This window comes from Sitophilus oryzae, unplaced genomic scaffold, assembly GCF_002938485.1.
Source record: "Sitophilus oryzae breed Bouriz unplaced genomic scaffold, Soryzae_2.0 scaffold_1532_pilon_pilon, whole genome shotgun sequence".
Classification (NCBI taxonomy): Eukaryota; Metazoa; Arthropoda; class Insecta; order Coleoptera; family Curculionidae; genus Sitophilus; species Sitophilus oryzae.
Window position 1 is genome coordinate 967,897 of NW_022146206.1, and position 144,179 is coordinate 1,112,075.

The 144,179-nt window shown below is 33.1% G+C and overlaps 3 protein-coding genes across 3 annotated transcripts; 2 read left to right on the top strand and 1 right to left on the bottom strand.

The window, feature by feature from the left end:
- Positions 1–2,786: 2,786 nt before the first annotated feature.
- LOC115878827 (protein phosphatase PTC7 homolog) lies at positions 2,787–52,794 on the bottom strand. Its single transcript, XM_030895432.1, has 6 exons — positions 52,371–52,794; positions 51,937–52,116; positions 13,982–14,133; positions 11,171–11,335; positions 9,114–9,252; positions 2,787–3,664 (listed from the first exon to the last, which is right to left on the bottom strand). Exons 1-6 carry the CDS (start codon positions 52,594–52,596, stop codon positions 3,615–3,617), a joined length of 912 nt encoding a protein of 303 aa, XP_030751292.1. The 5' UTR covers positions 52,597–52,794; the 3' UTR covers positions 2,787–3,614.
- Positions 52,795–59,210: 6,416 nt separating this feature from the next.
- Positions 59,211–95,430, top strand: LOC115878828. Its single transcript, XM_030895433.1, has 14 exons — positions 59,211–59,382; positions 73,087–73,259; positions 77,727–77,854; positions 82,816–83,015; positions 83,071–83,252; positions 88,843–89,078; positions 89,142–89,315; positions 89,607–89,761; positions 89,816–89,970; positions 90,031–90,269; positions 93,614–94,364; positions 94,423–94,574; positions 94,697–94,892; positions 95,129–95,430. Exons 2-14 carry the CDS (start codon positions 73,094–73,096, stop codon positions 95,299–95,301), a joined length of 2,907 nt encoding a protein of 968 aa, XP_030751293.1. The 5' UTR covers positions 59,211–59,382; positions 73,087–73,093; the 3' UTR covers positions 95,302–95,430.
- A 10,623-nt stretch (positions 95,431–106,053) lies between these two features.
- LOC115878846 lies at positions 106,054–134,757 on the top strand. The gene is made up of 5 exons (XM_030895464.1): positions 106,054–106,091; positions 106,238–106,502; positions 107,846–107,933; positions 108,911–109,028; positions 134,668–134,757. The coding sequence occupies exons 2-5, from the start codon at positions 106,289–106,291 to the stop codon at positions 134,755–134,757; spliced, it is 510 nt and encodes a 169-aa protein (XP_030751324.1). The 5' UTR covers positions 106,054–106,091; positions 106,238–106,288.
- Positions 134,758–144,179: the final 9,422 nt, after the last annotated feature.

Consider the following 144,179-nt stretch of genomic DNA (forward strand, 5'->3'; position numbering starts at 1 on the left):
TATCCAGATGGGACAAAAAAAAGTCATCTTCAAGACATCCCTAGGCAAGCTGTCGTGATCCTGGATTGGACCACCGTCGTCACCAATCTTGTAGTCGCTGCCACCAAATGTTGTAGTTCTCTATTTGACTCGTATCACCACTTGTTGGGAATGTTATTCTTTATTTTTTTTTATAATTAAATTCTTACTAAGTTGTTATTACTTTTTATTTTTAAACTTTTAATACAAAATTCATTGGATATTTTTATTAACAGCTTTTTTTCAGAACAGCGCTTTTCAACAAATATTCACCTATAATTTTGTCACAAATTTTTCATTGTGAGACCGTGGTGAGACCCTGAGTCGTTCGTCGTTTTTCGACATTAGTTGAGGTTAGGATAGAATTTCTGCTAGAACTATGAGTATAAGAAAAAAACTAAGTCAAACTCAACCAGTTTTGGTAGTTTCAGTCATTTTTAAGCCCATTCAATATCGACAAACGACCGAATTCACCTCGAATTTCACTAAATCAAAGAACTGAATAATACACGATGCAAAAACAAACAACTGTCGAGATGGATTGTGGGAAATTTTTTGCGCGGGCGTTTTAAATTCTCTGTATTACTGGGAGTGGCCAAGCTCATAAATATCCAGATTATCCAGAAGATACCAACAGGATATTTTGTTGCCTTGACGTAATATATATCTATCTGTATGGTTTATTGCATTTTATGTAATATAAAAAGTAGTACATTATTTATTTGTAATAAATATCTAGACGATATTGTAATAGTAGACGCCACGAATGTTTGGGAGCGATTCATCGGTCGCTACCATGTGAACTAATTTGTTCAAGGTCACATAAAACTTAATTCCAGTGTGCTGGTGTTTCAAGTCATATAATAATCAATATATAATCTGTCGTTTATGTTTTTTTTGTGCATGAAATTTTAAATGTATTATTATTGATGAATATTACAACAATATTTATTAGTAACAAATTACTTAAAAAAGGATTCCAGCAAACTATCAAAGTCTTGTCAAAACATATATTTGGTTATAAATATATACTGGAATGCCCCATTGGTCGCACTGCAAGAACACCAATGGACTGACACACAAAAATGAATCAATCAATGAAACGCGATATAGTATCGTCTTTGTCATTCACGCTAACATTTTAGAATAAGTAGGAGGAGTGCCGGCAGATGATTAGACCGGGCCTTTAAAAACCTACGTCGGCGGTAAAAATTTACGTTTTTAATGTAAAAATGATAGCGCGCGTGTCGATTCTAACTTCATCAAGCGACGAATCACTCCCAAACATTCGTGGCGTTCACTATAGGATATTTTATTATCATGAGCATGTTTGGATATCTCAGCTGGATGTACATTAGATATACGACAGATATATCCATAGGATGTTCTATTCTGAGACATCTACAGGATTTAAGGATGTCTGGAGGATATCCTATAGATGTCTTTATAAGATGATCTTATAATGGGACATTCCGACATTTTATGAATATCCTGCGGATATTGTGTGTTATATGGGATATTGCCAAGGGAAGTTCATCCTCGGAATCATAGTGATTATCCTCAAACACTCCTGTAGGATTGCTAAGAGAGTCAGCATCTTCAGTCATTTTTAAACGTTTGACAGATGTTGATGGAATATCATCTCTGTTTTTATCACCTTCACATTCCCCGCCATCAGGGGACTGACGATCAAAAATTACTTCAGCATCAGCCATTAGCTGGCTCCCAGGATGGTTATCTAAGCTAACGGTATTTTCGTCGTCAGAATCCTCATCGGTGTTCCACCCATCTGGCGGAAAAAAGAGCAATTCCGTCAGGTATTTCTGTCTCATCACTCAAATTTTGATCTCTTCTATCTCATGCAGTTTTAGCAGCTTCTTCCACTTCCTGCAAACAAAAGAGCGGGTTTTGAGAAAATCTATTTTTTATTTTTTTCTTCGTATAAATTGCATTAACCCTTAAATTTAAGTTTAGAGAAAAATATTAAAAAATATATATAAGAGATATTTACAGAAAGTCCTACATACCGATTTTGTTCAAAATCGGCCGAACGGTATAGGAGAAAAGTTGTGTGAGGAACACACACACATACATATAGACACATACATTATGTACATACACGCACATACATACACGCACCCACACCATCCACCACTTTGAAGTTATGTTACCAATGAGAAAATAAAATTATTGGGTTAAGTTATCCTAAATAAAAAACTATACTTCCAAAGTAATGTAAAATATATGTATGTACAATAATTCATTATTATATATTTCTAAAATTCTTACCTCCAATTATCCATGTTTTTTACTCTTGGAAATCACTAAATTTCACAAATTATTTCAGGCGCTCTAAACACTCTCTAATTCCCACTTATTGGAAATCTACTGAAGAAACATCAACAGGTTATTGTCTTGGTGGCGCCATCTACCAAAGTTTATTTGAATCTTTATTTTACAAAAGTTTGTAAAGTGTATGTTTAAACGGACGGTAGGCTTATCTGGGTTGTTCAACAGTCCAAAGGATTGGAATTAAAGTAATTGTAACTGATGAAGGGTTTAAAAAAATGAATGCGGAAAAAAAACGGAACTCGTTCAATCAGTAATATAGGAAAGTACTTAAACTTTTCTAAACAATATGAACTGATCTCAGACACACTAAAACTCATATTTGACAAATAGTGATGACGTAACGGTGAACGATTGCTGAACAATCTTTACTCTTTTTTATAGTCACAAAAAACGGTTTGAAAAATAAAACAAAAAGATTCATTCAATAACAACTATTTATTTGAAACTAGTCGGCACTCACAGTTGCAAAGAAACAAGTGGGACAAAGTTATTGTTCATAACTAAAGACAAAAAGAATTAAAACTAAATGATTATTACAAACCTAAATATTAGGCATTAACAATTCGGTACCTGACAAATTTTAAGTTTTCAAATACTTTGGGGTAACTTTAGTGCTATGGCTGGCATAATACAAAATTAACTTATACAGAGTGATAATTCAAAGCTGTATAAAATAAAACGATATTGGATATCGCAGATAAATTTACTTATTTTTACAAAATGTTTCAAAATTCAAGTAAAAAAAAGTTTTCCGCAAACATTTTTAAATTTTCACTTTGTATATTATTAAAATAGCTACACAATATAACTAAAATGACTACAATTAACATTTGAACAGCCTTCTAAAATCATAAGTAGCCCAAAGAATCACATATTTGCTTATTTGTTAGAGGAAATATGTATTTCAGGTACAATTAAACTTTTTCTAAAAATGAAGAACCAATCTATTTAGTTTTTTAGTTAACTATTGAATCTCTTTATTAGTTCCAAAAATTAGATTTTTGAAACTTAAAAACTTAAATTGGGTTTTCACCTTGTTTGATCGACTTTGGAAGTAAAAAAAATATAAAGGGAAAATTTGACCCTAATTACCTTTAGATCCAATAAAACATAAATGTTTAAAAAAATGATGAAACAAAAAAAAATGATTTTAAATGACAACGAATACTATAAATAGCAAAATAATGTTCAATGAAGAATGAGTATGCGATGAAAAGAGGTTCAGGTTTCGCCTATCAGTTGGATTACATTGCAACTGTTGCCAAAATCACTGTGATATCATCCGGTTTACCACCTGAAAAAAAATACAATAAATAGTAAAACTTTTACACAAAAAAACATTGATTTAAGTTCTGCATATCTAACAGCGCTTTCAGAGGGAGCGGAGCGTCCGCACGGACCGTCCGCGAGTTCTATGAGTTTAAATGAACAATTTCACAGGAGTCGTGTATGCTCCGTTCGGATGATTTCGTCTGACGGCTATCTTGAAAAAAACAAGCAGCACAAAAACAGCGCGGACGCTCCGCTCCATCTGAAAGCGCTGTTATAATAAATCATATTTTTTTTCAAAACCTGTGGGCAATGGTAGCTCATTTAAAAAAATCATAGATAATACAGGATGATTCAAATATATTTATAAAAATAGAAAATGCCATTATATGAATTGAATGACATATCATATGTCGACTTCTGACATTTTCGCTAGACAAATAGTATTTTAAATATCAATCTAGAATGCCATATGGCTGTTTTAAACCGCTAATGTTTGATCAAGGAGCCTTCAGTTCCGTGGACTCCTCTTCCAGTTCCAGCTGTTCCAAAACACTGCAACACAAATTGGAAGACAATGGTCACGAGTGCAATAATAATTATTGTGTGTGTGTGTGTGTGTGTATGCGTGTGTGTGTGTATTTAAGGAAAACAGATTGGGAACAGCTAAATAAAAATAACTGGCCGATATGCTAGGCGACACATTGTACTATGATGGTTTTCGTCCCTCTAAATTTAATCTACTACCTATGTTGCCATATTATTAAGATATATATTATACCGGGTGCGTCTCAAAAGCACCCCTATAACTATTTATTTTTTATTTTTTTAGATAAAAAAATGAGATCTGGTATGCATATAATATAAATTAGGATTTATTGACGTATTCAATTCTTTTCGGCCACTTCCTGTTTCACCCGAAATGAGTACAACTTTTGATTTTTAAATGGCACCTTGGGTATTTTTTTACTTTATTCGATAGAAAACACAATCTGAATATGGCATATCATATGTCAACTTTTGACATTTTCGCTTAAAACAAAATTGTATTTTAAATTTCAACCTAGAGTGCCATGGCTAGTTAAAAACACTCATTTTCTTGGCAGAAATCGAGTGAAATAATGGAACAACTTCTCGCTAGTAAGTGACTATATAATATACATATGTGTAGTAAACCGATCATTTATGAAATTCACTTAAATTAACTAATTATATATTTTTTCTTGCATTTTTGCTTTTATTTATTACTTTGAATTTAGACACGTCAATTTGACTTATCTGCTTCAATAGCGTATCGGATGTTTGTGTTAATAAATAATTATTAAAACGTATCTATTTTTATTATAATAATATGTTTTTATAACAATTTTAATAACTACCAACATTTATTCACAACGTAAAATAAAAAAAAATATTGAGTCTACCCCACGTCTACCCTACATCATAGTTTTACATTTTTTAAATAAAATTAGAACGGCACTGATAAACCGGAAATTAAGTCGGCCATATTTGAGTTCCATCGCGGTGGACCTAAGATTTTTGATATGCTCCTTCCTTAGTCTTCTTATTCAAAGGAATAATGTAACAAAATACCGAGAATACCATTTAAAAATCAAAAGTTGTAGCCATTTTCGGTGAAACAGGAAGTGAACGAAAACAATTCTACCCCGAGACGGTTTCGAACTCGGACTTCTCACTTCATTGGCGGAACCTTTTCACGCTGTGCTATGGAGACTTGCTCAATTTATATTCCTGAGAGCATAGCAAAAGATATATTAAAGAGTCAGCTTTCTTAAAATTATCTCTCGAAAACGTAGGTTACTATTAAGACACATCCTGGATTTATGACCTAAAGAGAAAAAAAAAACAAAAAATAACTTTTGGATTGATTTGATATTAAAGTTCTTCTTACAGAGTCTTTCTTAATGTAAAAAATTTAGGTAAAGAGAATTTTTAAGACCTGTAATCTAAGTATATAATTTTTTCAGAAAAATACACTTTGAACAACCGGCAATTGTAACAATGTAAACAATCCCAAGCATTACTTTTTAACTAAATAACAGTCATATTCTTTTAAAATCTGTACAAAAAACATGATTTAAGTTTCAATATCATAATTGCTATGTTGGCAATTTTTAATTACTGATACCGGATATTATATGCAAAATTTTTGTTGTATGTTTGGCTTGGTTTGGTTTAAAGTATCAAAATTATGACAAAAATCTCATTACTTCGGTGAATCGACATTAAAATATCCGGAGTAAAATTATAATACATTGTAATTTAGCCATTAATAAAGGCCCACCTTCAAACAATTTTATTTGATCAAAATACATCCTTTAATAAACCGTAAAGTTAGTGCCAATTAACGGTTTATTTTAATTGATTATTAGTAACTCACGTCCAGTATAACCATTAAATATCTATAATAATCTTAGACGCATATATACCGCTTCCTTTAAATAGACTATGTGTTATATTTTCGATAAATCGACACAAGAAGGTTTAAATAAATAATCTTGACACGGTTAACACAAAATTGGCCATTCCATTTATCAGAATCTACTACGAAAATATTTACACACTTGACCGTGTAAATAACCCAGGAACAGTTGATGATGGATTTTTACCGACCAAAAGATAGATTAACATCATCCGCTTTAAAATAATTGTTTCATCTGATTTAATGTTCAAAGATTGAAATTAATAAATTGCTTTAGGCTAATTCCGCATGGTACAGACACAACAATAAAAATTTTACTTAATTAAACATAATATCGCATAATAAATATTGATATCGCTTTTTTGTTATGAAAATTTAGGTATACAGGTCAAAGTTAGTTAAACTGTTGAATATTCAAAACAATAAGATTACAAGAGCAGATATAATATATACAAAGTTTACATTTAGGTATTACGCGTATCCCTCCATGTCTTTAGTGACACTACATTTATCTCGAAGAATTTTGATACTACAATAAAAAAGTGGTAAGCCAGAGATGGGGAAATGACCATAACTTTTGATTTTTAAATGACACTTTCGGTGTTTTTTTTTACTTTATTCGATAGAAAATAACACTTTGATTAGAATGACATATCATATGTCAACTTTTGACATTTTCGCATATGGTTTAAGCTTGATTTTCATGCATCCGTTGTCCGACGATACGTTGCTACGATATTAATTTTATTAGTAGAATTTAAAGACTTTGATTGGTTAGAAAATAACGCAGTTTTTAAATTTATTGCATTTTCATGCCTCCGTTTATCGGATATACGTTGATGTCATTTTATATTTTCGTTTCCATAACTATTTTGCTATTTTACTTATATTTTTATTAAGTTTAGATTAAATTTGTCCAAAAAGTGTCAAAACGTCCGTTGTCGTATGAACGGGTCCGTTGACGGGCTGAAGTAAAATATTTACGGATGAAAAGTGGCGCGAAAACGCTATGACCAATCAGATCACCGTCGGACCAACGTATCAACGTATAACGGATGCATGAAAATCAAGCTTTATTTGAAATTATAACTTGCGGTTCGTAACGAAAATTTGATTCGAAATACCAAGTGTGTGGTATCAAATTATTCGTAAAAAAATGCTTCTTCCAAATATCCTCATGAGCCACCCTCGCTCCATTTCAAAAAAATTGAGATATGATTAAAAATACAATTTGAGCATTTTCTAACTGGCCAGGACAAGATACTAAAAACATTAGACGATTAAATTTATTTTTCCAAGACTCCTTGATTAAGAATTAGTGTTTTTAACATAGCCATGGCACTCTAGATTGGATTTTAAAATACGATTTTTTACCGAAAATTGGCATATGATATGTCGTTCTATTCAGAATGTCATTTTCTATCCAATAAAGTAAAAAAATACCGATGGTCCCATTTAAAAATCAAAAGTTGTAGTCATTTCCGGTGAAACAGGAAGTGACCAAAAACAATTGAATACGTCAATCAATCCTAATTTATGTCATATACTAACATATCAAATCTCGTTTTTTTTTCTGAAAAAATAAAAAAGTCATAGGGGTGAGCCACTTTTGAGACGCACCCGGTATATAGGACTATTAATTCAGTCATTGGGGCTTTTTGCTTGGAAAAAAGTCCGGAAGTTTTGCAACTTTGCAGGTTTATAGGTTTTGAGGTCCCTAAGTTAAAATCCATAAAATGCACATTTTCAGACTTGCCGCCGGCGCCGCCGTCTTGCCAAGATGGCGCCCGAAATCGGTATTTTGTGAATATCTCGAAAACTATGCGTTTTTCGCGAAAATTTGAGGAGAACAAAATGAGAGAGAATAAAATTTCTTATAAAAAAGCTCTTATAAAAATGTTCGCTAAAGTCAACCGTTTAGGCACAAAATCCCTGGAAATTTTACAATTTTGCGTAAAATATGATATATTATGTATAGTCGATTTTCCGAAATCAAATGTCGATTAGGGTTCACTAAAACTAGTTTTAGTTTAGTTTCTTCAATTTTGTAATATTTAATAACAGTGGCGTATCATTAATTCGCTCATTAATTTATGAATAATTAATTTTAATTATTGAAAATGTGTACCTACTTCTTTCCAAACCACCCAAGGGGTAAAGTACATGGCGCGTTTATTTTAACGTGGTCTCCCCGGAGGCCTACTCTACTAGGTAAATTAAAAACTTTAACTTATCTGCACAAGCCCGACGGATCTGGCTCATTGATGTCAAAGTCGATCGTGTCTGCTGTGCTGGGCCCATCAGTGTGGTCTCTCAATACGTCCAACTCTTCATCTTCAGCCGCCAGAGGGATATCTACAGGCAAGTCCAACTCCTCTTCAGATTTGTCGAGTGACAATTCAGTGACGTTGTCACAGGATTTCCCATTGCAGTATGCACAAATCATTGAACATTTTAATCCTGATTTTCTACATCCGCAGGCTTTACCATAGTTGTTGGTTTTGCATTTACAGGATAAAAATGCCAATAGGGATTTTGGAGCTGGATCTTTCAACGTTGTGACTGGAGTAATGCCTGTTTTTGTTTTCTTCCAACCCCATTCTTCAGCATCTTTGGTACAACCAGACCAATGCTGAACCTGGTGGTAATCGTAATGCAAATTCGCAATGAATGCTGTCCAGCACGACAATTAATTATTCATAAATTAATGAGCCAATTAATGATACGCCACTGTTTCATGACAAAATTGAAGAAACTGAACTAAAACTATTTTTTGTAAATCCTTATCGACATTTGATTTCGGAAAATCGACTATACATAATATATCATACTTAAAGCAAAATTCTAAAATTTTCAGGGATTTTGTGCCTAAACGGTTGACTCTGGCAAAAATTTTCGTATAACCTTTTTTATAGGAAATTTTATTCTCTTTAATTTTGCTTAATCTTGGCAAGATGGCGGCGCCAGCGGCGGCTTTCATATGTTTTATGATCACAAGGAATCTATTTATTTAAATATAAGAGAGTCTTACCTATTGTATTGATACCGTTAGCAAATGCTCGTTCGGCGAAAGGAGAAATGAAAGTCTCGTCGAAGGATAAACTCCTGGCCATCCAGGCTATCGAGTTGGCAACCATTTGGAGTCTACCAGCACATCTTTCTCCTTGACACTATGATAACAAAAAGATATAGGATATTAAGTACAGTTAATGGGACATAACACTAACCAAAGTTCTTTCTAACAGAATTCCAAAATAAAACACTTTTTCAGTGGGTTCATAGACTCAGAAAATGTTCACTAGATTGAGAAAATATCTCATAGCAGCTATTAAAACAACTGAAATTTGTTTTTCAACATATGACATACTTTATTATTATGATTATTGTTATATAGTTCCCAGTAATAATTAGTAAGCAGAAAGAAAAAAATCGTGGGTGTTTGGGAAGGCTCGAAAGGAAACAATGTTTTTGTGACGTTTCGCGACTTTATTATCGCTTCTTCAGGCCCCAAAACATATATTAATGCATATTATACATACAAACATTCATGGCCATTCCAACCGCCAACACTAAACCACATACGGAAGAACAGAAACTTAAAGGTTATTTTTTCCGACATACACCGATGCTCGGTTTGTGTCGTACTCATATGGATTAATATATGTTTTGGTGCCTGAAGAAGCGACAATAAAGTCGCGAAACGTCACAAAAACATTGTTTCCTTTCGAGCCTTCCCAAACACCCACGATTTTTTTCTTTCTGCATACTTTATTATATTATATGAATTAAAATAACAGAAAACTGCTATATTATAATGTTACACATCCCTCTCTGGTCAAAATATAGTAACACAATAATAAAACTTAGACCAAAATTGTTGGTTACAAGCTTTGAACCATTCATTTCTTTCTGGGTTTTCTTTTATAAATATTAAGAAATATAGATCGTCTTATCAAAAATAACACCAATTATAAAATAATTTATCAAAATTTCATCAAATTATAAAATAAAGTTCTCAGTTAATGCAACACTGTGACGACTGCGCTACTGACCACTGACGCCATGGCTTATTGAAATTCTACTACAAAGACGTCTGGTCTTCAATACCTAGGTGTGTTCTGTATTGAATATGGTAATGTGATGACCCGATGAACAATCAAGCAATTTTTCTAGCATATATTCATCAAATGTGTTATAAATTAAACTAAAATATTTTTGTTTGATTTTTGAAAAATTTGGACTAAGGAACTTCATTTTCCATTAAATGCCTCACATACATAAGTTGCCTTTAAGTTTTTACAATCGCTTGTACTGGACCAACCAACCCAACCCAACTCAAGAAGCTGTTGAAGACTCAAAACCATGTTTCTAGGAGTTGTATGTAGCTTCAGAGTGGAAAAAATGTTTTCAGATGTTCCAAATGGTCTAAATGTGACCTTCTGGGCAAATATTTCAAAAAGGAAAAAACCACGTCGCTTCGAACTTGTTCGTTTCTGTTTCACTTTTTGTAAAAACTTAAAAGACAACCTACGTATACGCAGGTGCGTATGTAGCTATAGTATAAATTTAAATGGAAATAAAGTCTTTGGCGTCTACTAATAGTTACCAACGTTTACAGCGAGCTACAGGAGAGATATTGGGGGAAAATTTTTCTAAAATTAAATTTATCCGTTCATTAGGTGTTTAACTGCAGTTAAATTTATTTTTATTATAAATTTCAATTTAAGTATTTAAAGGATAAAATTAAAGGTATATTTAAAATGAAAAAAACGCGTGCATCAAAAATATATATGTATATATATATACATATATCTAAAGAATAAACAGCAATTCAAATTACATATGTATATTATTCTACAGGAGTTTAAACAAACGCCTAAACATAATGACGTCACTGTAAGGCAAGTTTACAGGATAAGCAACAGAGGGGACACTAAAGAAGCACATTCAATTCAAATCTCATATATATGTTTACTATTCGATTTATATTATCTGTATAGCCGATTAGCCGCTGTCAATCGAAATATTGGATGAAGAAATTGTACTAAACTACAGTATAACGTGTATGTAATAGAAATATATTCTTACCTTTAAAAGCTCGTTTAAAATAATATTCTGAGGTAAATTATCGAAAACCCCATCGGTAGCTACTAGTATAACATCCCCGTCTTCTACCGGGATGTTATCTGTGGAAGCAGAGTCGGGACGATCGCTTAGCACGTCGGCTCTGTACCCTGGAGGCGGCAGTGATAGCTGTAAACAAAAAAACACATCGGTAATTCACATTTTTATACTTAATCAATATCATACATGCGAGGACAATACAAATAGAGAGCTTATAAAAAGATGGACTTCTTTGTTCCTTGTATGTGTATCCAGTGTTTCAAAAAACATGTACTATCTCCTGTGGTGAGATTCCTCAGGTAAAAATAAGATTTATCTTTTATATCAACATAGGTCCTATTCTGCTTTGTTTCGTAGCTACAGGAGATTAAAGTCTTAATTTTTGTTCGATTTATTATAATTTTATTTCAAGTACTTTGAGCCAACTGAATGAATTATTGAGGGTAAAATGTACTACATAAAAGTGCGACATATTTAAATCACTAATCACTTTTTATTCGCTAAAAAAGTGTCGATAGCAATGACTAAAGAATTCAAGGACAAATAACACCCGAGAGCAAATTGTGGCGATGTCACCAAACAGTGCCGTGGCATATATTTTTCTTAACCTAGCTGTTTGAAGAGATATTTCTATTTTTTGATAAATGTTTTGACTACGCCTATGATGTATACGTTGGTATCATACGAATTAATTACGAAAAAACGTATTAAAATGTTAACAACAGGTACAAAACTAGTATCGACGTATAGCACACATCAAGTACATATATAATATCAGAAAAATAATTATCGAATTAAAACTAAGAATAAGCTAAAAAGGTGGAGCGGACTGTTTATTTACCTATGAAAACGTAACTCCTGGCTCTTTCTTATCGCTGCTGCTTTTACACTTGAAAGCCGAACAACTAATCACCATTGAAATAAAGTTTATACAAAGTTCACTACACACAAATTATTAAAAATCGGTAAAATTGTCGCTGGTGACCAGACGGTGACTCATTGTTTGCCATCAAAAGAATGGTGTCTAAGGTCACAAATTCTGCTGCAGCCCGTAAATGGGCGTTACATCTCCTTATATTCTTTAGTCATTGGTCGATAGATTCAACAAGGACGTGCATGTGCATATAGGTTATTACTGGAATATTTTTCTAAAAAAATATACACTACAGCCTTTTTCTTATTAGCACAGTAGTAGACAGTTTAATGCCGATTAAAAGTTGTTTCTTGAAATTTTGTATAAGTACTCAGTGATTCCTCATCAAAAAATGTTATTTTTACGTGAGGAATCTTCCTACTAGAGATGGTACATGTTTTTTGAAACACACTTGACACTCGAAATTGTATGCAAGAGCAGAGTTACATTGTGTTTGTTTTATATTGATCTGAAGAATTCCCTATAATCTTCTAATTAATTTTAACTAATTTATAAAAGCATCAAAAAGTATAATCTGGAATCTAGAAAATATGCAATAGCCCATGATTATCTACATTTTTTTCAACTTGAGATGGACAACCATATGATCAAAAAACCGACGTCAAGAGATGATTTGGGAATAAAAATCGCTGTCATTTAGTATAGGGAAATTAAAATAACTTTGGGTGCACATCATAATACGACCACAAGCAAACTCCATAAGACGATGCATGGTGTCATTGATGACATGCAACGAAAGTTATACAGGCCCGGCAATGGATCTCTAGGCATAGGAATTACATGCATTGGAATGAAACGCCTATAAAAAGTCTATGCTTAAACAGAGATGGACAACAACTTCCCCGTTTCCACTTCCACTACGACTGTCTACTTAGACAAACTCCAATAAGATAACAAATTTTGGAAATTCCGCCACTCCATTGTTTCAGCAAAATTTCTCTAATGACATTTATCGACCATCTAGATGTCATCATAGATTTTTGAGAAACTCTGTCAAAAATATATTATGCCTATTTTAGAATATTATTATCTATACCCTTACGAATTAATTCATGAATTAATTGCTTAAGACCCAGCTATTGTTGCAGAAATTGCCATTCTCTTGGTAATAGCAACCCTCTCATTTTTAAGAGAATCTATTAAGTGCAGCCGACAATTCATAATTGTTCAGAAATATTTCCTTCTAATATACGGGTATATGTAATAAGTGACATGGCAAAACACCGAGTTCAATTCAATTCCGTTCACGTCATAAAATAATAATATACAACTATATAGGTTTTATTGACATAACTCTTTTATACATTAGTTTTAATAGGTAGTAATTCTTATACAATTTTTGCGTCCAGGGAAACTGACTTTTATGGTTTTATAACTAGAGTAACAGTTCTTTAAGCCTTAAGCTTAATTTGTGCCTACTGTCCTTACAGTAATTTAGATCCATATCCAATAAATATTAATTATGGAAACAAATAAATGCTTTTATTTGTAATTTGAATCCAACAAAATCATGTTTGTATTGTCATTAAATGATTTTTAATCATCAATCATCGTTTCAGTTTTAATCATCTGCTGATGATGTTAACATGGTTAGTGAAACGCGTGTCCAGCGTCTAAAAGTCTTTTTCGCATGCGCAAGAGCGATATAATGTATTTTAAACTATGTTTTTCTTAAAAAAAATCGGGGTATTTCGTCACTGAAAGAAAAATCAAAAAAACACTACAGCGTAGAATCGAAACAAACCTATCGGTAACTTTTTTCTTGTAAAACAATTTTTAACAATAATTAAGAAAAAGGCATACTGAAAAGAAATAATGGAACTCTATATGTAAATGCTTACTTGAAAAGGTGTATTAAAATAGTGTTGTTGTTCTTCGGATCTTCTAACCACGCGGCCTCTTCTAACGACCATGAAGCCACTATCGCCTATATTCGCCGTGTAAAGAGTGCTATTTTCTCGATTTAAAAGCACCACACAAGCCGTACTACTACCTGCAAATGAAAGAAAGCAATAAAAATAACCATTTATTGAATTACAAATTAATTTAATTAATATTTTTTTGTACCGCATTGTCAAATCTAAACTCTTTGAAAGAAGATACTCAATCTAAAACATGAGCGTTCTTCACCCACACATCTTCACATGAATTGACATAAATAAAACATAAACAATATCTATATTATATCATAGTTACAAATCGTTATTTCATTTCAAACCAACGAAAAATAGACAAAAATATTCTTTTAGAAATATTTTTCTTATGTGAATTTCACCTACTTTCAGAAAAAGTATCGAAAAATTAGGTATCGATATCGATATCTGAAAATTGGTATTGACCTATGCCTTATTAATAAATAAAATTAATATCAATCTCCAAAAAATAATAAAAACAATAATTTTCATCAATATGAAATCTAGTATAAAAACAAAATTTGGTATTCCGTCATAAACATGCGCAATTGTATAGTTTCTAAATAAATTGTATCAGCATCAACTACACTAAAAGTCACGTTATAGACAAATGATAATCACTCTTTAGCATCAATGAATATGTTCTTGTAAAACAAGAATTTCTTTAAATATGATAGATTAAAGGAGGCACGAAAATCTCAATTTTGAAAATAGTTTTTGAAATGCTTTCGCTTTTTAAGTTCCAAACATGACCGGTTTTCGTTTCAACATCATCTTTCGATTTCTAATGAAAGTACTGATTCACGAAACTGATGATCAACAGGCGTAGATATTAAAGATCAAACATGAACTAATTTATAAATTCATGTTGAAACGTGTTACTCAAAGAGGGAGGAATGCGAAAAACAGGGCAAGAAGATACCGTGCTACGCAATCAATTCTTAATTTATTTGCTACAATTCTTTTAATATGTTATGTTATCTTGAAACAGACATAAAATACCAGAGATAGTTTTACCCAACTAAATAACAAGTATTAATTTAAAATCCATTTAAACTAATTCCAAATCATCGCAGCAAATGCATTTCGAATATATTTTTAATCGACACGTAAAGCGTTTCTTAATTCAACCGTTAATGTAAAAATATAATAATTGTTAACATAACTCAATGAAACTTTATTTGTTAGATTATATAGATTGTCGTCATTTTGCAATCCTTATTATACTAAGTCTATATGTAACATTAATTGCACAATTTGCACGTACATTTATATATAGATATGACAACATTTTTCATCGAATTTTAACTTATTGCTACCGTTATGATCCATTGCGTAAAGCTTAAAAATCCAGTAAATAAGATCCAAAAAAAACTATGAAAATTATTTTGTTACAGTGAAAGTCGCTAATCCAATAAATGTTAACAATCACTAATGCTCACTATCACGCATTGGACCAGTGAACGTCGTATTTTAAGGAAATTTGTCGACTTTTACTAATAACTGTTAGCAGTCGCTAGTGACAGTAACATTTTCTAAAAGTTGTCAGTAAAAGTGACTCTGTTGTACCATAGGGAACGCATTGGTGGAAGTAGAACACATAATATTTATTAATGATACAAGTTCGATACGAACATCATAATGAAACGCTAAGCCACGAGGCGTTAGCCGAGTGTAGTTACACAAGTTTCATTAAAAAGTTCGTATCGAACATGTATCATTCAAAATTTAATCTACGACGCGACACGAGGGACGACGAAAGAGATTTAATTTAATTTAAAATATCAGAGATATCCTCATAAAAATTAAAATTCAAAATTATCAGGTGCCCATATTAGTCGACGCCGTGGTAACCGTGCTTGTTGATTGTTTCCATTTTGACTTTGACAACTCAATTATTGATGTTCAATTTCGTGTTAAACGTTCAATTTTAGCAAAAAGCAAAAAATAATATTAATATGGGTGATTCTGATTCTGAAAGTGTCCCTTCGGATATTGAAGGGATTGCGCAAAACGTTGTCGATTCCCTACTTCCCGAAAAATCAAGACAAACGTACGAGCAAGCCTATGTAAAACTTGAAGATTGGTGTAAAGGGAAAGGAATCAAGAATAGTAGTAACGAAAAGGTTCTCCTGGCATATTTTGAACATCTTTCAAAACATAGGAAGGCTTCATCACTTTGGGTATATTATTCCATGCTACGTTCAGTTATATCAGTGAAGAAAAACACAGATATTCTGCAAAATATTAAAGATGAAGGACAATGCATTCATGTCATTCCATTTACGAAAACAAAGATATCACGAGATTTTTCTTATAACGAAAGGGAACGTTGAAGGAATAAATATGGTGGAAATGGTTCGAAGATATATAGCTATGCGGCCAAGCAACATAGAGCATACTAGATTTTTTGTGGGTACAGAAATGGAAAATGTATTAAGCAACCCGTTGGCATTAATACTTTAGGGAAAATGCCGTATAAAATAGCATTGTCTTCCAAATCCACAACAATACACTGGACATTGTTTCCGTAGATCGTCTGCGTCGTTGCTTGCATATTCAGGAGTGGATTTATTAACTGTTAAAAGACATGGTGGTTGGCGCTCTAACACAGTGGCAGATAGCTATATAGAAAATTCCAAAGAAAATAAGAAAAAAGTGTCATGTGTAATATTTTGGGTAACATTTCTGGTCATGATGGGTCTTCAACAAGTTCAAGCACTCAGGAAATAAATATAATAAAATTACTGTAAATCATTATAAATAATGAATAATGAACAAATCATTTAAACAAAAGCAGACCACAGATTACACAAATTGTTGGTTAGCAGTAGTAGTATTTTGGTTTAATAGCCACAGCTGCCAGGGCAATTCGTCCAGATGATAAAATTAACTATCTATCGTTGAGAGGGCTTATGTGATGACAGACGAGGATCGCCACAGAAGTGAGTCTGGGAAATCCCATACCCCGACTGTTGAACAAAATATTACCAGATCCTCTGAAAAATGTCAAATGCAATATTTATAAAAAGCAGTCTACTAAAGCAGAAAATGTATGGCATTCAAAATGAATATGGTTTAACGTTCCAATTTCTCCACAATCGCTAAAAGAATCTGCATTTACACCTAACGATGTAAATGGGACGGAATTAGACAATGTCTACATCTTAACCTAAAGAAGGATGTAATCTTTTTCTGGGAAAATTTTTAATTGTCTAAACCATATGCTTTTGTAAAGGGAAGTAACAATTCCTTTTGAGACATATCTCATTCCATCTGCCTTTCCATAGTAACCAAAACATTTTCTTAATGATTGAAAAAAAATCAGTAAACCAAGATTTAAATTCTGTGTCTCGACAACAGATAACATACAAATGTCTCGAACATGTTCAAAATTTCTTCTCTTAAATAAATTTAAAGGGGCGTTAACATTATTACTTTGAGAAACACCTCACTGTAGTATTGAGTAATAAAAAGGATTGGAAGAAAGAAACGCTTACTCAGCATATAAAAGACCATACCATCACGTGGTATACTGATGCTTCCAAAACCAAAGCAGGGACAGGGATAGGAGTATTTGGGCCGAAAACTAAATACTCCGAACCAATGGGCACCTATCCCTGTATCCTTCAGGCAGAAATTTGCGCTATCGAAAGATGCGTACAATTTATCTTAGATAGGAACTATTGAAAACGGGAAATTGCCATCCTATCCGATAGTCAAGCAGCACTTAACGCGATCAACTCAGTAACCATCAATTCGAAGTTGGTCAAAGAATGCCTAGAGAAGCTCAACAAATTAGGTAAAGAAAATGAAGTCCTCCTACTCTGGGTGCCTGCTCACCAAGGAAATGAAAAAGCAAATGATCTAGCTAGAAAAGGAGCGAACACTCCACTAACTGGACCAGAACCCTTCTGTTTTCCAAACGGGAACCAACTGAAACCGGAACTGAAGAATCTGGAAGACTCCATCCGTAACTTGGAATGGGTGTCCTCCAACGGTCTAAGACACTCGAAAAAGTTCCTCAGAACTTATGACCGAGAAAAATCAAAGGTTTTCCTTGATTTAAGTAAAAACAATCGTCGGATTGTCACGGGGTTTCTAACAGGCCACTGTCTCCTCAACGAACACCTCAGTAGGCTGAAACTGAGAAACAACGGCGAATGCAGATTTTGTGGGGAAAATGGGGAAACACCAGAACACCTTATCACTGAGTGCGCCGAGACGACGACCATTCGTGCCATGAACCCTGATACGTCTGATGTCGAGGATGGAGAGCTGGCCTCTGTGGAGCCGTCTCAGATACTGGCTTTTGTTAAAGCCCTGAGACTGTATGATGAGTTATAACTCGTTATAACTCAAGAAAGGGGAACACACAATAGATCTATAAGGTCGCGGTGATTAACTCCCCTCCTAAACATTCTACATTCTACATTCTAACATTATTAGGCATTTGCATAAAAGTGTGTATTTTCGGTGGTATTCCACTACATATAAAAATTAAAAAAAACTCTTGTTCTAAATGGATATATTAATATTTGGATATGAACAACATTATAAAATTATAAAGCTAGAATAGTATACGGTTTTATATTAACTTTAATTTTTTCTAAGTTTATAAAAACATTCATAAAAATTATATATCCTTCAATCCTTCAATTTAATAGCTGTTAGCACAGAATATATAGCTATGCAATACAATTGCGTAGCTAGATATTCTGTGCTGTTAGTAAGAAGTTTCACTTCAAATACGCGCACATAGTGCATACACAATTGTTTTTATTCTACACAAATTTTCCTACACACGTAAAACACTGTATGCCGCTTTTTATTTTGTCTCTCTGTCTGTCAACCGGACATTTATATTTATATTAAAATACAGACCACGTAGATAAAGTGTCCGGGAGGGTATAGTTCTTAAGTACCTTTAATTATTATGTTGTGTTAAGCAAATGGCATAAACCATCATTTAAATAATCGACAATAAAAATGATAGATAAAAATGACCATTAAATATTGTTGGAGCATAACAATCACCAGCTCAAACTGCTCAAACCGCATTTTACAAGAATATGTAACCGGTGTTTGGCAACTTGCCATGTTGACAAACTATACGTGCTACAGCAAAAAAAACAAAAAGGTACATATGCTATGTTGAAAACTTGCCAAATACTCAAGAACCAAATTTAATAAAAATATTTACTACTATTATAGAGAGCTATATGAAGGGTTCAGTCTCCAAGTTGCTAGACTTTTTAGGATAGGACTGGAGAATGATGGAAGAATGCAACCTAAGGATCAGAAGAGGACCATAATATCCTCTAATAGCCACCTCGTACAAAGAATCTAATCTAAGATTAACAAAACGCTTTAATTTTTTCTTCCCGTTTTACACCGCTCTGTGGGATAGTCAGTTTAATAATCTAGCCACCTGTTCTCTCCCTATTTCCCATTAAATTGACCGCATTAGTATCTATTTCACATTTCACGGCCATCACACGTGACGGAATCCATAAAAACATATTCCAATTATTTCCCGGCAATTGCAATTACCCATTCTGCGCGAACACGGAAAAGCTGTGGGCGCAAAATACATATTATTTTGGCCGTTTTCGTAAACAAGTCGGGTTATCTTGAGCGGTCAAAGCGGGCCGCCATATTGCTAAAAATAAAAAACAACAAAACAAAAGATTGCACTTTCGATATTAAGCGGTATATCTTTCAGCCGAGGATAGGTCGTTTACATCCTGGCCGAAAGATATTTTATTCTGTAAACTTTGCCGAAAGTCTGCATACCAACGATAATTTTTCGAAGATTCATTAATGAGTCGATTTCGAACACGAAAAGAACGCTTATTAAAATAATTGATTAGCTAATAACAAACAAAATAATAAAGTTATTTGGAAGAAATTTAACTGAAATTTATGATAATAACACCGCTTACACCGGACATAAACAACTTTACAGACCTGAACAATTTTTGAAAGGATCTAGAATTTAGTTAAAATGTTAGTTCAAATTTGAGAATTTATAACTAATTTATTGAGCTCAAATATATTAGTCTAATTATATCAAATATTGGCCATCACGGTCTTTCTGCCGAGGAGCAAGGGGAAAGACACCACCGACCTGCTGAGCCCTCTAAAACAAAAATTATGATTATCGACAGGCAAAACACCAACAAACCTGATGTAGTGAGCATTGGTCGTTTTGAGGTTGTAAGTCAATATATATATTTTGGGTCACTTATAAACAACACGGGATCGTTAAAAGGGGAAATAAGAAGATGTGAAATGACAAGAGTGGCAGTACGAAAACTCTCATATGGCGAGACAAAAACATATCTAAACACTTAAAAAAAAGGCTTGTTCACTGCCTAATATTTCCTATATTAATGTATGGCTCCGAGTCCTGGACGATGAGACAGTCAAAAATGAAAAAAATTGACGCAACTGAGATGTACTGTTGGCGACGAATGCTCAGAATTCCCTGGACTGCCCGGCGAACCAATGAATCCATAATCCAAGAACTGAACATCACAGAACACCTCTCAACTTCTATACAGTCACGTATACTGAAATATTTCGGTCACGTTATGAGGAGAGATACTGACTGTATGGAAAAACTCATTATACAGGGCAAGGTTCCGGAAAGAAGACCAAGAGGCCGCTCGCCCTCCCGATGAATAGACTAGCTATCAAAGATCACCCACAAGCCACTGCACACGCTTGTACATGAAGCACAAGACAGGGAATTATGGAGACAAACCGCACACATCACCTGACCACTACATTCCTCTTGTAGGAATAAAGATAGATAGAGAGAGAGAGAGAGAGAGAGAGAGAGAGAGACCTGCTGAGCCTTATCCAGGGTCAGAACTTCAATGTAAGGAAATCGAGTTGGCGAGTCATCAACTCGAGGGAGGAGGGTCATGGTCAGGTCCTCACAATAGGAATTGACCTCAAATCCAAGGAGGCAATAGAGAAAGAGGGATTCTATTATAGATACGGGACAACACCGGTATCAGGTCTAAGGAGAGACAATGAAAGAAGAGATGGAGAAAATGGAGACAGACCCTCCAGTCTCCACCTCACGGGTTTCTCAGCCGGAGGTAAGCTCCTCGACTGTGAAGGGCGGCACGGAGGGCCAAACTCCAATCGTTAAAGGGTGTGTACCCTCAGAGGAAGAACTGTTGTCAGAGGAGGATGGGAAATACCCTGTCCCCTCTACAACAGGGGTATGATGTGTTATAGACTGTGTGACGACTCAAGGAAGGGGGGCACAATAGACCTTTAAGGTCGCAGTGATTAACCCCCCCCCCTCTTACTCATTCTACATTCTATATATCAAATATCTATTTGATGCTCAACAAGGCTCTATTATAGGTTCCCTTTTAATACTGCTTATTCAACACCCAGTTAGGTACGAGGGTTGTCTTTTATATTTTGCTATAAGATAACTTATAGACACTATAGATTTTCAAAATATTCTCCACGAGAAATGCATTTTTGCATCCAATTCTGAAAGCAGTTATTCCACTCGCTTTTTGATATCTTCAAAATTGAGTTTTGAAGGCGCTGACTGAATCTGTGGACTAAAAACCCTTGACCACGCAGTTGACGCAGATCATTGTAATTTTTGAGAAAGTAAAAAGTCATTAGACTTAAGGTGCCCATTCACATGCGGTTCGCCGGCAGTTCTAGGACTGTACGATCTGAACTGAAGATCTAAACTTTGTCAAGCCACCACACAATGCAGTTACGTCAAACGATGCGATCTTCAGCTTTGGGACTGTCAGTTTTTGAACTGAAGAAAAACTGTGCTTTTACCACACACAAACTTATCGTCAGTTTTAATCGAAAGGTCTTGAAGTGAAAAATGTTTTTAAATATAAAAAATACACTTAATTCTCGTGTTTTTGTTATTGCAAGAACCAATTACAAAGACCAAAAAGCGTTTCTGGGTGAAAGTTTAGTGAACAACATGATATATTTTATCTCATATGAAGTGCGAAAATTAAGAACTAGTGACCTTAAAAACTACTTCAGAATGAATGACACATGTTTTAATAAACTTTCAAAGATGGTTCAGCCCTAATATCAAAGGAAAATACAAAAACGGTTCACCTGCATGCTTTGATTTTCGCGCCTTTTAAGTTCCTTTCGAAAAGCACTTCGCAAATTGTTTATTCTTTCCTTTACAGTATCAATAGTTGTATCAACAGTTTTATAAAATTCCAACAATTTTTCATAAGCTTTAGTTTTTTCCTATTTGTGATTAAACATAACTTTTAATTTTCCACAAACAAGACAATTACCTATACAAATTAAGAAAATCGGTTAAAAAAGTCGTATTATTACTTAAATCGCTCATCTTGATAGTACAAAACGTCCAACTTGTCAAAAGATTGGAACGTACGATTAGAACTGTCGATTTTTCGCCATACACTTCAGTCGGCCGTGAGATTCAAGCGATCTGCAGATTCAGACCTGTCGACGGCCTGTATATAGAGAAATTTATAATAATAATAATAGCTCCCGTATATAGCGTTTAACGCCTTGGGAGTAGCAAGGTACAGCTTGGTATACTAGAGCCGTTCGGTATACAAGGAAGATAATGTGGCTAGCACTACGCTTCAACCGCCTATTATTACCTCAGGATTGTGAATCCCAAGTACTCATTTAAGGCTGAGCCGACCTAGGCACCCAAACTATTTTTATTTTAATAGAAATACTCGGTTGATGAAATGCCTGGTGTGGGAATCGAACCCACACCTTGAGATTGGTAGACGAGAGCCTGTACCTCGACGCCACCGGGCGTACGTTCATTAGAGAAATTTTACGATATAAAAACCGACAGTTCTGGACTGCCGGCGAACTGTATGTGAATGGGCACCTTTTGGTCGGAATTGTATGGAGGATGGTCCAACAACTCGATGTTTTCTCGCTTTAAAAACTCAATTGTTTTTTGAGCTGAGTGCCGAACCTGCATTGTCTTGGTGGAGGATCATTCGTTGTTGAGGGTTGGTTTTTCTAAACTCAGCAAATTCATTCCGGCAAACAAATAGATATTTACCAATCAACAGCAACAGTACTTTGATCTTATAGAGGAATTATTGCTACATGACCTGTTTTTGAGACAAATGTTGCCACCATGTTGAAAATACTTCCATTGGTTTTTTTTCATCTCGGAACAACCAAACAGCCTATTAACGATTGTATTTTCGGGTTCATAAGAATAAATCCAGGATTCATCACATCACCACTAATTTTTGTTTTTCTGGGTGAGTGTCTTTGTTGGTAGACCTGGTCTTGGTTTGGGACGTTGTCCACGATTAAATTCTCCATGCCAACGAGAGATTGTCGATAGATGTGGTAGTGATTGCCAAAAACAGAAACCAACTCGGCAAGACATTGTTGTAGAGACAAGTCTTCGAAAATTGTAATAAAATATTAATAGGGATGGGAAAGTTGGATTGTTAACTGTTTTTAACCATTCGGTGGCATTAATGTAACGGGTGACATCCGATATGCTCTTTCAGGCCACGTCTTCAAGGTTTACAAAGCTGGAACCTCCGAGGAAACGATTGCGGGTCCTATACAAAGCCGGATAATGGCACAGGAAATGCAGGACCATTTGCCCTTCCTGCAGGTCCTTGCAGCATTGATAAACTTCGTTAAAAGGGATGCCCCACAAGCGCCTCCGTGGGTCTCTACCACCTATATGCAAAATATAAAAGGCAGTCCTCGTATAAAAAAATCAATAAGAAAAAAAACTATTTAAAATGTCTAAATATAAGCATTCAGAGAACACTTTAGTTTTTTTTAGCAGAGACTATTAAAAAACCGTTGACGTTCTGTTAAAATTGTTACGTTGTTTTTTTTGTCTCTGACAATGGAGATCTACCTCCTGAAAAGTTAAGCATTTTTTTCGGTTAGACAAATTTGTTTTACGAGTAAAATAACATTGACAAGCTTGTTTTCGATCGGATTCTACGCAATTATGTTTTATTTTTTCTCTTTTTCAGTGGCGAAATACCCAGGCTTTTTCGAAGGTATTTATAAGAAAAACATTTTGTTTATTTGTTCTGAGGTGACAGTATCTATCGAGTATCCATAGTTTCCGATATACATTGTTACTAACTTTAATTAATCTAGTAATATTAAGATATTTGGTGCATATCAATTTTGATACGATAAAGTAACTTTATATTCTTTTAATCTTCGGCTATCAAAGTAAAACCATAATTTTGCACAAATTTTGTTTATATAGATGAGTTTTAATATTGTTTATATAACTAATCTCCAATATATAAAAAAATAATCGCATATGAATTGCATTTCTATCGCAATTTTCCAAAAAATGCAATCGGTCTTGAACTTGAATTTTCTTATATTTTGCCGAATTATAATTCATCAAGAATATGCATAATATTTATTATTATTGGATTTATAACAACAAACACTAGAATTTAATTTTATTTTGCAAAAGTTCACGCATATAATATAGGTCAGGCAACATTTTTGCAAAATAATTAGTTACTCAAAAACTTATTAAAATACTTATAATATATCTACACTAAATGTTTAAATGTGATAAATACCGATTCTTATGTAATATTAGAGAATGTAAAGCCCCGTATAGTCATGAGGTTTTACCTTAAACTTAAAACCATCTCCTACACTACTCGCGAAATAACCTGAAGTAGATCAAGGTCGAATAGTAAAGAGATTTATTTTACTGTATTTTGATGAAAATATATAAAAGTATCGGCAACGCTGTGTCGGTCAAGCTTAATCTCATGACTAAAAGTTTATTTGGTATGAACTGTAGTTGTGTAGGTGATTCATTTACTGACCAAAGGAACACCTCAGTACAACTACAGACATAAGAAAATATAAGATGGAAAGCCGTCCAACACCGGGAGGCAAGCAGGGACGTATCACCAGCTTTGCCGCTATTGCTGGACAAGTGAAAATGGCGGTGCTGCCAAAGGATTTCCCAGACGTTGCTCTGACAACCGACCAGCAAACGCCTCTAGAAGAGGCTATACTGGACGAAGTAGTGGCGATCGGATCACAACACAACGATCTACAAAATGTGGGTCAGCTGCGTTTTGTGCGGATCATATACATATCAAATATATACTGATTATCGCCTATCCCTGCAATGTGTTGGAGTTGAAGCCGAGTTAGAGACAACTAGATAACCGGTTCATGTATATTTCACATAAGTTCATCTGTTAGGGAGACACTGGCGCAACAGCGCAACTCCAAAATTCCGAATATCGGTTAGCCCTTGCTCTAAGTATTAGCCAATTGTCGAACGGGAACGCAAACGAAAGCCGTACGAAGTTGGACGGAGCCGTACGAATGAACAGCTAGTGCTAGCGTCTAGTCTCTTATTGGTCTGGTGATCCGATCGATAATTCAAAATCCAGTCTTGCGCACCGCTAATTGAGCGACTTGTGCAAATTCTTTCAGAAGATTTATATACCCATTTCACCGGTTTGGCTTCACAGAATGCAGTTTGGAGTCAATATACTTTAGTTAATATATATATGGTGCGGATATACTTGCGGGTGGGCATGATCCTCATAGTGGAAATCGCACCTAAGCTTAAAAATTGGCAGGGGCCGGAACTGGTTGCAGTGAAGCAATGAAAACATTCCTAAAGGGGCGGTTGGCGAGTCATCAACTCAAGGGAAGAGGGTCATGATCAGGTTCTCACAATAGGAATTGACCTCAAATCCAAGGAGGCAATAGAGAAAGAGGGACATAGCCTCTATTATAGATACGGGACAACACCGGTATCAGGTCTAAGGAGAGACCAAGTTAAAGAGGTGGAGAAAATGGAGACAGATCCTCCAGCCTCCACCTCACGGGTTCCTCAGCCGGAGTCAAGCTCCTCGACTGTGGAGGGCGGCACGGAGGGCCAAACTCCAACCGTGGAAGGGTGTGTACCCTCGGAAGAAGAACTGATGGAAATATCCTGTCCCCTCTACAACAGTGGTGTGATGGGTTATAGACTGTGTGATGACTCAAGGAAGGGGGGCACACAATAGATCTTTAAAGTCGCAGTGATTAACCCCCCCCCCCCTTTTACTCATTCTATATTCTACATAGGAAAATATCGTTTTATTTTCCAGATATGTTTTTATAAGTTATCAGGGTGTCCCGGAAATAAGTGGCAGTATTTTAAGGGTGGTAGATCTCGATAAACAAACATATTTTCTCTTTATCGTTTTTCAAATAAGTCCAAATTAACGGAGTTATTTTAATTTGACAATTTCCAGCAAGAACCACTGGATCTTTTCTGGATTTTCTTTCTTGTAATTTTATAATACCTACCTATGTTGCCAAAATTATGTTTTTAACTAAAAACTAAAAAAATTTCCAAAAAAAAATTACAAAAAAAATTCGAACTTTCAAAAAAAAATTTCGCGAAAAAAACCTCATAGGCGTGTTTCTGGGATTGAACTATACTACCAGTTAAAATACTTGCACTTATTTATTATACAGGGCACCCTGTATATTGGAAATAATTCCATAATTATTACGTGATTTATTTAGTAAATTACAGATTTTTAATCTTTGCAAGTTGACTAACCTACACTGACTTTGTTCATATCTTTATTTATTTATATATTTATCTCCAGGGGGATTATACGTTCCAGAAATCGTATATGTAATTATTTTTAACTACGCATCGATATAGGAAAAAAACTTTATTATGCAAAATCCCAAAATAATGCATGTACATAATGCATTATAGTACCAAAATATTTTTTGGCAGTTGATACTTTTAATTGTTTTTTTTTTGAACAAAAATACTGCATAAATGAAAAATGATGTGTTATGTGTCAGGAAACAAGTCAACGGTTAGATTTATGTATATTACCAAAATAAGTTCTATTTTCATCTCAATTATTTCTTGTGGGCTTAAACGGTATGTTTAGACTGGATACCTAAAAATACATTTCACATAAAAGATAATAGAACAACTTTGCCAAAACTCAACTAAATGTCAGAGTGCAAGTAAACTGCATATCGAGATTCTGGATTTAGGTTTAACTCATATCAAATTTAAGATTTATTTTTATTAGTTTAAATCGATTCAACAGTTGCGGATTCAAAAAGGAGTGAGTAAAGAACACAATTATCCTTAATAGTTATTTTTTATACAAGACGATAAAATGGCATTATTTTATCGTCGACCGAAAAGATTAATTCACGAGCGATAAAATCGCGAGTGAATTAATTTCGGGAGACGATAATGCAATTTTATGGTCGTGTATAAAACAATATTTTTTTCCATTGCGAGTTACGTTTTAAAAAATATTCAGAAATTATTATTTCAAGGAATTTATTACGAGTAGAAAAACTATTATGCTGGGTTGGCGTTGGTTTCTATGTAATTTGACAAATAAATAAAGCTGTCTCTTTAGTTGTCAGTTTTGAGTTAATATTTTTTAATTCTCTTGCGCGTCGATTGCTGATTGAATTGGAGCCAGAAATGGCTCAAAACGAAATAAGTAAATTACCAACAGATATTCAGGCTGAGGCGACAAACACCATATCCAAACTACTTCCATTTAAATCCCGAATAACTTATGAAAAGGAATAAAAAAACTTTCAAAAATGGAAGCAATTAAAAAACGTGCGAGAAGAAATAAAGTTTTTAACCTATTCTAGCTGTTAAAGTATCATTTAATCTACCCTTGCCTTGTGGTTAAAGTACTATTTTATCTACTATTTTTGATAGATATAAGGCAATTTTAATAGTTGCTATGGAAAAAAAGGAATATGTTTATTGTGTTAAGGTGCTTACCTGGCCAGTTAATAACTAGCTAGCTAGGGAGAATTCAAACTATATACAAATAGCTACGAGTTAGCTGGCTTGTATACTATAGACAATCGACACCGACTATTAAAATAAACTGTGCTATTGAGCTACTTTACAAACTATGTATACAAGATCTCTCGATAATGTTCAAACTATAAGAAAATGACAAAATTAAGGCGGGTCTCACCTGTCAGTTCCACTGAAGCAGTCTGTCTGATTCAATGTTACTGAAAGACCATATATAAGAGCTGAAAGACTGAAAACTGGTATGCACACCTTTCATTTTGCTAGTTGAATACATTCATTCATTCGTTACCGTAGATGGAGCTCAAAGCTTGGTAGGGTTTCGTATAATATAAACAACGATCTAGCTAGAAAAAGAGCGAACACTCCACTAACTGGACCAGAACCGTTCTACTTTCCAAGTAGACACCAACATAAAGCAGAACTCAAGAACCTGGACTCCATCCGTAAACTGAAATGAGAATCCTCCAACGGTCTAAGACATTCGGAGAATTTTCTCATGACTTACGACCGAGAAAAATCAAAGATTTTCCTTGATATAGGTAAGAACAATCTGTCACGGGATTTTTAACAAGACATTGTCGCCTCAATGAACACCTCTGTAGATTAAAGCTAAAAAATAACGGCTAATGCAGATTCTGTGGGGGAAACACCAGAACACCTCATCACTGAGTGCGCCGAGACGACAACCATTCGTGCCATAAACATTGGTACGACTGATATCGGAGACGAAGAACTGACCTCTGCAAAACTGTCTCAGATACTGGCTTTTGTCAAAGCTCTGAAACCGTATGATGAGTTATAACTCAAAAATGCGGGCCACAAGAAACAATACATCTATAAGGTCGCAGTGACTAATTTCTTCCCTCTCATACAATCTACAATCAATTTTATTTGGTAAAGTTTTATGTGTTGCAATGTGTATGTACTATGTATATTCCGAATATATAATCTAAAAATTAAAAATCTACTATTGGAAGGGTACGAGCAAGAGGAATAATTATTGTTCGTTATAGTATAAAGCTTTCAGAAAAAAAATATTTTAAAAATAAATGAACTGCAACAATCATATCTAATTTTTCTAAACACAGCCAAAGTTTACACAGCTTATGATAATGAGGATAGGAACGTCACACTTTAAGCTCAATATGACTCAATTGCTTAATAGCTTTAATGACTCAATTGTTTAATTGGAAAAAATAAAAGAATTAAACAAAAAATACCAAAACATAAAATACCGCTCTTCAGACTAAATTAAAATAATTGCATTTACTGATATTTCTATTGAGATCGGTTTAAAACTGAAAAATACAAATAGGTAACGAAAATATGCACTACAATAAAATGCAGCTAAACTGCAAAATATAACTATATCTTAAAACGCAAAAGTATTGGCCTTATCACACTAGGAAATCGATTCGTAACCCGCGATACAAGCGTAATCTGAATAATTTCATACATAACTGAATGTTTTTGCAAACAAGTAGGCACACAGTTAGTCATAATAAGTCACATCCATTGGAAATAAATAATGTCGCTTAAATAAAATCAGACTTTCAATAAATAATAAATTTTCTTTGATGTCGCATAACTACAAATGCCAAAATTTTGTATTACCCTTAGATTTACAACCGTCTGGCCATAATACACTCACCGGCACGAAAAGTTTAATATAATTTATTCTAGTGGGCTGATTTTGATGATTTTTAAGCAATTTTTAGCTAAATTAAGTAATTCCAAAATAAGTAATTCTAATTGCCATCAATTTTGAACTTAATATATCTCTTGTATTGTTGGAGATATGGAAGTGTTTACTGATTTACATATTTTGATATTTTGCAAAAACATTTCCGTTATTGTTACTAAACACAAATTAGATGTTTGTTGCTGTTTTTCGTCAATATTTGTATTAATTAATTAAAAAAAAACTTTTCTCGAATAAATGTGGTATATTTAGATATGCGTTCTAGCTTAGTCTTTTATTTGTGCAGTACAAAGATCTAACAATATAAATAAGCTACGATAAATATTAGTAAGTACAATGTTCCTTCGAGCTTTATATAAAGTGCGTTGTGAAATCAGTGACGTCATCAACATTTAATTGTCACGACTTTATTGTTAATTCACTGTTTATGTCATATTGAATTAATTGTAATAATGGTCTCGTGATTGATATAATAATGATGGGTTTGTAGAAAACGTTGAAATGTTTGAAAAGGGGGTTAATCACCGGGACCTTATAAATCTATTATGTCCCCTTTCTTGAGTTATCTTCTTAAGATGCCGGGCAGGTTCCTGCGTAGGCGTTCATCTTTTTCTTCTTCATCAGATAAATTTCAATAGAGGTAAAAATTTAATAGAAGTTCTATTAATTGCAGAGATTTGGAGTGCTTGGAAGTCCTGCATGCCTCTCCAATGACGAATATTTCTCAGCCAGGAGTTTCCTTCGGCCGATTCCCCTTTTGCCCCCCTCTATTTTACCCTGGAGAATCAGACGCTGAAAGTGATAGCGTTCTCCACGTAGTATGTGTCCCAAATAGGCTATTTTCCTCTTCTTGATGATTTCAAAGAGTTCACGTTGTCCTAGACCAGTTCTTCTGAAAACGTCTTTATTCCTCACACGGTTGACCTAGAGCACTCTTAATATTCGTCGTAGGGTCCACATTTCGTAGGCTTCAATTCAGTTTATTGTTGCTACCTTCAGTGTCCGTGTTTCCACACCATATAACAAAACAGACCAGACATGGCACTTCACCATTCTGAATCTTAGACCGAAGTTCAAGTTCCTATCTGTGAGAAATCTTCGAAGTTTCAGAAAAGTAGATCTTGCTTGTTCGATCCTGCATTTGATCTCCTGATCTGAATCCCACGTTTCGTTAACCATGCATCCCATATATTTAAATTGTGTGACCTGCTTGATGACCTCTCCATTTAAGTAAAGTCTGGTGTTCGAAATGTTGTTTCTGCTAACAGTCATAAATTTAGTTTTTCTAGTATTTATGCTTAAACCCTAATGTCTTTTTGGCTTTCATCGTTAACCTTATTTAGAGGATTTGGAGATCATTTGCATTGTCTGCCAATATCACTGTGTCATCTGCATATGTGGTATCTTGAGTTATAATGAGTTATAACTCATCACACCGTCTCAGGGCTTTGACAAAAACCAGCATCTGGGAAGGCTTCACAGAGGCTAGTTCACCATCTCCGATATTAGCCGTACCAAGGTTTATGGCACGAATGGTTGTCCTTTCGGCGCACTCAGTGACGAGGTGCTCTGGTGTTTCCCCATTTTCCCCACAGAATCTCCATTCGCCGTTGTTTCTTAGCCTCAATCTACTAAGGTGTTCGTTGAGGAGACAGTGTCCTGTTAAAAACCCCGCGACAATCAAGGAAAATCTTTGATTTTTCTCGATAGTAAGTTCTAAGATATTTCTTCGAGTGTCTTGACCGTTGCAGGATTCCCATTCCAGGTTGTCCATGGTCCAGGTTCTTGAGTTTCGCTTTGAGTTGGTTTCTACTTGGAAAGCAGAATGGTTCTGGTCCAGTTAGTGGAGTGTTCGATCCTTTTCCAGCAAGATCGTTTGCTTTTTCATTGCCTCCTACTCCTTATAATTTGTTCAGCTTCTCTAAGCAGTCTTTGACCAACTTCGAATTGATTGATACTGAGTTGATCGCTTTTAACGCTGCTTGACTATCGGATAAAATGGCAATTTCCTGTTTCCGATAGTTCCTATCTAAGATAAATTGTACGCATCTTCAAATCAAACGCAACCATCTAGGTACAAACTATATAACAAATAAGATACAAGTAGTGTGTTATCCAAAAGTTAATTTTCAATTGGTCTTTCACCTTGTTAAAATATCTAATATAGGTTCCTGTAAGTACTGCCATGCAAATGACAGTACAAAAATAAATAATATAAAGCGCGCGCTTAATCATATTATATTATTTATTTTTGAAATATCCAATAAATGAATATTTTATTTACCCTGATCTTTAGTTAAGTTATATTCATAGCTAATTTTTACATGTGTTGATTGTATGTCTACGTTGTATTGTTGATAGTTATCGTTAGAGTGTCATCTTGAACATAATTTCCCATTTTTATTCTACTATTTGGCTGCTTTGTTTATTTCTTAAAGTACATTACTGGAGTACACCAAAATTGTATATAGTTTTATTAGGAGTAAAAATTATACTTTTTGTGGAGGCTGTATATACGTTTGACACTACAGTTCGTCATTACAGGCGAGCCACAAAAAGTCAGTTTTACTCCGAATAGAACATGCTCCTTTTTTTTTCAAATGTCATAAATATTTTTAAACAATTTTAAGCGTTGCAAATTGTATAAAAAAATTAAAAGTAATACCTTGTATGTAATTATACATCGAGAAACTATATGGTTACGCTCGTTGAATTTGACACTTTATGTCAGTTTAATAATATATTTTCACACTTTTATGTTTAGGCGTAAAAATGTTTTACTTTTATGCCTAGGCGTTAAAATGTTTTACTTTTATGCCTAGGCGTTAAAATTACTTTTTCATATTGTCAAATCACGTCACAAAAACTAATACTTTTGTGACGTTTGAAAAAAAAATATTTTTTTTATTACTCTGTGTTTATTACGCTAACTATATGACCGATTATATCAGTGTCGATTATTTTCAGGAATTATTGTGTAGATATTTAAGTGTAATATTATAAAGACTACATCAAATTAATATGCATATTTTTCTGTTCTGAAATTGTAAATTAAAGAATTTAAACTTTCCTTCTCTTTATTTTGTATGTTTTCATCTACTACTAAAAAATAACAAATGGAACTTGAATCAAGATTAATCCAAATCCATTGACTCGATAAGATGTACAATTTATTTAAGTCTTTTTATCAACTTCAATATTCAATCATTATATCAACTTCAAGCATCACTGGCCGAACATCGCTGGCAAAGCTATTAAGTGGAATCAACAAGGCAGTAGAAGAACTGGTCGCCCAAGACATACTTACGTATATCAAAGGACAATAATTAAAAAGGATATCGAAGCAGTTAACCGATCATGGCGAGATGTAAAATCAATTGCCAACAAAGAAACTATGCTCCACGTAAGAGTAAAGGACAAAATGAGTGAATGATATCAACTTAATTATTAACTTAAAGGTTGATTCTCACTATATATACCTTGCATATCAGCTCCCTTCCGTTTACATAAAATATTATATCATGTAAATGAATAGGACAATGTCACAACAATGTATCCGTTCCGTTTCCCTTCCGTTCCATATCCTTTCCTTCCATACATTTTTTTGGCAGACGGACTGAAGCGTATCGAAAACAGCGTTGTCAAATTATTATACTTGTACCAGGTCTGTTAAAATTTTGGTAATATTTATTCATTCTTTCACCTCTTAATTAAATCTATTATCTTTTTCAAAAGATACAATTTTTTAAAATAAAACTTTCGTAATGATATAAATTGTACAATAAAAAGTATGGAACTGATACGGAACGCAATAAAAAATACGGAACGGATTAGTGTTGCACAAGAGTCTTGAAAGTCTTGCAAGACCAAGACTTTTGCAAGAAATTCAAGACAAGACTCTTTCAAAATTTCTTGTCTTGAATTTCAAGACAAGACAAGACTTTAATATGCAAGAAATTTCAAGAGTCTTGCAAGATTTCTTGAAAGTTAGAAATGATACATTTTTTTAAGTGATAATTAGGTCTTTGCGCAAGTTATGCAAAGTTTATACAACATTTACATAGTCGTAATCACAATCATAGTCATAATCATAAAAGTTAAACTATCCACTTCTTATAAAACTGTTGACATCTATCATGAACTTAGCCTTTAATTATGTTACTCAACTTCACTGATATAAAAAATATGATTACCTATGAAAATGTTCTATAAACGCACATTAAAATTGCGTTGTGATTATGACGATGATTAAGACTGTGATTATGATTATGACTTATGTAAATGTTGTATAAACTCGGCATTAATATTGACCTGTTATTTTTTTTTCTATCATAACCAGTGTTATAGAGTTGAGAATGAAATAAAATAAAGTCGAGGCAACAAACCGTATATTGGTAATTGGTATTATACACAAAATTATATTGGTATAATGGTATTATAAAAAAAACTAACGGTAGTTGAAACCAATGGTGGGTTCGTGGAGCACGCTATTTGCGCTGTTTGGTACTACTTTTCATGCACGAAATTGCTCCGCGAACAAAAAGTAATATCAAATAGCGCAAATAGTACACTCTAGCATGACCTTTCCGTACACCCTGTGTCCAAACTTTTCCATAATAAAAAAATAAAATAAATACCATAAAAAATAAAAGTAACAAACGGGTAACCAAAATAGAACATATATAAACTAACAAGAATTAACAACTAGAACTAAAAAATGAACTTATGGAAATTCATCCATCCAGGAATTCAAACAAATTAAACTTCTTACCAATTCTGAATTTAGCCGGTTTTTGTGTTTCCTTATTACCAGTGCTGTCTTCGAAAAGAGCCTTTCTGCCGGAACAGAAGTAGCCGGTGTACAAAAAATATTACGAGCCATTTTTGACAGCACTGGGAATATGGCACTATGGCTCTGCCACCATGCTAAAATATCTGTTTTATCGTTCACTCTTTGCATAGATAAATAATTTTGAAGTTCATTTTGAAAACCACTATCAGTATTGACATTAGAACTACAACTACCAAAACTACCTGTATGTTCGTCTTCAGATACCCCTAAATCGGAGCGCAGGACGCCCATAAATCAGATATGGCGTGACATGCTTGAGACGCAGAAATACTTAACAGGCACAAACTCTTAATATGTGTCGTTTTAAAACCTATGTTAAAAGAAATATTATTGGGAAAATAAACTCACGTTATAATTTAGAATTTCTTCAAATTTTGCCATTGATCTTTCCTCTAGACTTCTGCCACAAGACGTTAATTGAAACGATTCTTTTTTATGGCGTTTTTTATGGCTTCATTTTTTCAAGTCAAGAAATTTCAAGGGTTTGCAAGACAAGACAAGACTTTGCCATTCAAGAAATCTGCAAGACAAGACTGAAAATTTCTTGTCTTGAATTTCAAGACAAGACAAGAAATTGATTTTCAAGACAAGAATTCTTGTCTTGTTAATTCAGTCCAATGAAATCTAAAATCGCGATTAGCCTAACTAAAAAATACATTATTTTAATAAGACATAAAATTAATAAATAAAATAAAAAAATATATTTCAACTCAATATATATTATCTACTTGTCTGAAACCTGAGCGTTACTTAGAGACAGTATAACATTCTTCATTACCTTTTAAAAAAAATAACTAGTGAGTTTAATATAATAAGGCGTATTTTTTTATAAAATAAAACTAGTTCATCAAACTTTATAGATATGGGTTTACAAATAAGGCTTGATATTAATTACCGCTAGACGGCCGGCGAATAATCTTATCTACGTTTTAATTTATTTAAGGTATGAGGTATGGTTATAATTTATTAACGATATTTCGTCTGTTAACAAATACTTTTATAGATAGACTTATATTAAAGTGTAACATTCATTTGATTTGAAAATTGTCTTAAATATTAATTTGGTCAGAATGCATACTACAGGGTGTCTCAAAAAATGTGATTAAATATTGCAAAGAAGTGTGAGAAGAATACCCATAATGGAAAATAATTCTATATGTATAACCTATGTGTATAACAAACAATTTTTGTAGGAATCACATACGTGCGTACAAATTTTAAACAGACCACGGTGAATAATATAGAATAAACCAAAATTATTATGTTATTCCGTTGTGGTTCTTGGTTCTCTATAATAGCATTTTTTTCCACCTGAAGTGTATGTAGTTGTACTTAATACACTTTTATCTCCCAGAAGGAGGTTAAGAAATGACTTCAGCCAAAAAGGGCATGATCATTTTTTTATTTAATAATTTTGGCCTTGTTACTAGAGTGGCCTTGTTACTGATTCATTTATTTGCTTATTAGTAATAAAAGAAACTATATTAATTATAATTATTAAGAAAGTGTATAACATTCAGCTTGCTTATAGTAAGTATTTTTTAGTTAGAACTGGAATCCCTTAAAATGAGGGATGTCTGTTTTATTTGGCAATGCCGCTTTTGGCCTGTATATCAGTGACTAAAGAATAAAAAGATTAATAACACCCGAGACCAAATTGTTACCATGCCACCAAACAGTGCCGTGGCACATATTTTTCTTAACTTAGCTGCTTGAAGAGATATTTATATGTTTGATAAATGTTTTGACTACGCCTATGGTATATGCAGTGGTATCATACTAATTAATTACGAGAAAAACGTATCAAAATGTTATTAAGAAAACGCTAAAAAGATGAAGAGATATGAGTAGTGATAAAGGGATTATTTCTGAAGGCAGACTAGAAAAATGCAAGCAATTTTTAAAAGTGCACCAACAACATGGCCTAAAATTCAAAGAAGTGGTTTTACCAGAAAATGTATCCCCGACAAAAGCGTACCATTTCACAGAGCTACAGAAATTTTTCAGCTGTTATGAAGAAACAGCCATTGAAATCCTGAAATACACTTCCTAAACCATCAACATCTTCATCAGGTAATCAAGTCCACTATTTTTCAATTGGTATTTATACAGGGTGGTCCGAACTGTATTCCGGAAACTTCAGCATCATATTTTGCAGATAAAAATAAATAAAAAAATTCGTATAAATGTACGTCCTAAAATGCTTAGTTTCGGAGATACAGGGTGCAGAAGTTTCGTTTTTATTTCAATCTTTTTCAAATAATTTATAAAGTAATATCAATCTTTGGATGAAAATTGGCGTCTGGGAGTTTTCTGACTTGAGAAATTTGATTTTGATGTCAATATGACTCCTACTTGTAGATGGCGCCATCTACATAAAGATATTTGGAATCGAAATTATCAATACCTGTCATCATTGACATAAATTAAACATGTTGACTAAATAGTTATTAGACTGAAATCATAAATTTGAAATGTTTTTGTGCCAAAAGTTCAACAGAAACTATTTTATCATCATTTTTTTGCAGAAAAAAATATGATTAATTTAAAAAAATAAAAATTTCCCAAATTTATTATTTCAGTCAAATAACTATCTACTCAACGTGTTTATTTTTTGTAAATAATGACATGTATTGACTATTTCCATTCTAAATATCTTGAGAACCGTGGCTCGCAGCGATTTTTACCAAGAGAGCAAAAAGTCACGGAGATGTATATTTTTTTACCAAGTAGTTTTATACAGGTACGGACGAAAAGTTATGACTCTTCAAAACAGAAAAAAACACATGTAGGTGGCGCCCCCTATAAATAGGAATCATATTGATATCAAAATCAAATTTCTCATGTCAAAAAACTCCCAGACACCAATTTTAATCCAAATATTGACGTTACTTCAGAAATTATTTGGAAAAAAGCGAAATAAAAATGGAACTTCTACACCCTGTATCTCCGAAACTAAGCATTTTTGGACATATATTTATACGAACTTTTTTACTTATTTTTATCTGCAGAATATGATGCCGAAGTTTCCGGAATACAGTTCGGACCACTCTGTAGATATATTAAAAATAATATAGACAACGCTTATTTTATAAGAGTTTATTTTTTAGGTTTTTAGTAAAACTGGAAGTGTGGAACACAACGAACTGTTTTGTCAGACTTTCATTATACATTATTGCCACAATTGACACATTTTCTGTAATAATATATTTTTTAGCATATTAAAAAAGTTAACTGTAACAAAAAAATAAAATAAAAGTTGTCGAAATTTTAGTTTTCTATTGATTTAAATTAGATTTTTTTTGTGAATCAATAATTTGACTATAATTTCTAAAGTAAAAAATTAAAATTATCAGATAATTGATTATGAATGTTAATATTGAAATTATGACGAAATATTGTTTTTTTTAAACTCGACTTTGATGAAAAAGATGATAGCATATAAACAGTGTAAAAGTAAAAAGTCAACAGTGTAAAATACTGTTACGTCAGCCGCGTCTGCTGCCGACGAGTCTCAATAAACTATCTTTCTCGCGCTTATAGATACTCATAATACTTTTTTGTCGCGCTCATTTAAATCCTTTATTCGCGTCAGGGAAGTATTAAAAACCGTTGAATTCGTCTGGCAATTAACACATATTTTTTGTGAACGCTTATTAACAACATGCGCAAAGCATAATCTATGCATTACCAATACGTGGTTCATGTTGAAGGACAAGTTTAAAGGTACCTGGAAACACCCCAGATCAGGTCACTGGCATCAATTGGACCACGTAATCGTTAGAAGGACGCATCTAAAAGATGTCAGACTCACAAAAGCCAGAATAGATGCCGAATGCGGCACTGATCACCGACTTTTAATTTCAAAAATGAAAATCCAGTTAAAACCCAAAACATCCACACTGTAAAAAGCAAACAACATGACCAGATTGAACGTACGGGGTCTAGAGACCAAAAATACCGCCGGCGCCCTCCGGGAAGCCATCAAAGAATCACTTCCACCGATAACTTCAATCTCAATCTTGGAAGCTGAACAAGGCTGGACACAATTAAGGGATGCGATTCATAAAACTAACGAAGCAGTACTGGGAAAGTCCAACAAAAAGAAACAACCAGACTGGTTTAACAAAAATCAAGCTCATATACAGACCTTGTTGGAACAAAAGCATAGAGCACATCAAGCAGTCACTTCAAATCCACACAATCCAAGGCTGGTAGATAACTTTAAATCAGCCAACAACACGCTTCGAAGACACACAAAAGGCTAATCAGATTAAAGAGTACGCCACGCATCACGATTATTGTAAATTCTTCGAGGCTGTAAAAGAAGTATACGGCCCAACCAAGAAGGTAAGCTGCCCAATCATGGCACAAAATGGCGAACTTCTAAAAGAGGAAGAGCAAATTAGAAACCGCTTGAAAGAGCATTACAGCCATATCCTTAACCAGGAAAACAACCCCAATATGGAAGCACTAAACACAATACCTCAGTATAATAGCCTTGATGTATTAGATACGCCAATAACAGAATAGGAAATAATGGCATCCATAAAACAGCTTAAAAACAACAAATCAGCTGGCTGTGACGCGATCCCGGCGGAAATCTATAAGTGTGCAAGTAAAGAACTTATTGGTCACCTTAAGGCTCTCTTCGATGACATATGGGAAAGCGGAGAGGTACCTCAGGACTTTTGCAATGCGAATATAGTGAATATATTTAAGAACACAGGAAGTGCATCAGACTGCGGAAATTACCGGGGAATTTCACTGTTGGCTATCGGAGGAAAAATTCTTACAAAAATTATGCCAAATTGCCTACAACCATATATAGAAAAAAGCCTTCCAGAATCGCAAACGGGTTTTCGCACCAACCGTGGCACCGTCGTTTCCATATTTTCCATCCGCCAACTACAGGAAAAAGTAAAAGAGCAGCAGTTTAAACTTTATGTTGTATTCATCGATCTAACAAAAGCCTTCGACTCTGTGAACAGAGATGCACTTTGGGCAATTATGGGAAAGTTCGAAGTACCCAACAAATTTCTTACAGTGTGTAAAAGCCTCCATAACAACAACCAGTCAAGAGTGTCACATCATGGATCACTGAGCGATCCCTTCCTAAAAAATACAGGAGTTAGGCAGGGATGTAGCGCCTCTCCTATTCAACATATTCATGCCAGCGCTCTCCATTATAGTGGACAGCAAACTGCAGGAGAGAGGACTGGGCATTAGATACAGATATGACGGCAGTCTGTTCAACATAAAAAGACTCAGGGCAAAAACACGTACAAAATTCATCACAGAACTTCAATACGCTGATGACTGCGCTCTAGTTGCAAACACGTTACAACAATTACAAGAAATGTTGAATACATATACCTGGGCATACGAGGCTTTGGGCCTTAAGCTAAACATTGACAAAACCAAAATCATGTGCATTCCCCCGGAAGATCATAACAATGCTATAAAAATCGGAGAACTATTGGAATATGTAGCGGAATTTAATTACCTCGGCAGTTTGATTTCGGAAAAGGCCAATATCGACTCTGAAATTCAGCACAGGATCAGCAGCGCCTCAAGAGCATTCTGGAAATTAAAAGACAGGGTTTTCTACAATCATGACTTGAATACAAAAACGAAACTTGCAGTGTACCGAGCAATTATAATCCCCACCATGTTATATGGGAGCGAGACCTGGGTGCCTTACCGCCGACACATGAACGCATTAAACAAGTTGCAACAGAGACACCTTAGACAACTCTTAAGAATCCGGTGGTTCCATCATGTCTCAAATGTATCGGTCCTTGAAAAAGGTAATTGCAAGAGTATTGAAGTCATGGTTACAAAATCCCGCTTAAGATGGGCTGGTCACGTATGCAGAATGCAAGAAAACCGCATACCAGAATCTCTGCTTTACGGTGAGCTTGTAGACGATAAGAGGAGGCCGGGTGGACAACTCAAAAGGTACAAGGACATTTTCCACGAAAACTTAAAGGGGATTAACATGCAGAATCATTGGGATGAAGCAGTTCACAATAGAACTCAATGGAGAAGAAATGTAAACTCAGTTAACAGCGACAACCAAAAAGTAAAGAGGCAACTAAGCAATGAGATTTTTGAATGTCCGGAGTGCGGTAGGCAAATAACATCACGTATCGGGCTTTTCAGTCACAGAAAAGCTCATGAAAGAAAACGCCTTGCGTGACCATCTTTTGATGCGTGTCGAATACTCGTCAGCGAGTAATGGCAGTATAGTATAGTACATATTTTTTAATATTATCTAATAAACACGCTGTAAACATTTTAGAATGCCTAAAGTATATTTTCGAGGTATAATAATTAAACATATTTGGGATGGTCGGGTTACACTTTAAAACCGAAAAACAAGTCTGGCATACTTATTTCTGGATTAAATAGATGCTAAAATTTAAGAATAAACAAATTTCAAGTTGCCTAAACTGCCCGACTTAGGATTCTGGGTTCACCAGTTAATAAACTTTTTTTGCTATTTTAACTTGCTAAAATATGTTCTCTAAATATGTCGCCAGCTCTCCGGCTAATAGTAGAACATTCAACATTGTCGGCCCAAAAGAATCTTATTTTGTCTAAGTTTATTCCTTAGATTTAATCATAGAGTAATAAAAGATACACAAAAGTTCAGTTATTGTTAATTAATAAAAGCCATTGTTTGTTTAGACACCAATATGAGAGTCAATTGGAAACAACTTGTTGTTAAATGAATATGAAAGAAACATCTAAGAATAAATGGTGAGAAAAGCACTAGTTAATCAAAGAATGCACAAAAAGTGTACAATAGCTAATAATTTATATCAAAAACAGGAGAGCACTATGCCGACGGTGCAATTTAGGTGAATACCCTTATTTATAATGAGAATTCCCCGACTACCTCATGGTACATACCCAGGATAATACCAGGAATATATCTACAATATTCCTCAATGAATCCTCAACACCCTTCTGGGTATATACCAGATGATAAAAGTAGGGGGATCGGGGGTAGGGATATATGAGTTGGATCATAAATCCTTTTAATTTATTTAAGTATATTATGATTATATTTAAATGTGTTATAAATAAATACGGTGTGGGAATATGTTCAAGACTATTAAACAACTTTTAATTTGCACAAAAAAAATTAAAAGGAAAAAACAAATTTACTGACATATTTAACGAGAGAGAAATACTTCATAAAATTACTATTATTCCATGCCATGTAATCCTTAGATTGGTTAAATGTTAAAAATAAACCAATTTGTGGAAACCAACATAAACACACGCAACCGCAGAAAATAATCGTCGTTCGAAAAAAGATATTTTTTACTTCACGGCCGAAATTTTCATCTGTCGATTTCTATTCACTGGTTAAACACAATTTCACGGTTGCGTATATCAATTAGCGACCGTTATCCGAAAACTTTTCCGAAATTATTGTTTTCCAAACAGCGTGACGAGGACAAATTCGGCAGCCATTGCTGCGCGTAAAGAACTATTACAGCTACTTTCACCAAATATAGATTCGTTTTTATCGCAGAGAAATATGTATATATACGGGAATTTCAATATACTTTTATACGACCTAACTTGTGACTCTGGCGGGATTTTCGTGGTTGTAAATGACAGCCAGACGTGTATTTTCTATGAAATTATAGTATTATTTATCATGTGACGAATTTTCAAATCAGCCAGTCTTGCTGTTGAATATACGAGCCCTAACAATTAAATGTTCGGACAAGCAAAAATTTATTAAAAACCTTTATTTTTATTAACTGAATTATTTACATTTAAGAAATTCATTAAAAATATATTAAAATCTAACATTTCTAATCAGTATTTAAATAGTTTAGTTTCTATAAACATTAAAATAAACTGTAGGCCAATAAATAAACAAAAATATTGCACAATATCGTGACAACTAAATGTTCGGACACTTTAAAAAATAACTGTTCTAATATGGCGTTACATCGGCATGAACTTTTGCAACCACTGCATGTCTCTTTGGAATTGATTTTATTAATGATTGACATACGCCATAGTAAAAATTTTGCCATAATTCACTTAATATCATCGTGGGCAACGGTTTCTTGAGGATCGTGGCACAATTTTTGTTTTGTTTTATGCCACATGTCTCGATAACATTAAGGTCCGGACTGTGCGAAGGCCATGAGGGGACCTTGATGTTCATGTCCCTAAACCATTTTTTAGTAGTTTTAGCCATATGGCATGCCCCGCCATCCTGTTGAAATATAAAACTCATATCCTGGTAAAAGTCTCTCGCACTTGGCACAAAACTGTTTTTCAAAATTTCTTGATATTTTTCTACCACCTCATACCTTCCTAGACCCATTGTGGACATAAACTCTAAAAGCATAATGTCTTTAGGAAATTCCACTGTCCATTTTTCTTAAAGATCATGCATGCGTGCAGATGTAATCCTTGAACTTGCAATTTGCGATTAGAATTATCAGCGTCGGATTGGAACTTCTGATATCACAAACTACAAAAATGACATTAAGGTAAAATATTTAATTATTTCCCAATCCGACGCTAATAATTCCAATCGCAAATGGCAAGTGCACGGATTACATGTGCACATGAGCCACCTTAATATCGATATAATTAACACCGCTATAGTATCTATTTGATAAAGATTGCCTCAAAAGGACAGTGAAATTTCCTAAAGGCATTATGATTTGAAGTAGTATGTCCAAAATAGGCCCAAAAAAGTATAAGGTGGCAGAAGGTATAATTGATGCGTCAAAAAATCAAAAAATTTTGAAAAATATTCTTGTGTCAAGTGGGAAGGACAAAGGTCCTTGTAACCAATTGTTCTGGTAAAGACCAAAGCAATAACTTTATATTTCAACAGGATGGCGGGGCATGCCATACAGCTAAAACTACTAAAAAATGGTTTAGGGACATGAACATCAAGGTCCCCTCATGGACTTCGCACAGTCTGGGCCCTTATGTTACCGGGACATGTGGCATAAAACAAAACAAAAATTGTGCCACGATCCTCAAGAAACCGTTACCCATTTGACGATGATATTAAGTGAATTATGGCAAAATTTCTACTCTGGCGTATGTCAATCATTAATAAAAACAATGCCAAACAGGCTTACAGTGGTTGCAAACCGATGTAACGCCATATTAGAACAGTTATTTTTTAAAGTGTCCGAACATTTAGTTGTGACGATATTGTGCAATTTTTTTGTTTATTTATTGGCCTACAGTTTATTTTAATGTTTATAGAAACTAAACTATTTAAATACTCATTAGAAATGTTAGATTTTAATATATTTTTAATGTATTTCTTAAATGTAAATAATTCAGTTAAAGAAAATAAAAATTTTGAATAAATTTTTGTTTGTCCGAACATTTAGTTGTTAGGGCTCGTAGTTTATGATTCTATCAAATGACAAGTTAAATTTCAAGCACGGGATTTTCAAACTATTTTTCTCAACCCTTTTCAAGGATTGAAGATTTCAAAAATCTGTCAAATTTTTGCATCCGCGAATTTGCAGCCAGACTGACTTTCCATCAGTAATGGAATGATTCACTTTAATAAATGTCAAATATTTAGGAAAAAATAAGTGGACTTTTTTATTTTATTTAGAAAACCCATCCAAACATTTTAGCCAGACGCACAAATTGTCATTTAATGTCACCATCCGAACAACCTATTATACATAATACCGTATGATCGAGAAAAAACGGCGTCCAGTTGGCTGGGAAATGACGATCGATGACATTTCCCATATAAATTTACATATAAAATGATTAATCCACTGGGAAAATAAGTACAAAAAAAATTCACTGCCTCCTGGACTACTACAAAGGTATAGCCATTATTAAGATTATTCATAAACTTGGCAAAGTCAGACCAACTACTTTTCAAAACTCTACGAATTGTCATGTTATATTCTTGCGCTATACTACCAATACTAAATAGGTTACGAACTTGTGACAATTAGCAGGTTGATAAAAAATCCCAATATATAATTAGCGCAAGATAATATTGAAATTAGAAACTCAAATTAAAAAAAAGCAAGCACGTGTGAGACGGAAGAACCAGTTTAACTAATATTCAAGGATATTATAGAGATGTACGTAATAATGTATATCTATCAAAAAGTGTTATAATCAATGCAGGATTTAAGTGTTAGCGGATTTTGTATAATCAATCCGTCATCAAACAAAGAAGGCTTGCAAAACAATTTTTGATCTCATTGTATATTAGTGTCCTATAGTAGTTGTCCAATATAGTACGCATTGGTTAACTACTAATCTTAGAGCCAGATCTAGGCGCCAACTTTTTTTGTCATTTATGGCATTAAAAGTATGAGGTACTTTTTTGCAAAATCCTAATAATCATCTTGTTTATTTTTTGTATAGATCAGTATAGGTATCGTCAAGAAAACAAATATTCGCTGTTAGCTAAATATATCATACACATGGTTTTATTGGTAAAAATAGACCATAATTATCTAAATAATTATGGATAAATTCAAGAGCTTCATAACTTACTATTATAAATAGCTATATGTATATTAATACATATTAAAAAAATTGGTAATGTACAAAAGATAACAGGTGGTTTTGGCTTCCAAATTAAGATAATTAGTAGAAATAACAGATATAGATAACCAGATAAAGTCAAATATTAATGCGTCAAACTGCTTCTTCATCACCTATCGAGCGATAACTTTGTGCAGCTCAAATAATCCTAATGATAACCGAAAATAACTAGTTCAATTAGCATTTATAGACCAGATGCGCAAAATGACGCTATGATAACCACAGATGGAGCCCTGGAAATTTTATTTCGGGTTTTTCCTCCATCAATCGACTGTCCGTATAAAAATAACTATTTCTATAATAGTAAACACCTGGGAGAATATCATGAGCATGGTCAAGAATTTTCCAGATGGGATATTAATTTATCAATATCTAGGTACATACTACATGACCAAAAAGTTATATGTTCAAGCGGTTTTGGTGTATGACAAATTTTATACGAAAGTAATAATGGTATTAGAATATTTTAAACTGTCAAAGTTGTATTTATATTGCGGTGTATGTATTGTTAATCTCTATTATTACATATTATATACTAAACGCGTTAAACAATAGAAGACGATTTTATGTCAGTGCGATAGCCTGGAAATGTGTGATTATATTAAAAAAATTGGTCAAGTGCGAGTTGGACTCGCGCAGGAAGGGTTCCGTACCATTCATTATCTATACAACATTAGACACTATATTATTATAAACTTTTCCGATTAAGCTAAAATTTTGAATGCGCATATAAGTAATTAAAAAAAATGAAGAAACACATTACTAAAAATTGTATTAATCAATAATAAATATGTAAAAATATGTAAAAATTAAAAAAAACGATTAAAAAAAGTCGCCTTGACTAGGATTCGAACCTGCCTTAAGGTAGCATCAGACACAGCTACTTTTGTTGCGCAATTTTTTTGCAGCCGCTGCAAAAGTTTCATAAACCAGCAGAAAGTAGCCCAAAACGTGCAGTTTTTATGCAGCAGCTGCTACTTTTGCAACATATTTTGGTAGCCGCAGCCTTGAAGGAGCAACATTCAACAATACACCACCCAAAGCTCAAGGTATCGTGTGTGTACCTTTTGGGAGACGGTTGCGTTTTTTTTTAAATGGATGAGTGGATGAAATGGATGAGACAGTGTTAGCAGCGGCATATTTATACGTGACGGCGGCGAAACAAAATCGGCGACAAAAAAAAACAAGAGTGTGGGTCAGGTAATGAATAAGAAAGCGCGAACAGTTGGGTGCATTCAATAATTTACTTTGCATGCTCAAGACGAGTGACACTTTAAAAATTCTATTAAACATTTTACTTGTTCTCTGTTCCAAATCGCATGTTTTGACTTCGAAGACATCGCAATTTGTCGGTTAATTATTTACTAAATACCTACATATAAATCCTGGAATTAACTGAAAAAAAGTGTATACATTTCGTGCATACCAACAGAATACTGCACCGATGTCCGCAGTAAAAGTTTTAACTAATTAGTTATCTTTTGTTGCACTTGCAACCTTTCTCAACAACTGTTCACACACGGCTATTTCATAAACGGCGCGCAACAAAAAGTAGCCTACGCAACCAAGCTGCGATCGCAACGTTGCAGGTTGCCTAGGTATTCACACTTGCAGCAGATCAAGTTGCGCAGTTTTTTAATGTGCTGCGCAACAAAAGTACAACGTCATAGCAGCGTAAAGTCCTAACGCTTTAACCACGCAGCCACCGAGGACTTGAAAGATTCTATGTAAAATTCTTACTTAAAAGATAATGTTTAGTGCAAGTACTTTTTTATTTATAAACATTTATTTAATTCTCTTTTTAGTATTTGGTCTTATAGCGGCAACATAGATACATTATCTGTAAAAATTTCAACTGTCTAGCTATAACGGTTCATAAGATAGACCTTTGTGACAGACGGACGGACGGACAGCGAAGTCAGGGTTTCCGTTTTTACCCGATGTATAAGATTTCCAATGTTAATAAGTGTTTTATGCTTTGGCCTCAGAACGATTGGTGTCTCTACTGTACAGCACTTGAGACGCAAGAGGAAATCACATCAGCCTTGTCACGAATTAGCCCATTTGCTAGCGTATCTTTCCAATTCTTTCAATCAACGGTGAAACTACTAGGTTCTTTTACATAGGTGGACTCTGCAGGCCAGTTTGAGCAGTTTAATTGCTAAATTGCTTTTCAAAAAAATTTCTTTAGTTCTTTTCTAAACGCGCTCTTAAGTTATTAAGTAATATTTTTAATAACTACTTCGCTATTTGCTTCCGACTAAATTTCCTTTAGTTTTTTTACCAAAACTTCATATGCTGCGGACATTTTGTGTTTCTGTCACCTGTCACAATATCCGTATTTTTAATTTTTCATAAACATAACATGCTTTAATATAGTTCAATAAATTGGCATAAAAACTGTTTACTACAAATCGGCATTTCGTTTCCAGTTAATAATAGATTGAACTTTACGGACTAAACAGAAAACTGAAAAAGTAAAAAAAAAATAATAGGCACACATATTATGTTTTGGCTTTGGTATAGTTGACAGGGAGTTCCCACACACGTGCCGGTATACCTGCACAAATCACCTGACAGAGATCAGGCCTCAGGTCAGGCCAACAGCCTGCTAGGCACAGTCGCAGTCGGGCGGAATCACGATATACCTGCACAAATCAGGTTTGCACAAGCGACCAGTGCGAAAATACTGAGCGTCTGTGGGGGGCTTAAGATCGAGACCAAGAATTTGGAGGAGTAAAGGAACAAATAATATAGTAATAGTAAGCTGAAAGTAAATAGAGAAATCTGGTTTAAAAAAACTTTACCGTATTGTTAAATGTCACTGAGATAAAATGATGACGTAGGCATCTAATTAAAAAATCCAAAAAATTAAGAATATTTAAGTATATATAATTTTTGGCACCGATTCTATAGGTAGAATAAATACGCACAGTCAATCAGAATCAAGAACTGCAAAGTTTAAAATTCTATTTTCGTCGGTACGATTTCACATGATCAACACGGATCACGCGCCTTGTTTCATTGTGCCGTTACGATATTTTGGTTTTTTTCTGTTAGGAATGCGTGGAGAATTATTTAAATGACCTTTTTTATTAGCGACACTCCGCTCAATTTGTATTAATACAAGCAAACATGACAAAAAAGTTATGTACATTTTACTGTATGTACTTTAAATTTTTTATTTGGTTTTGTGAATAACTAAACTCATTTAGATTAGTACAGTATAAGACAAAAAAATATTTTGTACCAATATAGCCTGGTCAGAAGAGAATACAATACGATCGAAAAAAAAAGAGTGGTCAGTGCGGCTTTTGAAATGACAATCAATAATAATTTCTGTGGGACTATCCTCTATATGTCATTTATTAAAAACTGACATAAAAATTTGTCTAAACTAAATAAGTATTTAATTTAAAAGATACTCTAATTTAAATTTCAACAAATGATTGTTAGTTTAATAAATTGCATACCTATAAAGGTCTGCTCGAAAGAAGTTATTATCGATCGTCATTTTAAAGTCAGTTGGACAGACTATAATTTACACCGTATGCTCGGCTGGGGAATGACCATCAATAACTTTGGCTAGGTCAATCTATAGAAGTCATTTGCTAAAAATTGACATTAAACTTGTCAAAATTAAAATTAAAAATTATAAATGGATAGAATGCTTTCAGACACACAAAAGTATTTCCAAAAAAAATATTTTATCTCGAATTTTTAATTACACCAGTTAAAAATCATTTTTACTCAATATAAAAATAAATAACAAGCTTCTTAAGGCCAACTGGCAGTAGAAGCGCCATTAAAAATAAAGAAGAGTACGGGTTAAGTTATGACATCTAAAGCTTGACCTCGGCAAAATTATCATCGATAATCATTCCGAAACCGTTTTTGACGCCGTTTTTTTCCATTCCATTCCATTTAACAGAACTATGCATTATTTAAAAAAAATAATTTTTAAATATAAAAATACAAAAAATATTTTAGGATGCACTTATGTTACTCAAAAATGCTGAATAATAAGCATACGTAATATGTATTAAGATTTCAGTAAATCTAATAAGTGTTTTATCGCATTTTTAAAATGGCTAAAGATAACTAATCATTGTTCAAAAATCGTATGATAAAATACCTGCATCCCCGTGTAAATGCATATAATTTATTTATAAACCCGAATTATGCAGATATACTAATAAAGATAAACCTCTCAAATCGTCATATTACACTTATTACAGTAATTTCCTGTTTTTTATCCAAAAAAATTCGTAAAACTAAATATATTTATAAGACCGTAAATAGTTAAATGATCTAAAATTAGCACCAGCAGCTTTTCACACATATGGGTACATTCAACAACACAAATAGGTCTGTTAATCAACACTGGTCCAATCCAAATTGATGTAACCAAAACTGGTGCATATTAAAAGATATTATATAAAATGCAGTTATAAACAAACTTCCTCAATTAAATAATTTCTTAGTAACTTAAAAAAGTCCTTTGGTGTACTAGCCCAGGTCCACCTGCATGGTCTGTATTTTAATGAATGCGACAGAGATAAATATAAACGACCGGTTGAGAGATAAAGAGACAAAATAAAAAAGCCACATACAGTGTTGCCGGTTTTTCCGTTTGTAGGAAAATGTGTGTAGAAAAAAATAAATTATTTTAAGGACTTTCATGTATACTACTGAAATAAAGATAATATATCTAAGCTAAATATAATATACTAGCTGAAGCCTGACGCATCCGCCAGGACATCAGAAAAAATAATACTTTTTATTTTTTGTTTAATTAAATGAAAAACAAAAATCCGGCGACGACAGTTTTTAGAAGAGCCAATTAGCTACCTTTTAGTAAAAAAAGCAACTTTCTAGAGCAAGTCGTTACTTCAGTAGAGACGACACAGATAAACATTAGCATTTTATATATGTAGATTACAGCTGTAGTAGAATGAGTAACTAAAGGTTCCAACTCTAGATGCAACATTTTTCATAAACGCCTACTTGTGCGGTTTGAAATTTTGATGCAAAATCCGGCAATACCGCATAGAAGAAATGCATCAACCCAACTTTTATTTCTTTTTAATACATTTGATTTTCCATTAAGCTCCCAACGTCACTGTCTTACACGTTAAAATCCAGACCACGCAGTTTTTGATGAGCAGAACGGTATAAATTTTAATATTAAAAACAATCAGGTAGGTAAATATTTTTATTGTGGATAAAGGAACGAATGGAACATAAAATCGAATTTAAATTCTTTATAGTCTTGTCCAGCAAGAGGATCCCTGTTAGTGACAATTAATTGTCTCTATCATTTTAATTCACATGCAAATTGTATTCTGTTATGTTTTGGATGTCATCTGTCGATATCTTCCCCGAGTAGTTGGACAAACTATACAATGAACTTTCATGTATTTTTACCTCATAGAGGTATCAATTCATAGTATAGAAAATTTGTTCCCTTCCCTGGATTATTTGTTTATAGCGTTGATCACAATCATAATCGAATATGACTACTTAATTGATGATTGCTCTTGTGAACAGGCCTAAAGGAATATTTCATCACAAATCTAAGAAGTCAGTGAATCGACTCATATTTAAATGATATAATAAGCAATATCCAATACTTAAAATTCATTTTATCAGGTATATACTACTTTAATTTTAAAAATCTTATTAGATGTCAACTGTGTTTTTATTAATTACTGGAGTTTTAAAACATTTTTTAAGAAATAGTATGACTTTCATTATTTAAAAAATATATTCTGAGCGTAATTGAGATTTATTGTGGATTATCCAAGTGTCTGACTGAAAGATAACCTATTTTTATTTTGACCCACAAATAGAACTGAGTTTCGCTAAAAGTACGCACATCACATTAATACATAATAATAATGAATATAAATACACTTGTATATTTATTTATGCATAGGTATACAATAAACAAATTCTTGTGCTTATTATTAGTCCTTAAAGTTTGTAACAACAATAGTAAAATAATTATATTGATGTGATGACCTCTAATAAATCCTACTAAAATTGTTTTCTGATTTATTTTTAATATAGTATCTAAGAAAAGCCAACAAGTTAATGTTTTCCTTTTAAGTAATGGGATTACTAAGAACCATTTAAAAAACTCAGGCTGGATAAATGAATAAAAGTTGCATTTTAACATGACCAATTTATACAGTTATTACAGAGAATTGGTTTTGAAATGTAAAAAACCTTTAAAAACCGCAAATCCTTAAAATAAATAATGTTTAAACATTATAAAAGTGAATCATAGAGAAGCACACATTACCCACAACCCAATACCTTATTTATTCAATCAGTAATTGACATTGTTAGGATTAATGTAAACAATTCTATCAAATGCTTTATACTCAATGTAAAACAATTTCCTATAAACTAAAACACAAATTTTTCCTATAATTCTACACCATTTAGATGTTGAAAATGTATTATATGGGAAAAAGAGAATTATTTAAGTTTATTGGTATTTAAGTTTCATTTACCAAACATACCATATAAGGGTAAATAATATAATTTATACTTTCTTTACTAAATTGCAAGTGTTATGTTGGTATACCACAAATGTATTAATAATCTAAATGTATACATTAAAATTTCAATAAGATATCATGTGAAGATAACATTAACAACCTAAACATATTTTTTATAACAAGCAGCAATATTTACGTCAATCAATAATGTTATGTTTTATTTATTCAAATATTAAGAAATACACTTATCTTTAGCTACTCATTACGATGTACATATACCTATACTAATACCAAACCAAAAACTATAATATTCTTTGCTAATACAAAAACAATAATAAAAAACTGGTTACTTACCTAGAATAGCTTTCTTATTGTTTAAAAGTTCGTAGTAACTATTAGCTAATAACTCAGATGGGTTGGTTGGTGTGAACAGACCTAAATTGACTAATCGTTCACAAGCCTTCATCAAGTGAAGGGAAAATTCACCTGGGTCGATGCCGTATGCTCTCCAACCACCCACACCATCAGCAACACCTAGGAAAACAGAAAATTATATCAATATTACAGAAAATTTGCTGACTCTAGTTTCTAGTTCGACTAACTAGGCAGTCATTATGAAATGACCATACAGAGACATAGTTTCACTATGTTTTGACTGATAAGTGTTGATATATACCATATTTGAAACTACCATAATATAGAAAACAGAAGCTATTGTAAATTTACACAAAACTTTAAATATAATCACATGGTACAAACAAAAGGTTATGTGCGATTTCTTAGCTTACCCAAAACGTCTGCAGATTTGCATTTAGCTGAGAACCAGGCATCGTCGCCGAATTGTCCTTTGACCAGTCTTTGTATTTTTCTCTCCTTTGAAAATCCACAAACGGCAGAAACGAGAAAAGGCTCAGTTTTTTGTTGTAACTTCGGATCTGTCGCAGTAGAAAAATTGTGAATTCCATTTAGCAGAGCGCGAGATATAAGGCGTCCAGTTGCGAATAAAGTGTGCATTATATCACTATCTAATCACATAATATTAAAAGAGTAATGGGGTTTTCACAGCACCAACAGCTCGTAAACACTTTTCATTTTGCCAAATTATTTCGATCCAACCTGACCAGCAAGAACCCGAAACCACAGTCACAAGATCCACATTGCCTTTGACTTGACGCGATTGAATTGACGCTTCTATCAAAATAGTCAGCTGTTATTTCCACCAGGGTACAAAGTTCATGGAATCGCCTTGATACTTTTTAAAAAACGTTAGATTTTTTTCTTAATGCATCTTAAATGATATCTTTATTTCATAGGATACATTTTGACAAATAGAACAATATAAAAACATCTCAAATTGGGTTAGTTTAATAGAAATACCAGAGGAAATTAAATTTCTCTTATTTAAAATTTGTTGCGAGAATGTGCTGCCCTCTTGAATCATTATATACAGCGTTGTTACAAGGGCAAAAAATTTTGTACTTTAAATGGTGTCGAAATTGTACTTTTTTAAGTGGGATTGTACATTTTTGGCGGAAAAATGTGGGGTCATAAAAACAAAGAACACCAACAAAGAAATAATAAACTCAAAAATATACTGGTATAATATAAAACATAAACAAAAAATAAATTTTAAATTTTAATTTTATTTCTTTATAATTGACTTATACAGGGTGCTTCAAAAAACATGTGCCATTCTTCATTTTGTAAAAAACAAAAGCCCCAGGCCCCCTGTGGTCACCCCAGCCCCCCTGGATGAATTGCTAGTTACGCTAATGGGTAAAAGTTTCTATAAATGCGACATATTTTAACGCTAAAATAGTGTTTAAATACCATTATTTTTTATTTTAAATTGCTGTAGGTTGGACTAATAGTAATAATAACTAATAGTAATAATATTTAATAAAAATTAGGTAAAATATATAATTTATTAATTTTATTTTTAATTTATTAATTGTGATTAATAAAATTGCGTTTATCTCATCAAGAAGGCCGAGTTCGACAAAATATCAAGAGATAACTTTTAATTGGCATTAAACGGCCTACAAAATTTTAATATCAAAAGAAAAAAGTCAGTTTCGCATATGTTTTTTCTTGAAAAATATTCTAGTGATAACCCATGCATACGCACGTCCCTGATGAATTTTTCTCCACTTTTTTAGCATTAAAATATGTAGCACTTATAATAACTTTTACCCTCAAAATTTCATTCAGAACGCTAAAAGTACTTGGAAGAAAATTATAATAAATCGAAAACATTTTAAGATTTTAACACCCTGTAGCTACGAAACAAAGCAGAATCAGACCTATGTTGATATGAAAAATAAATCTTATTTACGTGAGGGAATCTCCCCACGAGAGATGGCACGTTTTTTGAAACACCCCGTATATATTGTGTTTATCTATACATAGTGACCAATTGTTCTGGAAAACGGTATTTGTATTTGATATTTTTTTTTGATAATTGCAAAATAACCATTTATCCACTAATTTTCTTACTATATACTTATAATGATTATTTATTTTAACTGTATCAACCTAAAAACAGTGAATAAGGGGTGAATTATTGTATTATTAGTTCGTCTTTAACAAATTCGAATTTTTGGTTGCAGTTTATCCAATGGCGGATACAGAGGGGGGCCCATGGAGCCCGGGCCCCCCCTAAAATCTGTAAATTGTGTTAAATATTAGGCTTTTTTGTTAAAAATGGCGCCCTAAAAGGCATATTCTATATTACTTTTTGTTTTGGCCCCCCCCTAAAATAAATTCCTGTATCCGCCCCTGAGTTCATCCCTAATTTACAGAAAAGTATCATCAGTAATTTACAATTTATCAATTTTATTAGAACTTTGTCTAAATGTGTTGAATGATCATATTTCAATACTTACTCCGGTTAGATTATGACTCGGATTATGATGTAGAAAGAAATGGTTTTATTCAAATATTAGTGCAAATCCATTGAACAAAAAAATATACCGTTTTCTATTCGGAAGACTATAAAATTAATTTTTAATCTCCTTGTATATTTAATATATATAATATATACAGGGTGCTACAAATTCGAGGTACGAGCATTGGTATCTCGGAAACCGCAATAGATATGAAGTTGGTGAAATTGGGGCAAAGTTGCGCCTTGGGATGTTCACCAAGATGCCATTAAGAGTTTCGAAGATCAAGGATTGCTGTTTTTTGGAAAAAACGGATTTTTTGGAAAATCAATAATTTTATTTTTTCCTGTCGTTACTTTTTAGAAAATCAAAAATCTAATTGCACATTCTCATAGCCACTCTATTAGGGCTATCGGATAGTATTTTTAGATTTTCAAATTAGCTGATAATTTGTGAGATACAGAGGCCAACTTAATTTTTTTAAATACAGACCTGCATTTTTTATTTCATTTTGAAAGAACTATTATTAATACATCTCAATATTTACAATAAAAAGTACAAAATGTATGGAAGTAGAAGAAGAAAGTTCAAAGAGTTATAAATAAAATTTAACAAAAAATAAATTTGTGCTATAGGGAGTGCGTGGTACCATCTCGCGGTGGTAGCCCTTTCGAACATGTGGAGCATTAGAAACTAGTTTGTAGAAGTTGATTTATTTATAATAACTACGATTAATATTATGCATATTATTAGATCGTACAATGAGATTTCAAATCCACAATAAAAAAAAATAAAAATATCTTTAAATTACTGACCTACATATTATTTTTTTGAATCTTCCAATTGGCTCGATTTTCCTTATTCAATGTTAATTAGGGCTTATAAATATTGTTGCGATGAATATAATCAGATTAAATAATTTATAAAAACAGAGTCGGACTTGAAATTATTTTAAATAATAATTAAATAGTTTTGTTGTTGTTAAGGTACCCAAAACAAAAAAAGTATAAAGTGTGGCATATCATTGTACTCAGGAGACCGAGTTCTTTCAAAACCTGAAATAAAAAATGCAGGTCCGTATTTAAAAAAAATATATTGGCCTCTGAATCTCACAAATTATCAGCTAAATTTAAAATCTAAAAATACTACCAGGTAGCCTTCATAAAGTGGCTATGAGAATATGCAATTAGTTTTTTGATTTTCTAAAAAGTAACAAGAGGAAAAAATAAAATTGATTTTCAAAAAAATCCATTTTTTCCAAAAAACTCGGCAGTCCTTGAAATTTTTAAAACTTTTTAGATGACATCTTTGTGAACATCCCAAAGCGCAACTTTGCCCCAATTTAACCATGTTCGTATCTAATACGGTTACCGAGATACCAAATACTCGTACCCCAACTTTGTAGCACCCTGTATATTAAACATATTTGCGACAAGTTTTTTATTGGCACCCTCTTAAAAGTTTATCCCCTATTCATAAATATACGTAAAAACTAGGCTTTGATTAGAAATAAGATGATGGTAATAATCCTGCAAAGGGATCCTCTACTAAATATGTAACTAGCTGTATATTTTTTTACGTTGTATGTTTTTTGATGAAAATGAACAGTTTTACCCGAAACGAAAACGAAACAAAAATGTTAAATGAACATAAATTAAAACAAAACGGCATTGCTACAAAGTTCAAAACATCGATGCTTCTATTCGGAACGGTCACGTCATTGCAAATAGCTCATAGGAAAAGAATAATTACCAGTTTTATTCAAAACGCAGTAAAACTAACAAAGGGCCTTCCGGTTTACTAAATCGGAAGTCACATGGGGAACGACGATGTTATAGTTTTAGCAGAGTCAACATATATATTTCAGGTTTAAACGGTATTGTTTTCTACGGTATTAAAAATAACATAAAATAGTAGCTAGATAAAATCCTATAGTTCCTATAGGTACCTACTTAATTTAATGCGGTTGTACATTACCTTGTAGATTTAAGGTTTTTGCAAATAAAAACGAATAACAATTTTTATTGTTATACAAGTATAATTTTCTTAAAATAATTTCACAGTCAGTTTTGTTTACCTAAGAAAAATGCTTAAGAGTTCATTACGCTGTACTATTCGGGTCGCTCTCAGGGGTCGGGTAAAACGGGTGTGTGGCCGAAGGAAATATATATTATATTTCAGAAATCTGCCCAAGGCTTAGTCGTGTTAAGCCATACCCAAAATTTCAAACACACGTGCTTTGATTAAGGCTTGATTAAGGTTTGCAGAGCTTCAGCATTTGCCATAAAATAGCGAGCAATTTGTTACAAAACCATATAAATTATATATCACTGTAATCACAAAACTTCAGTCTATTACCGTATTGTAACAGAATTTTAAATTATATCTTTATTTTCGAGAAAATTTAGTCCAAACATAAGAAATATTTTGTTGATGTTTGACCATCAAAATCTCAAAATACGGATATAGTATAATCCTCTATCTTTAATTTCCTTCTTCACTTTTACATAAAACGTTAAATTCCGAATGCTTATTTTGCTACTTTTTCGGACTAGTGAAATGGACTCTTAACGTTTCAGGGGGTATATCTCTCCTGTCATCAGAAGCCAAAAACCAGCTTATCAGTAGCTTTCTGACTCAAAAACAAAATTGCCTAACTAAGAAAAAAATTTCAGGGGATAAATTTCCTCCTGTCATCAGAAGTAAAAAGTCCTGATTAACTAAGAAAAATGCTTAATGTTTTAGGGGGTATATCTCTCCTTGTCGTCAGAAGTAAAAAATCAGCTTATCAGTAGCATTTTACTCGAAAATAAAATTGCCTAACTAAGAAAAAATGCTTAAGGTTTTAGGGGGTATATCTCCTCCTGTCGTCAGAAGCAAAAAAACAGCTTATCAGTAGCTTTTTTACTCGGAAACAAAATTGCACAAGAAAAAATGCTTATGGTCTCAGGGGGTATCTCTCCCTGTCGTCAGAAGCCAAAAACAGTTTATCAGTAGCTTTTGACTCAAAAGCAAAATTGCCTAACTAAGAAATAAAATTTAAGGGTTCAGGGGATAATTCTCCTCCTAAAAGAAGTAAAAAACAGCTTATCCGTAGCTTTTTTGCTAAAAAACAAAATTGCTTAACTAAGAAAAAATGCTTAAGGTTTGAGAGGGCGGATCTCCCCCTGTCATCAAAAGTAAAAAAAAAAACAGCTTATCAGTAGTTTTTTTTAAACAAATTGCCTAACAAAGAAAAAATGCTTAAGGTTTCAGGGGGTATATCTCTACCTGTCGTCAGAAGCCAAAAACCAGCTTATCAGTAGCTTTTTGACTCAACAGCAAAATTGCCTAACTAAAAAAAAATTTTAAGGTTTCAGGGGATAATTCTCCTCCTTAAAGAAGTAAAAAAACGGCTTATCCGTAGCTTTTTTTTTGCTAGGAAACAAAATTGCTTAACTAAGAAAAAATGCTTGAGGTTCCAGAGGGCGGATCTCCCCCTGTCATCAGAAGTAAAAAACCAGCTTATCAGTAGCTGTTTTCCACGAAAAAAAAATTGCTAAACTAAGAAAAAATACTTAAGGTTTTGGGGGGTATATATATCTCTCCTTGTCGTTAGAAGCAAAAAAAAACCAGCTTATCAGTAGTTTGTTTTACTCTAAAATAAATAGCCTAACTAAGAAAAAATGCTTAAGGTTTCAGGGGGTATATCTCCCCCTGTCCAAGTCGTCAGAAGTAAAAAACCAGCTTATCAGTAGCTTTTTTACTCGGAAAAACAAAACTGAACAAGAAAAAATGCTTAAGGTTTCAGGGGGATATCTCTCCTTGTCGTCAGAAGCAAAAAAACAGTTTATCAGTAGTTTTTTTACTCAAAAATAAATTGCTAAACTAAGAAAAACTGCTTAAGGTTTTGGGGGGTATATCTCTCCTTGTCGTCAGAATAAAAAAAAACAGCTTATCAGTTGTTTTTTTACTCAAAGAAAAAATGCTTAAGGTTTCAGGGGGTATATCTCTCCCTGTCATCAGAAGCAAAAATCAGCTTATCAGTAGCTTTTTTACTAGAAAACAAAATCGCTTAACTAAGAAAAAATGCTTAAAGTTTCAGGGGGTAAATCTCATCAGAGGTAAAAAACTGCTTAAGGTTTCAGAGGTATATCAACCCTTTCTACAGAAGTAAAACAAAAAGAATAAAGAAAAAATATATAATGCATAACATATACAATGTAAGTATTTCAAGACCACATTAATTCAATTTGTACTAAATTGACAGGAACGTCTATTAAAACCGTAATAACATTCTGATCATAGAAAAAAGTTCCGGTCGTAGTTTCGATCAACTGAAGTTATACAGGGTGAGTCTTAAATAAATGCAAACATATTTTGCTTAAATTTTGAAAACCACTGGATCTTTTTTGGGTTTTCCTTCTTGTAAATTTAATCTACTACGCATATTGCCATATTATGAAGATATTAACTTTTTTAACTAAAAATTAAAAATAAATTAAAGAAAATCCAAATTTAAAATTTTTTTTTCAAGAAAAAAAAGCTCATGGACGTGTTTTTGGGGTCGAAATATACTATGCTTAAAAATATTTGCACTTATTTAAGATGCACCCTGTATATTTTAATTTATATTCAATATAATAATATTTACTTAATTATAATAAAAAATACAATACGTTTTATTTATTACTAAAAGTTATACTTTAATCTTTGTGATGCAAAAACGTTATACCATAACATTATCGGTACCTACTTTTATTACTGCTCCATAACAGGAACTCACTATTTCAAATAAAACCTTCATCTCATACAGCTAGCGGTGCGGTACATATACAATTCGTATTAACGTTAAAACGTATTATTTATGCTTCTTTCTCCAAAATATCGCGTGTGCTGTGATCAGACTAATCTGGATTTGACAATTTTGTCAATGGTAAGTTATGTTAGGAACTAAGACCTAATTTAGTGTATTTTTGACTTCTTTACAACTCGCTCTATTAGACTCAAGAGTCGTGTAAAATTTAGTCAGTTTTATTCAGTTTAACAATCAGCAAATAAATCAACATAATTTTTACTGTAAGTATTATTTATTTGTAAATTGCGATATAATTTTTACCGCCACTCATTGTATTTTGAACTACAGAGTGTTTCAAAAGGCGTGTGCCAACTCTCCTTGGGAAATCTTATTTTTCCTCTTCGTGAAAATAAAATTTATTTTTCATAATAACATAGATCCGATTCTGCTTTGCTTCATAGCTACAGGGTGTTAAAGTCTTCATCTTTTTTCGATTTATTTTGATTTTCTTCCAAGTGCTTTTAACGATTTGAATGAAATTTTGAGGGTAAAAGTTACTATAAGTGTGACATATTTTAATGCTAAAAAAGGGATGAAATATATTCACCAGGGACGTGCATATTAGGATGAGCCAAAAAAACTAACCTATGGAATTAAATGGTTAATGGTGGTTATTTAAATGGAAAGCTTTGAATTGTTCACCGACACCTTTTAAAATTGAGCTAAAACTCCTGCCTTCCGAGGATATTTTTTTCTCGGTTATATAGGTTCATTTTAACATGTGGATTATCACAGGGATATTTTTCTAAAAAAATCCACCCATGTAGATATGAAAAATAAATCTTATTTTTACGTGAGGAATCTCCTTACGAGAGATGGTACATGTTTTTTGAAACACCCTGTATAACTTAATATAAAGTTAAATTATTTTCCAGGTTAGAATTTTCAAAAAATATGTGTACTATAAATCACAATTTAATTGACACTTTCGAGATTTAGTAGTTTTTACGCTTTTAATTAGATTTTTTTACATTGATTACATTTTTTTGTTAATTATACAGGGCAAATTCTAAAAAAGTTACAACTGTGAGATTTTTTTCGCAAATTTTTCCTTTAAAAAATATAATATCTCGATAATACGACAAAATAGGCAGTAGGTTAAATTACAAAATTTGACAAAATATACATATTTTTTGAATTTTCTATGTAAAATAATTCAGCTATTTTGGACTTATTTGAAAAACGGCAAAACCAGCCGATAATTTCTGCACCTATTTAAAATTCACCCTGTAAATATAATAGATAATTGAAAAAATGTTTGATTAAATAAGCAAAACCTTGGTAAATCGCAAATTGATTCTATATAATCTCAAAATATTGCATCATGGTCATTGCTATTTTAAGTTAAAAAAAATGCTATATTTAATACACACAAATTAAGATGGGAAAACTAAGTAACTAAGATTAGAGAAAACTTTTTATAATAATACCTACGTAGTAACTAATAATTTATTGTGATTACCGTTATTTATATATTTTTACCACATGAAAACAATATCAATAAACGTTGTGTTGTACCGTATTAAAAAAACGGCCTCAAAAACGGTAAAATCGATTGAAATACAGAAGAGTACGGGCCAAGTAAACGACATCTAGGGCTCGACCTCGCCAAAATTATCATCGACTGTAAATCCCTAGCCGTCTTTGACGCCTTTTTTTTCTCTCCATCGTATGGTATTTATCTATTAACAAAATTTATAGCTTCCAATGATAAATAGAATATTGTTATATTCCTTTTAATCTTGTTTTTTAATGAGTCTGTAACAAATTATAACCGCTAATTTGTTTTTTATTGGGTATAAATTAGTTTTGTCGATCTTTGAAAATCAGTCGCAGCCGCAACAGAACAATTAATTAATATTACTAGCAAAAAAATAGTGCAGCGTTTGTTACATCCATTTCGTTACATTGTTTTAAACCTTTAATTTTTATATCAATGAAACTTGGCATAACGTTTTTTTACTCTGTTATTAAAGCGTTACGTTCTATTATACTAAAATTTTAATTCTGATTAATTTTTATTATAGTTGCATTGCAAGGATGACAAAATGTACGGGAGTTTAATAGTTATTTATTTTTATTATATTAGAAATTCGTTTATTTATTTTAAACAGTGATGGTGCGGTTTAAGATTTCTTGTAATTAACTTATTTTTTTATGAAATAAAATTTTTTGTGTAAAATCCTTTTCCTGAAAAAAAATTAGTGTATTTAGGATTAGCGCTAGACTAACTATAAGCATAGTATAAGGTAAACTAGTAGCTTTACTCCTTGTCAAATCCTTTGTTCTTTTTCTGTCACTTTATATGACCTTGTTCTCGCGTCCCGTGACCACTGACGTAGCTGTATAGTCGTGGACTATAACTAGGCAAAGTATAGTCGTGGCACTCGCCATAGTTTCACAAAGATGTATTTAGGAAAATTTGAGTTCACAATAAAATAAAATAAAAAAAAATTGATCATCCAGTAAAAATTTGCTTGAAAACAGAATATTTTCACATTTCGTGTAAATAACAATTCTTCTGTATCTGAAAATCTTCTGATGGAAAGAAATGCGAAAAAAATATATTATGAGATATTTTTATATTATTATCTATTTCAAAAATTTTCTACTACTTTTTTTTAAATTTAAAACAAGTTTAATTTAACATTAATGCGTTTGTTTATAGTAATATATTGGTTATTAATTTTCATTTGAAAACTAATAACCATTGAACAACACATTGTACTAAATAATAAAATAACATATTTAAACTTCAATAATTGCTAATAAACATTACAGAAATTTCAAAAGAGAAAAGAAGAAAGACCAAAGAGAAATAGCATCACTACTTTCTCACGTAATAAAATAATAATTTTTTTAGTTATTGTTACCGAGTCCTGAAGGTACCGGGAATTAATAATTTCGAGTCCCGGTTCTTTGATATCTCAAAAGAACCGGGAATTTCCGGTTCTGAACCCTAGTTACCATATTATCAAGAAATTATCTTTTTTAACTAAAAACTAAAAACAATTCCAGATTTTTTTTAAATTGCGCAGAAAAATCCTCATATTTCTGGGGTCAAAATATACTACTCCAAATATATTGGCACTTATTTAAGACTCACCCTGTATAGGACGATTCACGTAGCGTTTCCGGAACCGGAGCTGTTTTTCGGAACCCGGATTTCCAGTTTTTTTTCGGTACTCTTACTAGCAAATTTTGTTCAATGATGATGCAGTTCGTTAAACAGCAAGCAAGGGATGGTTGTCAAAAGTAAAATCGATAAAAAATGGAGGTTTAGATGAAAATAATATCAAATTATTAAGTAGTAATCAGTCATTAGAAAATTAACCTGAACACAAACATGATCACAAATGACTCACAAAAAAACTCAAAGCACAATTTTTGGAATTATTACTACAACCAATAGCAGCACACAGTAAGGCCATTTTTTGTCAATCCGTCTCTGTGCTGGGACGCAACACTCGAACCTCACAGGTCGTCGGACGGACCTCAACTGAAACGCTCTGCAATCTGCCGATATTCGACAGATTGTAAAAACTGGCAGAAAATATTTGGGAGAGTGCAACTACTTTTTTCCTTTTACTATGCTATAAGATTACAGTTGATGGTTGGAAGCTTTCGTGTTACAACAGCAAAATAAAACACTAATTTATGACAATTGTAACAAAACTCTTATAAGGGGTTAGGGGTTCGCTCAAGTCAAAGAAAACTCTTCGAAAAACGCTGCGAAAATTCTTTATTCTTGGTATCTAAAATACTATACATTTATTTAGCAGGGGGAAAATTATATATATATATATATATATATATATATATATATATATATATATATATATATATATATATATATATATATATATATATATATATATATATATATATATATATATATATATATATATAGCATATATATATATATATATATATATTATATATATATATATATATATATATATATATATATATATATATATATATATATATATATATTGGAAAATAAATTTCTTGGTAGTTTTAGGTATATAATAAAATATATAAGAGTTTCTTGCCTTGAACTGCTAATATAGAAATTAATTCCACGCTGTGTTCGACATAATGTGGATCAACCTGCTCTCACTACCGGTTTCGGGGCCCTACCCCATCATCAGGTGAGCTTGGGTTGTTTCCACAATATGTCGAGCACAGCGCAGAGTATATAAACACGACTTGTCGTAAAGTAGCGGTAAGATATTAAGTCCCGCATCGCGAGATAGCGGCCTGCGTGCAATGGTAGTACTTTCGTACCACCGAGGCACAACTATCGATAGTAAATAAAGGCTTTTTTCGGCTAGCCCAAATTATATATTGGAAAATAAATTTCTTGCAGTTTTTAGGTATATAATAAAATTATATAAGAGTTTCTTGCCTTGAACTGCTAATATAGAAACTGCAAGAAATTTATTTTCCAATATATAATTTGGGCTAGCCGAAAAAAGCCTTTATTTACTATCGATAGTTGTGCCTCGGTGGTACGAAAGTACTACCATTGCACGCAGGCCGCTATCTCGCGATGCGGACTTAATATCTGGCTTCTGCCACGACGACAAGTCGTGCTGATATATTTCCGCGCTGTGCTCGACATATTGTGGAAATACCCAAGCTCACCTGATGATGGGGTAGGGCCCCGAAACCGGTAGTGAGAGCAGGTTGATCCACATTATGTCGAACATAACGTGTGAATTAATTTCTATATATTAGCAGTTCAAGGCAAGAAACTCTTATATAATTTTATTATATATATATATAATATATATATATATATATATATATATATATATATATATATATATATATATATATATATATCATATATATATTGTTACGTTTTTCGTCGGTTCCGTGTGGATAGAAAGTCACAATTTATTTTAAACACTATTTATTTAACACTAATTAACAAACTAATAACGATAAACGACTTATAGAACTATTTACAAACGATTTATAACTAAGAATTTATTTTGAATTTTAGCGCGTCAACTGTATATTTATAACTGCCTTCTCTAGGCCACTGCCGCCGGCTTTTATACCGACAGGTAAAGAAATCTAGAATAGTCCAAAGATCGTTAGGCGCATAGAGGAAGGTTTTCGAATGTTCCTCGTATGTACGCGTCCATTCTAGTGGGTCTCGATTCTTCTCGAATGAGTCATTGCGGTGTCTATGCGATGTTAAGGTCATCCGAGGGCGGGCCATATTGTGAGGTTAGGTCGAGTCCACACCGGCTCGCAACACTGCCCCTTCTCTAGGCACATGCTCGTCCCAAGAGATGTATACGGTGATGAAGGTATTTGCAAAGCTGGCCCCTGGTACATTGCGAAGTCTGGTAGAAATAGCAGTCTACAGTTTTCTCTCCCGATCTCAGCTTTGGGTTGTAGCAGCAAACGAGGATCTCGATTCCCGTAAATCTGAACAAGACTTCAATCATGTTCCGGATTGTACGCCAACTCAAACCATCGAGTCCACACGCCAGCTTCGGAATGGCTAATCGTGCAATGTTGTTGTTTAGCAGGGCTTCTCTCAGTTCAATCAGGGTCTTCCATAGATTGAGATAAGTCGGCTTACTCGGGGACCATTCCTTGGTGACCAGGTAGAAGATGTGCCTTGCTTGACCATGTGCATTGTCGGTTAGCCTCAAGACGCTTCCAACCTCTGGATCCTGTCGGCGTAGTTCTCCGACACGCCCAAACTTCTCATTGAACGTCGCAGCGATTCCTCTGGACATCCGCAAATCTCGAGCCACACAATGAGCGAGCGAATAATCAGGAGGCACGGAAAAGAGGTCTCGTTGATCTTCTTTGGTTACACCATAGCGAGCCTTCTCACTGCTGTTGTATCGGGCCATGAAATCGTCAAAGGACATCTCCGAATCAGGGGGATCAAAGCTGCAGGTTCTCACGGTCCCAGCACGATCTTCTATTTCGCCTTGGTAGGGGCTCAAACGGTTGAAATGGACTACCCTCGGTTTTCCTTTTGGCAATTTTCTGATACGGTATACGACGTCATTAATTCTATCCATGACTTCGTATGGCCCTTCCCACGAGGATTGTAGCTTCGGAGATAACCCACGACGTCTCTGCGGGTTATATAGCCACACCAACTTCCCTGGTTGGTATCCTCCATGCTCAGCTTGAATGTCGTAGTGTTCCTTCATTCGGTCACTAGCACTTTGAATATTTAGGCGGACTCTCTGATGAATGTCGTCCATCCTTTGACGTAGTGTGTGGACATAATCTTCTCCGGCGACTTCTTCTCCCGGTCGGCAACCAAATTTCAGATCACAGGGTAGGCGCACTTCCCGTCCCATAACGATGCTGGCTGGAGTTTGCCCTGTAGATTCTTGGACGGATGAACGGTAGGCCAACAGGAACAGGTGAAGAAATTTGTCCCAGTCTCTTTGGTGGTCAGAGACTACTTTGGCCAGATAACGGTTGATAGTTCTGTTCATGCGTTCAACCATCCCATCGGATTGTGGATGTAGAGCAGTCGTCCTGGTCTTGCGGATGTTCAGGACTTCACAGACGCCTTGGAACAGATTGGACTCAAAGTTTCTTCCCTGATCTGAATGAAGCTCCATGGGAACACCAAACCTGCAGATCCATTCTTTAACAAGGGCATCAGCAATCTGGACGCTTCTTGATTTGGCAACGCGTAGGCCTCGACCCATTTGCGGAGTAATCCATTACTACCACAATATATTTGTTGACATCGTTCGACTCTGGGAAAGGACCAACCACGTCGATCGCTATTCGTTCGAAGGGACTGCCTACATTGTACTGGCGCATTGGGGCTTTACCGCGCTTTTGTGGTCCATTGATGGCGGCGCAAACGTCACATTTCTTGCACCATTTCCTCACATCTCCTTTGCAGTTCACCCAATAGAACCGTTCCCGCAGCTTGCAAGTGTCTTGGTAACACCGAGATGTCCACCGCTGGTTCCATTGTGAACTTCCTCCAAGACTTCCGGGATCCTCTTCTTTGGAATGACGATCTGCCTTCTCTCTTCTTGTCCCTCCGGTCTCTCGATCACACGGCGAAGTAGTCCGTTATCTATTACCAAGGAATTCCACTGAGCCCAGTACGACTTTACGTTCGGCGAATATCTGCAAACTTCTTCCCACGTTGGTCTTAGGTCTGCATTTTTCTAGTTAATTACTAAACCTAATTCTGGGTCACTGGTTTGGTCATTTGCAAGATCTTCGGGTTGCCAAGTATCATTAACCACAGTTGTTCTTACGAGTTTCGCTTCTTTCTCTTCTGCTCGGGAACAATGCTTACAGTCCTTATCGCAAGGTCTTCTGGAAAGTGCGCCGGCATTTCGATGGATTGCCCCAGCTCGATGTTCTGTGTCGAAGTCAAATTCTTGTAATCGTTCGATCCATCTAGCTACCTGCCCTTCAGGATTCTTAAACTGCAACAGCCATTTCAAAGCAGCATGGTCTGTTCTTAACAAGAACTTTCTTCCATAGAGATACTTGTAGAAGTGTTCCACTGCTTTAACTACGGCTAGTAATTCTCGTCTGGTCACGCAGTAGTTCCTTTCCAGTTTTGACAAGGTCTTACTAAAATAACCAATTACTTTTTCTTGACCATCCTGGATTTGAGACAGAACAGCGCCTAATCCAACATTGCCAGCGTCGGTATCCAATATAAAGTTTCCGTTGCCAAGGGGGTAGCTAAGTATGGGCGCACTAGTCAGGGCCTTCTTCAATGTTCGGAATGCCTCGTCAGAATCTGAGTCCCAAGAGAAACGCCTCTCGCCTTCGGTAAGTCTGGTCAATGGTTTTGCGATGGTGGCGAAACCCTGTACATAGCGTCGATAGTATGTGCATAGTCCCAAAAAGCTTCGTAGTTCATGTTTATCTTTAGGTATCGGCCACTCTTCCACTGTCTTGGTCTTCTGTGGATCTACCGCAACTCCTTGGGAGGAGACTACATGGCCCAAGTAGTGTACCTTTTCTTGACACAGATGACATTTCTTGGGGCTAAGTTTCAAACCAGAGCTCCCTAGTCGCTTGAAAACTTCTTCCAAATTCTTCAGATGATCGTCAAAGGATTTCCCAACCACTATGATGTCATCCAGGTACACCTGCCAACAGGTAGTCCAGGATAGTCCCTTTAACACAGACTCCATTAGTCTCTCAAAGGTAGCTGGCGCGTTGCACAATCCAAAAGGCATGACGGTAAATTGCCACAGTCCGGAGCCCACCGAGAACGCTGTCTTCTCTCTGTCTTTCGGCGCCATGTCGACTTGCCAATATCCACTCTTCAATCTAAGGTAGAGAATATAGTCGATCCCGCCAGCCTGTCTAGAGTATCGTCTATCCTCGGCAGGGGATAGCTATCCTTCTTGGTAACATTATTAAGTTGCCGATAATCAACACAGAACCTGGTGGTACCGTCTTTCTTCTTTACTAGTACTACCGGCGATGTCCACGGGCTGTTAGATGGTTCGATGACACCCTCTTCTTTCATTTCTCGAAGGATTTTGTCAGCTTCTTCACGTTTGGCGAGCGGCAGTCTACTCGGATTTTGTTTGATTGGTCGTGCATCTCCGGTGTCAATTTTATGTTGTACTAAATTGGTACGACCTCTATGTCCTGCTTCTCCTTTATCAAACACATCTTGATACTTGATTATCAGGTTTCTCAATTTTCTACTATCTTCGGGAAATAATCCCTTAACGTTTACTAACTCCTTAACCATTTTGTCCGGAATTTTTGAAATCGAAACTTTGGAGGCTTCCACGCTTCGAATGACTGAGGAGGCCGAACAACAGTACCCTAACAGGGTTCCCTTCTTCAAGGATACAGAATGATAATTCGTGTTCATTACTCTTACCGGTACAGACTTCTTCGCTCGTAGCAGGGGTTTTCCAACAGCGACCCCTCGTCCTATTTCGCTGTCATGGTTCCTTGGCTCCAACAGAATAATACTCCCATTATTCGTTTTACCTTCCAGGCGACCATCCAAAAATATCTCACAGCGCTCAGGGATCGAAACATCTTCTGCTACTACCACGCGAAGCGTCTCCTCACATTTTCGATGTAGAACCACTTCTTCTTCATTTATTTTCAAAATTTCTTGTTTGAGGTTTAGTTCAAAACCTCTAGTGGTCACGATGTCCATTCCGAGAATAAGTTCATCTTCGATGTCTGCTACTAACACCGATGATTAAAACAGGTGCTTCCGATAACAAAATTAAGATCTACCTCTCCATGGATGAGAGCGGAGCTTCCTGTAGCTGTACGTAGTCGCCATTGTGTTGTTTTAATCCTTTTTGATGTTTTAAGGATATCCGGCCTGATGATCGTTTTGGTCGCACCCGTATCCAACAGCATGGTCCGTAACTCCACAAAAATGCTGTTGAACTTGTGTTGTAGCGATGCGACTTGAGCAGTTTTCGTTGGAACCAGTTGGGTACTGTTCGATATGTGTCCCTTTGATTCGACACTTGGCGAAACCGGGTCCACGTCCTTTTCTTTACAGTGGCTTCTTACGTGTCCTGCCTGGCCACAATTCCAGCAACAAGTCGGTCCTTTCTTGCCCATGTACTCCTCCATGACTTTCGTACAATGCTTTCCACGGATTCGTCGGAACATTGGTTGACCGCCCGTACTCTCACTAGAGACCGAGAACTTTGTTTCGCGGCCTCAAATTCTAGGGCACGTGCTAAAGCATCCACCAAGCGCGTTGGGTGGACTAGAAGAAGCGCTTGCCTTGTCTCGCTGTCACGAGAGTAAGCCATCGGAGAATGCCTGTACTGCCAACCGCTCCATAACATTCTCGGGCGTAGCAGGATACGCAAGGCGAACGAGGCGGGCTACGTCGGCTTCAAACTCCTACAGAGACTCATTTGCCTTTTGAATGCGATTTTTTAGCTGGGAATGAGAGACATGTTCCAAATGAGCTTGGCCGTACCTCATTTCTAAATGTCGTACCAATTGCTGATAATGTCCCTGTTCCGATGGTGACAGCCTTGTGACAGTGTCTGCAGAATATCAGTCGCATCTCCTCGCAGTGCGATATTCAAAGCGGTAGCTTTTTCAGCGATTGTCCAGCCGTTCGCTCTCGCAGCGGCTTCAAATTGGCAAAAATAATTGGCCCAAGCGGTTTTTCCGTCAAACTGTGGAGGTTTCATAACTGATTTTGAGGCATACCTATTTTCGACTAATTTCGGTCCCTCCGATGTTTCTTGACATTTTGGTGGATTTGCCTTTGCTATTTCTTCTCTTAAAATTTCGATTTTTCTATTTACATCTTCCTCAATCTCTGTTATTTTGTCTTGTGTATCTGTTATCTTCTCTTCTAATTCCCTGGAATTTTCTGTTATCTTTTCTTCTAAATTAAGTATTTTATTATTAAAGCTGGCCTGCATGTCTTTAGAATTTTCTGCGATTTTATCTTCTAAAATATTAATTAAATCCTGTGAATTTTTCATAATTTTATCGCTGATTTTATCTTCTAAATTATTCAAATTGCCGTTTAAATTGTCTTGCAATTCCCGGGAATATTTCGTAATTTTATCTTCTAATTTTTGTAAGGACGAGTCAAGGTCACCTTCCAACTCAAAGCAAAATGTTTCAGGATCCTCACCTTCCTCCACCAAAATGTCTCTCAGTCTGGCTTGAAAATGCTTTTCTTTCCATCTGTTTCGCATTCCCTCTCTTCCAATACGCATTTTAATTCCGACACTTTCAAGTCTTTCAACAATTTTTTCGGAGCCATTGTCTGTCTTTTTATTTTCCTAGTCTATCACACACGCCACACTTGACACCAATTGTTTCGTTTTTCGTCGGTTCCGTGTGGATAGAAAGTCACAATTTATTTAAACACTATTTATTTAACACTAATTAACAAAAACAATAACGATAAAAGACTTATAGAACTATTTACAAACGATTTATAACTAAGAATTTATTTTGAATTTTAGCGCGTCAACTGCACAGGTATATTTATAACTGCCCTCTCTAGGCCACAGCCGCCGGCTTTTATACCTACAGTTAAAGTTTACTAGAATAGTCCATAGATCGTTAGGTGCATAGAGAAGGTTTTCGAATGTTCTCGCATGTACGCGTCCATTCTAGTGGGTCTCGATTCTTCTCGAATGAGTCATTGCGGTGTCTATGCGATGTTAAGGTCATCCGAGGGCGGGCCATATTGTGAGGTTAGGGAATGAGTCCACACTGGCTTCGCAATAATATATATATATATATATATATATATATATATATATATATATATATATATATATATATATATATATATATATATATATATATATATATATGGTACAATCTTACCTATCAAGCCTTTCTACTAACTTTTAAAAGTACAGTTTTACACTTTATGGCCACAGGATAAATAAAATGAATACAATAAGAATAGTTGTTTTCAGCGTACATTAGCGAGAGTAAAATGAGAATCGAATTCAAATATGCAAGGCGCAAAAATATTTAAATAAAAAACTGACTCTCCAGGTAAAGCTACGACCAAATAAGATTCCCCACATTGTTATTGCTGTTAAAACCCCCTGTCTAAATAAAATTAGCTTTACTCTTTTAGGCTAGACACATCCGGGTTATAAGGCTTCAAATGAGACACGTGGAACATACCTCTCTCTTCGTCGGTATTTTCCATATAATTAATTAAAATATAAGTTGACAGGCGTACCTTCTTTTTAATACGATATGGACCCTCAAAAAGAAGAATAAACTTCTTGGCTTTTGATGATAGGACTGAAGAAACGGGGTTCGCTTTAAGCAACACCAGATCTCCAGTAGCAAATTCTTTATAATGCCGACCAGGGTGTAATATCTTCCGACGTTCAGCGCGGCTTTGCAAGACCTCTCTAGCTAAAATAAGTTTCTTTTCAGAACTAAGCACCTTAGGCCTATCAGGATAATCGACCAGTTCTCGTGTAAAAGAGGTAAGCGGTTCCTTGAAATGTAATTCGGAAGGTGTAAAGCCTGTAGATTCATGCACCACAGAATTAAAAAACTGACCAAATTTCCGTACATGTTTAGCCCAGGCCGTATGTTGGCTCAAAGCTCAAAGCAATATGTTCTAAAGAGACGACCTAATTCGCGCATGTATCTTTCACATAATATACCAAAAACACTTTACTTTTGCACTGGACATCATCAGCAGATGATTAAAAGTGAAGCTAAAGTTTCCAACCTCAATTGCATTCTATGATGATAGAATACTATAGAGCAGTAGATATTTATCTCACTTAATCTTCTAAGAATTCAGAATAGTTCTAATTTGGAAAGTACGTCTACTGGATCTGTGTCTATGAAAGGAATTTCAAGAATGAAGACACAATATTGGAGTATGATCAATTTACTACAAAACTCATTTAAATAAACAACAATGTATTTTATAGATAGATTGCTACCTAACCTGGTGCATCTCAAAAGTGGGTCACCCCACTCACCCCTATAACTTTTTTATTTTTTTCAGAAAAAAAACGAGATTTGGTATCTTAGTATTTGATAAAAATTAGGATTGATTGACGTATTCAATTCTTTTTGGCCACTTCCTGTTTTACCGGAAATAATTGCAACTTTTGATTTTTAAATGGCACCCTCGGTATTTTTTTACTTTATGCAATAGAAAAAGACACACAAAAAGTCAACTTTTGACATTTTTGCTTAAAACACAATAATTGTATTTTAAATGTTAATCTAGAGTGCCATGACTGATTTAAAAACACTAATTTTTAATCAAGAAGCCTTGGAAAATGGATTTGGTCGTCTAATGTATTGAATGTCTTGTCTTGGGCGGTTAAAAGATGCCCAAATCGTATTTTTAATCATATCTCAATTTTCTCAAATGGAACGAGGGTGGTTCATTAGCATATTTGGAAAAAGCATTTTTTACGAATAATTTGGTGCCACAGACTTTGGTATTTCGTATCAAATTATCGTTATGAAACGCATGTTGCAGTTACAACCATATTCGAAAATGTCAAAAGTTGACATAATATGATATATCAATCTATTCAGAATTGAATAAAGTAATAAAATACCGAGGGTGCCATTTAAAAATCAAAAGTTGTAATTTTCGGTGACGAGAAAGTTCGATTAAAACGGTAGTAGATCGAGCTTGGAGAACAGTGCAGTCGTTATCGGTAAAATAGTTGCCTGATTTTATTAATTTTTTTTGTTTTTCTTTTTAATTTTCTAATTTTTATAAAGATTATGTATCATTTACTTGAAAAAACGTAGGAAAAATAAAACTGATTTGGTATTTTTGCCATTTTTTATATAAGTAAGTAATGCTATTTAAAATATTTATATCACGGTCATGACTTGCGTGCTATCTTGGGAATTTTGTTAGCAAGTGTGCAAAATATCATTTATGGTGTGCAAAATTGTGTAAAATGTGTGCAAAATAGTGGTATATCTCTTTTTGAATTTCTTCTAGTACGGGGGGCAAACTTGACCGACCTTCGACGTAGGTAGTGTATAAATTCCCTTGAGAACCTGGTACACCACCTTCCCCTATCATTCAAATATTAGTTGTCCACCATCCAAACCAAATCGAAACGATAGTTCTTAATTGAAAAACGCGCTAGGATCGTTTTTTCCGTCTCGCCAAACATCGCTCCACTAATACACAAACACACTCCTGACTATAACGTCGAAATCAATAATTAAATTGTTAAAAATTGTTTAACCGTCGCTGAAAGTTATTTTAGTCGACAGATGCGTTAAAACGGAATTATTGTTTTTCAGTGCGATAATGTTTTCAAACAAAACGAGGTCGCAGAAAAACGTGAAACTGAAAAAGTTGGAGGAAGTGATCTTGCCCAGTGCCAAGTTGAAGTTTTGCGTCGATCAGTTGCAGAATTTGAATTTCATGTTCCACAAGAGGCTGGAGCAGGATAACGAGCTGGATAATACAACTGGTAGGAATAGAACATAGAGTTTCTTTTTTCTAATCTATTTTTTAAAAGTTATTTGTATGTTGTACCGTATGATCGAATAAAAACGGCGTCCAGTTGGCTTGGAAATTACCATCGATGACATTTTCCAGATAACGTATAAAATGACAGCGATCTTCATTTCACAGCCATCGCTGACGCCTATTTTTTTTTTCGATTATATTGTATACCGGATGGTGCATCGTCGTTGGAAATACCGGGTGCGTCTCAAAAGTGGCTCACCTCTATAACTTTTTTATTTTTTCAGATAAAAAAACGAGGTTTGCATGGTATGTTAGTATATGACATAAATTAGGAATTATTGAATTTTTTAATTGTTTTCGGTCACTTCCAGTTTCACCGGAAATTACTATAACTTTTGATTTTTAAATGGCACCCTTCGTATTTTTTACTTTATTCAATAGAAAATGACTTTCTGAATCGAATGACATATCATATGTCAACTTTTGACATATTCACTCAAAAACAAATTGTATTTTAAATTTCAATCTAGAGTGGATGTGTTAAAAATACTAATTTTTAATCAATGAGTCTTGGAAAAATACATTTGATCGTCTAATGCTTGTCCTGGCATTAGCATTTTTGGAAAAATATTTTTTTACGAATGAGTCAAATTGTCGTTATGAACCGGATGTTATAATTTCAAATAAACCATATTCGAAGATGTCAAAAGTTGACATATGATATGTCATTCTATTTAGAGTGCCATTTTCTATTGAATAAAGCAAAAAAAAATCGATAGTGCCATTTTAAAATCAAAAGTTGTAGTAGGTGAAACCGGAAATGGCCGAAAACTATTGAATATGTCAATCAATCCTAATTTATGTCGTATACTAACATACCAAATCTCGTTTTTTTATCTGAAAAAATATAAAAGTTATAGGGGGTGAGTCACTTTCGAGACGCATCCGGTATAGGAAATCCCATGCAAATTTTGAACTGTTCAAATATTGGCTTCCCTAATGATTTTATAGCAAAGTCCTAAATAGATTTTTTAAAGGTCTGCGTTTGGTACACACACATGCTAAATTTGAACAATTTTGGACAAGCCGATTTTAAATAATTTCAGAAAACCTGCATCTCTTTTTAAATTAAAATTAAGAAATTAAAAAAAACAGGTAACAATCAAACACCAGTCAAAAATCGACGGTGTATCTGACATGTTTTGGATAATTTTCCCTGAACATTAAAATTAAATTACTTTTGGCAATGACAAAATCATAGTTTGAAAACCCAATTGTAATGTATGTCGTTTTTGACTGATGATTGATTATTACCTGTTAGGTTTTAATTTAGAATTAGTTGCAATTTCTCTTAAAATACTCAAAATGGGCTAGTCCAAAATTGTTCAAATTTGGCATGTGTATTTACATTTACTATACGCAAACCTTTAAAGACACTATGAACCACTTCGCTGTAAAATCAATAGAGGAGCCAAAATAAAAAAAGAAGAAGAAAAAGAAGAAGAAATAAAAAAGAAAGAAGAGAAAAGAAACCGAGATGTTCAAAATTTGCATGGTATTTCCTATGTTTCCAACAACGATGCACCACCAGGTGTATACTGTCCATTCAAAAGTTACTGGACTCTTTATCTTGTATCTATATTGCTGGTATTTTTTAAATAGAAAAATATTAAGTACAGAATAATAACTCTGATAATATAGATAGAATAGTAACAGAATCAATAATAAATAATTATAGTATAGACAAATTTTTCTGAATAATAATAATATAGTTACAACTATGCTATTGTTATTCAGAACTTATTAGCTTATAAGGACAGTAAGGACTATCTAAATTTTATTAATAAAAATAAAATAGAGAAACCAAAACAAATCGTATAAATTGAACTCGCTCAAAGCCAAGTTCAAGTTTTGTATCGATCAGTTGCAGAATGTGAATTTGATGATTCACAATAGATTGGAATAAGACATTTAACTGGATACTAGAACTGGTAGCTGATAGCAGTAGAATATATATTACGATCTGTTGTTAATATTATATGTTTTTAATATTATAATTTGATCTTGTGTATAAATATTATCTATTCAAAACTTAGTGCTTAGGCTTATGAAAAATAAATATTAATTATTTTATTTTCCACTATACATTTCCAAAAATACTACATGATTTGCTGTACTGCAGCTACTTCAGGTGAGAAAGCTAAAGAATAGTTCAGCTTACGTGAAGAAGTTTTAGTACAGCGAATCACATAATATTTTTGAAAATACTACCGTGTAGTGTATAGTGTAGTGTAACAAATTTTATAAACAAATTTTTAACAGTATAGATTTAATTTAAAATAATAAATGTATTAATGATATGTTTTCGTTAATTACCTTATAATGCATATTATTCGGCTAATAAACAATAATCAATAATTAACTAAACAATAATCAACTCGAACGAATGAAAATGGTTCTGAAATCTTTCTCTAAACCGATAAAAATATTAATAAAAAATGTTGGAATTGAAATGTACTCATACTGGGTTAGAGAACGTTTAGTCGTTTAGACAAATAATATAAAAATAATAAAAAAGAATAATTCAAAAGTAAAAATGTTGAGGTTGCTACCGGGATTAAGGTATCATCATCATTTTCAGCTTATTCAACCATTTCCAATTATGGTGTCCCCTGTGACTCCCTCATATATTTAGATATTCTCTTTGTAGTTGGACCCATTGTAGTCTATTGTGGGCTATGCGGGCCCAAGTTATCAGTTATCCCTGCTAATTTTCATGGTCCCATCTCAGGTTAGGTCTTCTTGTAGGTCTCTTAATTCCTCGTGGGTATCATGCTGTAATTTTTGTGGTCCATCTGTTGTCCGTTCTTCTTTCCAGAGGTTTCTTGCCCATTGCCATTTGAGGAATTTGACTCTATGGACGACATCTATTACCTAGGTCTTTTGTCGTATCCACTCTATTCTTTTACGGTCTCTCTTGGTTATTCCCAGGATATTTCGTTGTTCCATTGAGCGTTCTGCGACCTACAGTTTTCTTATGATGTCATGCATAGGTCATGACTGGTAGTACACATTGCTCCAATGTTTTCTTCTTTAGATAGCGTGGCATTCTAGATTTGAATATGATTGAGTTTCTTCTATAAGTACTCCATGCAACTTAATTCTTCTGTTTAATCCGGTAATAGAGGTCGAGGAGCAGAAGGGGACGGGGAACTTAATTCTTCGGTTGGTTTTTGGTAGTAGAGATCCCGAGCTGTATTAGTTGTCCGAAATATATATGTATTCTTCTACTATTGCCAATGTTGTGTTATTTATTAGAATGTTTAGAATGATTACGGATTGAGGTATATTTTGGGTAATTTTTAACATCTAAATATAAGTTTAAATTTAAAAAATAGGAATTCCCCGAATAATATTATATTATATCTATTTAAAAATACCCATTAATTTATAAAAAAATAACAAGTTATTGTTTGAGTGAATATATTCTCAGCAGATTATAATCTATCCTACTATTATAAAATGAATTATATACGTCTAGATTAAATAAATTGAAACTTGATAAGTTGTTGCAGTTTATTGCTGAAATTCTAGTTATTTCTAGATATCCTAGAGAACATTTTCTTTAATAAATATCGTATGATCGAATAAAAACGGCGTCAGCGATGGCTATGAAATGACGATCGATGACATTTCCCATATAATTTTACATATAAAATGACAGGAATCTTCATTTCATAGCCATCGCTGAGCCGTTTTTATTCGATCATACGGTACATTCTTGGCTGAAAAAAATTGGAGGTTTATAAAATGCATATTTCATAAAATTAATATAGACCCTTTCTCTGCGACAGTTTTTTAAATTTCTTTAATGACTATGAAATATCAAAGGTGTGGATACCTTGATTTTAAGAGGTTTTTGTTTAATTTATTATATTATATTGTTTAAGTTGTTTTTGTTTAATTTGTTATATATTATGTTTATTAGGGTTATAGTTATATAATTATGATAGGGGATGATGAAAAAAAAATTCTGGTAAAGTCTGAGCTTTTAATATTAATATTCAGAGGTCTATCATTGTGATTTTATATTTCCCATTTAAATAAAACGGGGAAACAAATTCTTTTTTTTGCAACGCGTTCTAACAAATCAGCGTTTTGGAAAATTCGATACACATTCTTATAGGAAATTGAACGGTCTTCAAAAAAGGTCTGTTATGAATTTTCATTTAATAGACTCATTTGAAAGTTATTCACGTTTAAAGTTCAACATAAAATAGTATATGACAACTTCCACAATTTTTTATATTTTATCAGGAAATAATGGCTAATAAACATAAAATATAGTCTACTACTTGACCTTGCCAAAATTATCATCTATTGTCATTCGCCAGCCGTCTTTGACACCGTTTTTTTGTCGATCATACCTATAATAATACTAATGAAATTTATACATTTTTTCTTTCAGAAAAGTCAATTTTACTTGCCAGATCAGTGACAGAAAGATTGGTTCAACGGCTTTTTTGCGCTGTAGGACAAAACGATCCCAGATTTTCGTCAAAGTTTTTAATAGAAAACAATTTTATTGCTAGTCAAGTACGTATAAATTAATTTTAACCTGTTAAGTCGTTTATTAACTACTTCATCATTTCCTTTGACGCATTCTTAATTTACAGTTTCATATACGATTTTATAATTATTAATATGGGTATATTGTATTTTATCGTAAAAGTTTATGTTTTTAATAGTATACATACAGGGTTGTTCACCACATACGACACGGAGTATTGTAGCTAAACGATGAAATTTTTACAAATTGTTTTGGTTCGATGACGGACTATTAGAGGTACAATTTAAAAATAATTTTACAAGATACAGTGTCCCAAATAAGTAAAAAATATCAAAGTTGTATTTTTTTAAATGGAACACCCTTTATATTATTACATTTTTAGTTTCTACGATTAAAATAAAGGTAAATTTGATTAAGGTTTATTATACTTAAACCTTACCGTTTTTGAAATATTTTCAATTTTGTGAAATTGCAGTAAAAATTTTAAGGCTTCATTTCTCCAAGGGTATCAAAGTTTTTAATACTAAATATTTACTGAAGTTTATTTACTGATCAGTTATTGTGTTGCAATAATGCAAATAATACTACCTTTATACAGAGTGCTCAAAAATTTATTTTAAATAATTATTAGCTTCAAACGGCAATAACTTGTTTAATTTAAATGGTTACACCCTGTATATTTTACGATAATCAGATGCACAATTTAATTGTCTATCAAATTATATTATACCATTTTTTACCTATCTCTTTAAGTTTCCGTAGAAAATGCATTTTCTTGTAATTTAGAACTTATTTATCAATATACCCATGGACTATTGACATTTCAGATTATTTTTAAAGATGTACCAAATTTTTAAAGAGTACAGATACTAATATTGTCGATATAATTCGTTTATTTCATTAAAAAATAAAAAAAACTGTTTAAATATTTGTTAAAGAGGATCAATTAATATGATTCCAGCTGTGATTCCAGTATTCAAACTACATTAACTGACTGTTTGCGTTGATTAATAATAATTGCTCCAAATACTAAAAAACTGGATTTTGTATGGGCATTAGACAGTGTGATAAAAAGTAACACCTTAAAAATGATATTTCATTTTTTAATAAATGCTTATTTATAACAACAGAGACTTTAATTTGATAAGTTATTATTATATTGATTTCTGACTCAAATCCACATTTATTTATAATAATTTATTAACGAACACAATTAAGTATGTAATTAATTAGTATATGGGCGGAAATAATGGTGTTATATTTAATTAATGGTATACTCTTTTTATAAAGATTTAAATAGTTTTCTTTTTGCATATTAGTCGGATTAGTAATATTATCGTTTTGCTAAAACGATAATATTACTTAGTCTGTACATTTTGTACATTTGTTGCTTTAAAAACAATCTAAAATGTCAATATTCCATAGATATATTGATAAATGAAGTCTAAATTATAAGAAAATGCATTTTCTACGAAAACTTGAAGGGATAGGTAAAAATGGTATAATAAATTTGATAGACAATTTAATTGTGCATCTGATTCTCCTAAAATATACAGGGCATTCTATTTAAATTAAAGAAGTTGTTGCCGTTTGAAGTTAATAATTATTTAAAGTAAATTTTTAGACACTCTCTATAAAGTAGTATTATTTTTATTATTGCAACACAATAACTGATCAATAAATAAACTTCATTAAATATTTAGTATTAAAAACATTGATACCCTTGGAGAAATAAAGCTTTAAAATTTTTACTGCAATTTCACAAAATTGAAAATATTTCAAAAACGTAATGTTTAAGTATAATAAACCTTAATCAAATTTACCTTTATTTTAATCGTAGAAACTAAAAATGTAATAATATACAGGGTGTTCCATTTAAAAAAATACAACTTTGATATTTTTTATTTATTTGGGACACTCTGTATCTTGTAAAAATATTTTTAAATTGTAGCTCTAATAGTCCTTCAACGAACCCCAAACTTACAATTTGTAAAAATCTCATCGTTTAGCTACAATACTCCGTGTCGTATGTGGTAAACAACCCTGTATATATGTGGTGTCAAAAATTAAATCTTATGTTGATGTGTTAGGTGTATCTTGAAATATTATGTGTTTATATGTTTAATGGATTATTCATGTTTTGTTAACTACTCTTGTTTTCTTTTATGTACAAATCCATATTTTGATATACAGGGTGTTCCAGAAATAAGTGCAAGTATTTTAACTGGTAGTATAGTTCGACCCCAGAAACACGCACATGAGTTTTTTTGCGAAAAAAAATGTTGAAATTTTTATATTTTTCTTGAAATTTTCCGGAAAATATTGAAAAACTTTTGAGTGTCGCTTTTTTAGTTTCTGGAAATTTGTTACTTGTGCTTTGAGAGAATGCAGTGTTACCACCTCCTACGTTAGTCACATTCTGTATGCTTATAAGTTAGAAGTTCACATTTTTAAATTTCTACAGAAAAATATTTTCATTAATTTTATTCACTGTAGAATTTTTAATCATTGTAGATTATTATTAAGTATAGTGCAAGGTCTACTATATTTTAAAATAGAAAACAAATTTCTTGCAGTATAGGTATATAGTAAAATTATATAAGGATTCTTGCCACTTAACGTGATATATAGAAGCTTGCTGCTGTTAACGCTATTATGTGGATCAACCTGCCTCACTGGCCGAAGCTGCTTACCCATCATCAGGTGAGCTTGGGCAGATCCACAAAATGACAACCACAGCGCAGAGATAGTTAATTCCGACTTGTCGGAAAGTGTCGGTTAGATATTAAGTCCCGAACGGTAGATAGCGGCCTGCGTGCAATGGAGCGTGCAATGCAGTGGGAAAAAAGCCTTTTACCATCTTTTTACTATCGATAGTTTCGCCTCGGTGGTACGAAAGTACTACCATTGCACGCAGGCCGCTATCTACCGTTCGGGACTTAATATCTAACCGACACTTTCCGACAAGTCGGAATTAACTATCTCTGCGCTGTGGTTGTCATTTTGTGGATCTGCCCAAGCTCACCTGATGATGGAGTAGGGCTCCGAAACCGGTAGTAAGAGCAGGTTGATCCACATTATGACAAACACAGCGTAGAATTAAATTTCTATATCAGCAGTTAAATGGCAAGAATCCTTATATAATTTTACTATATTTTAAATACCTTTTGTACAGTTCGATAAAAAAGTGAAATTAAATAATGAACTATTATAAGCAGGTTTTCAACAGTTCAGAATCAGCGCCCTCTATTATATATGTAAAAAGTCAACGTTTGACCTACATTTAAACAGATCAGCTGATGGCATTTTAGGCTTTCCAATTCATTTGAGATTTTACTCAAATAAACCTCTGAAAACTAAAAAAAGGCAAATGTAATACAAAAATTCTTTTACTATTCAAATAGAAATATAAATTATTTCTGTGTTTATTATCAAAAACAAGAGTGTGAGACAGAAAAACAGAGAAATTTAAATTTTTAAAAAATAATCCTAAATCTAGTCAATCATTCTAGTCGATGTGTCAACACTGGGTGTCGAACAAGCTGAGATTCTGGTAATTGCTTGGTATTTACGGCTAGTTACCGATTACTACCGGCAGCGGCAGCTTTCAAAATATTGACATATTTTTTTTAAATTTTCGAAGTTAAACAACTGAGTTATTAACAATTAATTTTAAAAATGGTAAAGAGAAATTATGTTTCTTTTGACCAGATGTACCATCCTTTAAAATACTTGCCCTTATTTCCGGGAGAGCCTGTATATTTTATGGCAATTTCATCTATAATTATGATAATTCAATTATTAAACGTTAAGCTCCGTTCAGAACCTAGAAATTACTGGAAGTTTGTTCCTCTAATTTTAAAACGTCAAATTTAGTGGTCGTAATCTTCAATTAGTAACAAACTTTTTTTTAAATGTCACTTTGGTCTTTGATTATCATCCGTCGAGAAAAATTGTGGTTAGAAATAAAAACTTGATTGTTTTATGAGCTAGAATTATTAGGCTTTCTTTATGGATACAATTGACTACCGCCAGCTGTGGCTAGAATATTCTATTAATTTTAATTGTATTTTTATAGATATGTCAATGGTCGTAAAATCATAAAGTATAATTGAAACCACTAATTTATTTCACAAATTTTGAAGTTCTGAAAGAAGCATAAGACACTGTCACTTAAAATCATTTTTATTATTTAGTTAGTCATCTCTGAATTGTATTTATTAAAATTGTGGTTATTTTTGTTACACGCAACAATTTATTTTTAATTTAAAAATAAAGTAAATTGAATTGTTGATTGAAATTTTGAAATACTGCTTTTTACAGTATCGATTCTTAATAAACAAATGTACATTTTTTTTTAATTTAAAATATTGCGAAAAAAAGGTGACAGAAGTCTATAGATGTTTTTATAAACTACATTTTGTTTGTTAAATTCTACAGGGTTGTTCACCACATACGACACGGAGTATTGTAGCTAAACGATGAGATTTTTACAAATTGTAAGTTTTGGGTTCGATGAAGGACTATTAGAGGTACAATTTAAAAATAATTTTACAAGATACAGAGTGTCCCAAATAAGTAAAAAATATCAATAGTATTAAAAACATTGATACCCTTGGAGAAATGAAGCTTTAAAATTTTTACTGCAATTTCACAAAATTGAAAATTCAAAAACGGTAAGGTTTAAGTATAATAAACCTTAATCAAATTTACCTTTATTTTAATCGTAGAAACTAAAAATGTAATAATATACAGGGTGTTCCATTTAAAAAATACAACTTTGATATTTTTTTATTTATTTGGGACATACTCTGTATCTTGTAAAAATAATTTTAAATTGTAGCTCTAATAGTCCTTCAACGAACCCCAAACTTACAATTTGTAAAAATCTCATCGTTTAGCTACAATACTCCGTGTCGTATGTGGTGAACAACCCTGTATATGAATATAATTTGACAAGCTTTGTACATGTAAGAATATATTTCAGTACAATCCTACACATTTAGAGTATCTGGTTCGATTGGACGCTCTTTCATACCCTCGCCTGTACTCTTCTGAAGACGATCTGTCCTACGAAATTTTGGAAAATGATCAAGATTGTCCGTCTGGATATGCAAAAATTAGACTTAACTCTGCTACACTTCAAACTTGGAAAGAGTTTACAAACTCAAGTGGCTATCTTAGAAGGTAATTTATTTATATAAAAATTGACAAAATGGTTTAAAAGACGTTTTTCTTCCAGAGATCGAATTCAAGCTAAGATGGTGGAGATATTGGCACAAGCAGCAGCTCAGGATATACCAAATTCGCCATTAAATGTGGATGAGTCGATATTATGTGGAATACCTGGCAAAGTTATAGATCCGTACGCGTTGCATCATATTTTGAAAATACCAGCTAATCAACAAGTGTTCTATGGTCCAGGTGTAGTAAAAACTTTTATTACAGATTATGAAATATAGGACTATCTGCGAATTTCTCGATTCAACACATCTATTTGAGCATTTTTTTTTATTAATACAAGGTGTTTCAAAAAACATGTGCTATCTCCCGGAAGGCGATTCATCACGTAAAAACAAGTTTTATTTTTCATATCAACATAGGTCCGATTCTGCTTTGGTTCATAGCTGCAGGCTTAAAGTCTTTTTTTTTTTCGATTTATTATAATTTTCTTCCAATTGCTTTTAGTGATACGAATGAAATTTCGAGGTTCCAGGCGAAGAGGGTTATTTCGTGTTTCCTCGTCTATTGTGTAAAATCGCTTATTTTTGGGGCTTACTCAACCGGGTCTCACAATGCAAATTCACCTCAAATATCTATTTAGTTGGTCATTGGCAAGCACTCTCTCATTGTACATGAAAATAACAAAACAAACATTTACTGATCTGGATAAAATTGATAGTTAAATAGTAAGACTCACCCGGGGGTACTCCGCCCCCTAGCCACTGATATATTCTATTCAATATATCCCATTCCATATTGTCCATCTAATTCAAATATCATTCGGTTATATATTGGTTAATCATCTTCAACAACTAGCTAGTGTCACCTGAAATAGTATAGGGGCTTCCCCGGACGCAATTCTGCCGCTAAACAGATTCGCATCCCAATCGAATAGGCTAATTGGGTAGCTCACTATCCCAACGCCGCATCGTGTCAATCGAGAAGACAAGGGAGACCTCAAACTCTCAAGACTAGGGAATGCAATCCCGCACCAAAATCTCAATCCCGCAAACCCGCGGGATTAAAGCAATCAATCCCGCGGGATTGTAAACAATAAATGCTCCTCTTTGTACTTAACCTATTAAACTTGCTAATATAATGGTTTTATGCAATTAATTGAAATTTTAACTATGTACGACTAATCTGTATTGAAATTGAAAAAAAACAATTTGGTGGGTTTTTTAAAATTTTTTGTTTTAAGGAAAATACGAGGTTTTTTCGAAAAATATGCATTTATAGTCATACATTTGGTCCTAAATGGTACAAAAGGCATTGTACATTTTGCATAGGCCCACAATAGGTATATTGATATAGCGTGTATCTTAAACTAGCTGTACAGAAATTTGGACTAATGTATACAAGGTGTTCAAAGAATATATTTAATACTAAATAAACATATTTATTATAATTTATCTACTTATTTTATAAATAAAAATATTATTCTGAAGTTTTTTTATCTTGTGTTAGTTATCTGCTTTTAGATACACTCTATATCAATAATTTTTTGGCATATGCAGAATGTACAAAGCTTTTTGTACCATTTAGGACCATACGTATGACTAAATATGCATATTTTTCGAAAAAACGTCGTATTTTCATTAAAACAAAAAAATTAAAAAACCGACCAAATTGTTTTTTCTAATTTCAATACAGATTAGTCGTACTGTGGTACTTGGTAAAAATTTCGATTTTTTAAGAATTGTAAATTTGCGGTGAAAAAGATTCTTTACCAAATTTTCACACTCTTGTAAAACGCCCTGTATACGATAATTCGCTAAATATACTTTCGAAAACCACAGAGCATCTTAGTCACAATAGATGCATTTAAAACCTGGTCCCAACCACATCCCAAAATCTTTTTTAGTTCAAGAGATATTCAACTTTAAATTTACCTTAAAATTTTGCTTGTCCCGATAATTATGTCCGGCAGTTTATTTGACGAAATTGTCCACAAGTACTAGTTAAACACTTTTCTTCACTTACGCTGCTTATACGCACATACGCCAGAAAGAAATCTAACAACTAACGTGTTTGTTTCACTTATTTTTAATGGCCAAGGCGTAAGGGGATTTAAGTATTCGGTTACCCAGTAGTAATGTGTCAATCCCGCAGATTCCGCACGGTAAATCCCGCAACTTTGATCCCGCGGAATTTCAGCGGGATCCCGCATTTGTGGGATCCAGCATTTGCGGGATTGCATTCCCTACTCAAGACCAACCTCGAAGGCAAGACGTCACAAGAGGTTTTCTTCTCATGGTCAAACGACCCGTTGCCTTACAGTACTTGCAACGTTTACAGTCAAAAGACTCTCAAACCCCAAATATCAGCTCTATGACAAAACACAACACAACACAACAGCCTGCCGGCCTATCAACAACTGCTTCGCCTCCGGCAAGCTAAGCCTCCTCTTATATCACAATTTTACCGGATCGCAAATATTTAGATTACTTGCCAATGAATCATACTATTTTCTCTAATCGACTTTAAAATAAAGTGTTTTAGCATTACTAGATAAATAAATAGAGAGTTTCCGAAGGAATGCATATTGTTTATTAGAATAGTGAATAAATAAAAGCATTATTACGACGAACTTATTTTCCAAGTTTTACAATTGAAAAAAGCCGACAGTAGGCAAAGTTAGCCGAGGAAATACGCCTAAATAATATCCCTCTTCACTATTCGACCTTGCTCTACTTCGGAATATTTCGCGAATAGTGTAGTAGCAGTTTTAGATTCCACTTATTTGGTACCTACTTTCTCTTGAGTTTCTCTAAATGCGTTTTTGCTCTGTCGTATGTGCAAAATCTCCAGACATCGTCCTATATTTGACAAGCTTTACTTGAATAAGACATATACATAATAGGTTTCAAAAGGAATAACTAAAATTTAGCTGTCAAGTGTTTCGTTTAGGATTACTTGATCCTTCAGGGCTTATTTCCATTTCCATCATTACGGCAGTCACACAGGCACACACACATTACGGCAGTCTACACTGCTATATTGTATTGCTATTTTATTTTTGATCGGAAATATTTCTGACTTCAATTTAATTCAATTTGAATATCAATGTCCTATAATATAATGATAACACAAAACAGACTTTTGTTTTTTTATTATTATACTTTGTTTTTTTTTTGTTCCTATTATTATTCTCTGCTTAATTAATCATATGTAATATTGATACAAGTAAACAAAAATTGGACAATTTTCGAATCTTAATTATTTTGATAGTTTCCTGTTATCGTAGATGATGTATAAAATTAGGTTAATCTTTGGAGAATTAATCACCGCAACCTTATAGATTTCTTGTGTCCCCCTTTTTTAAGTTCTAACTCATCATACAGTCTCAGGGCTTTGGCAAAAGCCAGTATTTGAGACGGTTCTACAGAGGTTAAAAGAAGAATATATAGGAGGGTGGTTACTCACCGAGACCTTACAGATCTATTGTTTGTCCCCCTTTCTGGAGTTATAACGAGTTATAACTCATCATACAGTCTCAGGGCTTCGACAAAAGCCAGTATCTGAGACGGTTTTACAGAGGTTAGTTCTCCATCTCCAATATCAGTCGTACTAGACGTCGTGGCACGAATGGTTGTCATCTCAGTGCACTCAGTGATGAGGTGTTCTGATATTTCCCCATTTTCTCCACTGAACCTGCATTCGCCGTTGTTTCTTAGCTTCAATAATCTACTGAGGTGTTCGTTGAGGAGACAGTGTACTGTTAAAAACCCCTTGACAATCCGAAGATTGTTTTTACTTGAATCAAGGAATATCTTTGATTTTCCTCGGTCGTAAATTCTGGGAAACTTACGACCTGTTTACTACTTATCTATACATATTTCGACCTTCTGAAAACAATACACCATTTTTTCAAGCAATGTGGCAGTATAAATTTCTTATCAAAATGGCTTCTAACTAATAATAATAAATTTTATTTTATAGGCTATTAATGATTATTTTGAATTAATATACATATTTGCTTATTTACTGTTACCTACTGCGACTTGCTTTATATCAAAGCTTTATATTAATAAAAATATTTTAAAATAAAAAGTCATTATATTTTTAATCTACGACAATGTCATTATGACACATTTAACATTGTCATTTGGATGACATTATGGCTTTCATAATAGCACTAGTGCTATTAAGAATTCATAATAACACGCAAATTTTAAAATAAGAAACAAACAAAAAAAGGTACCTAAATACGTTTATTTATTGTAAACATTAATTATAATATCAGTACAATTGTAAAAAATGTCTATACCTATGTGGCGGATCCATCTTTCCAAAAAAATCCTGTATGTGCAGTGGCGAAATACTCATACAGAATTTTTTTTTTGGAAAGATCAGTACCATTGGTTAAATTAATTCCAGACGATGACAGGTGAGTTGAATTTTTAGAAAGTAAATTTATTTCTTGAGTGCTTGAACTTGAAGACCTATCTTTGCCAGAAATGTTACCCAAAATATTACATGACACTTTTTCCTTATTTTCTTTGGAATTTTCTATACAGCTCTCTGCCACTGTGTTAGAGCGCCAACCACCATGTCTTTTAACAGTTAATAATTCCAGCAACGACGCAGACGATCTACGGAAACAATGTCCAGTGTATTGTTGTGGATTTGGAAAACTTAGGAACAATGCTATTTTATACGGCATTTTCCATAAAGTATTAATGCCAACGGGTTGCTTAATACATTTTCCATTTCTGTACCCCACAAAAAATCGAGTATGCTCTGTGTTGCTTGGCCGCATAGCTATATATCTTCGAACCATTTCCGCCATCTTTATTCCTTCAACATTCCCTTTCGTTACAAAAAAAATCTCGTGATGTCTTTGTTTTCGTAAATGGTATAATGACATGAATGCATTGTCTTTCACCTATAACATTTTGCAGCTGCAGATTTGTCAACTCGATTCGCCGGCAGGCTCCCGCAAGTCCCACTATCAATGAAACTTTTGTCAGGAAATAAGTTTTATCATCAGCTTCCAACAAAAAACGAGTTATGTCTTCTTTTCTTAAAATTCTCGATTTTTTTGTCCGAAATCCTTCCGATTTTCTTTTTAGAAATGCAATTAAATGGACGTACTTACTAATATCTGTATTTTTGTTCACTGATATAACTGAACGTAGCATGGAATAATATACCCAGAGTGATAAAGCCTTCCTTGTTTGAAAGATGTTCAAAATATGCCAGGAGAACCTTTTCGTTACTACTATTCTTGATTCCTTTCCCTTTACACCAATCTTCAAGTTTTACATAGGCTTGCTCGTACGTTTGTCTTGATTTTTCAGGAAGTAGGGAATCGACCACATTTTGCACAATGCCTTCAGTATCCGAAGGAACACTTTCAGAATCAGAATCACCCATATTAATATTATTTTTTGCTTTTTGCTAAAACTGCACGTTTAACACAAAATTGAACATCAATAATTGAGTTGTCAAAGTCAAAATGGAAACAATCAACAAGCACGGTTACCACGGCGTCGACTAATATGGGCACCTGATAATTTTGAATTTTAATTTTTATGAGGATAACTCTGATATTTTAAATTAAATCAAATCTTTTTGGATCGTCCCTCGTGTCGCGTCGTAGAATAAATTTTGAATGATACACGTTCGATACGAACTTTTTAGTTAAACTTGTGTAACTAAGAAGCAACTCGGCTAACGCCTCGTGGCTTAACGTTACACGCGTTTCATTATGATGTTCGTATCGAATTTGTATCAATAATAACTATAAAAACTCAGTGTTTCATTTGACTTATATTGGTAATTTTAGGTGGAAATGTTCCAAGATTTCCAGATACAAGAGACTTTCGCTTGGCTATAGTTGACGAACCTAATGGAATCAAAATCAAAATTGAATTCTTATCACCCGCTCTCTCAAATATTTCCATAAAAGTAATGGTACTTATAGCGATTGGAACCGATATGTGGCCATCCTCAACAGATTTTCCATCAAGAATACCGCTTGGACATCTGGACTGCCTATTATATCACCAAGCAGCTCAAACGGTTACCTTAGTTTTTCTAACAATAATTGGAAGTTAATAAAATATTTTGTTTTTGATTTTTTAGGGTATGTACTTAGTTGGATATGGTGTTCATTCCATAGCATGGCAAATACGAGTACCAGCAGCGGAATATTTCCTTCTAAATCATTATGGAAGTAAAAGTACAGTGAGAACTGTATTGGATATTTTATATGCTATTTTGAAAGATATTAACAATTTAAGAAAGTATCAAAAACCAGTAAGTGTACAAGCTACCAGTAAATGTAGAAAACATATGTAGAAATAGTCTATAATGAATTAATTTATTTTAATTACTTTTTTTGAAATTTTACTCAATATTATTTACTATAAATTTGGATGTTGCATTTATCTCTATGTATTAGTAAATACTAATACAAAAATATATAAATATTATCAATAAATATAAAATTTCAGAGGATATTGTTTTCATATCTTTATATCTTATATTCTTTATCAGTTGTATTATTATTCATCTTACTTAACTTACTTATCTAACTTATAATTGTAGATATCATACAAAATACTTAATAAATACATGCTCTACACCTTGCTAATAGAAGAACTAGAAGAAAGTTCTACTAAACCGTTCTCTGACATGATCTCTTGGTCTCCGATGTATTTATCCACAATAGTGTTAAAGCTTTTAGATAAGGCAATTGTAAGGTAAAATTTAGATACTAAAATACGTACGATTTTCTAATTCTTACAAATTTTCAGACTGTACTCTGAATTTCAATCAAACTACTTTTTTAAAAATGCCAATTTGTTAGTAAATCCTGGCCATCTTTGCGATGACGACTTCACCATTGAGGGGAACAATGTGAAAAATTATATGATGCGTCTCTTTGACGAATCCTTGATCTCTAATAAAGGTTCTATAAAAAATAAGTTTACTTTTTGTGCAAATGTCGATAATTTTTTTATTTTTTTAGGTGAAGAAGAATTTACAAATCTTCTAATAACACAAGAAACGGAAATAAAATTACTATACAGATGGAAAAGTTTAGTTGATAGCCTCTTGCCTCCTTCTAGTACTAGAAGTAGAAGATTGTTCTTTGCTCGTTCTAGAAACCGAAAAGAAATTGTACATACACAATACACTGCTAGACAATTAGAATACATTGGTTTAGTGCTACAGAATATGCTTAATGTAAAACAACACATTTTAAGGGTAAGAACCTTAAGAACTTAAAAGAAAATTAGAGCATCTGGACTAGAAGTGGTGAAAAAATAACTATTCGTTTCTCGAGTGCTCGGTACTTATCGATACCCGAAGTAACGAGTAACGAACTTAAAACCATATCATTACATTGATTACTATGACTACTTATAGTTTTTATTATTTAGTTTATCGTATCGCACTTATACGTATACCTTAACATGGATAGTATTGTATCGTAAATGTAGTCAAATGCGAATTCTATGAAAACATAAAAGGTGGCGAAGGGATGATAAGGGGGTGAAATTAGGGATGCAAGGTTGCATAAAAATTTGTTAAAATCTGTTCTAGGAGTATGATTGTTTTTATTCGCCCTCTAACAATTTTGCACAGAGGTCCCTTATGTGGCGTAATTGAACGGGTCGAAGTTATTTTTGGAAATTTATCTGCTGAGAGGATGAAAATGGGAGTAAAATTTTGTATAACTTTCTTTAAAATTAGTCTGAGGAGTTTGTAATTTTGTACAGAGGTTCCTTAAGAAACGAAAGTGAGTACTTAAAAGCGACTTTTTGAGAATCCATCTTCTAAGGGGATGACCCCTCACTTCATCAATTTTTTTTCATCATTTAGTTTGAATACTGTATAAAGAAAAAATTAAAATTTTCCCTAGCAGTATGTAATTTTGCACAGAAGCCTAATTGAACGAAGCGATTTTCGGTTATTAAATTTATCTTTTAAGGGAGTGAAACTGGTGGTGAAATTTTGTATATATTTTTTTAAATTTGTCCTAGGGGTATGTTCTTTTGTATAGAGGAAGTGGCGAAAGTGAGTACTTAGAAGCGATTTTTTTGGAAATTTACGTCTTAAGAGGGGCGAAATAAGGGGTGAAAGTTTTCTCAAAAAAATTGTTAAAATCGGTTTGAAATTTTGCGTATAATACCCAATATTTTCCGTATAACAATCCAGTGGCGTGGTGAGTTTTTTTCTATGTTTGCTTTTTTTCTCAGAAATAATAAAAAATAAAATTTTTTAAATGAAAATCATAGTTGGCTATGAACTGACTATGAAAAAATGCTGGCGTTTAACCATTTCGAACGATATAAAGTTATGGGTACCTTTTCTAAGAATGAGAGCAATATTAGGTTTTTTCTCTTTGTATCGAAGTGTACCTTGATAGTTGTCTAATTATTTGTTATCGCGCAATTTAATATTCTATATTATTATTTATCTGCATAATTAAAGACTTTTGAAAAAATAAATTAACATTCTATATTAGTTTTAGTAATTACAATTGAAATCGATACCATAAACAAAGAACAAAGCTAAAAACGTACTTTTTGAGCGACGATTATAGTTTTCTAAAAAAACTCATCTAAGATGTTCAAACTGAGCACTTCCTCGTTAAATGCATAATAAACATCTTTTGCGCACAGAGTTACAGCGATTTATTAGGCGAACTGGTGTAATAAGTCCAAACGCTTGCCTCTCAAGTAGCCTTCTGCAATTCTTCTCTCGTCCAATGGTTCTTCCTTAATGGTGCGTTTAGACTTGAGCACGCACGCACTGATCCTCCGCGAATGCTTAATTGTAAACGGCTGTGCGCGCACGCTCACTCTGAATCTGTCTGTGCGCGAGCAGCGGCGAACGTGAGCCGTTTGGTATCGGTCTTTGTTCCGTGCTCAAAGGGATTTTATGGGTGCGCGAACGCTCAGTTTGCACCGGCAATTTGTTTTATCCGTGTTCGTACGTGCGTGTGTGATTTTTTTTTCTTTTTCTTTATTAAAATTATGGAGTGGATCAATGAATCTTCGTTATTATTAATTGAAGAATATGAAAAGTTGCCTATATGATGAAATGTTAAACATTCTTTGTATTATTAAAAAATAAAAAAAATCGCATGGCAAGATCTTGTAAATAAAATTAATATTGAATATGTCGATATTAATGAAATTGCTATTCTAAAATTTGTATCCTTTGTTCGTAATTTTTGGTGTTATTAAATTTTGTAAATATTCAAAGTCGGGTCTGGTCATTCTTGTAAAGTTCTTGAACTGATCATACATCCTCAGACACTAAGTTGTTGCAGTGAATTATATCGATTTCTAAAAATTTGGGTTTGTCACCAGCGACGATGTTTTCGATTTTTCTCCTTTTTAATAATTAAGCTGTGCATAACAATGACTGCAGCCTCGACTATTTCTTGGTCGTCCATTATTTTCGCCAACACAACTCTGCTGTGCGCACACAAATGGATCACTTCATTCGTCGAAAAATAAGTTTTTAATTTGAACGGAGCCGAGAGCGCGAACGAATGCCGTGCGCGCACGCTCAGCTCGTACGTACTCAAGTCTAAACGCACCCATTATATATAAGGTCTTTTAATTCCCCCATAAAAAAGTCGAAAAAAAAATCACAGGACCTAGCAGGTCAAGATATGGGGTTGTTCCCCTTGTTCCAATCTGATTCTCTCTAAATTCTCCATTTAATGGCGTTTTAATGGTAATTGGCAAAACTAATATAGAATGTTGATTTATCTTTTCAAAAGTCTTTAATTTTGCAGATCAATAATAATATAGAATATTAAATTGCGATAAAAATAATTAGACAACTAGGGCTACACGAAATCAAGGCCCGCTTCGATACAAAGATAAAAAACTCTAATTTTTCTCTCATTCTTAGAAATATATACCCATAATTGTACTGTATATCGTTAGAAAGGGTTAAACATCAGAATTTTTTTAAATTCATAGCCAACTATGATATCCATTTAAATAATTATGTTTTTTATTATTTCTAACAAAAAGAGCAAGTAAAGAAAAAAAGTGACTACGCCACTGGATTGTGCTTAAAAAAGTGCCTTAACAACGTCTTTACAGAATTTTATTATCCCGTGAAATAAAAAAGTTATGGGCAATTTTCAAGTTCTTTAAAAAAATCAAGAAGACCCCGTATCTCAGTTGGCAGTGAAAATATCAATAGGCTGTTTGTGCCATTAAATGTGTCTCAGAAATCGAGCCCATGACATCCACGTCGTTTTGCTCTGTCTAGTCAGGAAATAGGTTTTCTCTGTTAAAACAGACCAATTTCGACCACCCTGTACAAAAAATTGTAACGGTTCTAGAAGTATTAAATTTACACAAAGAGTATTTTTGAGAATATGTACTTTAAGTAGGTGAAATTAGACACAAAGGTGGACAGCAGTTGACAAAATTAACAACAATCAGTACAAAGTAATCATAGTAATCAAAGTAACAAATATTTGAAATTATTACCTAGTAGTTGAGTAACGATTAGTAACGAGTAATCAAAAGTAACGAAAATCAACATCACTCTGTACTAAACTTTATATTTTTTAGCCATATAACAACGTATTTTCCGAATCAGTAATGTCCGATGAAGAAGAAGAATCAAGTCCTTTAGAAGACATAATTTTTATTCTCGTAGCTATATTAGATCAGGCCAGAGATCAGTACTTAATCAATCAAGCCAATCCGGATATATCTAAAAATCAATTGAAAATTAAAAGTTCATACAACACTTACGTGACCAAACTAATTGAAATAATTAGAAACGATAAAGAACTTACCACGATTAATCATTCTGAGTTAGAAGATGACCTCAATTTAGTGAAAATTATATTGAAATGGTTATACAGGGGTATGGATCATAACAAGAAATATTTGGCTCCTATTTTAAGACCCTATTTGAGAACAGTATTTCTAACCAGCCACCACATATCTTACCATTTAGAGCTCATAAAAGAGAGAGTCAAGAACGATGAAATTGAGTCGTTAGGATTGTTTTCAAAACTTGTAAATTCAGGGTCTATCAGTCCTGCCCAAGGTTTGGTGGATTCAGTGAATAAAAATTGGTCGTGGGCGAAGGAAATGCTCGATATGGTGGAAAAGAATACACTTAGATTAATTTTTATTGAAGATAAAGGAAAAATTTGCAGACATGTTCTATCATTGCCCTCCGATAGTAGAGAGAAATTCAAGGAACTTAGTGGAAGCAGAACATGGAGTGACAAAGAGAAGAAAAATAGAAGTATTAAAAGAAGAACTACCTTGCCTTCTAGGAATTACTTCAGTTCACTTGTCAGTGAAAGTAAATTATTATTAAAGCAAATAAAATGAAAGGTAATTTAATAATTTAAATATTCTAGAATTTAAAGAAGGATCTTCAGATGTTCCTCAGCATGATATTTTGAAAACAAGCAGTCCTTTAACTGTCATTCTAGGAAAGCATCATCGCAAAGGACAACATAGAGGTCAAGGAGATATTTTTAAGAGCATGGAATCAATGCAAAAATTAAACGTTTGTATCATATTTTTAGTTATAAAATTATGAAATATGTATAAATGAAATACAGCTGAAATGTTTAGCTATAATCATGGTAGCAAAATCATTTTTTATTGAACAACTGTAATTATTTGCAGGTTTTTAAAGAGGCAACCCTGTCTTTGCCAAAAGAAGACCAAACCGAGATACTAGATATTATTCAGAATGTTCACATGGAGAAAGCGAAGAGATCTTTAAATAAAAAATGGTCGTCTACACTGCCTCATAGCAGCAAAATTTTTCCCCAAAACACACAGCCCGTACAAAGATATACACCAAAGGAAGAAAGTGCAGGTAATATTTAAAGAATATATGTGAATTTATGAATTCCTTCTCCAACACCTAATGTGAATATTTTATTAAACTTTGATTTAGCTGACTATTTATTACTATCTATAGTTGTGAAATATTTGTAGTGCTAATATTAAGACAATATCTAGATATATTTATATGAAACTATGCGATTCATTTCCTTTTAAATTACAATGTTCCAGATATGGTGGTAATAATAAATGTATTGTGCTTTTAAGGTTTACAAATTTCTCCCAAAGAGAGACGCAAGAACAAAAAGCTATTGAGAGGTGAGAGTTTACTAGGCACCAGCAGAGCAGTTCGATTGAGAGAAGATAATGGTATATTCTTGCTGCAGGAGAGCTTCAGAATTAAATGCTTAGTACATAAAGCAGATTCCTTTAGATTATAGTACACGCTTCTAAAATGTTTACTTAAAATCAGTACTATATGATCACTAGATTTGAAACTAATGTTGTTATAGTATGTTAGGTTTTATATTAAGTAGGTAGATGTAAAAATAAATTAGTTTTATAAATTATTTCGTTTTGTTTCTGATGTTTGAAAATATCATTACCTACCCGTCGTCAATAATGTTTAATCTTTAGTGGCTGTGAACGAATATAAACATAAAAAATTAAGATGAAGATGAATATTTTTTCTCGATATGGAAAACATTTCCACATGTATAAACATCACCTTATTTCTAAAAAGCCAGCTAAATAATTTATTTTGTTATTTTCAAGGATGTTGCCTGAATAGTACCTGTATTGATCGTACCGGTTGATCAGTTTGTACCAGTAAGATTTTGGAAAGTAGCAGGTTTAATAGAGGAATCTTACGGTAGAGATGAAAGTATAGTTTTTAATTTTGAAGATACAAAAATAAAATACAGGGTATCATTAAAATGGTGTAAAAAAATCGGGAGTGATAGTACTCCTAAAAATAGTAAAAAAAGTTCCTATAAGTATAGGACGGAAAATGCATATTAGGGGAGTTAGGGGCACTGAAAGGGTGAATTTAAAAAACGGTTATTTTGAAATTGTAGGCTTAAAAAACGAGATAAAATTTCGAAAAAAAAATGTTGTGCAATAAATTTTGACCCTAAATCAAATGGTGATACTGAAAAATTATTTGGAAAAGCGGAAAGGGTAGTTTTTGCAAGGGTAAGGGGTTGTTTTGTGAATAACTTTTTTAAGGTTATTTTTTTTGCAACGTGGATTCATTTTTTGAAAACTACATACTTTTTTCTACAAAAAAGGTACTCTTGTTGCACATCGCCCAGAGTGATGGTTTTCGAGAAAATTGAAGGCAAAGAGTTTGCTCTGATGGGCTGCTAACTCAACATAAACTAAAGAAAGTTATGGCGGTTCAAAAGTAACCAAGTAGTTATTAAATAATTAATTGGAAAATCAAAATTTCATGATTTTTAAAACATCTTATTGCTTTAAAAACGAAATAAACCAATTACCAAAATTCCTTATTAAAATAATGCAGTCTTTAATTCATTCATAGTAAATGTTTAAAGTGACCACCATTCATTTCAATGCAGACATCTGCTCTTCTTCTCCAAGATCTGCGTACCCTGTGGAATATCCTTGGTGTTTGTCCGAATTTGATTGGAACAGTCAATAAGGCGTTGCCGTAGTTGCTCTTCAGTATTAATCGGCACTGAGTAAACCAAAGCTTTCAAAGTGGCCACAGAAGTAGAAATCTAGTGGATTATTTCGTTTTTTAAAGCAATAAGATATTTTAAAAATCATAAAATTTTGAATGTTCAATTAATTATTTGATAACTACTTGGTTACTTTTAAACCGCCATAACTTTCATAAGTTTATGTTGATACCAACCCATCAGAGCAAACTCTTTGCCTTCAATTTTCTCGAAAACCATTGCTCTGGGCGATGTGCAACAAGAGTACCGTTTTTGTAGGAAAAAGTATGTAGTTTTCAAAAAGTGAACCCACGTTGCAAAAAAAATAAACTCTAAGAAGTTATTCACGAAACGCCCTACCCTTGCAAAAACTACCCTTTCCGCTTTTCCAAATAATTTTTCAGTATCACCATTTGATTTAGGGTCAAAATTTATGGCAAAGCATTTTTTTCCAAATTTTATCTCGTTTTTTAAGCCAATCATTTCAAAACAACCGTTTTTTATATTCACCCTTTCAGTGCCCCTAACTCCCTTAATATGAAGCCTTCAGTGCAAAAACCAGGTAAGACCATTTTTTACCAAAATATATGTTTAGGCATATTCTGGGACTTCAGATCATTGCGGATCGTTGGGTGTTAAAATCAGGTATGTCCAACGCTTATAATGTACAAATATATTTATTTTCACATACCTGATCAAGTATTGGTAGCAAAATTCAGGTAAGTCCAGGAGATACCTGGTTTTTGCACCGTACTCGCTATACGGTGGTGGGGGACTTGCCTGGTCGAACGTCGCGTCGCGCTGAACGTGAAAAGTTTAGTTAAACTGGACAGTCGTTTGAGTTGGTGGGTTGTCGGTGCGACGTAACACGTGATTTTAGGCGCGAAGATGTCGTCCGAAGATGAACCTTTTCGGTCGTCAGGAAGCGAATAACTACCGAGCGATGAGGACCATCCTGGGCCCAGTCGAATTAATAAGGGTGTTTTATTGAACTCCAAATCAAAGAGCAAAACGCTAGTAAAGAAGAAAAGTGAAGATATTCCTGCTAAAAAAGGAAAAAAAAACGCACTCGTTGTCCAGAGAAATGGCAAAGAAATATAAGAAAAAGTAAAAAAGCAAAAGGAGAAATGCACATGTAAGTTTGAAGTTTCATTTTTATTTGTGTGCACATAATGGTATGCTATATAATATGTGTTGCGTCCAAGAAAGACAGAACGTGTAAAACCACGTGTGATCCAACAAAGTGACTGGCCGATCACATCTTTATGGAAGCATAATATATAACGTATTGAAGTATTTTATCTTTTATCATTAAAGGTCTGCCAAAGGAACCGTTGTACCAGCGAGAACTATTGGAGCAAAATGTAAATGTCAATTAAAATGTTTTGAGCTGATTGGTGACGATAAGATTCGAAAGATTTTCGAAGAATTTAATAGAATTGGCGATAAGCAGAAGCAAGATATTTACTTGGCTGGATTGATTATTCCTCGAACAGTTGCCAGAAGACGGAGCAGGGCTGAAACGGGAAAAGAAAAAGAAACTTCTTTCAAATATAAGGTAAGTCATATATACATACACCTTAAGCCTCTGTTATGTTTCTATATTATCTTATCAGGTTCGGGTTAATGGACAAGAATATCCAGTTTGCAAGAATGCAATGTGGGCTATCCACGGCATAACAAAATTTAGAGTAGAAAACATTGCCAAATCTCTTATTTTTTATCCAAATCCAATATTGTGTCCCAACCGGACATGCGAGGTAGACACCTAAACGGGCCGAATAAGATCCTCGAAAATATTGTTAAAACTATAGATGATCATATAAGAAGTTTCCCCCGACGATCTTCCCATTATAGTAGGGAGAAAAACGATGGACGATACTATTTGCCGGCAGAGTTAAATGTTACTAAAATGCACAAATTATTTTTAGAAAAATATGAGCCCACAGTTTTTGCAGAAATGCAAGACAGCAAAGAAAGCAAACCACAAGTAACTTATGATTATTATCATCGTTATTTTTTGCACAACTTTAATATAAGTTTTGGCTCACCAAGATCTGATACATGTCAGAAATGTGATCGTCTACAAAACATGATTAATGCGGAGCAGATCGTCGAAAATAAAGCATCCTTGCAAGCTGAGAAAGAGCTACACATACGTAAATCTGAAGTGTTTTATACTTCATTAAAAGAAAAAGTCGGGAATAGCTTTGAATGATCCCTCTGTCGAAGTGCTATGTTTTGACTATGAGCAAAATTTACCATTACCCCATGTCCCCGCTGGCGACGTCTTTTATAAGCGACAACTCTGGGTGTATAACTTTTGCGTACACTCTGCAAAAAGTGGAACTTCTGTTTTTTATATGTATGACGAAGTTACGTCGAAAAAGGGGAGTAATGAAGTAATTAGCTTTTTGAATCATTATATAAATACTTACCTGCCTGATACTGTTCGAACATTGTATCTATTTTCCGACAATGCCTTCGCCCAAAATAAAAATCAAACATTAGTAAAATACTTGTATACTCTTACGAACATCAACCAGAAGGGTATTTTGAATATCGTCCATCAGTATCCAGAGCCAGGGCATAGCTTCCTGCCATGCGACCGATCATTTGCTTTAAACGAAAAGACTAAAAGACGCAAAAAAGGGTACATACTCCTGATGAGTGGAAAGATCTGGTACGTTCAACGTCAAGAAAGTTTAAAGTAATAAACGTCAATCAGGATATGATAATGGATTTTGCAACATATTTTAAACCTTTTTTTAAAACTACTTTTACCAGCAAAGAAAAAAAATAAGTTTAGTATTTCGACGTACCGAATGTTTCAGTATCAAAGAAAAAATAATTATGTAGAATGCAGCAGTTCCACTTTTCACCAGGTTTTACATTCAAAAAGAAAATGGGCGCGTTCAGGGACGGTCAGCGGCTTAGTGGCTGAGTAAGCGGTTTCCCTAAACGGTCTCTTTTTACACGCAAAAACAGTCAGCCGCTGAGCAAAATACTCAGCGGTCGGTCAGCCGCTGTGTTCCCTGAACGCGCACAATGTGGCATTGTCCCTCCCAAGTGCACCGATGATACAATCCTATCCTATACCTCTTAAAGACAAAAAAGCTACTGATGTTAAACTTCTATCATCCAAATACGTACCAGCTGCCGATCTATGGTATTATCGAATGATCTTTAGAGAACCCGAAAATGAAGGTTTGCAAGAAGTTAACAATACAGTGGAAGATGTTTATGACTCGGATTCTTCATTTATGTAATATCACCTGTTAATTTCTGATTTAGTTTATATTTAACTTCTATAACTTTTTGCATAATAAAACTGTTTAAACATTTTTTTGTTTTTTTTTTTATATATTTTCGGAGCAACAACCAGGTAAGTCCAAATTTTCTAATTTTTTTTTGAAGTTGTTGTGCATTTATTTTCCAGGCAAAAACTTTGTTATGTTACTTTTCTTTATTTTTATTAAACCCCCCAAATTTTTTTTCCTTTTTATTTCCAAATTAACCAATGGGTTTTGTTTAATTTCCCAACATTTTAGAAAACAGGACTTACCTTGTTATTGCACCGATGTCTTCATATGCATTTCCCGCCCTATTCTTATAGGAACTTTTTTACTATTTTTAGGAGTACTATCACCCCCTGATATTTTTTACACCATTTCAATGACATACAAAAAATGTAACAGGTTAAAAAATAATCAAACCAATTTAAAAAAAACTAAATTTAGAAAAAAAACTGTGTACATATCTGTTAAATAAAATTGTAGACAAATAATTGTGACAAACAAAAAAATTCATAAACATTTTCACTAAAATGACGAATACACGATTTTAATTTAATATTAATATTCAAAATATATGCTTTGGAGGTCCTTCTTCAATAGTTTTTAATTTATCTGAATACACCATAGAACTAAAGGATGATTGCAAAAGTATTATTCAATTTCAGAATTTTTTTGAATTTCAGATCACCTAATTGGAAAAACTCAACCGCCAATATCTCAGTCATTGATAAAACTGAAAATTACAAATTGACGGTTACCAAAGTTTTTCACAGGTGTTGCTTAAATTTTAATTATGTAGTAATTTTGATAGAAAGAGTTGTTTCTTTGGCCAGGTAAGGCTAAACAAAGTATACTGTATTTGTTTCCTATGTATATATTTAGTTAATACCTTCGGGTAATAAAATTCTGTTGTTTCTGAAACACGTATTGCGAGTAATATGGAATATTTCATATTACACGACATGTGAGTATAACAGTCTGAGTATAACAAGTTTCGAAAAGTACTTATCTGTTCTGATTTTGACCTTAGCCTTAGATTAAGATTCGTAAAGTGTTATGTGTGGTCGGTGCTCCTTTATGGTATGGAAGGTTGGACATTGAAAGCAGCTACCATCAACAAATTAGAGGCTTTTGAGATGAGGCTATATCGCAGAATCCTGAAGAGTCAAAATCTATCTAGTGTAAAAATTAATTACCTTTTTTTTATTGTCCAAGTTGTTCTCTTCTAAGTTTGCACAAATGCCGAGACAGAAATATTTTTGTGTGATTTTTGTACATAAAAAAACTAGTAGTAGTAAATTTTGTTTACCGTGTACCTATCCCATATACCTTGTACATATCCATTTTACCTGCCACTTTTTTTGACTACACAAAAGTTCACATTTCTCTATATTCTTTTCTAACTTCAAAATCTTTCTAGATATCTAATTCTTATAGGAGATTCTTTTAAACAATACTACTAGCTATTTATTTCCAAAATTTGGGATTAAAAAACCAATATTATTGAATTTATATAGAAAAATAAAAATTGTATTCCATATTATCCGAAATTACTCTATTATAAGAGACTAGCGTGTACCAGCGACTTCGTTCGCGTCGAATTAATAATTTGTAATGGTAATGATAAAGCAAAGCAAGAATTTTAAATTAACATAAAAACTGGATAAAATTTTCTCACATTTATGTGAGCATGAGAAAAAACAATATGGCGATATGATTATATAATTTGGTAATATTTGAGGGGTAGTTTCATCTCATTGGAATTTGACTTTCAAAAAATCCGTTTGCCAAAAATAAACTTTTTACGTCAAGCAGTTTAAGCAGAATCGTGATTACTCAATGGTCATATTTTATGAAACACCCTGTACAAATTTATAAAAAATCTTAAAATATGTAAAACAACCAAATAAAATATACGTGTTTAAGAGTTTTTCCGAAAAACTTACCGGTTTTTAAATAAAAAGTATTTTAATATTTGAGGGATAGTTTCACCCCCTTAGAATTCGAGTTTCGAAAAATCCCTTATTATCAAACCTCTACACCCTAAAGTCAATCTGTTTTCCAAAAATCAGCTTTTTACGTCAAGCGCTTTAAGCAGGATCGTGATTAATCAATGACTAGATTTTTCGAAACGCCCTGTATGCATTTTTAAAAAATCTTAAAATATGTAAAAAAACAAAATAAAATATACGTGTTTAAGCGTTTTTTTGGAAACTTGACCGTTTTTTTAATAAAAAATATTGTAATATTTGAGGGGTGGTTTCACCCTCTTGGAACTGGAATTTCGAAAAGTCCCTTCTTATCGAACCTCTCCACCCTAAAATCAACCTGTATGAAAAAATTGAGCTTCTTACGTTGGGTGGTTTGAGCAGGACCGTGATTAATCAGTACGTCAGTCACTTAAGGATTTTATATATTAGTATAGATCACAGTGTCTTTCTTAAATAAAAACGTATTACAATATTTTGAAGGGATGCGACGCATCACCCGCATCAATGGAAGCTTCACTGCTGGGTTTATTAATGTACAAAATGATAAAATATATCAAACAGATAATTATTTAGTTTCTATTAAAAACTATGGATTAAAATAGTAACGTGCTTTATTTTCAAATGCTTTTAGAACCCTGTGTCTGTACCCTTTTCATTTTTCTCCTTAATAGTCTATAAAATTGAAATAGTTCTATTCCTTACTAGTCTATAAAATTGACGCTGCTATCGGAAAAAAACGAGCAAATGCGAACGAATTGTTATGATCGACATCTGTTCATGGAAAGGAACAAAGCCATCTCATGCATGCAGAATCAATGGAGAGCGCTGGCGCAGTCGCACTGGGCGCAGCATCCCGGCTTAACAACCGATCCATGTGTCAAGGTGTGCCGAAAAAATCCAGATCTGGCATATTATTCTCCATAAATAATTGTGAAATCGTTAATGAGTTGCAGTGGAAAGTTAACGTGTTCGTTTCTTGAACGTGTGGTGTTTTTTAATTGTTGTCAGGATGTGAAAGGTGCCACTGTTGGGCACGTCATGGAGAAACGCATAAATGGAGAACGGCATAATTATCGAGTCAAGGTCATCATGGAAAAAACGGGTTGAGACTGGGTTAGTAGAGTAAAACAGAAAGAGAGTTTGATATAGTTCTTAATTCATATACCGGATGCGTCTCAAAAGTGGCTCACCCCTATAACTTTTTTATTTTTCTAGTTAAAAAACCGAGATTTTGTATGTTAGTATATGACATAAATTAGGATTGATTGACGTATTCAATTGTTTTCGGTCACTTCCTGTTTCACCGGAAATGACTACAACTTTTGATTTTTAAATGGCACCCTCGGTATTTTTTTACTTTATTCGATAGAAAATAACACTCTGAATAGAATGACATATCATATGTCAACTTTTGACATTTCGCATATGGTTTATTTGAAATTATAACTTGCGGTTCGTAACGAAAATTTGACTCGAAATATCAAGTGTGTGGTATCAAATTATTCATAAAAAAATGCTTTTTGGAAATATGCTAATAAGCCACCCTCGTTCCATTTGAAAAAATTGAGATATGATTAAAAATACGATTTGTGCATTTTCTAACTGGTCAAGACAAGACACTAAAAACATTAGACGACCAAATCTATTTTTCCAAGGCTCCTTGATCAAGAATTACTGTTTTTAACATAGCCATAGCACTCTAGATTGAATTTTAAAATACGATTTTTTATTAAGCGAGACTGTCAAAAGTTGACATATGATATGTTATTCTATTCAGAATGTTATTTTCTATCGAATAAAGTAAAAAAATACTGAGGGTGCCATTTAAAAATCAAAAGTTGTAGTCATTTCCGGTGAAGCAGGAAGTGACCAAAAACAATTGAATACGTCAATCAATCCTAATTTATGTCGTATACTAACATAGCAAATCTCGTTTTTGTATCTAAAAAATAAAAAAGTTATAGGGGTGAGCCACTTTTGAGACGCACCCGGTATATATTAACAACAACAATTATGTTATAATATCTGCTAGTAAAACCTAAAATAAAAATTAAATATTACGCCTTACAAAATAAATGCTCATGATTTTTGATAATTTAGAATTAATTCATAATTTCTTTTAATATTTAAAGTTTAAATTTCATTCATCATTTTGTCAAGAAAATCTATATTCATGCCCTATTTATTGAATATTTTTCTGAAACAAATCACTAAAAATGAAAAAACTTACTATGATTTATTTAAAAATATCAACTTTTTTTATATAATATACAAAACAAGACGTATGTAGAAATTATAACCATTTTAGTGCATTAAAAATTATTTGGGACGGCAAAATTCATCCAAACAGAAGGACAAAACAATTCTTAACTATTATAATTGTTCCCTTTTTCAGCTGTTTCAAACATATTCTTTTTGAAACAAAATATATTTTTTATAATGTTTAATGATCATATATTTTGTTCATTGTTTTTACTACTGAAAGTAACAAGTAACAGTTAAATCTAAATGCTTTTTTTTATTAATATTTCTGAAGTTAATAAAATATATTTTGTGGTATTTACTAGATAGACTTTGAATATTAATTTAACATTAATATAACACTAAATAAAGTATTAAAAATATAAACATTTATTTTTAAATCTACAATATTATGACTTTAAAAATCGATAAAATTATTTACTATTTTTGTAATATTATACTAAATACTCTAAAGTTAGGTTGTAAATTATTTATTATTGTATTTTGAATGGACGTAATATATTTTTTATCTTTTTTCTTCTTACCTATAAAATTCTATGACTATTTTAAATCATTTAGTAATAAACTAATAATTCATTTAAGTAATTATTTTATACAAAATTTTGATAAGTCATATTAAAATCTACATATCTTATTCGTACTTAGGCACCTCTATTAAATTCCTTTAAAATAGAAACTTCATCATTTTGTCAAGAAAATATGTACTGCATTTTAATATACAATCTTAAAAACTGCAATTACATATTACTTGGTGGCAACATATAGAAGTCTTAACCAACTGAAAAAAAGTGTTTTGATTACTGAGTAATTTTTTTTTAATTTAAACGTCATTAAAAATTTGATATAGATGGTTCCATTAACAATTTTAATTTGGACCATAATTAAAATAACAGCATATAAACATAGAATCTAATATCTATAAAATCTAATAATATCTAATAAAAAATATTGCATAAAATTAATTATGATTGCTTTCTATTTTGTATTTAACAAAACTCAAGAAATATAAAAGCAGAAACAAAAAAAATCATAATAAAATTTTGTTTTTCACCTTTTCTTGTACCTATTTGAAAATAATTAGTTTAGTTAGATGAATTGACAGTTATTTATTAAAACATATATTATTCCCGTAAATTTTCTGTGTATTTATTATAATTAATTAATTTTGTAATTTTGTACATTTTCTCATAAATTATAACTATAGTTCATATCAAATAAACTTTTAGTTACGTGATTAAGCTTGACCGGCACAGCGTTGTCTATTTTTACATATTTTCTTTTCATTAAAATACTTTTGGAGACAAAAATAAATTAATTATAAATATATAAACAGTTATTATTTACATCAACAAAATTAACTTACTTAACAGCACTTAAAGGGCCATTACTACCGCTTTTCTGTTAAAAATATTCTAATAAAGTTGTGATGCGTTTTTTACGGCTATTAAGCTATCTTGTACACTTCGCGCTATAAGAGGTTCGAAAAAGAACAATGTTCGACTGCAAGGTCTGCTATTAAACATTTTCAAGCTTAAAACATCACAACACAATTCATTTAAACATTATTTAACCCAAAAACTCGTAACACAAAACTAAAATGTGGAAACGAATGACAATGTCAGGAAATAAATAAAAAAAATATGACAACTTGACATTTTTCACAGCAGAGCTGCCACCTGAATATTCAACGGGGAATTTAAATTCCAGTTAGTCAGCCCGGCGACGAATATGTTGCCATGGTTGGCAACAATGAATTTAAAAATCGCGCCCTCGAGGACGTAATTAAAAGTTTAATTGGGGGCATCAAATATAAAAACATATGAAAATGCGTCTCATATAACTACAAATTGTGAAAACAACATTCCTAGCATTTTATTTTAGTAAATATTGGCATACAAAAAATAATTCAAATAGTTAATTTCTAAATAGAATTTACTTACATATAAAACGCCACCGATCCTTAATTCTAAGCCAACTGTGACTTCTTTGCGATCGTATGGTAATTAATAAGTTAATAAAATATTGGATATATTTTTATTATAATACTTAATTAAAGTTTTAAATAAATTAATTACAATATGATTATTTTCATAAAAAAATATTGCTTATTTTAAACAGTGATATTAAAGGATCCACCGTTTTTAGTATTTTATTGATCTAAATCATCAGAACCATCCATACACCAGCCAATAAACAATGACAACAACTGAACAAGTCCTGCAATCTGCAACCAATCGCACAAACCCCTGGAGCTACTTGGGTTCAGTTAGCTCGGTGAGTCCCGTACCGATAATGGATTCATCCGACACAGTCAGAAGTATAGGGCAACCTTTATATAATTCTACCGTTAAATCTGTAGAGGACTCATACAATGGAACAGGGTATTTTATCGATGAAGAGGACGACTCGAGTAAGAAATTACATTTATTATGTTTTTTAGTATTTTAAAGCAATTCAAACTCTTCCAAAGAAGTTTTGTATCTAAAACTTATAAGTAATAGTTATTTTTTATACAAGACGATAAAATGGTATTTTATCGTCGACCGAAAAGATTAATTCACGAGCGATGAAATCGCGAGTGAATTAATTCCGGGAGACGATAATGCAATTTTATCGTCGTGTATAAAACAAAATTTTTTTCCATAGCGAGTGACGTTTTAAAAAATATTCAGGAAGAGAAATTTATTACGAGTAACAAAAATTGTCAGTTTTGAGTCAATCTTTTTTAATTCTCTTGCCTGTCGATTGCTGATTGAATTGGAGCCAGAAATGGCTCAAGACGAAATAAATAAATTGCCAACAGATATTCAGGCTGAGGCAACAAACGCCATATCCAAACTACTTCCATTTAAATCCCGAATAACTTGTGAAAAGGAATACAAAAATTTTCAAAAATGGAAGCAATTAAAAAACGTGCGAGAAGAAATAAAGTTTTTAACCTATCCTCGCTGTTAAAGTATCATTTAATCTACCCTTGCGGTTGTTAAAGTACTATTTTATCTACTAGTTTTGATAAATATAAGGCAATTATAACAGTTGCTATGGAAAAAAAGTTTATTATATTATATTCACACAATACAATAAATTAAATAAAAATTAATAGGAAACTTTAAAATAAAATTACAAGAAATTTTATTTACAGAAAAGTAGAACAATCAAAAAACAGAATATTACTTTTAATTCAACATTTAAATATTAAAAACAATATTCTCACCCATATTAAGTATTTAAAGGGCAAACACTTGTCTTAAAAGTCGGTAGAGGAAATTCTATTAGACACAGAACTTTATTTTTTCTGAGACCATATCCTTTACTGTGGAATTTTAATTATGTTTTAGTGAGTTAGTTTTATTTTAATTTATTTGTGGCTTTTTATATTTTTTGGCTTTTTAGATTTTTTAATATTATTTTATATTTTGTGTATATTTTGTGCATACCGTAGAACTGGAAAAGAAATGGTTTGTAATTACCTTAGGCAATCAGACTTTTTTCTTTTTTTTCAGACAGTAACTTGCATTGTTTTTGTAAAATGTACATTTAAATAAGAAATAATTAATATGTGTGCAAAATGAAATCAATTCCAGTTTTACCTATAAATTTAAAATATATCCACACAGTAAAATACATACTTTTGGATTAAGTAAATTGCTTTGATGAAGCTTTGATTTCTGAAAAAAAAAGTTATAGAAAAATGTCCAAAAATAGATGCCAACAATATAAGTTTATCTTAATAATTAAAAGTGTTATTTTTAGTGTTGAGTGACATTAAGACGGTGATATTTGCTTGTCTAGCAACGCTTGTTCCTCTAGTATTCATACTAATCATAGTATTTGGAGCGAGGTGAGTGTAATTTGGTTTTATAAAAAACATACATTTTATAAATATACACTTATTGATATATTTATTATTATACAGGGTGTCCGAATTGTATTCCCGAAACTTCAGCATATTCTGTAGATAAAAATAAATAAAAAAGTTCGTATAAATGTATGTCCTAAAATACTTACTTTCAGAGATACACGGTATAGAAATTTCATTTTTATTTCGATTTTTTCCAAATAATTTCTGGAATAACGTCAATATTTGGATGAAAATTGGTGTCTATGAGTTCTTTCACATGGCAAAAATTTGATTTTGATGTCAATATGTCAAAATAAGAATGAAACTTCTACACCCTGTATATCCGAAATTTTTTACTTATTTTTATCTGCAGAATATGCTGCCGAAGTTTCCGGAATACAGTTCGTACCACCCTGTATACTATATTAAATTAAATATGGACATGGATATATTTCATACCACAATATAGGGTAACAAATTTGAAAAGTATAGTCTATCCAACAAGAGGATCCATGAGAGTGAAAGTTCTTTTCAATCTGTCATTTTAATTCACAAGTAAACCGTATTTTCTGTCACTTTTTGAATGTCACTTGTCGAAATCTTCCTTGACTCGCTGGAAAGACTTTATAGTAATTTGAAATGTCTCTTACACAGAAATCAGAAACATATCAAATACATATGAAAAGATTTGAGGAGGAACAAAAATGAGAGACTTTTTGACTCAACACTGCTAACGCCTCTTAGAGGATAGAGATTAAATTTAGATTTTTTAAATAATTTCATAGATTTTATTGAGAAAACTTTAAAAATAATACTGTATTATGAGAGATTTTTACTGGAAGTATATTATTCTAAAATAAAATTTTTAATTTAAAAAAATTAGACAAACACAGCAAAGTTAAAAAAAAATTGTAATTATAGAATAATAAAAATAATTTCGTAATAAATAATTTCCTTTAATAATTTTTAACTTTAAGGTTACTATGGATTCAGTACAAAACTCGAAAAAAAGATGAGGAATTTGATGGAATGTTTAAAGAGAATACCACAGACTCCATGACGAAACCATTGCACTCCCATCTCCTAAATGACAAGGTAAAATAGAATATCTTTGTAAGAGCATCAAAAAATACAAAGCTTATTAACAAAAAAGCACGCGAATAACATACATAATTAAGAGAGTAAGAAAAACAAAGTCGATGTAGTTTATAAAATTGCAATGCACAACTGCCGAATAGCTTAGTACTTTCCGCAAGGTGCCAAGACATGTAATGCCATCTGTTTTTGATATTTACATAATGATAGACATGTGTACATGGGTTTTACAAGCCACGATGACATATTTCGTGTCCAAACAACAACAAATTGATTTATTTTGAAAGACAATCTACTAGTACATGTTTAAAAGGAAATACTTTTTTTAATTTTTTTCTATAAGTTGGGCAAGTAATAATTTTGCTTCACTAACGCTAATACCTCGTGAAAAAAATACATAAAAAATTGTTTTAATTATAATAAAACTAGCTGAGACGACTTCGCTGTGATTAAAACTTGGAACGATATATAAATCCTTTAATGTTGGTTTACAGTGTGAGTCTTTAAAGTGGAATAAATTCATTATATCAAACACACAAAATATAACATTTTCATATAAGACTTAAGACTCCTTTTCGCTAGTAAAATAAAAAAAGTGGGTTTTCATTTGAAAAAAATGATTTATGATAATTTTTTAATCGCTCAATTCCATGACAGCTACGGCCAAATAGATAATCATGACTTCTCTTTATGTGACATTGGCTGTGGTAATAACGACAAATAGTCTAAGAGCCAGTGAAAGGCTACCTGTATGTATTTGACCAGACCTAGGGTTTTGTACAGTGAGGCCCCTATACTTACAGTACATGACATGGGGACTCACTACGCCCAACGTGGCGGACGCGGCGGGCGCCAATGTAAAAAAGGTATCAATTTTTGGTAAATTTTAAATATTTTTGACCACGTCTGCCGTTTTGCAGTTTGAAAATATATTATTATTATTATCGGAACAAAACAATGGCAGACCATTATCACGCGTTATTAACGCTATTAACGCCATTAACGCCATTAACGCCATTATCACATTGCTGCAGACAGTTTTGAAACTGTTAAAAAAAAAATTGAAAGTAATTGACCAGATCTGCCATTGATATATTTTATTTATTAGGGTCTCATAAACTTATGTTAATCACGGCAGATGTCTTTATTGAGTACACACTTCAGCAGACAACAAAATCTGAACTACTATCCGGTCAGATGTATGCATAGAGCTATATCTATAATAGAACTTTAATTATAATGATTGGTATTCTGACACATTTACAAAATTCTCATTCGAATATTTGTATGCTCAATGGAACTGGAAATAACGTATATTGACGTCACAAAAATTTATGAAGAGCATAGTGAATTGTTAGTCAAAATCTTAATCGACTTCCATGCGTTCACAGGATGTGATTTTAATCCGGCTTTCTTTAATAACAGGAAGGAAAGACCTTTTACGTTACTGAAAAGAGATGTTGAATTTCAACAAGTATTTGGGATGCTTGGTGAAGAAAATTTGACAGTTACAACAGGTATTTAACAGCATTCAGATATTTACTTGCCAGCTTTATAATGCAAAAAAAATCAATTGACGTTGGTGATAGAATAAGGTACCAACTTTTCGACAGCAATTATAAAGCTTCCGACGTCAATTAATACTTCAGCAAAAAAATACGTAATTTTGATGCAAGCTCAACACCACCATGTTACACAGCATTCAGATATTTACTTGCCAGCTTTATAATGCAAAAAAAATCAATTGACGTTGGTGATAGAATAAGGTACCAACTTTTCGACAGCAATTATAAAGCTTCCGACGTCAATTAATACTTCAGCAAAAAATACGTAATTTTGATGCAAGCTCAACACCACCATGTTAGAGTGAGCTTTACCAGCAACTTCTAGGAACACATTATTTATATTTCAACAATTTGGAAAATGCTCACAAAAAGCGAACCTACGTCATTGAACCCATTAGAGTATGGTTGGATTGGACAAGACGAGAAATTTGTGTTCAAATGGTTCGAAGAAGATAAACTTCCAACCTTTGTGAATAACTTAATTATCCAAGTCCCTGGTAAATTCATTCATAACCAATTCTTTATCGACTATGTTCGGATCAATTTACAAATTACTGTTGTTTCATAATTTACATTTTATTTTTACGGATTCCGATTCAATGGACGGTAAAGGCGAGTACTATACCATGAAAAACATGATTCCGATGACGATGAATACAAATTCAAATTTATAAAACAAATTATTTTATAATGCGTGCATGATTCACGTTTTTAATTCATTTTTCTTATAATACATTACAATAAATTTTGTCTTAAATATATAAAAAAAAGAAAATAAATATTTTAATGATTATTTGCTGAATGCGTTATACCTAAATATTCGAAATTCTTTTAAAATATGTTTACTTTTTTATCATCAGCCTTGTATGTTTTAGTATTTGTTGACAAAATTAAATATTAACTTCTATAAAGACAGTGATAGAGATATGAGAGTAAATCATATTGATGTGAAACAGGGAACTTCATAACCATACATCTGATCGGACAGCAGTTCAGATTTTGTTGTCTGCTGAAGTGTGTACTCAATAAAGATATCTTCCGTGATTAACCTTAAATTAATAAGACCCTAATAAATAAAATATATCAATGGCAGATCTGGCCAATTACTTTCAAAATTTTATATTTTTTTCACCACTTTAAAAACTGTCTGCAGCAATGTTAAACGCGTGATAATGGTCTGCCATTGTTGTTTTTCGATAATAATAATAATATATTTTCAAATTGCAAAACCGCAGACGTGGTCAAATATATTTAAAATTTACCAAAAATCGACACCTTTTTTACCTTGGCGCCCGCCGCGTCCGTCACGTTGGGCTTAGTGAGTCCCGATGTCATGTACAGTAAGTATAGGGGCTTCACTGTAGAAAACCCTAGGCCTGGTCAAATACATACAGGTAGCCTTTCACTGGCACTTAGACTATAAAGTTGAAAGTTAGTCTATACACCCCCCCCCCTCCATTTTGTACAGGCAGTTTAATTCCTCAAAAAATTTTAAATACATCTTTTCTCAAAAACGGTTAATGCTATGCATAGAGTCGTGTTTGATACCAAAATTCATATAATTTTACAAATAATTCAAGTATATAATAAACAATGGGGGTACCTACCCATTTAAAATAAGAAAGTAGCTGTCAACTTCAGGTATTTCCACCAGTATAGGTAAGTGTCACCATATTGAATATTTTTAATAGATATATCTCAATAATGTGCAAAAAATATCCAATCTAGATATTGTAGTTCTCTGGAAACTTCTAATGCACGCTCAGCTTAAAACACCCCGTATATCAATAATAATGATAATATCGAGTATCAACTGCATTTTAATTGTTGCTCATCCGAAGCCATATAATTATTATGGAAATATTTGGAACAAGTGCTCCAAAAATATCGAACCCATTAATAATTATCTTCGAAGCAAACACATAATTATTTTAGTATTCTTCTGTTTCATATCTTGTCTGTATTTCTGATCGCAAATTTTAATTGGAAATCGAAACAAGTGACGCCACTGCGGCCAAAGTAAGTATTAATTGCGTTATTTGAAACAAGGTGCTATTTCAGAGGGCAATGCTCTTCTTGCATAGCTTGCAAACGCTAGTGGTCGTTAAGAGCTTAAAAGTTTAGGACAACTTTTTAAAAAAAGAAAAGAAAACAGCGTTTTGGGCTGGGAGCTTATTCGCGAGCCTTCACAAAGAATTTATATGTGAGTGGGCATTTGTTGTAAGTACGGGATATATACAAGGGCAAAAAGTTACCTAAATTATCAAATATTCACTGCTTTATAATAATAGTGTGAATGTTGTATTCGGAAAAGGCCAATGTCGACTCTGAAATTCAGCACAGGATTAGCAGCGCCTCAGGAGCATTCTGGAAATTAAAAGACTTTTACGGCCTGAAAATGCGGTTCCAGAAGAGAGCTGTTCGATATTCACTGGGACTGAACAGCAGAACTCATTGCCGGGACTTTTTTAAAAAATTAAAAATATTGACTCTTCCTTCCTTATTTATATTTGAATCCATTTGCCTAATACGTAAGCATGTATCAGCTTCTCAAGAAAGGCCATCTCACACTTATCCACTCAGGAACGCGGAGCAAGATCTTTATCTACCTACCCCACGCTCAGAGTAATATATATAAGCCTTTATTTGAAATGTGTTGTTTCAAGGTTCCAGAATCATTCACTGTGGTATACTCACATCTCTATGCCGTTGAGCAGAATCCACGAATAAGACCCCCTTAGCATCAAATTTCGTCTGTTTTATTTTTCATAGAGGCATGGTGTAACGCAACAACGAGCGCTATACCAAGTCGAAACGCAATGATCGAGCGGCCAGTTGCTGGGGCCAGCGCCTCTTATTTCGGCAAGAAATAAATTACGTCAAGTCGATCGTAATGAGAAAGTAATAACAGTCCCGATGGCGGCGTACTAAATGCTTTTGCTGGTAGTACTTTCGAAGCCACCGTTCAAAAAACGATTTCCGACCAGATAGGAGTATAACCGAAATGGCGTTTGGACGATTACGATTTTGAAACACATTGTTGCAATTCAGTTGGTATGCTTTCATGGGGTGTTACAGCTCCAAAACTTGCTGATGATCAAAAGATACAGAAATTCTTTTAACGCCGCACAAGATTTTTAATTGCAAATACACTCACAGGCACGAAAAAAGGGCACCTTAAAATTTTAATGCACTTTAAAGTTTTATATATTGTTTTCTAGTGGACCGATTTTGATGAGCTTTTAAGCAATCTCTAGCTAAATTAGTTGACCTTTTAGTCTCTCTTTTTAAATTAAAAACAAAAGTTTCCATCTATCAATTATACGAGGGAACACAAATTGTTGTTTTGGTGAAAGTTTGGAACACTTAGTGGAATATGTTAAAAAAAAATCCAGGAATTTCAAAATAATTTTATCATCTAGGTGTATCTTTTCTTGATAGTTTATTTTTTGGTTCATCTCAATAGCTTTATTTTTTTGGAGATATTCGCTTTTGAAGAAGTCACTAACATGTTTTCGTAATTTTTATATTAAAACCATACCTTTGATTTTAGTCCTAGTAATCAGACCATGATCAGAACTATGAAATGGTGTTTATGATTTAGGATCAATCGGGGTAAATGAAAACGATTTTTACAAAATTTATTTTAAAATTATCTAGATAAGATATAAAAGAAAATTAGAAGTCTTCATATGGATGGCTGTTCCTTCTAAGCTTGGTATGTGAAACTATACATCACAAAACATGACAATTTTTGTTGAAGTAGAGATAAGGATTGTTTTCATGTGTTTCCATTTACCCATCACGTTAGGGTAAATAAAAACAGCTTAGTTTTCGCTATGAATAGCAATTGAGGTGACCATGGGGTAAGTGAATATTAATAAGCTTATGAATAGGAACTTCGCTTTAGTCAGTAACTCATATAGGACACAATATAAATTTAAGTAACAGAGTTTTTCTACTAATACGCACAGACATACATATAATTTAAAACCGGGATATTTAAATAGATAATTTGAGATGTTTTCCCATTTACCCCATGTTTTTAACAATCACCAAAATTGGCCTTTGTGAGAATAGTACTAAGCAAACAAAGTAACCACAACTCATTCAGAAGAAACTTAAAAAAGCTCACAAAAGCACTAAGAACTCTTTTTAGCTCTAGCAAAAAATCACCCACTGGTTTGTGCATTTTAAATAAAATACTGGAAAATGTTCATTAATCTATACAGGGTGGTCCATCGAAAACGTTCCGCAAGGCATAAGGACCAGGGTATTTTTTTTTCATAAAATCCAAAAACATGTCAATTTTGTTTGTGAGGAGGACAACTTTTGCCCCAAAAATAATTGCAAAATCTTCAACCCTCTAAGCGGGGGTTTTATCCCCCAATTTTTTTCAAATGGAAAGGGGGGTCAAGTGGTACCGCAATGAAAAGGGCTTTCTATTCTCTATACTTTCCGGCTTCGTTTTTGAAAATCGGTCGAGTCATTGAGAAAATATGAAGGATTGAAATTTGAAAAGTTTATTTAAACATTTATCAGAGTAAATGATAAGGGTAAATTCCTTCGACCAATTTGCTGTTTTTCTTATTATTTCTAAATGTTTACGCATTTTTTCACTTGCCACAAGGTTGAACGATCAGGTGCGGTAGTTGCTAGATAGCTGTTCTGTGACTTATGCGTTGAAGTTCTTCTCAATTATCATTCAACTTTTTAACCATTATTATGGTGTACTTACTTGCAGAAAAAGTGAAAATAATCGAACTTTATTTTAAAAATAATGAATGTGGCAATCGGGTTGCGCAGTTATTCAATGAACGCCATCGTGACAAACATCTTTATGGCAAAATTGTTCGCGAGTTAGTAGCAAAATTTCGCGAAACTGGTTCCGTTATGAATAAAAAGAGGCAGAGGAAAGAAAATCCTGTAGTAAATGAAGCTATGGAAGTATTCGTATTGGGCCAAGTTGCCATGGATAGTACGCTGAGTACAAGAAAATTACCCAATGAGACCTGCGTGAATCGTACAAATGTCCAAAGGATATTAAAAAAATACACAAGTTCCACCCGTACAAAATTCAGTTGGTACAAGAACTCAACGAAGACGATTTCGCTTGCAATTTTGTAAAACTATGAGTGAAACGAGTGGCGAATGATAATAAGTTCCTATTTAATGTGTGTTTTTCGGATGAGTGTACTTTCTTTTTGAACGGTGTATGTAATCGGCACAACTGTCTGTACTGGGCTGAGGACAACCTCACGGTTTTTCACGAGGTGCACACACAAAACCCTCAGAAATTGAACGTGTGGGCTGGTATTTTTGGAAATTCTATTGTGGGTCAGTTTAACGATATTGAGAAGAACTTCAACGCACAAGTCCCAGAACAGCAATCAAGAACAGATCGTTCAACCTTGTGGTAAGTGAAAAAATGCGTAAACATCTAGAAATAATAAGAAAAAAACTCAAATTGGTCGAAGGAATTTATCCTTATCATTTACTCTGATAAATGCTTAAATAAACTTTACAAATTTCAATCTTTCATATTTTCTCAATGACTCGACCGATTTTCAAAAACGAGCCGGGGAAATATAGAGAATAGGGAGCTCTTTTCATTGCGGCGCCACTTGACCCCCCTTCCCATTTGAAAAAAGTTGGGGGATGACACCCCCGCTTAGAAGGTTGAAGATTTTGCAATCATTTTTGGGGCAAAAGTTGTCCCCCTCACAAACAAAATTGACGTGTTTTTGAATTTTCTGGAAAAAAAATTACTCTGGCCGGTATGCCTTGTGGAACGTTTTCGATGGGCCGCCCTGTATATAGATCTAATATAGATATCAATTAAACTTTTAGTTACGTAATCGAGGGCGCGATTTTTAAATTCATTGTTGTCAATCATGAACATATTCGGTGCCGCGCAGACTAACTGGAATTTAAATTTCGCGCTCGGGATTGGGGTGGTAGCCCTGCTGTAAAAAATGTCAAGTTGCCGCATTTATTTATTTATTTCCTGACATTGTCATTCGTTTTGATACTTTAGTTTTGTATTACGAGTTTTTGGTTTAAATAAATAGTCTTTTGATATTTTAAGCTTAAAAATATTTACTAGCAGACCTTGCAGGCGAACACTGTTTTTTTCAGAACCTCTTTTAGTACGAAGTATGCAAGATAGCTTAATAGCCGTAAAAAACTCATCGCAACTTTATTAGAATATTTTGAACGGGAAAGCGGTAGTAATGGCCCTTTATGTCCCTTAAGTCCTGTTAAGAAGGTGAGTTTTGTTGATGTAAATAACTGTTTATATATTTATAATTAATTTATTTTTCTTTCCTAAAATATTTTGTTTAAAAGAAAATATATAAAAGTGGGCAACGCTGCGCCGGTCAAGCTTAATCACGCGACTAAAAGTTTATTTGGTATGAACTGTATTTTACGTTTTCTCTAGTTTTTCATGCATATCATCTCACAAATAGACAGAAAAGTATATTTCAAGTTAAAAACAAATGGGAGAAAATTTATTAGAATCATGTAAAAGTGGATTTAAATTACAAGATACCCAAAAATTGTTAAAACAAAAAGCTATTCAAGTTCAAGTAGTGAAAAAATGTATGCTTTCTTTTGTTCATTGCAATGACGTCGGTATTTTGAAAATAAACATTATTAGTTTTTTTTTCTACAATTTATTGCGATACAGTAAAGAAAAGTGGCGACACTGGGAGAGACTGTTTTTGTTAGAAGTAGTTTCTAATTTTGTTATGTTAGAATATTTTAAAGAATTCGAATTATTTTTTTACTATTATTTTAGTATGGCTGTTCTAAAAAATATTTTTTTAAGAGTCCATTTCACTCGTCCGAAAAAGTAGCAAAATAAGTTAACGTTTTATGTAAAACTGGCTAGGTATTTTTACATAAATAAAGAAGGAAGTTAAAGATAAAGGATTATACTATATGCGTATAGTAGCACATTTTTAGACAACTTCTTTATTTTTAAGATTTTGATGGTCAAACATCAACAAAATATACCTTATGTTTGGACTAAATTTTCTCGAAAAGAAAGACATAATTTAAAATTTTGTTACAATACGGAAATATACTGAAGTTTTGTGATTACAGTGATATATAATTTATATGGTTTTGTAACAAATTGCTCGCTATTTTATGGCAAATGCTGAAGCTCTGCAAACCTTAATCAAGCATTAATCAAAGCACGTGTGTTTGGAATTTTGGGTGTGGCTTAACACGACAGGATCGGGCTAAGCCTTATACTAGACACATTTCTAAAATATAATATAAGTATATTTCCTTCGTCCACACGCCCGCTTTATCCGACCCCTGAGAGCAACCCGAAAGTACAGCGTAATAGACTCTTAATAGTAATTGGATTATTTTTCAAAAAATATTTAATTTCAAAAAATATTCTTTAAGTTCTGACATTATTTTTTTTAAATTGACAGGCTTATTAAATTGAGCTCTCTATTAACTCAACAACAAAAAATACATTTTTTGATGTGAACTTGGGACCATTCCAAAAAACTCCAGATCCGCCACTGCTTGTATTTTACACCTAAAAAATATTTTTTCGCAGATAATCTCGTAGATATATTGTGTGCTTTTAGCAAATCTTAAAACTGATATTTAACAAATACACGAATTACTGGGAAATACTACCGCTATCGCTGTAAAAAATAATAATCACAAATATCCGCGAAGTTCAACATGGGGGATGGATGACGCTGTTCTCCAAATATTTACTAATCGACCAATCGAAAAAAAGAATTATCAAATTCGCATTTATTAGCTGAGCAAAGATCGTTCACAGTGCATTCGAGTGCATTGCCCTAGCTGCACCTCCCAAATATTCCCACATACGAAAAAAAGCAAAACGTCATCTCGGGTAGTCTATCACTTTCTATAAAAAGAATTTTGTTTGTCGTTTACTGGGCGAGCGAAAAATAATACAGAATAACTTTTATATTAGTTTCTGGGTTTTGTGTCAAGAATATCGTGTTTTTTATAAATATACTGGTTACCACTAATTATTGTCTACGCTATGTGAAATTACAATTATTCCATATAATAGGCGATATGAGAAAGAATACTTTAATTGTAATCAAGAATATTACTGATTGAATGCTTTATCAGCTTTAGAAATTAATTTGTGTATATTCAATAGTTAAAAGTATATATACATATACCTATGTGCTTTAACATTTATTCATTAACATTACATGACAAAAAATAGTCTTTTCTTCTTTGAATCTGAATCAACAAAGCCCTAGAATTTATATTGATAAAATATAACAGAGTTTTAACAAGCTTAGCGTAATAATGATGGACTATAAGAGAATAGAGTGGACAAGACAGAAAACCTAGGCAACAAACATGATCCACAACATAAAATTCTTCATGTGACAATAGGCACCAAGAAGGACTGATAAATGATGCAGGTTTAAAATGACCATCTAAGGATTAGGCTGGTCTATGGGATTAGGCTTAAGCATTAGAAATCATATGTATATCCGGTAAATTTTTATATACAAGGACTGTAATTCACCCAAGAAATTAGTGAAATACTTGGATACCTCACATACTTACTTTCTGCCATTACTCGCTGACGAGTATTGAAACGCGTGAGAAGATGGTTACGCAATGCATTCTTCATGAAGCTTTTCTGTGACTGAAAAGCCCGATACGTGATTGTATCTCTCCTCCGCACTCCGGGCATTCAAAAATCTCATTACTTTGTGGATTCTTTATTTTTTGGTTGTCGTTGTTAACTGAGTTTACAATTCTTCTCCATTGCATTCTATCGTGCGCTGCTTCCCCCTACTGATTCTGCATACTTATCCCTTTTAAGTTATCATTGAAAATATCCTTGTACCTTTTGAGTTGTCCACCCGGTTTCCTCTTACCGTCTACAAGCTCACCAGTTGAATACCAAACAAAATGTTGAGGAATATATTAATAAAACGTTTACCAAGGCCAAAAAACTGTCAACGCTCTAGCCTTACTAACGCCAAAATTGTCAAAAGTGTGAGGTGTTAGAGCATCCAAAAGGGCAGTGCTTGCTAGTGTGGTATACTCGCAGCTATTATATACTGCACCTGTATGGCATAAAGTCATTAATAATCGCAAGCTATTACGGCATGCAGCAATAACAGAATAAAAAACAGTATTTGGAGAAGCACTAGGTGTTATAGCTTAAATAACGCCTATTGATCTGCTCATACAAGCTAAATACATTGGCATCTAGAGCCTGCACTTAGAATATCTCTCTCTAGTCCCTTCTCTGCATCTGCATTGTATTCTTATCATAATTTAAAAGTTCTTTATTTCTAAATTTAAATGGTACTACCAGAATTATATTCTTGTTCCCAATTCTTTGAAAGCCGTTAGTTACAATAGAAAATTACACTTTACTCGCATTATACCAAAACACTTTCTTATTAATCAGAACACATATATCACTAACCATCCTACCATCATAATTAATACTTATTTTAAATGATTAATAAATAATTAAGTTTCAGTCATCTATGTTAATGAAAACAACACGGTTAGGTAAGCAGATACTATTGGTAAAATTTGGGCAAATTTTTTAAATGCCATTGAAAAACAAATTAGGGACTTTTCCATCGAATTTAGATAGTATCGCAAGTTGATTTAAAGCTTGTACTGCCTTAGTTTAATTGTCATGCAGTTTTGACAATGAACTAGTGCAATTTTTTATTAAAATTATCAATTACGTTTCAGTTATCTATACTAACTAGTCTGCTGATGCAGCTTCAATCTAAAATTGTTCTTCTTCTACTAATAATAACAACATCGTAAGTTAAGCAAATAGTATTGGTAAATTTTGGACAATTTTGTAAATACCATTGAAGAACAAGTTTGGCACTTTTTGCTCTGAATTTAGATAGTTCACCACGTAGACTTAAAGCTTGTGCTATCTCAGTTCAATTGTCATGCACCATTGACAATAAACAAGTGCACCTTTTTTCTTACACGAGTTTCTTAAGACTGCGACATGTAAGGCTTATTGTGTCTGTACCCTTTCTATATCTGCACTCAATCTCCTATCCCTGTACCCTAAATTAACTTGTGCAGGTCCTTAATAAGATGGGTTCTAGCTTTTAGCTTCCCAATAAAAACTAGCTTTCCCAAATAAAATGTGTCGCTTACAATCCAGAGCCTCGCAGTGACATATTATGAGCTCTATAAAATCTGCAGCAAATACTTCCTTGATTTTGGTTGACCTTGTTCAGATAGCACTTCACAGCCATATGTTCTATCAAAAAACCTGTTATAATCTGCACTTTATTTCTGCTAAGCATTAACAGTTCCTTTGTAGTTTTAGAATTAGGTCCTTGGATAAAGGCCTTGCTATGCCTATGCCTCTGTCTGTTTTTCAGTGGACATTTTGCTTTTTCCTGATCCAGAGTTTTACTGCACTATGGGTTATCCATTTAGGCATCCCAGTACTCACTCTGGACCAAGATAGGATTTCGATGATCCTTGCCGTTCATCGCCAGTTCATCGTTGTCTTAAATGACGTTGTGGTCCGGCATCCAGAATAATTTAATTCTGTTCCTTTCTGCCAGAGCTCCCAGTTCACCCAGACATTCCCGTCGTTGTAGTTCCAATAGGGGCAAATTTACCGATGAAAACTCTATTAATTTACCAGTGGTATTCTTTATATGTGTTTTGGTGTATAGTGGTTATTCAGAAACAAGATAAAATAGTTTTGAATTTTTTTCTCTCGCCGGGTATAGAAAAAAAAGTATTAGGCCCAAACTGTCCTTGCCCGGGCCATCGCTATTTGACTTTGGCCAAGGCGAATGTCAAATCCTTCTCTATAAAAATCTATTACTCTCTCTTTTGCGCACGTCTGGTCACCTAAGCGCTAAAAAAAGAGGTCACTAGTCGGACCCGGTACATTACTAGTTCCATCTCTCTCGGCTAAGCCGGATTTTGGGTGTGTTGGACGGAGAGAACCCAACGCCGTCTCGATAAGCCGAATGCATTTTCGGCGGTTATTAAACCCGTGGGTCGGCCGCGACCGCGCCGCGAATGTGTTTGGCGCATTATTTTCACTATCTATGCAATAATAGCGACTAGACGAAAAGTGTCGGGATTTTTGACCGATGCCAAGGCCGTTCGGGCCGTCGTTGGTTGTTAGTTGCATTCGGATTAAGGATGGACATTTGAAGCAAAATTATCGATAAATTAATATATTATATGGATTAGATATTATTCAAATCTACCAGCAGATGCTCGGCGAGATAACGACAGCGAAAATATGGATATTGATTTCCCATTACTATAACTATATTTCTACAAAATTTGTGATCATTTTGTAAATTGGTCAAAAGCTATTAGATTAACAGTTGAAATGAAAAAAAAAATGTTATAATATACTGAAATTGAAAAGCACTTCAGGATTAATAGTATCCTGTTCGGTGAAGAAAGTGCAATTCTAAGAGACTGCAGCAATTCGTTTTTTCATTGGACTACTTGTGCGTTGGCCAATATGTTGGCCCACGCATAGTTTGATAATCTCTCCACAAGTTGGAAGTTCAGTTTGTTTCGACGAAGGCCAACCTCAACAATAGATATCAGGATTGTAGTGGTCGCTACGATTTATTTATTTAGTATGTATTTGTACTACCTAAGTGTGCACCATCACAAAGTTATAAAAAAAAAATGGAAAAAAGGAAGGTGGTGGATGTTGGCTGTACATCGAAATAGAAAATAGAAAATGTCTCACAGTCAGCTGCTGTATCGAACGGTAGTGAGCAAAACAAGACAAAAACAACATCCTTGTATATTATTGGTAAGGGTTATCAGTGAGATCAACTCCCGCTGATGTACCTTGAAAAAACCGACAACCGACAGATCGGTCGCCAGTGCTTGTGTCAATGCCGCCAACATGGCCAATATCCACCTCTACACGTTGGGAATAAGCAGTATGCACTGGCCAGCTATATATGTATTGACCAACGTGTAGATTGGCCATAAGCCACCAGCCAATGATGGTGAGTGGAAGACAGTATGATCCAGGGATATGTTCAGCAAATCGACCAAAGTAGGTCGGACTTCATCCAGAATGGACGTTCTGATTGACAAAAAGACAAAATGTTAGATAGGTATATTTTTGTTTCCATCTTCTACAAATCCATTGTCAATACTATCCTCTGTCCATTGAATTGGCAATATCAATAATCCGATTGCTGTTCAAACACTACTTTTGAATATCTCCACTAATGTCATTGTTGCTTTCTTATTGAGATACTGCAAAATTTATTTAGCCTATTTGTAACTGTCTGTTTCATCCCGGTACTAATCTCTCTCTGCTGTGATAGGCAATAGGTAGGAGAGGGTCAGTCCAAAAATAGTTATACTGGCTCAACTGGCTGTTTTCTTAGATTTAATGTGTCAGATTCATCCTCGCTACATTTTAGACCCATTTTGACCCCAATTTTGACCCATTTTGACCCCAACCACGAGAGGACTCCATGAGTGATTGATGGTATTCCTATACAGACCCCGTGGTTATAATGAACCTTTGTAGGGTTAGGCAAAAAATGAAATCTTCTCGGTTTTTAGCACTATTTCTTTTTGAGGTGCATGAAAACAACTTTTCTAGACAAGTCGATTTATTTAATTATATAATTTTATATGTTTTTTTACTGCCTAAGTTTTTAATGTAGGCTCCCAAAAGAGTTTCACATTGTCATTTATTTTGCCGTAAATTTACACAGTATTAACTCTTCTGATTAGATCATCGATGGAGGGACCGCAAAGCAAAATTACTGCAGTACTTAGAGACAACATTGGATATCTTGTACATCTCCCCATGGTTTAAGCCACCAGCCAAACTCATTTAGAATAAAAATGGTAACAATATGATATGACTGAGGAATGACTCACCTACATCGCACGACTAGGCCAAACATAACTCAGAATGGAATCTATACACAATAGTATCAGGACACTTACATAGCACATGTTAAACCGTCACTTTTCGGTTAACATCTGTTGCAGAGTATCCCTTGATGACCGACATGAGTAGACAGCATACATAATTTTGCACTAATTATTTTTTTAGTTTTGAGTTATCCTGATGGTTTGAAATATAACCGCCTGACATTAAATTTTATTATGTATTTTTTATATTATATTACATTTTTATTTTCTAGTCTTTCTATTGTTGGTTTTATTATTATATCATATCCAAGTCTCTACTTTCATGTTTGCTGCATGTTTATCAATTTGCTAAGAAGCAATCCAATGAACATGCCAATAATGATAATGATTTTTTCTTATAATATGATAATGATTATTGGACTACACCACACCAGCTTACTGTCTCTAGAAGCGATATCAAATAAAACCATAAACATTTCCTACAAAGCTTCAAAAAATACTGGCATGAAACGAGGTATTGCAAATGGGTTAACAATCCCTAGGGTCCGTATGTTCGCAGCAATATTATACGCTACAATCAACTCTGATAACACAACAGATTAACAACAGAATACAAGGAGGAAATCGCTACTGGTTTTCACTTCAAACGATAATGAATTCGAAAAATTTATCCCGCTGTACGAAAATAAGAATCTATGAAGCAGTTATAAGACACATAATGACATATGCAAGTGAAACATGGACGATGACGAAACAAAATAAAAACCGACTAAAAATAGCAGAAAGAAGAATTCTTAAAAGGGTATACAGAAGGGATAAAGGACAACGCCACACAGCAATATAGAATAAGAACAAACGAGGAATAACTATATAACCAGCCAGATATAGTGAAAATAATAAAGTCCAAAAGACTGAGATGGGCCGGCCATGTTAAGATTGTTTCAAACAACATCAACACGTAACAACATCAAGCTGGTAAGTGAAGACATTCCGGAAGGAAAGCGGCCGCTGGGAATACCAAGAATTGTCATAATTGAGAGTATTTAAGTTTTTTTTTAAATATGAATTAATATTCAAATGATATGTTTATCGATATCGATTTTGTCGGACATCTCTAATTGGAATACCGTGTATTTTTTGCATTAGCACGGTCGCAGACGGTTACTAATAATAATATTGTAGCGGGCGTTTTGTTAGTGGGGTTCTAGGTCATTCGTTGTTGCTATTACGGCGACGGCGACGACTTTCAAAGGCCATTTTGCTCGAACGCCTTTTTTCCTGTAATTTCTACTGTTTCGGTATTTAGATTTTATTCATCCGTAAATTAATAAACCATTGTTTTATTTTACATATCATTGCCACCTTTTGTGTTGCAGGAAATTGGGAACATTGAATGCACTATTTTAGTTTCAACCACATTTACCTAGTTACGAATGCATATCTGTAATATACTGGGAATATCGCTATTAAAATCCATCAATTTCAAAAAGTTTGCTCATTTGAAAATCGGGAAAGATAAATATCTCAGAGACTCTTTACACGAGCTCAAATTTGTCTAACCAACAACAAACACTTAATCTCGTCGTCTGATGCTAAAAATCGATATAAAAGCTAGTTAAAACCAATAAATCAACTAAGAGAATAACACTGAATGCTTTTTATACAGGATGGAAATGAATAACTGCAAAAAATCGAGAGGACGTATTGTTCATAAAAAATTGGCGCCGGGAGGCACGTTTAGCCGCCCATACTAAAATATATTAATAAAAAGTTGGTAGGCAGTTCTTTTAGTTTCCAAGTAAAGGAATTTTTCCAATTTTTTTTTATCTCAAAAACTGCGACTTTGACTGATTTTGATGTTATTACAATTTTTGTTCCAAATATTATTCCTAATCTTAAATTGAAAACCGCGTTTCGCTAGCTCTACTGTAATTTTGGAGTTACGATTTTTTAAAATTTTTAACCCCCTCCCATACCCCCTTACCAACCCCCCACCCCCACCAAAAACTAGCCAGATTCTCGGGTGCCACAGTATTTTTGTGACAAATTTGGTTAAAATCGTTTTAGCGGTTTTTGAGTTATCGTGTTACAGACGGACAGACAGACATAGAGACAGACAGACAGACCGACCGACAGACAGACAGACCGACAGACAGACCGACAGACAGACCGACAGACAGACCGACAGACAGACCGACAGACAGACCGACAGACAGACCGACAGACCGACAGACAGACCGACAGACAGACAGACAGACCGACAGACAGACCGACAGACAGACCGACAGACAGACCGACAGACAGACCGACAGACAGACCGACAGACAGACCGACAGACCGACAGACAGACCGACAGACAGATTTTGATGTTATTACAATTTTTGTTCCAAATTGTCCCCTCCCATACCCCCTTACCAACCCCCAACCCCACCAAAAAACTAGCCAGATTCTCGGGTGCCACAGTATTTTTGGTGACAAATTTGGTTAAAATCGTTTTAGCGGTTTTTGAGTTATCGTGTTACAGACGGACAGACAGACATACCGACAGACAGACAGACAGACAGACAGACCGACAGACAGACCGACAGACAGACCGACAGACAGACCGACAGACAGACCGACAGACAGACCGACAGACAGACCGACAGACAGACCGACAGACAGACCGACCGACAGACAGACGGACAGACAGACGGACAGACAGACCGGCAGACAGACAGACAGACAGACAGACAGACAGACCGGCAGACAGACCGACAGACAGACATACAGACCGACAGACAGACAGGCACCATGAACATATTTTGTATTTAGGTCATTTATGACCCAAATAACTCATTTTGAGTGAAATTAAAAAAACTTTTTTTGCCGATCTTAATAGCATACCACACCTATTGGTATGGTTGGCTAAAAATGTGATATTAGTTATTTTCTTATGCAGGTTTCACCAAAATTCCAATATACTTCTGAATTTTTATTTGCACAAATACGTTCACTAAGTAAAGCATACTGGATGTTTTTCAAAAGTGATTCACCCCTATAATTTTTTTATTTTTTCAGATAAAAAAACGACATTTGGTATGTTAGTTATTAAATAAATTATATGACATAAATAAGGGTTGATTCACAGGACATGACCACAATTTTTGATTTCTAAATGGTACCATCGGTATTTTTTTTATTTGATGGTGTCATATAATTCTGAATAGAATGGCATATCATATGTCAACTTTTGACATTTTCAATTAAAAAAATTGCATTTTAAATTTCATTCTAGGGTGCCATACCCAAATGTAACGACAATTTGACGCGAAATACCAAGTATGCGAAACCAAATTATTCGTAGAAAATGCTCTTTCCAAATATGCGAACGAGACACCCGCCTCATTCCTTTTGAAAAAAGTTGAGTTATGACTAAAAATTCGATTTGGGCATCTTTTAATCTGCCAGGAAGACACAAAATACATTAGGCGATCAAATGTATTTTTCCAAAGCTCCTTGATTAAAAAAATTAATGGTTTTAACACAGTTATAACATTCTAGATTAAAATTAGAAATGCTACTTTTTTTTAATTAAAAATGTCAACATTTTAAATATGATGTCATTCTATTCAGTATGTCATTTTTTATAAATTAAAGTAAAAAATACCGAGGGTACCAATTCAAAAATCAAAAGTTGTAGTAATTTCCGGTGAAACAGGAAGTGACTGAAAGAATTTCGTTTTTTATCTGAAAAAATAAAAAAGTTACAGGGATGAGCCACTTTTTAAAGCCACCCGGTATATTTCTAAATTAAGTTAATGTTTTACACCAGATTTTTGTATTTAAAAATTAATGGGAATTAAAAATATATTAAAATATTCCAAGTTGCCAAGTTTAAAATTAGAAATGCTACTTTTTTTTAATTGAAAATGTCAACATTTTAAATATGATGTCATTCTATTCAGTATGTCATTTTCTATAAATTAAAGTAAAAAATACCGAGGGTACCAATTCAAAAATCAAAAGTTGTAGTAATTTCCGGTGAAACAGGAAGTGACTGAAAGAATTACGTTTTTTATCTGAAAAAATAAAAAAGTTACAGGAATGAGCCACTTTTTAAAGCCACCCGGTATATTTCTAAATTAAATTAAAGTTTTACACCAGACTTTTGTATTTAAAAATTAATGAGAATTAAAAATATATTAAAATATTCCAAGTTGCTGTTGTTTTTTTCTAAAAAGTGTAAAATAATTGTTAAACATAATAACAAATTTTAACAGTTTTTTTATATTATTTGGTTTGGTTCAGACAGCCTTAGCCCATTTTAACGATTCTAGACAGGATGTTTGTTTAATGTTGACGACCGACTGATTTTCTCTCTTTTTTCGTGTTGATTCAACCGTCATATCGTTCTTTGCACGGTCGATCGACAAACTAATGATCCCTTTTACCTCTTTTACGAATTTTAAATCATCAAAATCATCACACACTGTCGAACTTTACATAAAACTTTTTTATTACCAGTTATATCTCTATTCATGCTTCGTAATCGTACTTTAATTTCTTTTTTTCTTCAGTTTTAAGAATTATGAAACAAGATCGTTATAAAAATTTAAGATATACACCTTATTAAATTATTCGATAAATAAATGTTATAAACTGTAGTAAAGATTTTACAGTTTTAAACTCTACAGGGATGTTTTAGTTTGGTATTTGTACATAATTTTTATTTTTTTAAGTTAAGGTATAGGATAATTTCAATATACAGTGTGTCCCAGGCTGAGCGTGCATTAGAAGTTTCTAGAGAACTACAACATCTAGCTCGGAGATCTTTTGCACATTATAGTTTCACAACGAGATCTATCGATTAAAAATATTTTCAATATGGCGGCACTTCCGGAAATACCGGAAGTTGACAGCAACTTTCTTATTTTAAATGGGTGCCCCCATTTTTTATTATGTACTTAAATTCTCTGTAAAATTTTATGAATTTTGATATTAAACACTCTATATCTAACATTAACCGTTTTTGAGAAAAAAAATATTTCAAATTTTTGAACGAAAAAAAAACTGCCTGTCAAAAATAAGTGTACAGCCTAAACGTCAAATTTAGTGATTACCACAGCCACTGTGCCATAAAGAAAAAACATGTGGCTATGTATTTCAAAAATTAAATTGTTCGAATGTCATATAATAATAGCCGCAGCTGTCATAGAATTGAGCGATTAAAAAATTATAATAAATATTTTTTTTTCAAATGGAAACACACTTTTTTTATTTCACTAGTGAAAAGGCTTTTCAATTCGTTACTTTTTAACTATACATGTTCCTATACTTAAAATAAATCGTTTTTGAGTTATTTAAGATTTAGTTTTAAATTTTTCTTGATTTTAACTAGTAGCCTATGACTTTAAACGTCAAGTAATGTAAAAGAACAGATCTGGCCATGTCATATTGTGACGCTTGGTTTAAAAAGCAGCATAATTTGCGAGCCAACTTTGCGCTGTTTTTTTTTCGATCATACGGAATATTATTAATACTATCAACTATTAGATATCACTAAAGAGCGAAAATACGAGATATATTTTTAAAAATACGCTTTTAAAGCTCTTAAGGTAGGCAGTATTTATACTATAGGAAATTCAAATATTTTCAAATCAATCAAATTCGTTTTTTGACAGATGGAAATAAATTGTCTGACCGTTTGACGCTGTCAAAGGAAGCTAGATAAAATCAAGAAATATATATGTTTTCAATCTTAAATATCTTAAACGATTTATTTTAGGTATAAGAACATGTATATGTATAGTTAAAAAGTAACGAATTGAAAAACCGTTTCAATAGTGAAATAAAAAAAGTGGGTTTCCATTTGAAACAAATGATTTATGATAATTTTTTAATCGCTCAATTCTATGACAGCTGCGGCCATTATTATATGACATTCGAACAATTTAATTTTTAAAATACAGGGTCCGGCAATAGTGCGTCGGGCATCTGTAGCTATTAGAATAAAAAACTTGAGAATTTTGTTTAAGTGCAAACCTAAAGTATGTACCAGGATGTATTTCAGGAAAATATTTTAACTTCTATAGGGTGGCTCAAAAAAGTGTGAGTGGACCTGGATGATTTTTTTTAAATGGAACACCCTGTATATTATTGTATTTTTGGCTTCCTTTCAGATCACTTTACATAACCCTAAGATATGAATAAATATATTTCGATAGTATCAGAGATATTAAAAAATAAATCAAAAATGTATATTTTTCAGCCCTTCTAAAAAAAATTATTAAAAATACAAGAACTGTTTTGAAATCAAAACTATATTAGGTATTTACTTTAGATGGTCTGTTCTTACTTTGCTATAAATATGGTAATCGTAAATCATACAGGATGTTCAATATTCTACGCCAAACTTTCTAAAATATAAAATATTTTTTCTTTGTTTTTTTTAAATGGAACACCCTGTATATTATTTTTTTATTAGACGGAGAATTAAAAAATGAACATTTTTTGTATTTAGAGTATTTCAAAATTTTTAATGGTTTCGCAGATACACGCAGTACTATTTCATATGGCGCTTTCAATGATAAAATACGAGAGAAAAATCATTGGGTGGCTTTGATAAAAATTTACTGTGGAAAATGCCATATGAAATATAAAACTGCAAATATCTGCGAAACCGTTAAAAATTTTGAAATACTCTAAATACAAAAAATGTTCATTTTTTAATTCTCCGTCTATTGATAAAATAATATACAGGGTGTTCCATTGAAAAAAACGAAGAAAAATTGTTTTATATTTTAGAAAGTTTGGTGTAGAATTTTGAACATCCTGTATAATTTACGATTTTCATATTTATAGCAAAGTAAGTGCAGACTATCTAAAGTAAATACCTAATATAGTTTTGATTTCAGAACAGTTCCTGTATTTTTAATAATTTTTTAAGAAGGGCTGAAAAATATATATTTTTGATTTATTTTTTAATATCTCTGAAACTATCGAAATATATTTATTCATATCTTAGGGTTATGTAAAGTGATCTGAAAGGAAGCCAAAAATGCAATAATATACAGGGTGTTCCATTTAAAAAAAATCATCCAGGTCCACTCACACTTTTTTGAGCCACCCTATAGAAGTTAAAATATTTTCTTGAAATACATCCTGGTACATACTTTAGGTTTGCACTTAAACAAAATTCTCAAGTTTTTTATTCTAGGAGCTACAGATGCCCGACGCACTATTGCCGGACCCTGTAGATAGCCACGTTTTTTCTTTCTGGCACAGTGGCTGTGGTAATCACTAAATTTGACGTTTAGGCTATACAAATTTTTTTTAACAGGTAGTTTTTTTCGTCCAAAAATTTTAAATAATTTTTTTCTCAAAAACGGTTAATGTTAGATATACAGTTTAACATAAATATTCATAGAATTTTACAGACAATTTAAATATATAATAAAAAATGGAGCCTCTCATTTAAAATAAGAAAGTTGCTGTCAGCTTCCGGTATTTCCGGAAGTGTCGCCATATTGAAAATATTTTTAATCGATAGATCTCGTTGTGAAACAATGATGTGCAAACAATCTCCGATCTGGATATTGTGGTTCTCTAGAAACTTCTAATGCACGCTCAGCCTGGGACACCCTGTATAAAAAATGTATTGTTTTGAACTAGGTGAAGAACTGTAATTATTGTTTAAAATTACGAAAAAAAGTATAAATATTCATAACAAATAAAAAATTCAGACTATTCTATATAGGAAAAAATGCTAACAAAAAAGGCAATAATATGCGCATTCAAATGCATCAAATTTTACCAAAAAATGCAAAAAATGCATAATATTAAGTTTGCTAAATCGTCCATTATTGTAAATATTATTATACTTTTTTTAATTTTTACGTTAGACACTTTGGGAAGAATGAAACTACAAGTTTGCAAAAATTACAATTAATTGTTATTTGACAATAATAGAACAATAATTTTTAGAAAACACAAGTTTCTTATTCATTCCATAACACACACACAGTCTACATAATTAATTAAAAAAACAAATGAAATGGGTAACACAACTATGCAAAATGGTATGTATTAAACATAAATTATGTCTGACAATAAGTATAAAAACAATGCATTAAGTGTTGTTAAACTTTTCTAGAAGGAAAATTTTTCTTTTGTCAGGAATGATAGGTCGTTCACAGAGGTGGAGGGTTCAGTCTCCTAATTGCTAAATATTTTTAAAAGGACGGAAGTGGAGAACGTAACCTAAAGATCAGAAGAGGACCACAATAGATCTGAAAATGTCGCAGTCGATCAGACCGATAGCCACCACGAAGACTCAAATCTATTCTAGTCCAAGCATAGGTATAACAATATTCGTATTGCCTCCAACTTTAAAAACGAAACACTCAAAAAGATAGGAAGGACATATTCCAGGAATGGATAAACGCGGATTGAAGAAGAAGAAGTAACATAGAGGATCGGAAAGTATAAAGAAGATAGACTGATCCAAGAATGAGAAGTGGACATAATTTACTTCCTGTGCAGTTGAATAGGATTGCTAACTGATTGATAACAATCAGTGGTAGAATATTTCTACCACCAGGCCGTATAAATCTAGTGGCTTAGGCCATGACTCTAGAATATGCTACTAATCACTCCAGAAATTTCATATAGACATTATAGATATAGACAGACATATCTTCTCCGATTTTTTAGCTTTATATACTTCTTTGTATTATTCTTATTTTCTTCGCAAGCTTCTTTTATATTTCGGGTTTGGATTTTGCCGAAGGAGGTCGTAAAAAATCCATCACCGGCTCCAAGAGAAAGGGTCGACCGAACGGAGAAGAGAGAACATTCCTCGCGGTCTTACCGATAATGGCATAGCAAATGTCCGTATAGCTGCAATTACCGAAAAAAACCCAAAAGAAAAGACGTTGGTTGAATGCAGCAGCAGCAGCGGTCTTTTTGCTGCTGCTGCTGGCCCATGTTTCCGGCTCTAGCTCTTCTCCTCTCTCTCTTTCCTTCTAACGGGGGACGGACGGCCCAGCGAGATGAACAGAGAGGAAGCGATAGAAAAATATGAGTAGGAACCGGCCCGGGTTGCAGAATTTGGAAGTGAATGACCGGCCGTAGACCTGGCACCGGCCGCAAATGCATTTTGGTGAATAGCCCACTGTGTCGTTCTCGGTTACGTGGTGCGTCCTTTCAGGGGCGACTCGTTTTGCTTTTCAGTCAATTTTTCTATGCACATTCTAAATGTTAATGAAATTGTCAGCTGTATATTTTACTAAGATTTATTTTGGAATGTTTGTTTTATACAGGGTGGTCCGAATTGTATTCCGGAAACTTCGGTAGCATATTCTGCACATTAAAATAAGTAAAAAAGTTTCTATAAATGTATGTCCTAAAACGCTTAGTTTTGGAGATGCAGAGTGTAGAAATTTCATTTTTATTTTGATTTTTTCCAAATAATTTCTGAAGTAGTCAATATTTGAATAAAAATTGACATCTGGGAGTTTTTTGATATGAGAAATTTGATTTTGATATCTATATGATTCCTACTGGTTTTTTCTCAAAAGCCTTGGTAGCGAGCCCCACCTATATGTGTTTTAACTGGTTTAAAGAGTAATAACTTTTTGTCCGTACCTGTATAAAACTACTGAGTAAAAGAATATACATTTACGACGTTCTCTACGTAGAAAAGATCCCTTGGTAAAAATCGTTACAAGTAATAGTTTTCGAGATATTTGGAATCGAAATTATTAATACCTGTCATCATTGACATAAATTAAACATGTTGACTAAATAGTTTAGATTGAAATTGTAAATTTGAAATGCTTTGTGTCAAAAGTTCAACAGAAACTGTGTTATCATCATTTTTTCGCAAAAAAAATTATGATTAATTTAAGAAAATAAAAATTTCTCAAATTTAATTTTTCAGTCAAATAACTACTCTCAACGTGTTTATTTTTTCTCAATAATGACATGTATTGACTATTTCGATTCTAAATATCTTGAGAACGGTTGCTCTTAGCGATTTTTACCAAAAGACATTTTTTACGTAAAAAGTCGCGCAGATGTACATTTTTCCTCTCACTAGTTTTATAGAGGTACGGACGAAAAGTTATTACTCTTCAAAACAGTTAAACACATGTAGGTGGCGCCCCCTACAAATCGGAGTCATATTGATATAAAAATCAAATTTCTCATGTCAAAAAACTCCCAGACACCAATTTTCATCCAAATATTGACGTTACTTTAACTTTTTGACGTTTGAAATTATTTGGAAAAAATCGAAATAAAAATGAAACTTCTACACCCCGGTATCTTCGAATTTAAGCATTTTAGGAAATACATTTATACGAACTTTTTTATTTATTTTCATCTACAGAATATGCTGCCGAAGTTTTTGCAATACAGTTCGGACCACCCGGTATATAGTTTATTACTATTGAAAAGGGTAAGAATGAAAATAATGTTTATAAAGTCTGCCCACCGAGTCAAGGAAGATTTAGTGATGAGCGAGATCTTGCACACAAAATAATGTTTATAAAGTCTGTTCAATAAGAAAGTTAAGATTTTGTCAGACGGCATCCAAAAAAAGAGCAGAAAATGCAATTGATCACGACCTGGCTAGAAAAGGAGCGAACACTTCGCTAACTGGACCAGAACCGTTCTGCTTTCCAAGTGGAGATTAATTTAAATCGGAACACAAGAACCTGGAATTACCTACAGAACCTACCTCTAATATTGCTATAACTATGCTTGGACTAGATTAGATTAGATTCTTCGTGGTGGCTATCGGTCTGATCTACTGCGACATTTTCAGATCTATTGTGGTCCTCTTCTGATCTTTAGGTTACATTCTCCACTTCCATCATTTAAAAAATATTTAGCAATTAGGAGACTGAACTCTCCGCTAAGCTCTCTGTCAACGACCTATCATTGCCTATTACACAGAACCGCACATTTGCCAGGCTGTCGCAAGGACATAAAATGTGTTTCTTATAAAATGCCGTTTCTTACCAAAGGATTGGTTAATGTCTAGTTTTGTACCGTTGCCCAAGAAACCCAATGCCAAATAATGTTCCGACCATCGAACAATTGCCCTGATGAGTCACACACTGAAAGTGTTTTTGAGAATTATTTATAATAGAATTTTTGCTAAGGTGGACTCAGAAATCAGTGATATCCAAGTAGGGTTTAGAAGAGGCATGGGTACGAGGGAGGCTCTGTTTAGCATAAATGTCTTAGCATAGAGATGTATTGATATGAATCAGAACCTGTATGTGTGTTTTATAGAGTTTGAAAAGGCTTTCAATAAAGTTCAACATCATAGACTAATTGAAATACTTAAAGGCATGAATATCGATAGCCGAGATATCAGGATAATAACAAATCTTTATTGGGGGCAAACAGCGAAGGTTATAGTGGAAGACCAACTTTCTGATGAAGTAAAGATTCTGAGCGGCGTTTGTCAAGGATGTATACTTTCTCCGCTATTGTTTAATATATATAGCAAATCAATTTTTCGGGAGGCCTTGACTAGTAGAAAGGAGGACATCACTATTAATGGGCAGGTCTTAAATAATATGCGGTTCGCGGACGATACCGTCCTTATAGCATTCAACGTGGAGGGTCTGCAAACACTTCTACAAAGACTAAACAACACGTGTAGAGTCTATGGCCTGAAAATGAAACCTAAGAAAACTAAATTTATGATCATCACTAAGAGAGAAGATGTCCAAGCCAATGTTCTAATAGATGATACACCTATGGAGAGAGTACAAAAATATAAATATCTAGGCAGTTGGTTGGCCGAAAACTTGGATCAATCGGCAGAAATAAAAGCTCGAATAGAAATAGCCAGAGCAGCCTTTGTAAAACTGCAGTGGAGACATCAACTTAAAGCTTAGATTAAGAATGCTAAGGGGTTACATATTTGCAACTCTACTCTATGGTTCAGAGGCTTGGACACTTAAAAAGGCCGAAATGGAGAAGCTTGAGGCATTCGAAAGATGGTGTTTTCGGCGTATGCTGAAGATTGCATGGACTGACAAGGTTACAAATGTAGAACTGCGACGCAGAATTCTGAAGGACGAAGAGGTGATTAACACCCTTAAAAAGAGAAAACTTGAGTACTTTGGACACATAATGAGAGAACCTAAATATGCCCTGCTGCAGAACAGAATAGAAGGAAAGATAAAGGACAGAAGGAGCCAAGGAAGAAGAAGAACATCATGGCTCAAGAATTTGAGAGAATGGTTTGGAATGACTTCAAACCAGTTATTCAGAGCAGCCGTTAACAAAGTTAGAATTGCCATGATGATTTCCAACCTCCATTAGGAGATGGAACCCGAAGAAGAAGAAGCCGTTTCTTCTTTAGTTTGAGAGAATTTGCACATGACTTTGTCTGTCAATCCTTTTAGCTTTAGATGCCTATTCAGCTTAAAATGACCTGTTTGTAGATCCACTACAGCTTTGATAGCGTAACATAAACTTGTGTACCGCAAGATATCCCATGGGTGATGCCTTGTTTGTCTTCAAATTATTGCTTTATACAAAACTCAAATATATTTTTATTTGGTAAAAGGACATGTAGAATATTATGTTGATTCTATGTGGATATATAGCATAGTGCCAACTTATTTATTTGAGTATCATGTAAACGACCATTCTTCCTGCGAGACTCATAGAAGTCGTTACAAGTTAGATAGGTAACCTAGTAAGGCAATCCTTGAAAATCCTATAGTAAGGAAAAATTGAAGTTCCTCAATAATATAATATATTATTTGTAATTAATAATATATAAAGTGTAGTTAGTAAATAGTTATAGTTAATATGGAGGAGAAGATGATTTTGGATATATATGAACCAAATGGAGAGTTTTTCGAAATACTTTAATATAAACACTACAATTTGCTATCAACGGATATTGAAACAGACTACAGAAATATAGGTATTTTTTTTGGCAATTAATTAAATAAACTTTAATGTATATATCGAATACAGGGTAATATAAATGTTTGGCACAGCAACAAGATGAAAAATCTAAACACAACACAAATTAGAAGAAGTCTGATATACGAAATTAGTTTTAAGAGAGTATAAAACCTTGCTCTGGTATAAATAACTGTTTAATAGGCACAAAAGATAATCTGTGTGATAACAATCCAGGTTTTTTTTCCAATTCTGTCCAAAAATAAAATTTATTATGAATCAGCTGCTAAAAAGTAAAGCTTGTTAACTCCTTACAACGTGTCAAAACGAAGAGATTCAAAAGTTAATGACAACAACTTAATGTTTGAGCCACCGTATATAGCGAACGATCTAGACGAGAGATTACGATATCGAGAAAAAAATCGTCTACGAACTGAACAAAACTGGGCGAGTTTTTGGCATGGCAGACAATTTACATCCGCTATTGTTTGTTTTAAGCAGTCGTTACCCAGCAAACATCTTAGACGGTTTTTAGGAGGTCGCAGAACCCGCTCAGCCCAGGCCTTTCCCTCTCCGTCTCGCTCTTTCATCCCATGGTTTTTCGGCTGGCGAATCATTACGAAGAGACCACTAATTGCTGTTTCAGGAATTCTAGATTTAGAGGTCAGACTGTCGAGACGATGCTATTTGTACAAGCAATGAAAGAGGTGTTGTTGCAAATAATGACGTAGTCTTCGGCTGCAAATGGCAATGTGCTAGAGCTATTGCTTGGTCCGGTTGTTTGTAAACAACGAAGGCCTCGGTTCGGCTAAAATATTAAATATTTAAGAACATTTAAAAATATATTTAATTTCATAATTTACATTATTAATGAATTAAATTATAAGACGTTATAAGGTATATTTGTATTATATTAAACTAAAGTATTGGACCAATATCAGAATAAGGGACTGTTGAAATTGAGAGAAAATACCATATGCAGATTCTGTCAATCAGGAGAAGAAACTGCAGAACATATTCGACATCAGTACGATAGTCTCTCAAATATGTGGTTCTTTGTACTAGACAATGATTCAATGAAAGTCATTGCTAAAGATCTATATGGAATATTTTGCCTCCTAGTTTAGGATTTTTGAAAAGGAGATGACCTACATACCTACAAGAATAGGACCACAATAGATCTGTAAAGATCGTAGTGAAACAAATAATTAACATTATTCTACTATTTTTTCAAATTCAAATTCAAATTTCTTTATTAGACCCCATTAAGTTTTGCAGAATAATATTAGTATTAATAAATGTGTGTCTAAAGGGATCGCACCGCGATTAAAAAACCGATACAATGGCACAAAGTGCCAGAGTGGTGCGACCCCAAATACAAAATAGAAATAAATTAAATTATAGAAATAAACAAAATTAAAAAAATTTAAATTATATAAAAAAAGTGAAAATATAATTTTATCAGGGATGAGCGGAGATAAGCAGAGAGGCATAATGAAACAGTGTAAAAACCGGAACAGCAACCAATGACGGGCATATCAGAAGAATGAAATCTTGCGTTGCCGAACATATTGTTAATAAAGAACATTGTATAGATCTTAATAATTTAAAATTAATTAAACAAGTCTCAAATTACAGACAATTAGATGCATATGAAAGCATCAGAATTAATAAATGTAAAGATAGTATGAACAGGTCTGTCCAATTACATCAAGTTCTTTGTTCCTACTACTCTAGTGGCGGAAATCTAAATGTTACGCTCAGTGGGCTCTGACTCGGTTGGCTAGATTTTGCCACGCCCACTCGGTGCCCACTTAGTCAATATGACTCGTATTTGCAGGGGGCGCCAGCTACATGTGTTTTAACTGTTTTGAAGAGTAATAACTTTTCGCCCGCGCCTGTATAAAAATATTGAGTAAAAAAGTATACATTTCCGTACAACCGTTCTCAAGATATTTAAAATGGAAATAGTCAATACATGTCATTATTGACAAAAAATAAACACGTTGAGTAGATAGTTATTTGACTGAAATCATAAATTTGGAAAATTTTTATTTTTCTAAATTAATAATAAATTTTTCTGCGAAAAAATGATAATAAAACAGTTTCTGTTGAACTTTTAGTACAAAAACATTTCAAATTTATGATTTCAGTCTAATAAGCATTTAGTCAACATGTTAAAATTATGTCAATGATGACAGGTATTGATAATTTCGATTCCAAATATCTCGAGAACCATTACTCGAAAAGATTTTTACTAACAGACCTTATTTACGTAAAAAATGTCGTAAATGTATATTTTTTTACTCAGTAGTTTTATACAGGTACGGACGAAAAGTTATTACTCTTCAAACCAGTTAAAAAATGTAAGTGGCGCCCTCTACAAGTAGGAGTCACATTGACATCAAAATCAAATTTCTCATATTAAAAAACTCCCAGATACCAATTTTGATCCAAATATTGGCATTACTTCATAAATTATTTGGAAAAAATCGAACTAAAAATGAAACTTCTACACCCTGTATCTCCGAAACTAAGTATTTTAGGACATACATTTATACGAACTTTTTTACTTATTTTTATTTGCAGAATATGCTGCCGAAGTTTCCGGAATACAGTTTGGACCACCCTGTATATACAGTTTATTATTATATTATATACTATTATTATTATTATATTATATAACTTCATAGTTCTTATTTTGCTACTTTCACTTTTTGTGCCACTCCTGTGTTAACGTATTTTAAACAAATATAGACGTCAAAAGTGGATTTCAATATACATAACTGATTTTCTACATATGGACATGTAGAAAATGTAGGTAATTGTTTGGTGTAGAAAATTAATATTCTACTTGTAGAAAATACGGTAGAATATAAAAAATTATCTACCTACCCAACCCTGTTGTTCAGTGTTCTATTTGGATTGCAACCGAAGTGTTTCTCGTTTATTTGAAAACAGAGCTGCAACAAGTCAGTTTGAATAAGACCTAAATCATAAATCATTTCTAAAACCAAAATGATTAAGTAAATGTTAAGTTTTTGACTTAATCATTTCTTTTCAAGTCAAGACATTTTCGTAAAGACTTAAATCAATATTATGCAATTTAAGTCATTTTAAAAATTTAATTCTGTATTTTTGATTTAAGTACATCAAGATGATCTGCGAGTCAGCAAAATGACTTAAATCAAAATAATTACCGACAAGTCAACACAGCCAGAATTCAATTTAAGTACATCTTTTTTAAACGTTAATATAAATTTTCATGTATTATACCCATTGCCGATTTTTTTATTACCTATATTCTTGTAGGTACAGATAAAACCACTTAAAATAAAACAATACATTAATACATTACAATAAAAAAACTAAAAAAAATATTAGCCTTAAGAACATAACAACTTTTATGAAATTTAAGCGACTTTGTATACGTTTAGATGTCACCGAATACAGGTCTATCAAAAAGTGGTGATCTGTTTTGATCACTATGCATTATAGGGTGAGCCAAAAAAACTAACCTATGGAATTTATGGGGTAAAATTAACCTAATATCCGAGAAAAAAATACCCCGGAAGGCGGGATTTTTAGCTCAATTTTAAAAGAACCTAAGAAGTCAGCTTTCAAAAAGCGACTTAAAATCAAATGACTGAAGTCTAAACTGTCATGTCCCTCTTGGTTTGCAAGGTACAGGGTGATTTAGAAAATACTGCAATTTCAGATACCGCTTGTATTTCATTTGTCAGGAAAATATCCAAAAGATAAAAATGACTCTTATAGATAGAACTTTTGTAGAATCCAGTAAGCTTTTGATTTTTTTTGGTATATAGTTTTAAACATAGGTTTTAAAACACCAACAATTGTTATAGATTAATGTTATAGAATTTTTTTATAATGTAATTCGTTAGGTAAAATTTGACTTTCGCGTTTTTTGCTTTTAAATTGATTAGTAATGTCATTAAAATTTATCCTGTTGTTCTCGGGTATCTGTCAAATTTGACATTTAAATTAATAAATGTCTAAAAAATAGGTTTATCGCCCGAATATTAATTATTAATATTAAAACTCTGTATGAGTGCATATTTTTTAAAAGACTATTTTATTATTTTTTTAAAAATACACAATTATTGCTGCATTTTTGCCAAAAAAAGAACATTTGAAATCTCAAACAGGAAACATGATATGCAGTTTTTCGGAGGAGTAGGTCGCACTCCTAGATCATATATACTTACGTGGATAAATCAACGGCATAAGTTTAGCATTAAAAAATATGTCTCCAACATCACGACATGCCATTTTCAAACCTTCTTTATTGCACTTACGAAACGTTTAATAGGTTTGTCTTTCTCGAGGACCTGACTTTACGCATGCGCATTAAAAGTGGCACGTATTTCCAAAATAATCACAATTTTATCCGGTTTAGAAAATACAAATAGGAAGGAGCATATCAAAAATATTAGATCCACCGCAAAGGGACTCAAATATGGCCGACTGGCTTCCGGTTTACCAATGCCGTTCTAATTTTATTTAAAAAGTGTAAAACTATGATGTAGGATAGACGTGGGGTAGACTCAATAATTTGTAGTTTTATTTTACGTTGTGACTAAATGTTGGTAGTTATTAAAATTGTTATAAAAATATAAAGTTCTAATAGAAATAGATAAGTTATAATAATTATTTATTAACACAAACATCCGATACGCTACTGAACCAGGTAAGTCAAATTGACGTATCTAAATTCTTTGACATCTAATCTTTGACAAGTTAGTAAATAAAAGCAAAAATGCAAGAAAAAAATATATAATTAGTTAATTTAAGTGAATTTCATAAATGATCGGTTTACTACACGTATGTATATTATATAGTCACTTACTAGCGAAAAGTTGTTCCATTATTTCATTCGATTTTTGACCGAGATCTACCGCACGCTACACAACCAACTATTTTAGAGTCTTTTTCGATAAATCGCAATAGTGTCACTGTTAATTTAAGGTCTGCCACAATTTTCATCTAGATTTACTACTTTTATACAACTATCAGTAGTAGAATAAATAATAAATAATATAAAATAAACTCAGTAAAGACTGACAAATCCACAAAATTTCAAATCAAATTCAAATGTGTCAAATGAATCGTCAAACAGAACTGTCAAGGATTCCCACCCTAGAGTCCTTTTTTCGCCCGTCATGCTCCTTCCTTAATCTTTTTATTCAAAGGTACAAATTATACATTGTTATGGAAACCAACTTTTCATTGTCATCATTGTGTAACGACGCTTGTTTTTTGCGTTTTTTTTTATTTTAAACATTGTATTAATTACTCTTTTATCGGCCGCTTTTATATAGCCAAGGATGCAAGTGTGTTCAGTGAAAAGTTAATTTTAAGTTTGTGCAATTATATTTCTATTTTTTATTCGTAGGGTTTTAATTTTTGGGTAAATACTCGTAAAAATGACAAGAAATTCTAATATAAATGTCCCCGAATTATCTTTTCACAGGCAAGTAAAGTATTCAGTTGTTTTTTTTTATGTATATTAAACCACATGCATACTTTCTGGTTAGATTTCCTAAGAATATTGATATTCGTACGGAGTGGCTAATTTATTTTTTATATAATTTAATTTTTGTGACAGTAACATTCAATTATTGTTCACATATATGCATTTCACAAATTAAATTTTTAAAATTAATGTTAAAATTTGGCGCGTGGGCGATAGATCCTCGACAAGGATAGACAGAGTAGAAGCACCACGTATGCAACAAAAAAAGAAGATAAATGGAAGTCGTTGATATGTTGGGGACAGTTTCCATGGTGATTTACTTATCCACGTAAGTATATATGATCGAGGGTCGCACTACTTGTATAATCTGTCCACCGAAAGAGTATACAGGGTGTCAACGAAACAGTGTATCTAAGTTTAGTTCAGTGGGTGATTCTACAGGTAAAAATAAAACAAAAAGTTCCTATGAACATAATATACCTTAAAATGCTTTCCGAGGAAGTCATAGCCCTTGAAAGGGTAAATAAAAATAATATATTTTGTTTATTTGTAAGAACATTGGTAAACCGATTTTCTTGAGATTTGGGACTCTTACACACATTTTAATGCCAAAGCGAATGGCGATAGTGTAAAATTTCCTAAGTCTTAGTCGAGTAAAAACGATATAAAAATGTGTCAAAATATTTTTTGGAGGTATAACTACATGTTATCTATACAGGATTATCAGTTAGGGCTTTGTGCATGTGAAATGACTAATTACGACGTTTTTGGAGGGGTCAGAAATTTTTTATTAAGGAAAATGTCAAAAATCTGTCATAAATGTATAACCATGTTTTTTACCTTTCCTACGCGATAACTCCTAAACTAATCAACTTATTCACATACTCTTTTTTTTAATCGATTGGGAACACATAGGCGGTGATAGCTGAGGTAATTAAAGTTCCATAATGAGCGTATTTTTTTTGGAAAATGGATTAAACTTCAAACATTACTTTATTGTATCATGGTTTTCGGTAAGCGAGAAACTTTTTTATTTGAAGGAATTTTTACATAGTATCTGCGTATGAAATAAAGAAAAAATATTGACAATGTTTTTAAAACTTGTTACAACCTTCTATTACTAATAGTTTTATAGTTATCCTAAATTAGATATATAGAATAGGCCGTGCGCGAGACCGATCGGCGCTCGGGCCTATATAACCGCCCCGAGACTCGATTTTATTTAGTGGCACGGCGGACGCGAAGTTCCGTAAGCCTATTTCTGATTCTGTGCATTATACCTGCAGTTTGAAATTTAGTAAATTCTGTACGTTATAAATTATTTAGTTATGGACTGTTTAGCAGAAAAACTATAAACGAAAATTATAAGTTTTTTATTAAAAATCCTACTATACAAGACCTAAAAACTATCATAAATGCTGCGGAAAAAAAGCAAGATGTCTATGTATTTATTAAAGTTTATAACCGCTTATGACCATCAAAAATCGTATATTTCTATTATTATTTATTAAAGTTTGTTTTTATTAAGGCCGACTCTGACGACTCGTGTACTTGTACAAACATTTGGTAGTAGGATATACTTGCCATGATGGTGTGAGTGGAGTGGTTCCTCGTGCAATTATTTGTCACTCGCCACTTTATATACTTTATTTTGTACGGAAACCTTTCTGGATATGACGATTTATTTGCATATGATGCTAAATACCACAGCGTTTGTTTATATAAATAATCCCAAACAAATCCAGGCTAAATTAACAATATTTTTAATTAAGAAAGCATACTATACATTGGATGAATTTTTTACTGACTTAGATAAGCATTTTTTATAATATCTCTTCCCGCTTTTATTGTTTGTGAAAAACATTTTGTGCTGTTTTCTGGGGTGCTTTTTTTAAATAATTATAGTTTTTGTGTTATAGATAGCATTTATAGCATATTTCACATGTAGGTACTTTAATTTCTAATTCTATGTTAAAATTACTTTTAGTAAAGTTTTACGCATTTTAATTGAAAGTATATTTATTTTTTGTAAATATTTATTTAATATTAAATGCGATATACATACCTATGCATATATTTTTATTCAACTGTAGTCATATTGTTACGGATTCCGTGGGTCCACTAATTTAAACTCACGATAAAATACTTAACGAATTTATTTTTCTCACTTTATACACAATTACTAACTTATAACACACAACAAACTAACTATTTATAAGATTCCTTCACCAAATTGTCCGATTT

What these genes read in the sequence shown, in the direction of transcription:
- LOC115878846 (XM_030895464.1), top strand. Translation starts at nt 106,289, where the DNA reads ATGACAACAACTGAACAAGTCCTGCAATCTGCAACCAATCGCACAAAC. An exon ending in CGATGAAGAGGACGACTCGA is followed by an intron (nt 106,503 to 107,845) that starts GTAAGAAATTAC and finishes TGTTATTTTTAG; the next exon opens with TGTTGAGTGACATTAAGACG. An exon ending in CCCATCTCCTAAATGACAAG is followed by an intron (nt 109,029 to 134,667) that starts GTAAAATAGAAT and finishes ATTTTTGCTAAG; the next exon opens with GTGGACTCAGAAATCAGTGA.
- LOC115878828 (XM_030895433.1), top strand. Translation starts at nt 73,094, where the DNA reads ATGTTTTCAAACAAAACGAGGTCGCAGAAAAACGTGAAACTGAAAAAG. An exon ending in TCAAGTGGCTATCTTAGAAG is followed by an intron (nt 83,016 to 83,070) that starts GTAATTTATTTA and finishes TTTTTCTTCCAG; the next exon opens with AGATCGAATTCAAGCTAAGA. An exon ending in AATCAATGCAAAAATTAAAC is followed by an intron (nt 94,575 to 94,696) that starts GTTTGTATCATA and finishes AATTATTTGCAG; the next exon opens with GTTTTTAAAGAGGCAACCCT.
- LOC115878827 (XM_030895432.1), bottom strand. Translation starts at nt 52,596, where the DNA reads ATGCACACTTTATTCGCAACTGGACGCCTTATATCTCGCGCTCTGCTA. An exon ending in CAATAAGAAAGCTATTCTAG is followed by an intron (nt 14,134 to 51,936) that starts GTAAGTAACCAG and finishes TTTCATTTGCAG; the next exon opens with GTAGTAGTACGGCTTGTGTG. An exon ending in TAACGGTATCAATACAATAG is followed by an intron (nt 3,665 to 9,113) that starts GTAAGACTCTCT and finishes ATTTTTTTTCAG; the next exon opens with GTGGTAAACCGGATGATATC.